The 144,179-nt window shown below is 47.8% G+C and overlaps 1 protein-coding gene across 1 annotated transcript; it reads right to left on the reverse strand.

Moving 5' to 3' along the window:
- Positions 1–269: 269 nt before the first annotated feature.
- CRACR2A (calcium release activated channel regulator 2A) lies at positions 270–76,582 on the reverse strand (the record flags this gene model as incomplete). The annotated part of the gene is made up of 17 exons (XM_080704961.1): positions 270–357; positions 2,018–2,094; positions 5,430–5,531; positions 14,622–14,736; positions 14,810–14,891; positions 22,079–22,211; positions 25,977–26,313; positions 31,113–31,219; positions 34,295–34,340; positions 38,709–38,780; positions 42,985–43,172; positions 45,015–45,110; positions 49,156–49,246; positions 66,094–66,240; positions 68,921–69,104; positions 70,225–70,336; positions 76,367–76,582. The coding sequence occupies 17 exons, from the start codon at positions 76,580–76,582 to the stop codon at positions 270–272; spliced, it is 2,193 nt and encodes a 730-aa protein (XP_080561087.1).
- Positions 76,583–144,179: the final 67,597 nt, after the last annotated feature.

The following is a 144,179-nucleotide window of genomic DNA, read 5'->3' on the forward strand; positions in this document are numbered from 1 at the left end:
GCCCATCTGTTTCTTTCCCCCATGAAAGCAAGCTAAGGGGCCAATAAAAATCAATGGGTGCTCGGGGTCTAGGAGAGAAGAGACTCCAAGATGTCATAAGAGCTGTTCCTGACCAGATGTGGATGTGCTGCTCTTCTGCTGGGGGAGGAAAGTCAGGACCAAGACAGAGCTCTGTGGGCCTTGTCAGGTGATGCTGCACAGGAGCCCACGTGCAGGATCCGGCAGCCCTGAGACCTTGGGCTTGGGTGGGACCAGCTCCTGAAGAATTCCTATCGACGGCAGCAAGATTTCTTCTTGGTAGGGTGGCCCACCTGAATGATGTCCTGCCTCGCCGTGTCTTCTTGCTCTTTGAGGAACCTGGGAGAGGGGAAAGGAGAGACTGTCAGTGGGAGAGATGCTGCTGGGCTTGGGGAACCGGTCACCCCCAGGTCATGGGCCATGAGGGTAATGCAGAAGGTACCCTGCCTCTCCAGATCATCAGAAAGAAAGTTTCCCCTGGCAACACAGGCATGGGGTTATAATGAAGAGGTTCATGGATCCTTCAAGACACCTCCTCTGGGAAGTCTCCCTATGTCCTGAGAGTACTCTGACCCTCTCTCTTGCAGTCCCGTCACCCAAAGTCACAGTGCACTGCTTCCTTGACTGTCCCTCACTCGAGCGTGAGCGGCTCCAGGGCAGAGCATGAGCTTTTTCTCTCTGTGTCTCTACAGTCTACCACAGATCAGCACATGGTTGAGGCTCAGAAAATAGTTATTGGTTGTTAGCTCTACAGAAGGGCTGTGCCATGTGGCCACAGCTCCAGATGAAATGTAGGCGGCGAGAGATTAAAAATAATGGTAAGCACCTAATCCCTGCCACATACTCTCCAAGCACTTCCAGTTTCTATGTCTCCTTTGATTCTAACAACAACCTTTAGGGGGGCAGGGAATGTATGACTGATGTTCCTACATTACCAACAAAGCCCAGAGAGCTATGCCCAGGCAGTCAGCAGCAGAGAAAACACACTAGATCTTTTCCTCACGGTACATAGCATAACCTCTCCAATGCATAGAATAGTTGTTTTAGGGTTTTTTTTTTGTGTGTGGTACTGGAGTTGAAACCCAGGGGCATTCTACCTCCGAGCTACATCCCCAGCCCTATTTTTTAATTTGGAAACAGGGTCTCACTGAGTTGCAAAGGGCCTAAGTATCCAAGGCTGTCTGCGAACCATGATCCTCCTGTCTCAGCCTCCCAAATGCTGGGATTACAAGTGTGTGCCACCAGGCCCAGCTGTTTGAGGTTCTTAATTGTTTCAATTAAAATATTTACACATGTCTCAGGATGAGCACTGAGGGACATATGATCACCATTTAGATGAAGAAAATGGAATTGACGCCTATGTGGATAGATGGGTGGATGGATGGATGGATGGATGGACAACTGAATGAGTGAATAAATGCCTAAGTACTGAAAATGTCCCCCAGTGTGGCTTTGTCTTCTTAATTTTCAGTGTAGCAGGGTCTTAAGGAACCAATCTTTCTATGGGGCCAATCTTTGTAACACCATGGGTCCACTGGGTTCCACTGGTTCCCATGGGTACCACTGATGGAATTCACATCGCAGCCCCTCCTCTCTCTGGCTCCTCTCCCTCCACACCAGGAACCTGCATTGTAGCTGTGCTTGTTCCCTGCTGGCTACCAACTAGTCCCCCTGCTGTGCTGTTAGCCAGGACTAAGATCACCACCATACAGTTGATAGGTCCTTTTCCCAGGGACATTTGTATTTAAAAAGAGGAACCCCACAAAAGGCAGCCTTTAAGACTCAGAAGACTGCAATGGGGGTGGCAGGCAGGAAGGGTTTCTTTTACATCATTACTGTATTTCAGAAGGGCTGCTGCCCACCAGTAAATGCCACGTAAAGGCCTTGGCCGCCATGGCCCTGGGCAGGCAGGGAGGCATGTCCTGGGCAATGGTGAGGTGAATCTGTGTATTCCATAAGGTCTGGTGCAGCTGGGCTTAGCTGCTGGCTGTCTCCGTACCTGGCTAGATGCAGCAGGGACTCTTTGGTGTTGTGACCGGAATAGGCACTGCATTCATAGAAGATTAGGTTGTTTTCCTAAAATCATAAAACAGAGAAAACACAAGGGTGGTGTTGGCGGTGCTAGAGGGAACTGCAGGAGGTGAGACGTGGGCATCCACCCTGCCTGCCTCTACCTACAGCCCTCGCCAGGCCAGCTCCCATGGACCCTGCCGCTCCCCCAGGAGCCTCCTCACTCCAGACACAGTTGATTTCTATCTCCCCGGGCTCCCTGGTTGATGCAGGAACTGTGATCATCTCCCCAGTGAGTTGGAACAACTGTAAAACAGCAAAGCTCCCTGCTGCATTGGGCTTCCACGCTTTCAGAATCTCTCTCAAGGGTGGCTGTGCTCGCCGGGCACATTGATGCGTGTAGCACATGGGAGACTGAGACAGGAGGGTCGCAGGTTCAAGGCCAGCCTCAACAACTTTTAAGACCCTCAGCAACTTAGCGAGACCCTGTTTCAAAATGAAAAATAAAAAGGGCTGGGAGTATAGTTCAGAGGTAGGGCACCCCTAGGTTCAATTCCCAGTAACAACAACAACAACAACAACAACAACAAACAACAACAAACGGATATACTCATTTCTTGTACACAGCAGCCCTGTGATGCAAACAGAAACTTGAAGACCAGCTCAAGCAGTATGCCTCCCATTCCCCAGGCAGGGAAACTGAGGCTAGAGAAGCCACATGGCTGGACTGCAGGCCACACATTTAGTAAATGGCAGGGACATCACAAGAATGCCTTTCCCAGGATGCTAGCATCCTGTGGATCTTGGCAGATACCAGAAGACGCTCACTCCACATTGGACATCTCCCTCACACCCGTTAATTAATACCGCAGCTGCCCAGGCTGTTCTCTCTGGCACACAGGACAACTGTCCGCCACCTCGTTAGGCGGAGGCTATGCTGTGAGCGTGGGGGGCCTTGGCCCAGCTCACCAAATTTCACTTATCACCTCTGTTAATAGATTGTGTGCTAATGGCATTGAGCTCTGGCTGTGAGATGCTTTCCTTGCAGGCTGATGTCTTTGGGGATACAGGCTGGCGGAGCGAGGGCACTTCTGCCTGGCTTGAAATTCAGCTTTCTCCGTCCATACTTGATAGGCCCAGTTCCTTCCTCTGCCCACTTTGCCCGGCGCCGTATGGGCTCCATCATGCTCTGACTCTGGGTTGCTCTGAGAAAGAGTAGAGCCTAGCCGGGCATGATGGGGCATACACTAAGTAATAACAGTATTTAAACTTACTTGGGACAGGAGGATTGCAGGTTCAAGGCCAGCCTCAGCAACTTAGCGAGGCTCTGAGCAACTTAGTTAGAGCCTGTTTCAAAATAAAATACAAATGCCAGCGTGGTGGCGCACACTTATAATCCCCATGATTGGGAGACGGAGACAGGAGGATCACACAGGTCCGAAGCCCCTCGCTGGCTTAAGAGACCCTATTTCCAAATAAAAATATAAAATAGGTCTGGGAGTGTAGCCCAGAGGTAGAAGAGTTCCATCCCCAGTACCACCAAAAAACAAAACAAAAAAATAAAATAAAATAAAATAAAATAAAATAAAATACAAAATAGGGATGGGGTGTGGGTCAGATATAGAATGCCCCTGGGTTCCATTTTTAGTACCAAAACAAAACAAGAGTAGAAATGTCATGGCAGAGCGCGGGTGCAGGGCACAGGGCCTAGAATGAGAAGATGGGATTTGCCTTTTGCCTTCAAGTGCTCGGCCCACTGCTGATGACCATATGGGTGACCATATGAGTGAATCATTTGACTCCTGTCTTGGTGTTTGTTTTTTTCTTAAACAGATCAAAACCAGAAGCCGGGCATGGTGACGCATGCTTGTTATCCCAGCATTCGAGAGGCTGAGATGGGAGGATCACAGTTCGAAGACAGCCTCAGCTACTTAGTGAGGTCCTTTGCAACTCAGTGAGACTCTGTTTCAAAATAAAGAATAAAAAATAGGGCTGGGGGTGTCGCTCGGAGGTAGAATGTCCCTGGGTTCTATCCCTAGTGGAGAAAAAAAAAAGGAGAAGAAGAAGGAAAGAAAATGGGATAATAGTGAAATAGGAGTAAAATAGGTCTGCAATTCCTTAACCAAAATCTTTGGATCTAGAGATATTTTGGAATTTAGGATATTGTAGAATTTAAAAAATGCACAGATATACTACCTGTTGCATATTATGTAATACCCTCAGAAGGTCTGAGATGGTGCCTTATAATCCAACATACTGACATTGCTTCAGGGTGACATTTGACTGTTTGCTCAAAGTAAAGTAAAGACTTTAAACTGCATCATGTCAGCTCCAGTCCGATTTCCCTGCCAGATGAAACACTGCAAAGTTCTGTCTTCAGAGTGACTTCACGATTGGGGACATGTAACCATCTCGCGACCCTCCACATGGGCAGCTGCCAGACCCTTCTTTGTCCTTCTTCCTGGCCTTGAATTTTACCATCTGTGCTCCTTGTCCCAGGTCTAAGCTGACAAGTCCCTGTTTGCAAGGAGTCTATGAGAGAGAGAGAGAGAGAGAGAGAGAGAGAGAGAGAGAGAGAGAGAGAGAGAGAGAGAGATGCCAGGGGATTGAACCAGGGGCATTCTATCTCTGAGCTACACTCCCAGCCCTTTGTATTTTTTTTTTTTTAATTTGCAACAGGGTCTACCTAAGTTGCTAAGGACCTCACTAAATTGCTGAGGCTGGCTTTCAGAGATCCTCTCACCTCAGCCTCCCAAGTACTGGGATTATAGGTAAGTGCCATCACGTCAGGCAGGTACAGTAAGAGTTGTAGAATCCCAGGGCTGGCGAGCTTCCCCATCCTCCCAGATACACAGCAGAAGCCAGGAACAAGCGTTATTTTGTTGCCTGGTTCTCATGAAGCCCTGCGGTCCCATTCCTGGTCAGAGGGCCGATGCTTACTGGGATGGTGGGCTTCCCGGTGGCTCCCTGAGTCTATCTCAAGTTCACAGCCTTGTGACTCTATCTTGACAGATAGGGTGACTCTTTAGCAGAGCCATCCAGGGAAGAACACACCGCCCTTGAGAGCGATCAAGGGGAAACATGAAAGATGGGACTTGAGTAATGGAGATCCTTTTGCTCTCTTACAAATCCTGATTCTGCCTTCTAAGGAATGAAATTTAGGATAATCGCCCACGCTCAGTGTTCTCTACCCAACCTCCTCTTGGACTTTGTGTCTTTCTGTGAAGTGTTGTGCAGGCCCAGAGGTACTGTGCAGGGCTACTCCCATGATGCTGAGACACCCACCCTGCTTCCTTCTCATGGGACTTCCAGACCATCCCACCCACTAGGGCTTTCAGCCACACACCTGGCTTCCCGGGGGCTCCCACCCCGTCCGGAGAGAAGGAAAGGCTGGCTCTTACCTTGGCAAGCTGCTCTCCCAGGCCCCGGGGGACTTCCCGCTCCTTCTCATTGTCAAGTTTATTGCCCAGCAGGAGAACAGGAACATGGTCTCCCACAGCTTCCTGCAGAACAGACAATCCTCCAACTGAGAGAAGCATCCATTAGGCGAGCCCAGGCGGGCAGGCTTGAAAGGCCGGTTGGAAAGATGCAGTCTGGCTTGAGGGTCCCCTGCTGCACAATACGCCCGGCACCTTGGCTAAGCCTCAGTTTACGGCGCTTCTGCCAGGAGCTGGAGGCCTGCCTCTGTGCCTCCCGGGCCCCACCTGTGCAATGACGGCTCCCCTTCCACCCTGCTTGGATCTTGAAAAGCATGTGCCGCCTCCCAGGCGTGCTGAGGATCAGAGGGGACCTTCGGCGAGGATGGACTTTGTGCGCCTGTCTAGGGCCTCTGACGCCCCGGAGGGCATCCCTAAGTGACCAGACTTAATGGACCAGAATGAACCAAGGCAATTAATCAACATGAGTTATTCTGCGTGGTTTGAATCTGCTCTGTGGGCTGCTTTGATTAGAAGTGGCATCTCCTGAGACCTGGTATTATTGCATAAGCTCCCTGAGGGTTGGATACGAGTCTGACTCACCGCACTGGGCTCGTGAGAGCTCCTGAAATGACCGCGCTGCGCCTAACTGGAGGTGGGTGCTACACACGAATGTCACTGGCTGTTTCGGCTGTAAAGAGGCCTTGAGCGTGAGAGAAGAGATCACAGCAGTGGGTGCTGAGGCGAGCACAGGGCCTTTGCACGTGTACTGCTGAGCCACAGCCCCACATCCTCAGCCCTGCAGCTGGGCTTCTTGGACCAGAAGTAACAGGTTCATTGAAGCCACGAATTCCATGTTCCGCGCTGGCTGTGGCATCACAGCTGGGGGCCTGCATCCTGGGGTCTCTGCCCTTCCTTGAGAGGAGGTGTTACGTGTGCCTCTCCTGAGGGGGACAAAGGCCCCAGAATGCACCGCTATTCAGCGAGTAAATATGGTAATGTTCACATTTAAGAGGGTTGTTATTTTTACTTTGTGAAATATTTAATTAGGGCCTTTTAATCATACTTTAGCAACAAATAGTTATTCATCGTAGCTAAATGTTTTGCTAAATCGAGGGGACTGTGGGATAACAGAAGCCGTAAGCAGTCATGGTGTGCTGATACCTTGGCTACTTTATCCCAGCATTTTTTTTTTTTTTTTTTTGGTGGTATTGGGGTTCCTGGAAACCCTTCTACCTCCGGGCTACACTCCCAGACCTAATTTTACATTTTTTAAAATTTGGAAACAGGGTCTCCTAAGCCAGCGCGCGCGGCTGGCTTCGAACCTGCGCGATCCTCCTGTCTCTGCCTCCCAAGCGCGGGGATCACAAGCGTGCGCCACCACGCCCGGCTTGTCCCAGCATTTTAAGTAACTGTTTAAAGTCCATCTGACAAGCCGGGTGTGGTGGCGCAGGCCTGTAATCCTAGCACTTGGGAGGCTGAGACCAAAGGATCACGGTTCGTGGACAGCCTTAGCTACTAAGTGAGGCCCTCTGCAACTCAGTGAGACCCTGCTTCAAAATAAAGAATAAAAAATAGGGCAGGGGCTGTAGCTCGGAGGTAGAATTCCCCAGGGTTCCATCCCCAGACCCACAAAAACATAAATAAAAATAATAAAAATAAATAAAGTCCATCTGATAGGAACACCTATTTTAAGTTTAAATGCAATAATCTTTCACATTAAAGCCTCAATTTTCCTTAATCTGCACAGTTGTTGTTTTTGCAGTTCAGCAGTAGAAAAAAGAAAACCGTTCTCATTTACTAAAGGAAAACATTAGGCTCAGAGAGCCCAAAAGCACGTCTGACAACAAACTCTCCAACCTTTTTATCTAGATTCTGATTTCCAATGAACTCTCTGCTACTTGGCCTCTCGCTAAACAGAACTCTCTGACAATGGTACCCATCGGCAGAATGGCAACTAACGTTCACAGTTATGACTCGAAGGCACTCGAGATCTTACAGTGTCTTCTGATCCACCAAAAATAAATTATGTGCACCATACCTGATGTGTTGAGTAGATCGCCCCATCTCCCGATCATTCGAAAGTTAAGAAACCCACTTATAGCATATAGCCTGCTGCGGCTCCCTATTAGCCAGAGTGTTAGTTAATGAGAACACGCTCCATCCTCTGTGCTGTGGGACTAAATACTTGTGTGAAGACTTTTTCATCGAAGAAGAAGAAGAAGAAGAAGAAGAAGAAGAAGAAGGAGGAGGAGGAGGAGGAGGAGGAGGAGGAGGAGGAGGAGGAGGAGGAGGAGGAGGAGGAGGAGGAGGAGGAGAAGGAAGGGGAGGGGGAGAAGGAAGGGGATGGGGATGAGAAGGAGAAGGAGAAGGAGAAGGAGAAGGAGAAGAAGAAGAAGAAGAAGAAGAAGAAGAAGAAGAAGAAGAAGAATGGAACTGAGCCAAGAGACTTGCTGTTTAGAGCACATGAGAAAGATATATTTGTAGATTTATGTGTGAGGAATGACTCAGCTTGTGGGATTTCTTGACATGAAAACTCTGAAAATATGAGCATCAGACTTGAAGTCGCAGGGTAAAATTCTAACCTGTGTTCCTGTTGCTTACTGGGCATGGGCTAGGCTGCAGATCCCTCCCCTGCAAAAGGAATGATAGGCACCGCATGGCCGAATGATAGAAACAGGAGTCGGGAGCCCGACATCTGGCCCCCACGTACCACAAACAGCTGGGCTGCCTCTTGGGAGCAGAAGGGGCAATCTTCTTTCTTTTTTAAAAGTGATTCCTCCTAGATATAAAAAGTTTCGAAGGAGCAGGAAAGAAAGCAAAGCGCCCGGAGGGGCTGTGGTTTCTGGTCTCCAATTGTCCCTCTCACACAACCACCAGGACGCCTCACCGCCTCCCTGTCCTGGCTGGACACTGGGATGAGCAAAGGAGGCCATCTCCCAGGAAATGGCGAAAAGCAACGAGAACTCACACATGCCTGCGAAGCCCGCTAAGCATCCTGGGAAGCCTTCCAGCATCACCCCAGCCCAAGGCCAGACTCCGATACAGGGGTGTGGGAGGGGCCCAGAGTGTGGTCCCTCAACGGGAGCCCCCGGGCCTTGACAATCTTCCCATATTTTGTATTTTTCCTTTTTATATGTGTGTGTGTGTTTGTGAGTGTGTGTTGCTGGGACTGGAACCCATGCATGCTAGGCAAATGCTACACCCTTAGCCCCACACTTTCCTTAAAAAGCCTGAAATACGGCTGGGCATGGTGGTACTTGGGAGGCTGAGCCAGGAGGATCACTAGGAGGCCAGCCTCAGCAACTTAGCTATACCTCGTTTCAAAATGAAAAATTGAAAGGGCTGAGGGGTACAGCTTCAAAGTAGAATGCCGCTGGGTTCAACCTCCAGTACCAAAAGAAAAGAAAAGAAAAGAAAAGAAAAGAAAAGAAAAGTTCAAAGCAAACCTCCTTCAACAGCTTCTAGGGACTTGGGTTTCAGTCCCATCTGACTTCTAGTGTTCATATTGCTCGGATGTTGGTTAAAGTCCTGAAGGGGAGGCAGGCCAGAGTGAAGGACCCTTGCTCCTTATCCAGGCACACAGCCTCTCCTTAGGAGACCTGGGCTCTGTGGCTGTGAGGGTCTGAGGGCCGTCACTCCACTGATCACCAGGGTTGATTTGCCTGCTCTGGCTGGCTGGGTCTCCCCTAACTCCCCTAGCAATCCATGCATGTCCCTCTCCAAGCCAAAGGGGACCACCATCCCTGCTACAGGAGGACCCCTTTCTTCATTCTGGGGTATACAGTAGCTGTGCCCCCCTGCTAAAACCTTTTAACAAGCCGGGTATGATGGCGCACGCTTGTAATCCCAGCATTTGGGAGGCTGAGATAGGAGGATCATGGTTTGTGAACAGCCTCAGCTACTTAGTGGGGCCCTTTGTAACTCAGTGGGACCCTGTTTCAGTATAAGGAATAGTAGTAGCACAATTCGTAATAGCCAAAATATGGAACCAACCCAGGTCTCCATCAACAGATGAATGGATTGCAAAATTATGGGAAATAAACACAATGGAACTCTACTCAGCTATAAAGATCATGCCATTCGCAAGAAGATGGAAAGATCTGGAGAGCATTATGTTACGTGAGATCAGCTAAGCACAGAAAGAGAAGGGACATACGTTTTCTCTAATATGCCCAAGCTAGGGAGCACTGGGGATACCAGAGGGACTCCAGATAATGGAGGGGAAACCTCAGCAAAGCCAGAAAGGGAGGGTAGGAGAGGAAGAAGGCTGAGGTTGATTAATGGAGGAACTACATCTGAATATGTGTAAAAGTCTGAATACAGCACGGTTAACCTGGACATTCAGTGTTGGGAGGGGGAAGGGGAACGGGAGTGGGGGAGAGGGCACCAAGCACAGTCTAAATGTACACCATTTTCAATACGTTCCACTTATAAATAAAAGTTTAAAAAAATGGGGCTGGGGGTGTAGCTCGGAGGTAGAATGTCCCTGGGTTCCATCCCCAGTACCGCAAAATAAAAAACAAACACAAACAAAAACAAACAAACAAAAGCACCTAACAAGCGCTCAAGAATACTTGCGCTCTGCCCCGGGGGGACCGACTGGATTCCTCCTCTTGTCCAAGTCTCTATTCTCTGATCTGTGAAATGGGCTTCTACCGCTGGCTTCTACCCCAGGAACTTTTCTACACCTTCGATCATTTTAGCTGCCTATCTCTGAAATTGAGCTTGTGAGAAGACAGATTTGGTGAAATTCCAAAGATCACCCATCTCTTGACTTTAAATAACAAGAGCTGTCAGTCTGAAGAAGAGGACTGGCATCCAGCTCAGGACGTGCAGCTGTTGCGTTTGGTTGGTGGTAGGGTGTGCGTGCGTGCACGTGCCTGTGTGTGTGTGAGCACGTGCCTGTGCGTGTTAATATCTATTTGCTGGAAGGCATGAAAAAGCACTTAGCTGGGATAGTGCTGTTATTTCTCCAGAGTCAGAACCAAAAAAAAAAACAAAACAACAACAGCAACAAAAAAAATCAGCACATTAAAGCACGCCGTTATGCTAAGAAAAAAATGACTGTAAAATTATATCTTGGGGGTTTCCATATTTATCCACCCCCCTGGACTATGAGTCAAAACAAGATTTATTTGTGTCGTTCGTTTTAAACTGCCAGCACTTCAAGCTCAACTTGGAACGTAGAGAAAGAAGAAAAAAAACCAAACTGCTATTTTCTGCTCGTGCTGTGTAATCCACTGTCACCAAGGACAAAGGTCACGGATGCGGTTCAGCTAAGCAGCCTTGGAAGGGAGAGGGGAGCGGGCCAGAGCCCCTCCAGTGAGTGGAAGAACCTCTCAGCCTGGAGACTGAAGCAAGAAGGACCAAAAAAGAAGCTAATACTTATTTCTCGGCAGCAGATTCCAGCTTTGTTTGTGGCCATATGTAAATTTTCTTCCTGCTCAGACATACCGATCTACAGAGACACCCATCTACCTGGCTGAACCAGCCCAGGGATTTTCTACCTTCTTGACTTGTAGGCCTAACACCATTGTGCTTTCAGAATGACAACAATTATTCAAATGAGAACTTCAACACCCTAGGACTGCAGGCACTGGGGAGCAATAATCTGGATTTGGGGAGAACCACCAGCCCCCCAGGTTTGTAGCCAATTCTACCTTCTCTATCCTATTCCCACCCCAAGTGGTCAGATGTTCAGCTGGCTCCGTGCCTGGTTGGTCCCATGGTCTTAACATGGGATGCTTAGAGCCCAATCAGTTTCTTCTGCCAATTGGAATGATTAAGCCAGTTCTGCCCAAAGGGAAGGGTTGAGATTGTAACATTTGCAGGAATGATGAACTACTACTTTGCCTGGCCCTTCCCTCTCTTTGGGGTTTCCTGTTTGGTGATGCAATCCTCCCTCCTCCCCTCCCCCACACTTCTACCATGATGCGACCCAGCCAAAAGGCCCCTCATCATCGGAGCTGAGCCAGCGCAGGTGCCATGCCCTTGATCCTCCCAAACTGTGAGCTAAACAAACCTCTTTTCTTCCCATGAAACTTACTCTAGATGTGCTGTTACAGTAACGAAAAGCAGGCGGACGCTGCGGCTATTCTCTCACACAAGGATTTTGGTTCCCTTTGAGCTGAAAGGTCCTCTCATTCGCACACACTCCCGCTCGGTCCTGGCCCTGATGGAGCCCAATCCCATACACCGTAGAGCTGAGGAAAGGAGCCTTTCCGAGCATCTGGTCCACTCCCTCGCTGAACAGTTTCATGGCTGATCTGGGACAGTAAGAACTTCTTGCCCAGGAAACCTCGCTTCCTCCCCCGGGCATCAGTTCCTGCCCCATACAGGCTCTTAGAGGAGCAAGGGCTGCCGTGTGTGGTGTGTGTGGTAATGGAAGCCTTCTTTTCTTGTGCAGCTTTTCAGGCGGAGGGAAGAAGGGCCACTGGGAACAGCTGGCCACCATTCACTTAATAATAAGGCGTCAGAACTGTGAAGGCTGTTATTAGAGCCCCCTCCGCCCTCCTTCTCCGGGAGAGGGAGTTGGTAAAGTGCTTGGAGCTCTTTGAAAAAATAAGGTGCTCCACAAATATAAAGTACTTATTATTTTCAGTTTCCCTCAGATCAAATTAGGTGTCAAGTCTTAATCTATCACCTGACATCTCTGATTGCTGGTTGCCACGGCAGAATGACTTAGCTTTTCAAGAATTGGGAGAACAATTGCATTATGGTGCCTCTGCTCCACACACACATGCTGCCACTTGACACAGCCTCCCGTCCTTGCTCCCAGGGAACTCAAGGCATCGTCCCGAGACTTCTGCAGCGCCTGTGAGCACTGGGCCTGCGGTCCATCGCAGCAAATTCTTGGTGAGGGGGTCACAGATGTCTCCAAAAATGATTCAGAACCTTGTTACTCAAAGCTTGGGCCCTAGACTAGCAGAACTGGCCTCCCCTGAGAATTTTTTTTTAGAAATGCAAAATCTCAGTCCCTCCCCCCACCCATGAGTCCCGATCTGCTGAATTAGTTTGCAATTTAGCCAGAGCCCCAGGAAGATTTCCAGGTATCTGGGATTTGAGAAGCACTTGTTGGGGCTGGGAACTGTCGGGTGGCTAAGAGTCAAAATGATTTGGGGAGCTGTTAATTTTTAAAAATTATTTCCAAGGCCCTGCATTATTCTATTTGGGAGAGAAGGTCTAAGCATCAGTGTGCTTTTTTTGTTATTATTATTATTTGTTTGTTCAATTTTGAGGTACTGGGCATTGAACCCAGGGGCATTCTACCTCTGATCTACACCCCTACCCCTATTTTTTATTCTTTATTTTGAAACAGAGTCTCACTAAGTAGCGGAGGCTGGATGTGAACCTGTGATCCTCCAATCTCAGCCTCCCAAGTACCGAGATCACAAGCGTGTGCCACCACGCCTGGCTCAGCATGGTGTTGTTTTCTATAGGTGATCTTCATGCTTATCTAGGGCTGGAATCATCCTTTGGAGTTTAATCATATCTTCTGCTATATTTTTTAAAAGGAAAAAACTGCATTAGCCATTATGTATGGGCCACCTCAGCCTGGTGTCCAAGCCCAGGGGGGCTTTAAAATTTAAAATTTAAAGAGGAGGAGGAGGAGGAAGAGGAGGAGAAAGAGGAGGAGGAGAAGGAAGAGGAGGAGAAAGAGGAGGAGGAGAAGGAAGAGGAGGAGAAAGAGGAGGAGGAGAAGGAAGAGGAGGAGGAGGAGAGGAGGAAGAGGAGGAGGAGGAGGAGGAGAGGAGGAGGAGGGGAGGAGGGGAGGAGGAGGAAGAGAGGAGGAAGAGGAGGAGGAGAAGGAAGAGGAGGAGGAGGAGGAGAGGAGGAAGAGGAGGAGGAGGAGAGGAGGAGGAGGGGAGGAGGAGGAGAGGAGGAGGGGAGGAGGGGAGGAGGGGAGAAGGAGGGTCTTCCAGGTAATCCAGAACTCAAGGAATGCCGTTGCTCCGGGGCCCTGCCCAGGCCTCTGGTTTGGGAGAAGCCGGGAACCCTCATGCTACAGACCAACCTCCCCGTGTGTCAAGGGTTGTCACAGAGGCTCCAAACGCTGCCCAGAGTGGCTCCAGGACAGTGCGCAGCTGGGCCAGCTGGAGCCACAAATACTCTGGAGTGGGAGAAAAGGGCAAGACCAAGGGAAGCGTTTGCCGTGACTCTATTTACACCCGGGCTTCTCAGAGAGGATCCTTCGCTGACACTCCACTCCGGGCCCCTCCCCACCCGCCTCACTCAGTTCACAGTGACCATAATGGCAAAATTACCGGGTGTCTGAGTCCCTGTCTTTTGCCAGAACACCAAATACCACAGACTGAGTAATTTGTAAGGAATAAAAGCTGATCCTCTCATGGCAGCTGGATCTGATGAGGAACTTCTCATTGGTGGGGACTCCCCAGGTCCAAGGAACCATGAAACTTTACACGGAGACAGAGCATCCTCCTCCCTCCCTCTCTCTCTCTCCCTCCCCCTCCCTCCCTCCCCCCCTCTCTCCGTGTGTGTGTGTGTGTGTGTGTGTGTGTGTGTGTGTGTGTGGTGCTGGGGATTAAACCCAGGATCTTTTTGTTTGTTTGTTTAAAACCTCTGAGCTATCCCCAGCCCTATTTTATTTTGAAACAGGGTCTACAGGGACTCACTAAGTTGCCGAGGCTGGCCTTGAAACCGAGATCCTCTTGTGTCAGCCTTCCAAGCCTTGAAATGACAGTCATGTACCACCACACCCAGCTTTCAAGAGTCTCTCCTCTTGCTATAAAGCCACAGTCCCATTGGGTAAAGGCAGACAGCACCTTTTATGACCTCATTTAACCTTAAACACCTCCCAAAGGCCCCATTTCCAAATATCATACTTGGGTTCAATTTCTACCCTTCAAATACCTATACTGGGGGTTGGATTTCGCCAAGAGTTTTGGTGGGGACTGAAAGCACAGCGCTGGTGTCACCAGCAGTTCTTGTGTTCCTGGTCTCCACAAGGGCAGGGGTTGTATCTGTTTTGTTAATCTCTGATCCCCAGTACCCAGCTGGGTACCAGGAACTTGGACAGATGAATGAAAGCCTGCAGCAGTGAGTTCCCAATCAGGTTGTGAAAGTGCAGAAGGCCGGGCCAGGAGGCAGAGGGCCGGGAAAAGAAAGAGAAGTGGGAACAAGCGGGAGGGTGTCCGGGAGGGTGGCCCGCTGTACCTCCACGCTGCTCAGCCACCGCCGGACGGACAGGAACGACTGCTTGGCTGTGAGATCGTACATGATGATGACGCCATCTGCCTTCCGGAAGAACTGCTGGGTGATACAGCGGTACCTGCCCCGGGAGGCCGCATGTCAGGGGACTCGGCCTTCCTCTGCAGCCCCGGCCCTCAGAGACAGCGCCTCACCTCTCTTGCCCGGCTGTGTCCCACAGCTGCAGCGCCACCTGCGAGCGGTCCACATTCACGGTCTTCACGCGGTAGTCGATGCCTGCGAGGTGGACGGGGCTGTCAGGGCTGCCTCGGGCCAGAGGCATCCTCAAGTCAGGAGGAGACAATGGACTCCTTTGGGTCTGCTCTCTTGTCAGGCCCAGGGCGACAGCCCACCCTGTGCATTCCTGGGGGAAATGCACAAAGCAGGTACAGGAAGGGAAGGGACTCGAGGTCTGGTCCTGTCCCTGCACCTTGATCTAATCGCTTAACCTCTCTCGAGCACGAGCTCCCACACCCTCTTGTCGGAGACTATATAAAGCTCCAGTCGGATCACACAGTAAAAGCAAGAGGCCCAGGAAGGGATGCTTGCTATTCAGAAATCTTCCTCGTTGGGAAAATGGAAGAGGAACTATGTCCTCTTTCCCTCATCTCCTTCCCCTTCCCTCCTTCCTACCATCCTTTCTTCCTCTCCTCCCTCCGTTGTCTCTTCCTTTCTCTCTCTCTTTTTTAGGTTGAAATCCTTTCAAAGGTTCCCTAATAAAATTCAAATATTCTGAGGGGCTGGATCATACTTTAAGGCTTCCTTCAGCCAACCCAGAAGTAGATGGAGGAGGAGGAGAGAAAAGGAGGGAAGGAGGAGGAAGAGGGGAGGAGGAGAAGGAGAAGGAAGAGAGAAAAGGAGGGGAGGAAGCCCAGGGCCAAGTGCTCCCGTTGAAAGAGATGATTGACGAGGAGGAAGCGGAGAAGGAGGAGGGTGGCGCTGGCAGGTAGAGGAAAAGACAGAAGAGGAAAAGCGGAAGTAAGAGCCAAAGGCAGCACTGGCCCTTGAGATGGACTTAAAACTGCCAACCCATGCTGGCTTGATGGCGTGCACCTGGAATTCCAGTAGTTGGGAGGCTGAGACAGGAGGATTACAGGTTCAAGACCAGCCTCACCAACTTAGTGAGAGTCTCAGCAATAAAGAGAGACCATGTTTCAAAATAAAAAATACAAGGACTGAGGGCGTAGATTGAAGTAGAGTGCCCCTGGGTTCAAACCCTAGTACACACACACACACACACACACAAAAAAAAAAAAAAAAAAAAAGATAAGAAAAGAAAAGAAAGAAACTCTCAATTCATCATTGGACCATTCATATAATCCCTCCCCTAAGGGTACGACACTCCCTGGGGTCTTCAACCCCAGAGAAAAGGATCAGATGATGTGCATTCTGTGCTCACAGCAGCCTTCTGAGGTAAGGACCCCAGCACAGCCTCTTTGATATAGACAGCCCTCGCTCCTGCTACCTGTGAGAATGTTCACAGATGCATAAAGATGTTCAAAGAGTCTTCCCTGCTTAAGATGCCTCATCGCAGACCTCGAGGGCATCTCCTTCCACCTTCAAAAAGGCCTGTGAGCGCACACTCAACTCACTACTGAACCATGGAACCAGCCTAGGCGTCCAAAACGTGGTTCCACCTTCAAAAAGGCCTGTGAGCGCACACTCAACTCACTACCGAACCATGGAACCAGCCTAGGCGTCCCTCAACAGATGCATAGATAACCAAAACGTGGTGTAAACACACAATAGAATTTTACTCAGCCACGCAGGAAAATGCGTGGAACTCGAGCATATAATGCTAAGTGAGATCAATCCGTCTCAAAAAGTCAAGGGTCTTGTATTTTCTTTCATACGTGGAAACCAGAAAGAGGAAACAAAAGAGACTTCAGATAAAGGAGAGAGGCCAGGAAATTAGGAAGGGGATTTGGGGAGGAGGAAGGAGAGGGGAAAAGGGAGACTTGATAAAGGAAACAGCTCAAACAATTTCACATACGTTTGTGGAGCTATTGATTCCAATTTCAATATATGAACAGGGAGAGGGAGGGAGCGGGGTGGGGTCCGGAGGAACCGTGCTGGATACTGTGTGCACGGATGTTTCTATTACACTGAATCTCAATATGATGTATGACTATGGTGCAGTGATAAAAGCTTATTAAAGAAAGAAAAAAACAAGCCTGTGAGCTTCTGGCTCTGGAGGACTTGGGAACAAACAGCAATAGCAGCTGAGATAGAGAGCCAGAGAGCTACCAGAGACCAGACAGACAGACAGCCTAGAGGCGGGAAGAGGTCATGGCAGCCCCTGGCACCCTGGGGGAGGGCAGAGGGCATCACTTCTGGAATGGCAAGACCCGCAGGTACTCTAGAGGCCCTTTGCTTCACAGCTGAAGGCCAGAGACAGGAGTAGATTTTTCTCAGTCTCTGGACTGAAAAAAAAAAAGTAGAAAAAGTAGCATGCTTTTTATTTCCAGGGCTCCCATCTTCGTCTTCAGCATCCCTGCGACATTCAGGTGGGGATTATGATCTGCCCACCATGAAGAATGCAGCAGAAGCAGCCATGCTTTGACCCAGTGGCCAGCAGCTGCAGCGAGGTGTAAGTAAGCCCAGGTCTGGGCTCACTGCTCCATTTATAGAAACACACAGAGGCCAGGCTGCCCAGAGCTCCATCACACCCAGAAAGCCCAGGGCCACGTGCTCCCGTTGAAAGAGATGACTGATGACCAACTGGCAGCTGAAACCAAGGGCCGGTTTTCTTCTAAAAGCAAAGGCGCTTCCCCGGTCTGTGCTCACAGAGACCGAAGGGGGCTGCCTTCTTTCTGATAACTGCTCGAGAGAGAGTCAGCCATGGTCAGTGCACCTGCAAGGCCAGATTTGAAACCAGTTGGCAGGTGCCAAGCCGCTAAGGGAAGAGCCTCTGCTTGTTGGAAAGGCTCACAGGAGGCTGGGGAGCTGGGTCCTGCCTCTGGTGTACCTGTTCTACCCCCGCTTAGCTGCTTTGCTAGAGGATGGGGAGCCTGGTGGTGCAGGAAGTGAGGTCAATGAGGGGGGCTGGGGAAATGTACTCTGTGCTGTAAGGAGCCAGCTGAGACTCCTTGTTGGCGCAAAGCACATCTCTCTCTTTCTGCAGCTTTGGACAGCCAGGCCAAGGAAGCAGCTGAATGTTTGCGCAGGGGCTGGGTGTGGGGGAAGGGCATGGAGAATACGAGGACGTGAGGCTGGAGACCAGCAGGTGGACCCCATGACAGGAGCGTACCAGGGGCCAACAGAACAGGCGGCACAGAATAATGCGGACCCAGAGGTCATGGATTAAACTGGGTTTAAGACCACAGCCAGCTCTAAAGGTCCAGGTGTCGGGAGACCTGTGTTCTGTTTTCCTGTCTCAGTTCTGCACTGCCCAGCACTATTGAGGTAGGATAGAAAAAATAAAATAGGTAGAGAGAAGATATAAAGGAAAAACTTTAGTATGGAAACTTGTGGCAAAGTTCCCCAATACCCTTATTCCCCAGCCAGGTCTGTTAGTCCCAAATTTCTGAAGAATTTTCAAGTCTTCTCATGACCCTAAGCACTGTTGACTGTCCTCAAAGAGGTATCCATCTGACAAGGGAGACCACACCAAAAGAGGGCCAGACACCAGACCAGAGGTTCCCTGGCTTGTAGAACACCTTGAACTGTTAATTATCCAACCGAACAAAATAGTTAAGTGAGAAAAACTATCCGGGGGGGGGGCAAAAGACAGAGGTCGCCCAAAAGAGCCTGGGTGACTCTTAGCCATCCCTGAATAGTCCAAGCAAAAAAAGCTCCCTACTGATAAGTCCGCAAACGACCCCAAAGCATCTTGTGACTACAGGACTGATGTCGTCCTCACACACCTCCTCCTGTCCACCTCTCATGAGAGTATCCTATCAAAGAAGAGTCACACAGCCCAGTGCGTCTCCCATGCTGGGCACGGCCCACATTCTCCCTCCGCTGTGCATCCCTTACTTTCCTAAATAAATCTCAGCCCATGTCTCTGATTGGCTGGTGCTGAAGTTCTTCTCCATCACCTAAGCCAACGGCCTTGTCTGTCCTGAGTTGGGCTTCCCCTCTCTCCCTCACTGGGAATTCATTGGGACCTTTCACGAAACCATTCCTTCTCTTGTGACACGATGACCTTGGAGACATCATTTCCCATCTTTTTTTGTTTTGTTTTGTTTTTTAGTGGGGGCTTATTTTTCCTCTCCTGTAAACTCAGGTAAAGCTGGGCCTGGTGGTACTCACCTGTAATCCTAGTACGAGGGAGACTGAGACAGAAGTATCAAAAGTTAGAAGCCAGCCTCAGCAACTTAGTGAGATCCTGTTTAAACAAAACAAACAAAAATAGGGCTGGGGGTGGAGCTCGGAGGTGGAATGCCCCTGGGTTCAATCCCCAGCACCAAAAATAAAAACAGAAACAAAAAAAGAGGTGAGACAGAGGGCGAGAAGGGGGAAGTTGGGTGCTCATGACCCTTGGGTTCTATCTGCAGCATCCAATGGTGATCGCACAAGGTGACCTTCAATTTTCACCTTACTGGTTCCTATGTGACAGCTGGCGTCAGGAGCCACCTGTCACCGGAGTATGTTGTGGTTGATGGGGTGAGTTGGAGCTAGGCTGAGGGGCCCCAGGAAGGCGACATTAGCTTTTCTAGAGCAGACAGGCTCACACTGTCACTGCGCAGGGAAGATACGGAGTGGGAGCACCAGCAAGTCGTCATGGAGAAAGGCCTGGGGGGCTGGTGGGGGGGGGGAACTCTGGGCAGCTCTCTGTAGCTGTGGAGTGAGATAGAAATAGACAGATGCCAAGAAAGGACAGAGGACATTCTGTCAAGGACTCCTTTTGCAAGAAATGCTTTGGGTTCTGGTCTGGGATTTAAAGTAGGGAGGTTGGAAAACAATGTGGAGTGGAGAAAGGGCACTGGACTTCGAGTCCTGGGTGCTAAAAAGCTTTAGTTTCTTTTTCTTTTAATTAAAAAAAATTTTTTTTTGCAGTACTGGGGATGGAACCCAGGGACATTCTACCTCTGAGCTATACCCCCAGCCCTATTTTTTATTCTTAATTTTGAAACAGGGTTTCACTAGTTGCGGAGGCCTCACTAAGTAGCTGGGGCTGTGATCCTCCTGTCTCAGCCTCCCAAGTACTGGGAATACAAGTGTGCGCCCCCACTTCCGGCTCTTTAGTTTCTAATAAGTAGTCTGATTGTGGATCTCAATTTTCTTACTTAGGACAGGGTGTGAATAGACTGTTTCCAAATTTCTTTCAGACTCCAGTGCTCTACCTAGAACACCCCACCATTTGACATTCCCAGGATGCCCACAGAGCCCAGGAAGCGACTTCTGAAGGATCAGGCAGAGTCCTAAGGCCGAGGAGTAGGGTACAGCAAGTCACACAGTGGTATTACAGCAACTTGCATTACACACAAGCCGGAGTCCAGCGCACCGCAGTCTCAGGAGGGGCCGGGAGGGCAGGGAGTCAGAATCCCCTGCTGATGGAGATGACAGTCCGTCCTTCCTGAGGGGGTGGTGATTACTGCCCAGAATGTCCAAGCCCCGTTCTGGAGCTGGACTGCTCTGGCCTTAGGGGGCTGTGATCTTTCTGGTGGCCAGCGTGGCATCGAGCGTCAGGGAGACGCCTCGCAGCTCTGCTGAGGCTTGTTTGGAACAGTGCGGCGCAGGGCCTTCCTGATTCGCCAACTCTGATTTCTCCCCCTTCCTAAATTGTAGGCGTTTCCATAATTGGCCTCCTGGGAAGTGAAAATTAGTCTGACTTTTCTCTTCTCTCGGGGTGTTCCATCTCAGGGCCCCAAGTTGGAGCTATCAATGGACCCCGTTCTCGTTGACAGGAGAGGCTGCTGGGGGCCACGCCTTTGGAACTCTGAGGCCTGTGTGGTCCCCTGATGTGAGGCCCAGCTCCTGGCAGCGCCACCAGAGAAGGCGTCAGCCTCCCCACGCACGGCCGCCTGCGTGGCTGCCCTGCTGCCTTCGGGGCACTCGGCTGGCTCCCGCTGTCCCCACTGACCCTCTCAGAGGTCCAAGATGGCGAGAGATCCCAGCTCGGAAGCACCCCGGTCAAATCCCTCATTTTTCAAATGAGGAAAACCTGAAGTCCAAAGAGGGATCGCGTCCTCTCCAGGTCACGGAGCCAGCCGGTGTCAGAGGTGGGATGAGGAGGCAGGATTTCTTTTTTTTCCTTTTGGCTTTTGAGACCGAGAGTTGAACCCATGGGTGTTCTACATCTGAGCTACACCCTCAGCCTTATTTATTTTTTATTCTGAAACAGGGTCATGCTAAGTTGCTGAGTGGTCCTTCCGCCTCAGCCTCGTGAATACCAGGATCACGGGCACGGGCGACCGCACCCAGTTAGGATGCAGGGCTTCTGATGTCTCCTTGAACTCGCACAGTACCTCCCACGTGCACCAACGTCTCCCCACTCCAGAGGCGGAGCGGGGTCCCTACCCCTCATTGGGCACGACTCAGTATTGTCTGGGGCACTGTGGAATGGGATAGAAGGAAAGCTCTGGGGAGGACAGGATCAGCACTGGCCAACCACAGGAAATGTGGACAGGCCTCTTAACTTCTCTGGCCTCAGTTTCCCCATCTGTCTACCGTGCTGATAATGATGCCTGTTCTTCAGGGTTCTTATGAATGAAGATTGAAATGATGGCCATAAAAACCCTGGGTCAATCCTCATATCATAAAAATATATTACGTACAGTTGAGTTATCTGCTTGGTTAAATAGTACACCGTTGGCATTCGACGTATTTATTTTTCGCTGAGTGATTCAGCTCTGTGGAAGCTAAGAGGTCAATATGCCCTTGGGCCTCGCCTCATATTCCGATGCAGAGTCCAGCTTCGAGCGAAGCAATTAATAGCTTCTATTTAAATAAAATATTATCCAAGAGTGGGAACACATCCAGCCATGATCACCCATGAAAGCTAAGCCTAATGAGCTTTCCATAATTAATTCCAGCTGTCACCCAGCGGGCCGGGGATGCAGGACAGGTAAAAGTGGATGGGTGAAGAAGCCGTCCAGAGCACTGTGCCCCATCCCTGTTCACACACACACACACACACACACACACACACAGAAGCAGCAGGCCCGTGGGTGTAGGGGCAGGGTGTGGGTCTCTGCTCTGCTGGAATCCCGCTCAGTCCTGGGGAGCATAAAGCTTTCAGAGTCCTGCTGAAAGTGGGAAAGGACAAAAGGCCCCAACGCCATCTTTGCCAGCTTTAATTCCATAAGCCCAGGGCTGGTTTACTGAAGCATTCGGGGTCCCATGATGCACAGCGGCCAGCAGCGTGAGGGGCGATGTCCTCCCCTTGCCCTCCCAGCCCACCATGGAACAAAGCAGATACTAGCGTCCCCCCAGACAGTCCCCGGCCCTCCCACAGCCCCTCTCCAGGAAAGGCTCACCCACAGTCGCCGCCATGCCCGGGGAGAACCGGTCCTCACAGAAGGTCCTCAGGAAAGAGGTCTTCCCCACAGCGGAGTCGCCCACAAACACAATCTTGAAGAGCCGGTCTGGGGTAGAGGGAGAGCTGTCCTCCTGTGGACCGCACACGGTCTGGTTACCGGTCAGGCATGGCTGCTGGACCCGGCTACTGCCATGATGCAGTCTTCACCCATCCCTGCTGTGGTCCACGGGGGGCCAGCAGGAAGGAGGCCACTCTGGCCCCAGAGCACAGTTAGCGCAGTACTCAGGGCATAGAAGCTCCTTCCGGCAACCCCAGGAGGGAGGAGAAACAGTCGCCAACCAACACGTCAGCCGCCCGCTGGGAGCTGGGGTGGGAGGCAGGCCCCAGTTGATGGTGGAGTGGAGATGCAGGCACATAAACAAATAATTAGAGCACAGTACTGCAAGAGCTGTAGGAGCGCAGAGGAGGAGTCAGGGGTCCAGAGAGCAGAGCTGAGAGAGGAGGCAGGGGTTCCCTGTGGGCAAGAGCAAAGGAAAGAAGGCCTCTTCGAGTCTCCTTCCTGTCTTGTCATTAAAAACCTGGATAGAATGGAAGACACTCTTCCCTCCTGCATGGCGCTCTTCCACCCCGTCTCGATGGCTTCCATGCAGGTGTGGCCATCTTCTTCCTATACCCAGAAGGCCTCCAGTTGGGAAGTCCCGTGATACCAGGCCACTGCTGCCCCAGAGGGCCATCAGTCACCGCCACTGTGTCACCCGGACACACAGAGGGACAGAGTCAGCCTGCCCATCAGTCTGGGACACTAGCGCGCAGGGATGCGGCCTTGGGTCCAGCAGGGGGGAGTGTGAGCAGCGGGCTTTGCACACGGGGCTTTGCACATCCTTCTCTCGAGGGATGAGGGATGGCCCTTCCCTAGCCTCCTCATGGTCTTGCCTTCCGGCTCAGCTCAGCACTGCCTGGTCAGAGGAGGAGGCTCTTTGGAATGTATTTAAAAGTGGATTCGGGGGAATTAGCGCCCATCCTTGAGTAAATACTATAATGGCAAAGCAGCTGATGTTAGCGGTACTTGAGTTGCAGAGAAAAGCCATTAACAGTCTTTGGGGGAGAAATCAATTCCATGGAGTACTTAGGGAGGAATTCAAGGTCAACTACCGGAATTTATACTAAAATTAAAAAAAAAGAGAGAAGCTCACACTAAAAAAAATATGCCCCTATCTCATTTTCTCTATTCACATAATGCACAAGGGTGCTGGCCCTCTCCCAGTCTCTTGTCTTTGTGCCTCTGTTATTTGTTTTTGACTAAAAAGTAGGGCACCAATCTGTGTATCCCCAGGTACAGGTACCAAGTGGAGAGCCTGGAACCCAGGAAGGAGGAGGCATCCTGGTGGCAGAGGTGTTGGGACCCTAGCCGTGGAGGCCATCCCCTCCCTGGGAAGAGCGCTTTTTTGCAAACACAAGAACATAAGCACAGCGATGGTTCTGTCTCAGGCATGAGAGCAGCGAGCCCCTTCCTGCTCCACCACCCTAAAATGTCATTATTTATATTTTCATGCATTTCTTACAGCTTTTTTCTATATATATGTGTGTGTGTGTGTGTGTGTGTGTGTGTGTGTGTGTGTGTGTATGCTTTATTTGAAAAGATTTGTGAATTGTATATAATTATATATGAGTTTATATATAATTATATATAAAGTTTCATACATTTTATATTATATAAGCACATAATATACTTAGGTATATAATGTATTATATGCTATATATATGTAAGATATAATAGTGCATACTTCTATAATAGTATATGTAAGATATTATATATGCCTAAGATATATATATCATATATAGAGATGATATCATATATATATCATATATAAGTAACATATCATATATAGTAAGATATCATATATAGTAACATGATATTTTTATATTATAGCATATAATAATGATACATATTATCTAATACTATATATTTATACATTGTGTCATATTAGAATGATTTTATACAAAACTTTATGTATTATATATGTACATATATAATATATGATATTTATGGTTGTATATATTATATATAGTTATATCCTATCTTATAATTACATATATAATTGTACTTATTTTATTTTGTTCTTATATTTTATATATAGCTCTTTGAGTGACTAAAGCTTTTTGAAAATCTGATTTTTAATAGTTGCATACTATTTTATTAAATTAACATAGTATAACTATGTTCCTATGATTGGGTGTTTTATTTTTCAGTGGTGTGCCATTTTAAAGAACATTTAGAGCCGGGCGTGGTGGCGCACACTTGTAATCCCTGCGCTTGGGAGGCAGAGGCAGGAGGATCGAGGCCAGCCGTGCTGGCTTAAGAGACCCTGTTTCAAAAATACAGAAAATAGGTCTGGGAGTGTAGCCCAGAGGTAGAAGGGCTTCCAGGAACCCCAGTACCACCAAAAAAAAAAAAAAAAGAACATTTATATTCTTGACTCAAGTCTTAATCTGACTCTGGTTATTTTCTTAGGAGAATTTGCTGGGAGTGCTGGTGTGGCGGATATGGCATCTTTAAGCTCCTGAGTTCTGTTTTCAAGTGCTTTCCAGAGGGCTGGCTCTGATGCCTGCCTCTGGCCTGGTGCAGGGGGCCTCATTCCCAGCAGCCTCTTTTGACACTGGTGCGTGGCTTCTAGTGAGTCCTGTCTCCTCTCTGCCGCATCTTCCATCCCCAGTCCAGAGGCAGTGCAGCCTCAGGAGAGAGCACACCCGCGAGCTGGCTCAGCTGGGAGGTTACGAAGTGTGCGCTATTACAAGGGCTGTGAGCCAGGGGCTGGGCCTCTGCCCTCAGGGTCCTACTTTTCCAGCTGTCAAGGAGAGAAAACATCACATAAGGGTGAAGATGCGTCTTCTCTGTGTAGCTCTTTTCTTTACCCCTGAGTCCTTGACCGCTTGAAACATTCACACTGGGGGTACATCTGCAGATATTAAGACTTCATTTGTGATGGGGCAAGAAAGTTGTGTAGGTCTGAGCACCAAAGGGGTTGTGGAAGGAAATGGAGGAAGGAAGGGCCCTACCACATCGGTGCCGCCCAGTCCCTGATCCCCTTCTAAGTGGGGAGATGTAGGTAGAAATCTTAATCCCAGCCCAAGAATGATAACCTGTGTCCCTTCCTGGCACAGCTGCTGATGCGGCCCTTGGGAAGAATTCCAGGTGGCAGCAGCTTGGTTGTAAAGGTCTCCACGGCGTGCAGGGAGGAGCTCCTTGTGAGCCGTCATGACATTTATGAAGCTGTTTTTGAGGGTCAAGCAAAGAAAGAGGGCCTGCGCAGACTATTCTGTGGCCTGGGTCACAGAAGTGGACGGGGATGTCATTACCAGGAGCCAGAGGAAGGCTTTTTATGTGGTCTCCTTCCTCCCTACAGAATTTAGCAGGAAGACCTGAGGGGGAGGTTACAGGATCACATGAGAGGGAGGGGCAAGACAGGTAGCTGGGAACTAAGTGTGATTAGCTGGGAAAAATGATGTATGAACACTTTCCAAGACAGGGATTGGATGTGCAGAAAGCTGTTATAATATCTATAATTTTGAAAGTATCTGATGTCTTAGGCTAAGAGCCTAGCAGAAGGCTGGTCTTCAGTGGGTGCTCAATAAACACTTTGGATCAGAATCAGAAGAGAGAGCTCAGGGTGGAGGGAGTGGGGCAAGCCACAGAAGTTATAAGGAGAATTTTCCAGGACCCCCGATTCTCTTCCCACAATACTCAGCCAAGCAGGAGAAGGTGATATTTGGAAGACACAAAAGTGGTGAATCATGGGACCACCCCAGGTGAGCCCCTGGGTGCCCACTCCCAGGTACAAAGACAAGGGGGAGGTCATGGAAGTGCTGTGTACAAACCAAGGTGGGCGTGCCCTTACCTTACCGAGGGCTTCTTTGCCAACAGGCTGCCCTCGGGGAGATGCGGGGGTGAGTTCCAAGGCTGGCGCCTGCTGGACTCGTCCTTCTGCCACCTGGCCAGAGGAGACCACCTCCTCTTCTGGGCATTTGCTTAGTGGCTGCTCAGAGCCACTACCCAGGAGCTGCGGCAGGGGGTCCTCTTCAATGGAGATGATTCTGCGGAGCGCCCGGCGGGGTGGACCCCCAGCTCCTGGTTCTCCAGTTGCCGGCTCCTCTTCTGTAAGGGGATATCCATTTGGGCCCAGGGAGCTCCTCCTCCTCAGGAGGCCAAACACATCTTCCTCCTCCTCCGACTGGCTATGAGGGTGGGGGCGGAGAGATGCACAGAGTAAAACACATCAACATGGAAGCTGGATGGCTGCCAGGCAGCTGTTGAGAGCCATAGCTGAAGGACCCCGCATCTTTATAGAAGAGAGCGCCAGGAGAGGAGAGAAAAATAACCTACCCGCACTCTGGCTCATTCCCTCAGCACACTTATACTGAGTGCTTGTTTGGGATGAGGAAGATGAAGATGATGAAGACAGTTAGGGTTTGGATCTGAGTGTCTCATGCGTTGAAAGCGTGGTCCCCAGTGCAGCAAGGCTCAGAAGTGGGGCTTTAAATAAATTATTGGACCCCAGAGTCGTTTGGGAGGCTGAGACGGGAGGATCGCGGTTCTGGACAGCCTCAGCTACTACCTAGTGAGGCCCTTTGCAACTCAGTGAGACCCTGTTTCAAAATAAAGAATAAAAAATAGGGCTGTTGGTGTAGCTCGGAGGTAGAGTGCCCCTAGCTTCTATCCTCAGTACCACAAAAACAAGAAGAAGTTATTGGGTCATGGGGCCTCTGGCCTACTCAGTGGGTCGATTAGTCCACTGGATGGATTGATAATTTGAATAGACCCATGGGTAGTAACTGTAGGCAGGTAGGACATGGCTATAGAAAGTGGGTCCCTGCGGGTGTGCCCTTGGGAACGCTGTCCCTGGTCCCTCCTCATCCTCACTCTCTGCTTCCTGGCTGCCACAAGCTGAACATCTTTCTTCTGCCACACCTTCCTGCCAGGATGTTTCTGCCTTGGAGGCGACCAACCCTGGACCGAACCCTGAAGCTGCGAGCCGACTAAACCTTTCTTTAGGCAAGTTGTTCCTGTTGGGTGTTTTGCTCACAGGGATGAAGCCTCGACTGATGCAGAGAGGAGGATTCTAATAGATTTTGAAGATGCGGGTATGAGCAGATGGACCCAGGCCCTGTCCCCATGCAATGCTAGGATCAGTTGAAGAACCAAAGCAAACGTGACATGGAGACATCGTTATAAATCGGAAGAGGGCTAGGAAGGAGAAGGCAGTGAAGAGAGGTGGGCACAGGCTCAGAAACAAAACACCACGGAGTAACAAGCAGGTGCCGGGCTCTGCTCCCAGCACCGGCCCTTACGAAGTGTGTGTCCTTAGGTAAGACACGTCACCTCTTCGCACCACAGCAGATGTCTCCTGGCTCAGAGGCAGCTTTCCCTGGAGAAGGGGCTTGGGTCAGAAGGCATAGCCACCCACCTTCCCTTCTTCTTTCTCTTTCTGTGCCCCTGGAAACCAAAGTCAAGCATAAGTGGACCCAAGGACATGCTTGCTTCTAGAAGCATCTGAACGCTAAAGGCGAGGAGGAGCAATTGGAGGCAGAGCCAGTCCGGCAGCTGGAGGGTAGGGTCAAGGCACAGGCTGTATTTAAGTTGCTAAGGGTCTTGCTAAATTGCTGAGGCTTGCCTAGAACTGCGATCCTTTTGCTTCAACCTCCCAAATAGTACTGGATTAAAGATGTCTGCCACAGTGCCAGGCTTATTCTATTATTTTTTTATTGGTGTGTAATAATTATTCAAAATAGCAAGTTTCGTTATTCAATACTTGATCAATTTCATTCCCAGGACCTCTTTTCCCTTCTCTCCTCCCTACCCTGACCTCCTCTTCTATTATACCGGCCTCCCTTCTATTTTTACAAGATCTCCCCTCTTTTCTCCCTAGTTTCCACATATGAGGGAAATCACATGACCCTGGACTTTCTGAGTCTGGCTTATTTTGCTTAGCATCATACTTTCCAATTCCATCCACTTCCCCCCCCCCACAAAATACATCATTCCATTCTTCCTTAGGCCTGACCAAACTCCATTGTGTTAGCCGAGCATGGTGGCGCACGCTTGTAATCCCCGCGCTTGGTAGGCTGAGACATGAGGATCGCGTAGGTTCGAAGCCAGCCTCAGCTGCTTAGTGAGGCCCTCAGCAACTTAGTGAGACCCTGTTTCCAAGTAAAATATAAAATAGGTCTGGGAGTATAGCCTGGAGGTAGAAAGCCTCTGGGTTCCACCCACAGTATCACCAAACAAACCAAAAAAACAAAAAACCTCCATTGTGGTATATACCACATTTTCTTTATTTGTTCATCTGTCGATTGACACCGAGACACACCAGCTGTATTTTCAGAAAGTTTGTTTTGTTTTGCAGTACTTGGGATTGAACCCAGGCCTTGCACATGCCAGGCAAGGGCTCTACCTCTGAGCTACGTCCCTGGTCTTCTTGGAAGGGTTTGAGACAAAGGCCTCAGAGATTCTCTTGACCATGGGAGTTCTGGAGTTCTTTAGTGTCTTTGTGAACATTTAAAGCTGAGGAAAATCCAAATTCAACCTCTCTCTTCTCTCTCTCTCTCTCTCTCTCTCTCTCTCTCTCTCTCTCTCTCTCTCTCTCTTTCTCTCTGTCTGTCTCACGCACACAGAGTCACACATGGATTAGAAAAAAAATGGAATGGAGATGAAATAATGACTTGACAGAGTCATGGGAGACAGCAATAAAGGGCACAGAAACATACTTTATTTTGCCCCCAGGTGTAGAATATTCATTAGTCCTAAGGACCAACAGTAGGAAAGAAAACGAAAACCAAAACGCACATATCACCTTTCTGAAGTTAACTGCATTCTGAGGCTAGATTAAGACATAGTGCTCGCTCCCAGGAGTGAGGAAATTGGTTCGGATCCCTTGATAGAAAATAAGAGGTCTGTAGCCATTTGAGCGCCTTTTCCTTGACTTATGAAATCAGTTTTAAATGAAAGCCAATTGGTTTCTTTCCGGCTTTCTATATATGCTACCAAGCCTGTTAACTGGTCATCTGGTGCAGAGCACAATTAGTATCCCTGTCCATTTTTATTTGCTTATATACCCAGGGTGAATATTGTGCCCACATATAAGCAAATGTGTTTACACACACACACACACACACACACACACACACACACACACACGGCATATTTTTCAAAGGTTTCACAACCAAAAACAGAAATAGCCACTTAGGCCCTAAAATGAAGCATTTCTTGGAAAAAGCTTTTTATTGGGGAAATTCTTAAGCACTCTTGACATCCTATAATACCTTCAGCTTAGTGGTTTTGCCACTAAATGCTACCTGCCAGCAGTAACGAGAGCAGCTACGTTGGCCAGAGTCTGTCCTGGAGTTGGGAGTTTATGATTTGTTCCTTGTTGGGTTATCGTCTGCCTTCTCCACTCAGTTAAAAGCTCGCCGGACACAAACGGGTCTCTGTCGCTCATCATTGCATCTCCAGCACATAGTACGGTGCCTTGCGCATAGTAGGCACTCAATAAATCTTTACTAGATGAACAATGAATCATGGATAGTAATGATGGGACCCATGTGCAACGCATCTCTGGAGCCTTCACAGAATTCCAAGGAATGTCTGGTACCAAGCAAGTAATCAGAAGGCGCCTGTTGAGTCAGTCAATCAATGGCTACATTGAATTCCAGGGAACCAACGGGGCGACAATTACTGCAGAAATTTGGCTCCCAAATTGTATCTCATTATTCAGCTATTTAGGGAAGATATTCATGATGATCAAACCTGAGATTTTACTGATGAGCTAATTTACATCCCCAAAGTCAATTTCCTCTGCATATCATTTTATTTCATGCTTTGGGTTTTTTGGGGATATCCACAAGAGCATCTTACATGTCGCAGCCACGCTGCCTTTACATCTCTGTGGGCATCTCTGTACACCCCAAAGAGGAGAGGCAGGGGACTGGTTCATCTCTGTGAATGAGCCATGTGCCTGCCCCTTGGGTACTCAAACACATCATGTACTGTCGATAGCAACAAAACATATTCTCTTTGAATTAGTTAAACATGAATCATTGGAAGGATCTGTCTAGCAGGGGTCCCAGTCCTCTCTATAAATTAGTTCAATTAGTAGAGACTCCATGTGACACTTTAATTGACCTTTGTAGCCAAGACAGTCATGTTGCTGAAACCCAAGGAATCCATTCTGCTTCGCTGACAACAGAGCACTGTCCAGCCACAGCCTCCATCTCTCTCCCCTGAACCTCTCTCATTCTCCTCTGCTTATCTACAGCACCTGTTAGTCACTTTTAGCAGGCACACACAGGGAGGGGGTGCCTCACAAGGTAATGGTCAATCCTAGGGGCTTGCTCTGCAGGACCCTTCTCTGGCTTGCATGTCAAAACAAAGAAAGTCACGTCCTCTAAGATACAAGGGGGAGTGAATGCAGCTGATCTCAAGCTCTTTCTCTCTCTTTCTCTCTCCCCGCCCCAGTATTGAGGGTTGAACCCAGGGCCATTCTACCTCTGAGCTATACCCTTAGCCTTTGGGTGTTTTTTTGTTTTCTTTTTTTTTTTTTTTTTTTGGTGGTACTGGGGTTCCTGGAAACCCTTCTACCTTCAGGCTACACTCCCAGACCTATTTTTATACTTTTTTATTTGGCAACTGGGTCTCCTAAGCCAGAATGGCTGGCTTCGAACCTGCGTGATCCTCCTGTCTCCGCCTCCCAAGCGCAGGGATTACAAGCGTGAGCCACCACGCCCGGCACCCGTAGCCTTCTTTTTTTTTTTTTTTTTTTTAAATTTTGAAACAGGGTCTTGCTGAGTTGCTGACGCTGACCTCAAACCTATGATCCTCCTGTCTCAGCCTCCCAAGTACTTGGAATACAGGTGTGCCCGTGCCACCACACCTGGTTCAGGACCACATCTCAAGGGCTCAGTCTGCACTGAGTGTGGGTCCAGAGCCGGTTCCCGAGTGCCGGGTGAGGGAAGGGATGCCCAAGGGGATGGCAACTGACCTTCTGAGGATCCCTCTGCCGTCCACATATTTGCCAATCACCGAGCCAGATCTCTGCTTCCAGCTTGCCTTGGAAGGAGCTGCGTTTGCCTTGGCTGCCTTATCTTTCTGTAGAAACACAAAATGCCCTCAGACCCTGGCCTGTGTATTTGCCCTACTGTCTGAGCAGGAAAGGGGTCACTGTTCCCGCCTCCGAGGTCAGGATCTAGACAAGACTCTGACTCAAACCAGCTTGCTCTTAAGTCTCCTGCAGCCATGCCCCCCCCTGCCACCCCACCCCCCTGTTTTCCATCAGTCTAATCAAATGAAAAATGCTGTTTGACAGATGCTGGCGAGGATGTGGAGAAGTGGGAACTCTAAGACATTGTTGGTAGGATTGCAAATTAGTGCAACCACTTTGGAAAACAGTATGGAGAATCCTCAGAAGAAAGGGAACAAATCTACCATTTGATCCAGCAATTCCACTTCTGGGTATCTACCCAAATGATAGGAAGCCAAACTACCAAACTAATGCATGTATATCTATGTTCATAGCTGCCCAATTCACCATAGCCAAACTATGGAACCAGCCAAGATGTCCATCAACAGATGAATGGATTACAAAACTGTGGGATATGTATACAAGGGAATTTTATTCAGCCATCAAAAAAAACTCAATTACATCATTTTCAGGGAAATGGATGGAACTGGAGGACATTATGCTAAGTGAGATTAGTCAGTCACAAAAAATAAGAAATCAGATTCTTTCCCTAATATGTGAGAGTTAGGGAGAAATGGGTCATAGGAGGAACTCTAGATGAAAAAGGAAATCCTACAGGGGAGCAAACAAGGCAACCTAAAGGAGGAGAAAGGAGGGGGGAAGAGGAAAATCTCTAAAACACACAATGTACTTAAACATATCGAAAAGTCAACCACTAAGCCAAGCAAGGGAAGGAGGGACAGGGAGGGAATGGGGTGGGAATTGGTTAGGGGTTAAATCAGTGATGTGTACATGTCTGTACACACAAGTTTTTACCCCAATATGATGTTTGAATATAATGCACCAATAAAAAAATTTAAAAGAAAAAAAAAGAAAAATGCTGTTTGGAGCTGAGGGTCTAAGCCATGATGTTTTATACAGGAACGTGGGTAATTTGCAAAAGGGCAAAGAGGAAGAAGAATGTCGAATGCATAGGAAAAATATTTGGAGACATAAAAAAATCTTCTGTGCAGTTTTTTTTTTACTTCTTTCTTTATTTTTGCAGTAGTGGGGATGGAGCCTGGGGTCTCATGCATGCTAGGTAAGCGCTCTGCTACTCGGCTAAACCCCTGGTCCCATCCTGTGCATTTTATTTTATTTTTTATATACTAAGAATTGAACTCAGGGGCATTCTACCTCCAAGCTACACCTAGACTTATTTTATTTTTCATTTTGAAAAACAGGGTGTAAGTTACTGAGGGCCTTGCTAAGTTGCTGAGTTTGGCCTTGTACCTGCGATCCTCCTGTCTCCGCCTCCTAAGTGCTGTAATTACAGGAGTGGGCTGCCGCACCTGGCCCTATACTGTGTATTTTAAATCAGACCCTCCTTCTTTATTTCCCAAGCCCCTAATGTGAGGAGCAAGAGGCCAGCCCACAGGGACTATTAATCCAGTGCCTGTCCACCATTTCTATCCTAGCATAAAGCTTTCTAGATCTTTCACAGAAACAGGCTGGTGTAGATAAGTTGCCCAAAGGTCCGTAACACCTGGGTGGATCTGGGATTATGATGCCCTCTGCAGAGGCTCCCCAGCAGATGGGGAGGAGTCAGATCACAGGACAGATCTCTCCTTAATCAGTCATCCTGTGATTCCCTAATGAGGGAAGGAGGAGCCGCAGTGCTCCCAGGCCCCCCCGAAGGTATGGCTTTGATGATTCCAAATGAATCTTTAATTATCACTCCATATCAACAGGATCTCATCCCTCTTTCTTCAATCCCGCGCCTGAGCTAGTCATTCCACCCTGCTTCCTAAGCAGAATGAGTTTGGTAGATGAGGACGAGCAAGGTAAAAGGATTCAGATGGCATTTGTTTGGAAGTTTAAAAAAAAATAGGTGTTACTTCTAAAACAATTATAACCATTATCCTCATCAAGCAAACATGTGTAGGCTTATGTCTTGCTCTAAGAGCACACACATGTGGGCGGCAGAGACACTTGCTGCCGGTCGGGATATCAAAGAAATGATGGTGTTAACGAGGCCCCTCCCGGACTGGCAGCTATAAACCAGGCTGGGCCCAATTTAGGGCAATCGAACTGCCTTAGGCTGCTAGATATTTAGGTCACTGTTCAACTAAGGGTCCAGGACCCATCACCCACTTTTTAAGAATTATTCTTGAAATTCCTATGATATGGGAAAAGAAAGAGGACAGAGATTCCCTTTCCTCCTGTGATAGCTGGTCACGGTCCAAGGTGGCGAGTGACTCTTCCAGAGACACACACACACACACACACACACACACACACAATTTATAACATGCTGATCCTACAATTAGGAAAACATGTTAATCCATCTTGATCCCTTTTTCTGATAACACCTTTCTGAAGGGGAAGATGAATGGTAGAGTATGGGATCCTAGATTTCGTCTGATGTAGTGAACACCTCTAAATAAATATAGGATTTCATGCTGTTTGGGAAAGTATGCAGGCCCTCGGCGTTCGGGTATGGAAGAGGACGTGTCCCCTATAGAGTAGAAAAATTTTGTACATAAAATCAGCTCTGTAAGTAGCAACACACACACATTTTAAATGTGCTCTCTGACAGCAAAAAGATGCAAAATTTTCATCAAGAGATAAAAATTGAAGTAAAAGGGGGAAAAAAATGAGCATTTTGATTTCAAAGTGACAATGACATTTCAACTGCGCCATCTCATGGATGGAACTATCATTTCTGCATCCAAGAGATGTGTGGCCCTCCCAAATATTTTAGTCTTGTTGTGCCAAGCGGGAAGGATGTAACTTCATGGGAAACTCACATGCTTCACCTAGTAGGCCACCTTGCAAATTTTATGCTTTGCAAAACTCCTCACGTCATTATCCTGCCCACACAGAAAGGATCAGACACACCCCGAGTGTCTGGACAATCTTGGGCCAGTCCTGGCATTGGTCTGGCTGCCCCTGGACCACCGCCCTTGTCTCCCACTGGTCCCACCCCCGGGGGGACCAATTACCTGATAACTTATGTCCCGTTCATCCCGAAGGTGTTTGTTCCTTTCCCTGTGAATAGTAAAGGGGGAAGCTAATCAAATATGGAGTCTGAGGTTCCAAGAGCAGCCAATTTATTGGTGTAGGTGTGCAAGGGAAGGCCTGGCATGGAGGGCCAGAGAAGGTGTGGAATCTCTTTCCCTAGGGATGTGATTAATGAAAGAAGATAGTTTGCGTGTCAGTCAGCTTGCAGGCAGGGGATAGGACAAAATGGCCTTGAGATGCCCACTGCCTTTCAGGATCATGCATGTCCTCCATCACTAGGAGGCGCCTCCCCTGTGGGCTTGAGTTCCCTGTCTCCCAACCATTCCATTCATCCCTGCACGCAGGCATACACTCAAGCATCTCCTGGGTACCCAGCAATCACCAGGCGCTGTTCTAGGTATCAAGGACACATCGGGGAACACAATACCAAGTTGCTGCCTCCGGGAACTTGTATGTTAGTAGGGAATAATTTCTACTGAGAGAATAAAGCAGGAGAGCAGGAAAAGTCAGAGGGTGGTATGCTGCCTCGATTGGAGTGGCCAAGGACGGCCTCGCGGACAGGGCAGAGGCTTGAAGAGAGGAAAGGACCGAGCGAGGCAGGTGTCTAGAGGAGAGTGTTCCAGGTAGAGGAGAGGGCAAGCCAGAGCCTGGAGGTGCCTGAAAATAGAAGGGAGACCAGTGGGGTACAGAAAGGAGACCAGGGGGTGGGAGAAGCAGAAGGGAAGGGGAGGTTAGGGAACAAAATTGATCAAATTATGTGCATGTATGAATACGTCACAATGGATCTCATTATTATGCATATCATAATGCATCAACTAAAATTTAAATATATATATACATACATACATACATACAGCTGGGTGCTTTAAAGGGAGAAGAGTTAAGAGATGAGATCAGAGAAAAATGGAGGGTCCCTTCCATTCACAATCTTGTGGGACACTGTAAGAACTCTGATTTTCACTCCAAATGAGATATGAAATCATGGGGTAGGGGTAGGTGAATGGTGTCAGGATTTGATTCCGGTTTTGAGAGGATTCCTCTAGAGGAAGTATGAAGCAAAAGCCTCTGAAGATAAGGGTGCTGGCCTTAAACCTTCAGTCTCAGGTCTCAGCCTCCCAAGTACTGGGGTTACAGGCATGGGCCAGGGTGCCAGCTAGATGAACCCGTATCTTCAATGAGGCAGAGGCCACTGGTGACCTGAGAACAGTGCCACAGTGTGGGTAAAGCTCAGCCAGAGGGCTGAGAATGTAAAGAATGGAGAGAGCGAAAGTAAATGACTCTTCTGTATGTTTTGTTGTAAAGGGATAAGAGAAATAGAAAGTAGTTGGATAAGAGGTGAAGATACAAGATGTCAGGTAGAAAAAATTACAGTACATTTGTAGGTCTCTCTCCAAAAGGAGAAAGAAAAGAAAAAAAGGACTGACAATGGAGGATACGGAGAATAAATAGTCCTTGAAGAAGCAAGAAGGGGTAGGATTCACTCGGGAGCACAGGCTGGGAACAGGGAGAGTGGACTTTGCTAGGAGCATAGGAAGCTGACCGATCACAACAGAGGAGAAGGCAGAGACGTGGGCAGACTGACACAGCGGAAACTGCTCTCTCTTGTAATGGTTTTGGCCATTTCTGAAGCAGGCATCTGAGGGTAAGGGCAGAAATGGGAGCTGGAGGTCTAAGAAAGAAAGAATGGACTGAGGATGTGGGTCATTGAGGTCAATTATGGGAACTTCATTAATTATGGGAACTTCATCTAGGAGGCTGGGCTAGGTCACCTCAAAATTCTTGCAGTTCTAGGATTCTCTGACTCACAGGGCCAGTGGCTTCTGAACCAATTCACACTTTTGAAGGGGAAGGGCAAACTCAGAGGTGTTCAGGTCCTAATCTTCACAGTGCAGCCCTTTACTGGTGTTACTGTGAATAAGACATTCTTCTAAGTGTGCTGTACATCTGGAGCATAGACTTCAACCAGGCCCGAGGAGTCACAACCAGGTACCTGACCCCTAATTCCCTAGGCTTGTACAAAACACTAGAATGTTCCAGGAATATGAAGGCAGGCAGATCCAGGTCTCCAGACTCTTAGAATAGCAAAGTTCATGCCACAAGGACCCTCACTCTGGGTGGACAGCAACTTGGCAGCCTCACGCCTGGGTGAAAACTTGGGGCATCTGGCATATACCACCTTTATGGGAAAGTATCCTCTGTGTAGCATACTTTCTTGGGAAGCTTCAGTGTTTAAAGAAATGCTAAACTCTATTCTGCCACATTATTGCCCTGTTGTGATTCCCATTTATAGGCATCTTCTAATTCTCCAAAAGCCTGTGTGATGGGCAGGATAAAGTGAAGACTCTAGGTGCTAAATAGTCTTCCCAAGGTGGCACAAGGCCATACGGGCAGCGCTGCTCCTAACCAAGAGCCCCAGGCTTGCTTCCATCTACCCCGGTCCTGTTAGGAAGGCAGCCCTCCTCACCTGCCCCATCTCAGCCATTGGAAGGGTCCCCACCACCCCTACCTCCCATCCCAGCCTGCCCCCAGTGTCCTCTCTCTATTTGATTCCTGGTGATTTCACTGTCTTGGGAAAATCCTCCCTGGGTGTCTCCCCAGTCAGTCAGTCCATGGAGATTAAGCTCAGTAACCATGGAATTGCACAGAAAAATTGGTCTTCATGAAAAAGACCCACAAGTATCTGTAGCGGGCTGCCTGGCCATTCTCTCCTGCTTGCTCTCTTTGAAGCTGCCCTTTTATTTATTTTTTCTAAGCATGATAGAAAAGAAAAAAATTATAAACAAGTCAATCACTAGGCCAAACATGAGGAGGGAGGGGGGAAGGAATGGGGTGGGAATCGGCAAGGGGCAAATGAGTGATGTGTGCATGTATGCCTCCACCATCTTGTGCCCATTAAGATGTACGACTACATCATTGTCAACGTGACTTACATTATGATCTGAGACTACAATGCACCAATAAAAGCACCAAAAATTTGAATACAGCCCACCAATAAAAAACAAAATAAAATAAACCAATAAAAATAAAGTATTAAGTCATGTTTTATATATACTATTTGTTCAATAAAATTATTATCCTCAAAAAATAAAAATATCAACAGGTCCTCGTCCATCTTTGTTCTGCCTTTTGGGAAAGCCTGCCTAACAATCAAGACTGTCTCTCAAATGGATTACGTGGCCACCTAAGAGCCCTTCTATCTCCCCTGCCATGTACACCGGGCTGCATCCCACAGAGCGGAGCGGAAGGGCATCCTGGCGGAGGAGCCTTTTAATTTGGTGCCATCTGAGATACTAGTCATAGTGTCTTGGCCTGGCCATCACATAACACAAAACTGAAAAACATCAAAACATGTCTGAGAAGCTATTTGAAACCTCTTTGCACTTGAAAAACCAGAACACAAAGCCTTTTTGCCTCATCACTGTTGACAGGCAGGTGGCCGGCACAGAGACCTGGAAACCTCACGGGCAACACCGAAAATTCCACTTTTCCCTAAATGGGCTTGCTTTTTATTTATTTATTTTTGAGGGGGGCACATTTCATAACAGTGAACTTTATGTTAACGAGTTTCAGAAGTCTGAGGAAACGCCTTTCTTAGCGCTGGTAATGGTTCATTTACTCCTTCCAAAACAGCTTAGTGAAGCCGGGTATGGTGGCACACGCTTGTAATCTCAGTACTTGGGAGGCTGAGACAGGAGGATCCCAGGTTCATAGCTAGCTGCAGCTACTTAGTGAGGCCCTCTGCAACTTAGTGAGGCCCTGTTTCAAAATAAAGAATAAAATAGGGCTGGGGATTTAGTTCAGAGGTAGAATGCCCCCGGGTTCCATTCCCAGTACTGCAAACAAAAACAAACAACCAAAACAAAACAAAACAAAACACACAGCTTAGTGGGTTCATGCACTCCTTCCAAAACAGGAACAGAAATGGGGCTGAGGAAGAATCTTATCCAGAGGTGGATTTCAGTTCTGGCAGGTGCACGAGGAGCTGCGTGGTGGGTAGTAAGTTTCTTCACTTCTCCAACATCAGCTTCATTACTCAGGTGTTAGCAGCCGCCCTACTTACCTAACGTTTTTGTTGAAGATGAAAGAGAATATACCTGATATAGAGGAGTTGCTCAGTAAATCCAGTTTCAGTCCCACCTGAGCAAGTACTGTGCACAGTACGGGAGAGACACTAAAAGCATACTCACAAACAACGATAAATGGCAGAGGGAGGTGGCCATTTGTAAAATGGACCAAAGAGCAGAGTGGGCAGTACTCCGTGGGCAGAACCACACACGAGAGACAGGGGTGTGAGGACACTCTCTGCAGCTGTGACTGCCCAGCATGGAAGCTCAGGGAAGAGCTTTTGGGCCCGCCCTTCCAAGCTTGGGTGTTTGGGATGTGCCACACACACACCTTAGGAAATCCAGCTGCTTCAGGAGCCCCGATTTCTCCCGCTGGAGATTCTCAGTCACGCGATACACTTCCCTGAGGAGGAGAGAGAGACACGGCAGGTGAGCGGGTTCCCCAGGGAAGGGGAGTGGGCTGTGGGTACAGCGCTGCATTGACATCTGAGGCCGGGGACCCCTTGCACTGGACACCAGCACAGGGCACCCATACTGGGGATGAGCAGTTCAGTGGACCATGACCTTCCCTTGGAAAGCACCTACTGTGTGCTGGTGTTCACAGCCATTAGCTCACTTAGTCATCCAGACACCCTGTTTGGAAGGGGACATCATCTCCATTTTAGGGACAGGGCCAGTCAGAGAAGCCCGATGACTCTCCCTGGTCCACCCCTGACCAGGGTCCTCATGTAGACCTCTGCCTCGCAGTCACTCCCCAGGCCGCCTGCCTTAGTGGCTGGACTGTGACCCAGGCTCCAAATAGACTACCCTGCCCAGTCTCCTGGGAACTTGGATTAATAGTCTTCTCCAACTGTATGTAAGAGGGTAAGAGCAGAACTCACCTCCCTCCTCCTCCCTTGCTGGTTTAGTTTCTTTTTAGGGGCTCTGGAAGAATCATTTCCCCTTTCCCACCTTCCTCAGAAGTCTCCAGTCTGTTTCTAGATATCTGGATTTTGTTTTTCCTCACTGTTGGGGACACATTTCTTTGACAGGCTTCTTATCTCTGGATGTGATGGAGAGATCGAATGTATCCATTGAAATCACTCATTTATAGCATGGCATAAAGCTGTCAGTTCTATCAGGAGTTTTGAGGAAGAGGAAAGAGAAGCCAAGGGGCTGGAACACAGGGTTACTACAGGGCAACCTGGACTGGGAGCAGGCTCTGTGCTGGACACGAGCCATGGAGTACCAGGCCTGGGGGCCTAGTGTACAAAGTGTATCAGGAAGATAAAATGGGAGAGGATGAGGAGCAGGGGAGGGAAGAAGGAAGGATGAGAGAGGGATAAAGGGAGGCAGGAAGGAGAGAGACATCACCTAACACATGAGGCTTAGGGGTCATTCCCAATCCAAACCGTAACATGTAGTTTACAAAATTTTAAGTCCAATCCAACTTTAAAGTCCCTGTAACCTGGAAGTTCTTAAAGTCTATGCCAGGGTAATAGACAAAGGGAAGAGAAAGAGCCTGCGGTTTGTTTCTGTAGTCATTGGCAGGAGGCTTATGACTTTCTTCAGGGAAGCGCTATTGTCTTTGTTTTTAGGAAAAAGGTAAGCTATGGAACGCTCCACAATATATATTGTCAAGTGAAAAACACCAGGCAAAAGCAGCACAGAATGCTTGGTACTCTGTGGTGTTGTAAAGGAAAATGTGTGTGTGTGTGTGTGTGTGTGTGTGTGTGTGTGTGTGTGTGTGCTCCCTTTGTAGACCCCATGGTTGGTGGCCTCTGGGTGACGGGACGGGGGGCCATTGTGGGAGCAGACCTCTGCCTTTTTGTGTCTTCTGTACACTACCCACTCAAGATAAAAGTTAATTAAAAAATAAACAGAGAGGTGCTGCTTATCAGCTGACCTTCATCTGTGTGTTATTTCCCTGACTTGAGAGTTCCTTCTTTATCTCATTTCAAAATCTACTTCTCCTGCCTTGAGCATCTTCAGAGAACAGGAAAATTAACTTTGACCTTTCTGAATTCTTTTTTTTTTTTTTTTTTTTTTTTGATGGTACTGGGGATGGAACCCAGGGCATTCTACCTCCTAGCTACACCCTAGCTCTATTTTTTTATTCTTTATTTTGAAACAGTGTCTCACTGAGTTGTAAAGGGCCTCACTAACTAGCTGAGGCTGTCCCCGAACCGCGAACCTTCTGTCTCAGCTCCCCAAATGCTGGGATTACAAGCGTGCACCACCACGCCCGGCTCTTTTCTGAATTCTTGCTGATAAACAACTAAGTCTGTCTACCTCCGAACTCCACCCGCTCCCCTCCAGCCTGCCCTGGAGTGGCACTGGAAGTCAGACGTTGTCACCAGGAGCACAGAATGTCAGGGGAGCTAGGCTCTATCCTTGCTTCCTGACACCAGCGAGCTGTGTGGCTTTGGGTTGGTCACTACACCTCTCTAAGCCTCAGTGTTTTCCTGCATAAAAGGAAAGTGGAGAATTGGAGCATTCAGGTCCTGTCGTTAGGGTTGGTCTGCAATTCCATTCTACAGAGAAAAAATGAGGCCTCTCACTGTACTCTCCTGGCCTGCCTGGATAGGACTTTACCTCCTGGGCCCCAGCATGGCATTGATTAATTAATTAACTAATTAATTAATTTACTTTCTCACTTATTCATTCATTAATTATTTGTACTAGGGATTGAACCCATAGCTACACCCCCAGCTCTTTTCATTTTTTATCTTGAAACAGGGTCTCGCTAATTTACTTAGGCTGGCCTCGAACCTGTGATCCTTCTGTCTCAGCCTCCCAAGTACTGAGTTAGAGGCAGGCACCCAGCTTGGCTTTTAGCCGTGCAAGATACTCTAAGCTTCTTGAAAAGAGTTGCAAGTTGCTGCTAAGGTTGTGGAATCACATTTCTCTCTTCCTCCTCACCCTCCCCATCTCCCTGTATTCAATTCTCAACCTCCAGAGATCACGCCTGGGTTAGTTAATTAAGATAAGACTTCAGAAGGCCTGAAATCCATGCTGTGCTGCGAGGCTCCAACATCGGGTGTTTTCATTTGCCTTCTAATGCTTATACCCTCAGATGTCACTTGGTTTGAGAACTTGATTGAATTTTAAGAGTCTGAATCCTTAATTCTGCTTGTGAAGTTAAATTTCCGATGCCTTGTTGACCTGCTCTCAGTGAGGAGAAACTAATTTTGCTTGTTTACAATGAAATACACAGCCCTTGCACAACTGGCCAGCTCAAAACTGGAATGGAGGGACTTGGGTTTAAATCATCTACTTGAGATTTTTTTTACCTTTTAAGCTGGAGGTGTCTTACTAGGGATATATTCTCGGTGCAAGCCAAGTATGGCAGCCCGTGCCTGTAATCCCAGTACCTGGGAGGCTGAGACGGGAGGATCGCACTTTTGCAGCCAGCTTTGGCAATTTACTGAGACCCTGTTTTCACATAAAAATTAAAATAGAGTTTAGGGTGTAGCTTGGAGGTAGAACACCCCTGGGTTCCATCCCTGGTGCCTCCTCCAAAATATCCTAGTCCAAACACTTATTTCTTCCCTCTTATTCTCATCCTAAATGGTACAGGACTCCAAAGATGAATAAAACGAAGAACTGGCTTTTAGTTTTGGAAGGGGGAGTTAAGGTATGCGAAGCATCAGGCGTTGGTAAGTACCACTGTCCTTTCCTCTGAAGTCAGACTTTCACTGTTTCCTGGTACCTTTGGGACTAGGCACACAATGACCTTTTGCAGAAGGTATTCGTGCATGAATGAATGAATGGATGAACGAATGGGTGGAGAGAGGAAGCACACTGTGGTCTGGGGTGTCAGCAAGGTATGTCTAGCACTTAGCATCCTGGTACTGTTACTTAAAACTTCAGTTACCCTCACCTGTAAACCATAGTTGTAATAATAGTACCAGCTGCATCAGGATGCTCTAAAGTCAAATGTGATGACATCCAATGATCGGCCTACACAGGTGGGATTACTCTGCCTTGGGACTCAGCACCCTTGTTCTCAAAACCCATCTCTACGATCAGTGACCGATTTCAGTGACCCTCAGCTCAAGGCGCAGACCCATCACCCCTCATTCCTCCTCATGTGTGCCTCTGAACAACCAGCTGAGCCAATGCAGAGGCCCTGGCAAACCAGCCCTACGAGATGTGCTTCCTTACCCTAGGGTCCCACCGTCTAACCCAAAACGCTGCTGGGAAAAACATGGGTAGAACTGGAGGGGTGATGAGAGAGCTCTCTCATGCTTGTCAGTCAGATCTCCTGCCCAGCTTCAAACCTTCCTACTCCACCCTCTTCTACCTGAGTCCCCAGGTCTCTGACCCATGACAGGCCCTAAGTCTGTCTGCCCACTCTGTGTTCGCACACAGACCATCCCACATTTCTTGGTGGGAATAGCATATCTCCCTAGTCATATAGCAGATTTCCTAGGAAGATCCTAAGGATGCTTGGCACAGAACTAGTCTAAAGTGGGCTCAGCCGTCTAGAAGTCTAGAAGAGGGTTAGAAGTCTCAAGGAGCAAGGTGCCCAATGCCCGTTTCGCAGACAAAGAGACAGGGCCTTTAGGACTGGAGGTCTTGCCCGGCGGGGAGGACATCAGGGTGTCCGCGGAGGCTGGACTCACATCTCCTTCTCCCGCTGCAGCTCGCAGGCTTCTAGCTGGAGGCTCTCCAGCTGCTGTTGCGCCTCCTGGAGCTCGTGGGCGGTGCGCTCCAGCTCCCGTGCCAGCTCCTGGTTACTGAGTTTCAGCTTGGCGTTCTCCTCCTTGGTTTCGTGTTTGTCATTGTGCAGCGCTGCGCACTGGCCCTCCAGCTGGAAAGGAATGGGGAGCAGAGGAAATGGGTGAGTGCCCACCGTCAGCGGGCTGGCCAACCCGGGGCTTCTCCATCCTTCCCCTACTGGGAAGATGGCGATCACTGTCCCCCTCCTCCCGCTCCTACCGCTACTGCCCACAGCCGACATCTGCAATGTTCTGTCCCTCCGTTCACACAGGGATGCTTCTGCGGGCGGGAAGGAACTTTCAGTGCGCACCTCATCTCTCCCCTGTCTCCTTATAGCACTTCTAACCAGGTCAGGGGGCTGCCCCATCCCAAAGTACCACCAGCAAAGCAAATGCCACAGCCCCTTTTATCCTCCAAGCCAATTTCTTTTTCTTGGCTCTTGAGAGGGATGGAGGATAGTTAAGGGGCATTTTTCATAAAATTATCTTTCCCAATGATGAATGCTGAGAGTCAATCAATTTTAGTCCCTTGTCTTCTTTCAGCTAAATATGTGCAATGCCTTTAATCTAAAAGAAACAAAACAAAACTTTGTATGGTGGCCAGAAACCCTGAAAATTCTCGGGGCCATAACTAAAACTAGTTAAACAGACCCAATCCCTTTTCTCTTGCCCCTAAAGCAACTTAGAAACCCGCGTGTTGCTGACTTCCGCTTTGCTAGGCTGGTGATTACGCTCTGCAGGACTTGGAACCCTCTTGCCAGAGGAAGAATCCAACCAAGGCAAATACATCATAATAAATTTTGTTTAATGAATGTGGCCGGTGAGGGGAGGAAGGAGGAACAACAAGGAATTTCATGCGACTCTCTGGAGGCTCCTGGGTAATCAGGCAAGCATGCAGTAATTAAATCGAGTGGCAATCATTCATTTGAGGGATAAATCTAATTGCCAAGAACTTAATGCGTAATGGTGAAGAGGCGAAAGAGAGTCTAGGCCTGGCTGCGGGCGGATGGGAAGGTGACTGGCGGTTCCTAGAGTTGACAGCATCTTGCTGCAGAGAGAAAGCAACCCAAATGCAGAGCCCGCAGAGCAGCAGCGTCCCTGGCCTTAGCACGGGTGCCTTCAAGCTTATTTAATGTGTAGCTAAAAATAGCCCTCTCTTTCCCAGGGAAGTAATGTGTCTGTGTCTGCCCAGAGCTAGATTCCTCCTTGGACTGGCAAAACAAGGAGGTCGGTGGCACCCAAGCCTCCCTCCCCCAGAAGCCCTTGCATTACTGAGCAGGCTGCTGAGAGGAGCATGCTCCCTGGTTGGGCTTCCAGGGACCACCCGGGAGGGAGGAAACTTGTCTGCAACCGTACCCCCATACCAGTGACTACACAATGTCCCTCTACCTCCCTATACTGAGATAGAACTAGCGGTGCTCTACCACTGAGCTACATGTGCAGTCTTTTAATTTATTTATTAATTTTAGCTAGAAATAGGGCCTCACTAAAATGACCTCGCCTGGGCCTCCACCCTGTGTTCCTCCTGCCTCCAGCTTATGTACTGGGACAATAGGCAGGTACTACCGCACTTGGCTTCTCTCTTTTCTTACACAGAATACCAGAATCAAATTCAATTTTTTGGCTTTCCAGTGGCCTGTGGGTGTAATCATATATTTATATTTGATAAATATAGATATAAGATAAATATAAATATTTGACTGATATAAATATAAATTTTGGCATAATCATATATTTATATCTACAGACCATATAATATACATGGTCTATAGATCCCTCTTGAAGGAATTCTGGAGACTTTTCCAAGTTAAACATCTGGCACTGGGGTACTAAAGGCTTTACTTGGGATCACCCGTGGTTTTAAACGCTCCCCTACACAGCCACATGATTTCAGCTGAAATATAAACGTTCAAGCCAGCGAGAGCTAAACGTACCCTTTTCTGCTTCTGGTTGAGTCGCTCCAGCTCCTGCTCCTTAGCCAACAACTTCCTTTCCAGCTCTTGACTGCAGGCCTGGAAAGTCTTGGTGTCCTGCCATGCCGGGAAGAGGGGACACGTGGGGCTCAAGGACGATGAGACTGGGTCATAGACTTGTTCCCATTTGAACACACCGGTCAGCAGGGCTGCCCTTCCCTTGCTTTTTGAGGATCTCCTACCACACTCCAGGGCTTCAGTGACCTCTTGCCCCATCTGCGAGGACCCACAACACAGAGATAGCACCACAGTTCAGCAAGGCACTGCCCGAAGTCCCTCCAAGTGTGACCACGCTGGGGGACGGTGCACTGCCATGGCCCCCCATGCCACCACCACCCAAAGGTGACCCACTGTCAGTGCTGGAGTACTGAATGGGGAGGACTGGGGCCTGAGTTTGAATTTCAGGCCTCTGGATCCTCTTCTGTAAATTGGGAGAGACAGATAACCTGTAGAATCCCTCCTAACTTGGAGATTCTTTTATTCTGGGCATCATTATTGGATCCCTTTAACCATCCTAGCTCTCAAAGACAGGGACCTTGCTTCTCCCTCCTGAGGGCCTGCGTGCTCACCATGTTCCCACTGGGATTGGGGTTCCCCGGGCCCTGCTGCTCTTGATGGCTCTGGCCCTGTACTCTTTGCTCAAGTCCTGGACTAGATTTCCCTACGTGGAGACTCTGAGGTCCTGATGATGTGGTTATGGAGGGGCCTGGCTTTGGGGTGTCTGGATCTTGGTGTTCTCAACAGAGCCAGGTCTGGTGGAAGGGCCCTGAGCTGGACATCAGGAGCCTTGGCTCTAGTTCCTGCATGGCCCAGCTAACTTGCTTCATTTTTCTGGATCGTCATTAGGACAGCAGGGGGTGCTGCTGACAATGGGTGTCCTGGATTGCAGGTTTGCCATGATGGCCGGTGGCAGGCAAGTGTGGGGCGTGGCTGTTCTCAGCTCACAGGCCTTTGGCCACCTGTGTTCAAAGCCTCAGGATGTTTCTGCAGCTTATCATCTGTGGATACGCCCTGGTTCCTCGGCCCATTTTAGAGCAGGTCAATAGGCAGAGGAGCCACAGGTAAGCCTGTGATTGTCCTCATTCCAACCGGGAGCAATGGAACAGGTGGAATTTAACCAGACAGCTCTGGTTCCCGGCCTTGGTTTCTGGAGAATCAGTACCAAGGAGCCTGCCTCATTTAATTTAGCTGCTGCTCACAAAACAGGCATCTTATGAAAAATGCTTGGGACAGCAGGTGGCTCTGCTGATGCCTCTACTCCGCAATGGGCCTTGCAGTGACTTATCATCTGTGCCAGGACAGGGCATGGGGCAGTAGGATGGGGATGGCTGGTGAAAGTGAGCCAGACCTGATGGGGATGGCTGGTGAAAGTGAGCCAGACCTTTCTGCATTGCCAAACACATTGGCCAGTGTAGACCCAGGATTGAAACCAGGTCAGAGAGTTCAGGCTTCTCCACAATGTCATAAATCATAATATCCCTAGCCTCACTCTATGGCCAGGAAAAAAGTCTGTGCATCTAGCACTGCCAAAGATATCCTGAGAGTTTCCATATTTGTACAAAAGGTAGAAATCTAAGAATTGAGGCTTCTGAGCATTGGGTATGGAGAAGAGGAAGAAGCAGAAGGGGAGAGTAGAGGGATACTGCATGTAGCCAGATCATCCTATGTGATGCTAATTTGCCTTTGAGTTTTTTCCTCTGACCTCTGCCCATTCCAGCCCCCACCTTAGACCCACCTTTTGCTCTTGGGTCTTGACCTGCAATTGTTGCCCAGGTGGAAGGGGCAAATGCCCCACAGAACTCGTGCCCTCTGGATATTATGTCATTTGGGATGAAGAGGGCGGATCCCTTGTTGCGGGGCCAGAGGAAGGCTGCTTTATCAGAAACTACTTGAGGTCTGCTGATAGAAGGGTGTTTGTTCTGTCTCCCGTGGGCACAGTCAACCTCCCCAAAGACTGGAGACAGCCAGGAGGTTTCAAAGCTCTAAAAGAAAATAGGTAGGTCTGGGTATGCGGACAAGCCTCCAGGGACTCTGGCTGGATACTACGGCTGTGTTTTTCTAAAAAGCATTCCGATTACTCTGTTTGAATGACATCTGTGATAATAAGTGGAGCAGTGGTGTGGATAATCTGAAACAGCATAAATTAAAAATTGGTCCAAAGGAAAAAAGGTTGGGACAACAGCCCAGGCTCAGTGCTGAGAGGCAGTGGAGGCTGGCATTCTGTAGCTTTCCTTTCTTTCTTTTTTTCTTTTTTCCCCATTGCTGGGAATTGAACTCATAACCTCCTGCATACTAGGCAAGTGCTCTACCACTAAGCTGCATCCCCAACCCTCAGCTCTTCTTTTCTTTTCCTTTCTTTTTTAATGAACATGTTCCAAAAAGGACTCTGCTTAGCCTGGTAAAGGAGAAATTCACCCGTCCTGGCCTTGCAAGACATCAGCAGGGCTTGGTAAGGGCTGAGCACATACCGGACTAGGAACAAGGGATGTGAACTTTACATTTTCTCCCACAGTATCTGAGCATGGACAGTGAGGGTTTTGTTTCTTGGCTATTACATTTTCTAATGTCTAAGGGAAAGGATGGACAGCCTTGTTTCTCTCTTTTTTGTGTGTGCAGTACTAGGGATGGAACCCAGGGGCATTCTACCTCCGAGCCACACACCCTCAGCACTATTTTTTTTGTGTGTGGTACTGATGTTCCTAGAAACCCTTCTACCTCCAGGATACACTCCCAGACAACTATTTTTTATATTTTTATTTGGAAACAGGGTCTCTTAAGCTAGCAAGGCTGGCTTCAAACCTGTGCAATCCTCCTGTCTCCGCCTCCCAAGCACGGGGATTACAAGCATGCGACACCACGCCCGGCTCCCAGCCCTATATTTTATTCTTTATTTTGAAACAGGGTCTCACTAAGTTGCAGAGAGCCTCACTAAGTAAGTAGTTGAGGCTGGCCGTGAACCCAGGTCCTCCTGTCTCAAATGCTGAGATTACAAGTGTGCACCATCACGCCTGGCCATCCTAGTTTCTAATGGCTGTTCCCTTGTGGGAGCTGTTGAGCAGAGAGTGAAATACATGGTCTAGTACATTTGGGTCTGGAACCATATTTGTTTAAGGGTCAGCCAATGTCTGACACACTCTCCAAGATGTTTGCTTTCTTTCTTTTCTTTTCTTTCTTTCTTTTTCGTGGGTCTGGGGATGGAACCCCAGATCCATTTGACCTTCAAGCTATACTCCCTGCCCTATTTTTTATTCTTTATTTTGAAACAGGGTCTCACTAAGTTGCAGAGGGCTTCGCTATGTAGCTGAGGCTGTTCTTGAACCGCAATCCTCCTGTCTCAGCCTCCGGAATGCTGGGATTACAAGTGTGCACCACCAAGCCCAGCTTCCAAGCTGTTTAATATGGCAAATAAACCATCTGCCCATCCATCCATCCATCCATCCATCCATCCATCCTTCCATCCATCCTACCATCCATAAATTCATCTATCTATTCACCCATTGATCCATCCATTGATCTATTCATCATCCATCCATCCTTCCTTCTTTTCATCCATCTGTTCATCTACCTGTTGCTACATCCATGCAGCCATTCATCTATCCATCACTCCATCAAACAATTCATCATCCATTCATCCACCATCCATGAATCCATTCATGAATCCATCTAAATCCAATCCATCCATGAATCCATCTAAACATTGATCCCTCCATTCACCTATCTATCCATCCACCTATTCATCCCTCCACCCAGCCATGCATTCATTTGTTCATTCATTCATTGAATCAACAAATATTTGCTGGACACTTACTATGCTCCAAGCATGGTCTAGGAGATGAGAATACATTAGAAAGTTGAAAAAAAATCCTACTTTCCTGCTTTTGTGGAATTTACATATTAGTGGGAAGAGACGAAAACAATCAGTAAAAATAAACAAGTACATTATATATCATGTTCAAAGGTGAAAAATGCCTTGAAAAAGTAAAGCAGAGAAAGAAGGAATCAGTAGTAGGGACATTGCGATCTTACAGTCAGGGGAGAAAGATATAATGGGAGGTCAGAGTAGATATGTCAACCTGGGCAAGCCCAGGGAGTGGACACTCACTTTGAGGAGAAACTGTTCCCTCTCGCTTTTGATCTGTTGTTCCATTTCCTCATAGAGATGCTGGATTTCTTCATCATAAGCGGCAATTTTCCTACAGAGGTGGCAAAAGGAGAGTCTACTTGGGTCTGCACCAAGAAATCCCTATCCCACCATGGCTTCTCCCTTGGTTCAGACCCCAGGACCCTCTCTGGAGCTGTGGATGGTGGCGGTGACGAGGTGGCTTAGGTCAGCCAGGGCTGCAGGATCAGTCCTGGCAGAGATGCAGACCGGAGTAAGACATCTTTCTTTATAAGTGATAGATGTTTGAGCTTGCTACTTCTGCTTACAGCTAACCCATGAGAATTACAAAAAAACAAAACAAAAACGTTGGGGGAAAAGTAAGAAAAGGCCCATGCTCTTGAAGGCTTCTGACCTAAGTGTCAGGAACAGATGCAGTTTGAAGGAATGTTCAGAACTCCCTGGAACTGTCTTCCTGTATTTTGAAGAAATTCAGATGCGAGGTGGCAAATGGTAAGATGCAAAACTTGAGGTAGTGATTCCAACTATATAAATGTTGGAGAACTCACAAAGTGTGATATGAGCAACTTTAAAATGGATTTGGCTTTGCAAACACGATTCTAATTACAGTCATTCATATAAACTGTTTACCATTTATGCCTAATAACCGTACAGGGCACTAACTCTATGATATCATTAAATGTGCTATATTAATTTTGCTCCAAGTTTTACTTGATGAAATTAATACTCTGTGGTCTTCATGCTCAGAGACTAGTTTGCTTGTCAGGAATTAGTGACTTTGCAAATCTTTATAAGACAAGGGAAGCCTCCGAATGGTGCCTGCTGTTAATCATCACAAAGGCTAGGTGTGCTGCAAAGCAGCCCTGGGATGCCAGGTGGGCATCACCCACCTGGGCCCAGCTAGACTCCTACGTGGAACCAAGCCTTTGGGGAGACTGGAGGACTCCTCGGAAGACCCTTCAGGCTTGAATGATGTCACAACAAGCCTGGGTCAGGAGATACCAATCTCAGAAGCAGGGAGCATTAAAGTGCTATTCCCACCAATTCCATCACTAAGCCTGCTCAAGGGAGGGGCAGAAGACCCGCCTCCTGATCCCCGATTGATCCCAGACCCTGCTTATTTCCCCCTGTGACCTTGGCCAAGCATCTGACCTTCTGCCACACCAGGGTGGCATCTGCCCTGCATCCCTCCCAGCACATTCAGGATGCACAAACAGGAAAGTGGCCGTGCGCAGTGTTCAGAACCACAGAGCGCTGCATGCATGTCGGGGATTATTTATTCTTGTCATTATTAGCACAAGCCGTGGAGGGCAATGGGGCAGTGTTCTCTGAGAAGAGGAAGGTCTTAGTTTCAAGGATGAAAGAGCTGCTGGGTTTGGAAAGGCTCAGAGGCAACCAGATGAAGACAAAGCTCGGTCAATAAAAGCTCCCATCAGAGGCATCTATTAGAGGCGCAGGCTGCGTGCGTGTGAGCAGAGTGGCAGAGCCACAGCCCGGATCTGCGGGGAGCCCCACAGCAGCTGAGAGCAGCAGTGGCCACAGAATCTCTAAGCTGATCTGCACAGAGCTGTGCACAGTGGTACACGCCTGTAATCCCAGTACTTGGGAGACTGAGACAGGAGGATCGCAGGTTCAAGGCTAGCCTCAGCAACCTAGCAAGACTGTATTAAAACAAAAAGTAAGAAGGGCTGAGGGCTGAGGGTGTAGCTCAGAGGTAGAATGCCCCTAGGTGCAATCCCCAGTCAAAATAAAAAAAAGATCCAGGCATATGGCTTTTATCATTCCAGCCAGGCACACCACGTTCAGCCATCAAAGGAAAGTGACAAATAATCATGTTTCTTTATTCTATACATCTCTGCTGCCACAATGTCTAAAATCACTGGTATTACCTAATGTGCATGAACACAGGCTTTGAAGTCTTCTCTAACAGGATTCCCAGCCCTTACTTCCTGCACTCACCCCTCACCCAAACTCTGATGGCACCCTGTGTCTTCATTAGGCCCTTTGGCACTTAATTTCAAGCAGTTTAGAACATTCTGGGTTTCATATGGGTTCAAGCTGTCTCTACTGGCTTCACACACTCTGACTATTATGGCCCCCACAGGGCCTCTGCTCGAGATGTCAACTCTGAAAACCTGCAACCGCTCATTTGAGGACTTTAGGTACCAAACCCAGAAGCTCATGGCCCATACTGAGGGAACACTAGATTCCAGGGGAATCGGAGAAGTTCAGGGTTGGGGGGGTCTGTCTGATCCAATGACCTCCCCACCCCTCAGTGGTAAAATCCTTGCTGCAGCTGGCATTGTGACATATGCTTGTAATCCTAGCACTTGGGAGGCTGAGACAAAAGGATTGCAGGTTTAAGACCAGCCTTACCAATTTAGTGAAGCAATCTAGAAAGATCCTATTTTTTTTTTTTTTTTTGGTGGTATTGGGGTTCCTGGAAAACCTTCTATCTCTGGGCTACACTCCCAGACCTATTTTATATATTTTTCTAAATTTGGAAACAGGGTCTCTTAAGCCACTGAGTTGCTGAGGTTGGCTTTGAACCTGCGCGATCCTCCTATCTCTGCCTATTACAAGCGTGGATTACAAGCGTGCGCCACCACACCCAGTGCAAGATCCTATTTTGAAATAAAAAATAAAATAGGGCCGGGCGTGGTGGCGCACGCTTGTAATCTCCGCGCTTGGGAGGTGGAGACAGGAGGATCGCGCAGGTTCGAAGCCAGCCGCGCTGGCTTAAGAGACCCTGTTTCCAAATATTAAAAAAAAAAAATAGGTCTGGGAGTGTAGCCTGGAGGTAGAAGGGCTTCCAGGAACCCCAGTACCACCAATAAATAAATAAATAAATAAATAAATAAATAAATAAATAAATAAATGAAAAATAGGGTTGGGGGTATTGCCTGGAGGTAGTCTGCTTCTAGGTTCAATCCCTAGTAAAGCATACTCACACACACACACACACACACACACACACACACACACACTTCTTCCTATAATAGTTGCATCAGGTATTAACCCACGCTAGGTTAGAACACCTCCAGTAATAGAGAACTTGCGAACTTGCTGTCTCTCCTTGAACTTCTTTCTATTTTGGACTATTCTGGCTTATAGAAACCTATCACTTCAGCCGGGTGTGGTGGGGTGCTCTTGTAATCCCGGTACTTGAGAGGCTGAGACAGGAAGGTCACAGGTTCAAAGCCAACCTCAGCAACTCAGTGAGCCGCCTATCAAATTTGTGAGAACCTGTTTCCAACTAAAAAATAAAATAGGGGCAGGGGTGTAGCTCAGACGCAGTATGTCTCTGGGTTCAATATCCAGCGCCTCAAAAAAATTGCCAACTTCTGGCTTTACTCCTCTTTTGCATAAAAGCCCTTGGTATATTGAGGAAGAACTTTTAAGACTTGGCGGAGCTGCCTTGGGTTCAGGCCAAGCTCCACTACTTCCTCTAAACATATCTCACACCGATGTTTAATTTTGTAAGTTTCTGCCCTGTTCCCTTCGCTCTCCTCTGAGTGGGCGCCAATCATCTTCCTAGAGCCATGAAACCCCAGCCTGAGTGCCCAGCCATGAGTCTGATGAGTGCACATCCGAGCTGGCGATTGCCTGTCTTGTTCTAGACCTTATCTATTTGCGCAGCCCGAGATCACATTGTATTCTCTTGGCAGCCAAATCAGAGTTGATGAATGCTAAACTTATTTTCAACTAAAACCTCGAAGTCTTACATCCATGTAATTGTTTTTGTTGCAAAGATGGCGCTACTAAATCATATCTCCTCCGCTTGGAGCTTCTGCTATTGGCTTTCTGGACACAGAAGATAAATGTAATTCTGTGAGATTTCATATTTATCAGTGTACGCCTATCTTTCCCACTTGCCTCTGTATACCTGGATCCCAATTGGCCATCTAGTGCATTCAATGACCTTCCACATCTTATTGATATTTTACATTTAGCTTATACTCAGAATGTAAGCTAAATTATCTACGATACTGATTTACAGGATTATTTTACCTGAGAATTATGTAGAAGAATATTTCAAAAATATACAAATTATCTAGGTGTTTGTTTCGTTACTGGGGATTGAACCCAGGGACATTCTACCTCTGAGCTAGACAACCAGCTCTTTTTACTTATTTATTATTATTATTATTATTATTATTATTATTATTATTATTTTGCGGTACTGGGGATGGAACCCAAAGGCTTTCTACCTCCAAGTTACACCCCATCCCTATTTTTTCTTTTTTCTTTTGAAAGAGGGTCTCACTAAGTTGCAAAGGGCTGAGGCTGTCCACGAACTGCGATCCTCTTGTCTCAGCCTCCCAAATGCTGGGATTACAAGCTTGCACCACCGCACTTGTAATAAATTATTTCTTATTTTTTTTAACAAGGTTTTGCTAAGTTGCTGAGGCTGGCTTCAAACGTGTGATCTTCCAGTTTCAGCCTCCCAAATAATAAGATTACAGGTGTGCACCACCATGAATGGCCGGTTTCTACCTCCATTGTATTATAGAAAGAGAATATACTAATTCTTACTTTTCCTGTAGCTAGAAACATTAATTTTTACTTTTCCTCTGTAGCTAGAAACATCAATTTTTGTACAACTTCAGTGAGAAGAATGTGTGTTCTACTTGTAAGGCACACGATTCTACCTTCATTTTGTAAGCTTTGCCATTTGGTGATTTCAAATAATTTATATCCTTAATGTACTTTTGCCTGGATAATGCATCAAATCAGAGGTAAATTTGTTAAAGTCTTGCTTTTATCAAATTTTTCCATTTTTCTAAAAGTTTCACCTATACTCATTGCTGCTATGTTGTTTGGTACATAAAGGTTTTTATATGTTATATCTTCTTTATGGATAGGATAGTTTTATCACTATAACATATTCCCCCTTATTTTCCTTTATTCATGCCTTTGGTAAAAAAAATATTGAACAAAACAAAGACAACAATCTGCAGTACAGACTTGTGTGCTGCTAGTAATGTGTGGGCATACCTATTCCACCTACCTTCTATTAGCCGTTCTCAAAACACTCCCGCCGACTCTCAACCTCTGGCATTGTCTACCTAATTATCCTATTCTCTGATATTCAATCCTAGTCATTTTGAACTACTTGAGAATGGGGAGACAGAGAAGAGGTAGATGAAAGGGAAAGGGGAGGGAAAGAGACCGTGTAATCAGCAAGACAGAAGGACAAACGCGCAGAGACGTGGCCAGCCAGAGTCAGCAGTAGTCATGAGTGCCAGGTTCTACTTGATGGCTGGCTACTCCCCTGGCACATTTCATGGTAGTTTATATTACAACTTTGCTGACATAGCTATTGTTGCTTCAGAGTCCATTAGACCCAGAATTAGAAATCCTGCATTCAAATCCCAGTTCTGACACGCAAAAGCTTTCTGGGGTCACACTTTGCCAGTACGTCTGGCATAGTTTTATACATCTAATAAACCAGATGGTAATCGCTGCTCTAATGTACGTGGAGGTGCCTACCACAATGGGTAGTAGAGAGAAGGCATTTAATACTTTATTTTGTGGTACTGAGGATGGAACCCATGGGCATTCTACCTCCGAGCTACATCCCCAGCCCTATTTTTTTTTATATTGTTTGTTTTGAAACAGGGTCTCAGTAAGTTGCAGAGGACCTCACTAAGTAGCTGAGGCTGGCTGCGAACTCCCTTCTCAGACTCCCGAATGCTGGGATTACAAGTGTGCACCACCATGCCCGGATCATTTAATAAATTTTAATTAAATAATTTATCTGATTCTCCAGAGGCCCCTGGGCCCCATTTTGAGAGTCACTGCTCTATAATCCCTGTGTTTATTTTTGTTTTTTTGTTTATTTATTTATTTATTTTGGTGCTGGGGATTGAGCCCAGGAACATTCTACCTCCCAGTGCCACCGCCAGCCCTTTTTATTTTGAAACAGGGTCTTGCTAAGTTGCTGACCCTGAGCTTGAACCTGTGGCCCTCCTGTCTCCGCCTCCAAGTACTAGGATTTCAGGCATACTTCACCATGCCCGGCTTCTGTAACTCCTTCTGCCTGCCCCTCCCCCTTGCTCCTTTAGATGGTAGCCAAGGGGCAAGCAGAAACAGAAGGGACACATGTCTCAGGTTGGCACACACCATGTCAAGAAAACATATGCAGGAGTGGCGAAGCGTCAGCAGGCAGAAGATGCAAGGTGCATAAAGCCAGAGGTGCACCGTCGAGAAGACTAAATGTGGAGACTGATACATTACCACCTTCATTAAAGCTTAATTAAGCACTCTGTGTGGGGGGGTGCTGGAGATTGAACCCAGAGGCATTCTACTTCCGAGCTACATCCCCAGCCTAATTTTTTTTCCTTTATTTTGAAACAGGGTCTCACTAAGATGTGGAGAGCCTCACTAAGTAGCTGAGGCTGGCCATGAACCCGGATTCTCCTGTCTCAGCCTCCCAAGTACTGGGATTACAAGTGTGTGCCACCATGCTTGGCTGATTAAGCCCTTCTTTCAGTATTGCTGTGGGTAAAAAAATTTAGATTTAAGCTAGGTTCTCTGCATGCCAGGCATCCAGCACCTAAGAACACCAAGTCCAGTGATACTGCGGTAGGGAGGAAAGGAACCACACACCATCAAGTAGACCTCTGGCACCTTTCTGGACCCTGCTGATAGCAATCCTGTGACCTCAGAGGCCTTGCTGGAAGAAAGTGCAGGAGCTGCCTGCTCAGCTGGCAGAGAGGATGGTGGAGCTCTCAGAGGGAAGTTCAGAAACACTGAGTCCAATACAAACAAAGCGCAATGAAACCACCCTTCCATACAGGCAATGTGCACCAATAGAAAGAGAGGAAGAGCCGGGCGTGGTGGTGGCGCACGCTTGTAATCCCCGCACTTGGGAGGCGGAGACAGGAGGATCATGCAGGTTCGAAGCCAGCCTCGCTGGTTTAAGAGACCCTATTTCCAAATAAAATATAAAATAGGTCTGGGAGTTTAGCCCGGAGGTAAAAGGGCTTCCAGGAACCCCAGTACCACTAAAAAAAAAAGAAAGAAAGAAAGAGAGGAAGAAATAAAGAAAAGAAGGAAGGAAGGGAGGGAGAGAGGGAGGGAGGGAAGGAGGGAAGAAAAGGAATGCTGAGTCCAGACAAGGGAGATTTCAGCAGGTCAGAGGAAGGACTAACAGTTATTGCTGACAATATCACAAAGACAGGCACAGAACAGAAAGAATGACTTCTGGTGAAATCGGCAAAAATCCCAGGTCTCGCTCAGAAGATAAAGATGTCTGGGTCTGGCAAAAGCTTCCTTTCTATAGGCTGACCATAAGTGTATGTGTGAGTGTGTATGTGTGTGTACTTACACGCCTGTGTATGTATATACTCATGCATGTTGGGGGGGCTGGGGCTCTAGGGAGCTAAGAATGGGATATGTGGGAAGGAAGTCAGGGTGGAGGAATCCTGATTCCTTAGTCTAACTCTAAGGCTTAGGTTGTGAGAAGCCTTTAAGGATCATTTGCAAGGAATTAGAAGGTGAGATGTAGTTCGCAATAACGTACCCCGCCAGCCTCCCACGGGGACTGTGAAAATTAATTAACCTTCACAAAATGTTTTGCACACTGAGGAGTAACGGTGTTACACTGGGGTGAATTATTAACAGTCCGTACCACGGGGCTCCGCTAACGTCCCACAGGCCGAGGCCTTCCCGCTGTACGATCCCCCTGGGCCGCACTGTTCTGTTCGGGTTCCATGTCTCCTTTGCTTCACTTATCATTAAAGTCTGCTAGGATTTCAGTAGGTCTCAGGAAGTCCATCAGTTCACCTGCTCGGTGCCAGGTGGTAGTGGGCTGAGTGAGATCATTCCAAGAAGAGTTAACTCTTCCCTTTCCCTTGACCTTAGAAGAGGTAGCATTTCTCTACCTTTTACACACGTCTCAGGAGCTCAAGGTAGTGTTTCAGAAGTGGCCAGTGGCCTTGGCTGCCCATCATTTCCACGTCCTGTGTGTTTCCTTGTGGGTGGGTGAGTAGTGGCTGGATTAATATGTCTCCTGGTTTGCAAAACTGGCAAAAGAAAGATGCAAAAGAGTAGCCCCTCCCCATCACAGCCAGAGCTTAAAGAGTGCCTGCATTCACAGCCCCTTTGTTTTGCATGTGAAGAAAATGAAAGTCAAAACAACAAACTGGCCAAACCTCCAAGAGCCAGGGCGGGAGGGGAAGCCAGGCCTTGACCCCAGGCCTCTTGATTCTGTCTCTGACATCACAACATCCTGCTAAGCATCCTAAGGCGTAAGACCCAAACTCCATCCCACTGCATTTAGGATTGTCAGTGCTCTGAATTCCATCTGCAATCTGTCAGTCTAGAGTGCATGAACTGAAGACCAGGAGGAGGCCTGCTGGAAGCACTGCCAGGGCTGGGAGGGGCGAGACCTCAGAAGGGGCCTGATGCTCTATCCTATGTTTTCTGCTATATGTGAGCCCTGGAATGAAGAGCCTCAGCTGGAGAATTCTCAGGGAGAAAACGGTCACAGGATCAACCTCAGTGCTTGGGGTGGAGCATGGTATGGATTTCGCCTCACCACTGCCCCCTGCTGCGTTCTCCAAGATGCTGCAATCTCCAGACAGCAAACAAACAAAAAAACCCATGTAGGGTTTCCAAGCTCTCCTGAAATCAGTGTCTCACTGTTTCCGTAATTGCTTATCTCTGTCTGTCTGTCTGTCTGTCTGTCTGTCTGTCTGTCTGTCTGTCTCTTGCACACACGCTCATGTACACACGCACACATACACACATACACATATACAGTACAGATGAATGGAAAGAAAGCGTGAGTTTGGAGAAAATTCTGCAAAGGTTGTGAAGTCGCCAGTTGAATTTTCAGGATGGATGGTTTCTTCCTAATTAGATTCTGCTGCCTTGTATAAACCAACTTTGCAGCTTTCTCCCGTCCTATAAGCAGACCACTTTTCATTAGTCAGGTTTACCAGTCGTGCCTGTGGTGTACGCAGGGCACAAACAGCCCTCACCTTTCAGTCTGCTCACTGGACAGTGTTAGCAGTATGCTTCTGCCTCAGATAATAAAATTTCCACAAAACACATGCATTTGATGAAGTCAATACCTCATCAAGAGACCTCACCAAGAACTTCTTATCCTAACCCTATGAACAGGCTTAGAATTAGAGATTGCAAGAGCACCCTGGGCTGTACCTTTTGCAGCCTGATACTTCTTGTAGAATGGGCAAGAACAGCATGTCTCAAAGTGTGGTACATGGCCTGCCTGTTCAGAACCACCTGGGATGTGTGCTATGATGCCCGATCCTGGGACTTATCTGAGACATACCTATTCAGACTCTCTGGGGAAAAGTCCTAGGAATCCACTCCTCCTCCTCCTCCTCCTCCTCCTCCTCCTCCTCCTCCTCCTCCTCCTCCTCCTCTTCCTCCTCCTCCTCCTCTTCCTCCTCCTCCTCCTTCTTCTTTTTTTTGTGTGTGGTACTGAGGATGGAACCCAAAGGCATTCGACCTCCAAGCCACACCCCCTGCCCTAGTTTTCATTCTTTATTTTATTTTATTTTTGGTAGTACTGGGGTTCCTGGAAACCCTTATACCTCTCGGCTACACTCCCAGACACCTACTTTTTACATTTTTGTTTGGAAACAGGGTCTCTTAAGCCAGCGTGGCTGGCTTGGAACCTGCGCGATCCTCCTGTCTCCGCCTCCCAAGCACAGGGATTACAAGAGTGCGCCACCTTGACTGGCTTATTCTTTATTTTGAAACAGAGTCTCACTGAGTTGCAAAGGGTCTCACTAAGTAGCTGAGGCTGTCCGCAAACCTCGGTCCTACTGTCTCAGCCTCCCAACTGCTGGGATCATAAGCATGTGCCACCATGCCCGGTTTAGGAATCCACTTCTTAATTTAAAATCATTTTTTTAAATTCCAATGCAGGCTGACATTCATAAGCCCCACGGCTAAGGTTTTGCACAGATCTATGAGAGCCCTTTGGAATGTAAGGGCCACCCAACATAGATACGATGCTTTATTTGCTGTTCTATCTGGAAGCAAGGCCAGGACATGGCACCCTTTCCTGCAAACATCCTCATAGCTTCACCCATGAAAGAGCAAATCTTAGAGGTTGGGTTGCCAGTGGTTACAGCTGGGTCAGGCTGCAGGACCTATTTCTTTGACCACCTTCCCAGAGCCCAGGGAAATCATCCAGAAAGAAACTGGACGGTGGCTGAGTAAGCCTGCAGTTTAAGAGACCCCGCTCCCCACTCCCAAGCTCCTGAGAGATGTCCAGGTCCTGATTCAGCGGGTCAGGGTAAGACTGTGCAGATGCGGCACCAATTCCAAGGAGGGCAGGGCGGTGTCACCAAGCTTGTCAAGGCCACACTTGGGATGCTGGAGTTGATGATGAGACTCGTAGCCAGGGTGGCATCCCCAGGCTGCTGAGCTGTGGAGGATTGAGTCAGAGCCAGGGCGAACAGCTCAGCCTGCGTCTGGCCTTTGGTCTAGAAAGTGCTTCCCTTCAGAGAGCTCAAAGCACTCTCAGACACAGCGCTGTTTCTCCTTACCCCCATTGTTCCAAAATGCAGACTTGGATTTTCACCCAAGATCAGGTGAATTGGGTCCCTGTGGGGTAGGACCCTGGTCTCCTCGGTGATTCTGGTGGAAGATCTGAATCGATCGCTGCTCCAGACAGCACCGCTCAATGCTCCTTGGACATGTCAAGCTTTCTCCATCCCCACCCGGGAAGACTGGGAATGGAGTTCCTAATTCTGATGGCCTCTTCCTGCGGTCTGCATTCCTGCATTCCTCATGCTCAAGTATACGATTCTCTGAACTTCTGCAGTGGGGATGTTTTGCGTGGTTGCAGTGGAACCCCCACCTCCTCAGAGAGGAGCGGGGCCTGAGGCACCTGAGAGGGGAGTCGAAAAGAAGCACCCGGCTGTAGCTCAGGTTTTTGCATAGGAGCTTTCCCCGCTTTGCTCCTGGGCTGTGGCTACTTCTGAGTGGACGTGCTTTGGAGTCAAACATTGTACCCAGGATTCTGACCCAAACCTGAGATTTCCTCAACCTCTGCCCCCAAAGACAAGGGGGTGGAAGATTGGATGCTCCCAGACTAGTCTCATATTTCCAATCGGCAGTTTTAAAACTCTATGACAATGAGGAGGAGGGCCCTGGTTACTTCTGACAAAGTGCCCGTGTTAGGTTGTTAGATTAGAGATAGGCAGGGGACAGGATGGGGCAGAGGAGGGAACGAGACCAAGGATCTGACCAGCCCTAGTGGAAAGAGATACAGAAACTCCCTGCCGGGTTGAAATTGCCATTTTACGATCCCCACCCTGCTCTGGGTTTCAATTAAGCAAGGAAAGTTTCCAACATGGTGCAGTGTAGACACACTGAGCCGGGGCACAAAAAGAGACAGTGGCCTCCCCTGATGCATACACACAAGGGTAAGTTTTCCAGACCGAATAGAGCTCTGCTGGTTTCCACTTCCAGAAACGGAGTCGAGCATAGCACCTTTATCACGACTTCTCTTTAACTGTACCTCCACTTGCCTAAATAAACCTCTTCTACATCCAGTTCATGCTTTCCATTTAAAATCTTCCTCATGGGAAGGAAGGACCGAGGACGAGAGATCACCAACCCAGGAAATTTATTTCTAGGAGAGATCATAGCCCCACAGCACCAGCACCCTCTGAGGCTGGTCTCTGACACCTGCTGTGAAGAGCGTTCCCAGGCCCCCGTCCACCCCAGCACAGCATCCTCCTCCCTCCCAGGTTACTGTGAGGAGGAAGCTGGGTGGCCCTTTTCACTGGCTGCAGGAACACTGTACCCATGAGGGTTGGGCCCAGCTGGGGAGCTGAGAACAGGGAGAGGTGTGTGTGTGTGTGTGTGTGTGTGTGTGTGTGTGTGTGTGTGTGTATGCTCTGCCTAGTTTGGGTAAGGCCAGACTCCCCTGGAGGCCATTTTCTCCCAGCCCTGCGAGAAGAGGAAACAGGTGCATGGTTTGCAAAAGAAGAAACAGAGGCCATCACTGACCACAACCCTGCCTGGAGTTTTGGAGTTTCCACTTGGTGAGAACTCATTGTTCACCTCCGTGCAGAATTTCTCTGGCTATAAACTCTGGTCAGCCTGATCATCAACTCCTCCAAGATAGGGACTCGAAACACTTTTTGCCTAATTCAGAGCCCAGCACAGAATAAATGCTGGTTAAATGCTAGTGACTGATAACAGGAAGAGCCTTGGTACCCTCGGTCCCCAGCCCAGGGAGGGACGCAGCAACCATGACTTGCAACCCTGTCCCACACGGGGTTGAGATTTCACACCTGTACTGAAAGGTGAGCCTGGGCACAGACTGGGAGGCATTCTAAAGCTCACCAGGACATGCTATTCCCAGGATTTCTCCACACTCCATCTTGAATCCTTCCCCAACCCTTCTCCTAGACACGCCCTTCCCTCAAACAAACAAGTCAAAACCTCCAAACTCACTTTTTTTTTTTTTTTTGGTGGTACTGGGGTTCCTGGAAGCCCTTCTACCTCCGGGCTACACTCCCAGACCTATTTTATATTTTTGAAACAGGGTCTCTTACGCCAGCACGGCTGGCTTCGAACCTGCGCGATCCTCCTGTCTCCGCCTCCCAAGCGCGGGGATTACAAGTGTGCGCCACCACGCCCGGCCAAACTCACTTTCTAAAAGATGTCTCATAATCAATCACTTGGCCTCACCCTGAATTATTTGCAAAAACATCCCATCTAAATGTGGTATGCCCCACTGGGATGTCCAGTTTCTTGTTTGACTTCTTGGAACAATGGCGGCTCCTTTGGGAGCTGTCCTGAGCAGGACTGCTCGCCCTCCCTTGGTCTGGCATTTCAAATTCTAGAGAAAAGCCACACCTAAATGATTAAGACGTTAACTGCTAAATAATCTTCCTTCAGATTTACAGAACCCAGAACATCTGGTGCCTACAGATAACACCAGAATGTGGAGCGCCCCTCTTTATTCTTTAATTCTCTGCTGCAACTAACACAGAGCTTGTAAATCGCTGTGATGTTTAATTTGCAGGAATGTAATATGCTTGTAAGTAGCCCCAGGAGGTCAAGGTTGGGATGTTCTGGCCAGATGGAGGGGGAGGGGGAGGGGAGAGGGGCAGACACTGGCTGGTGAAAATCCTGCTCAGCACTGTCTTCCTGCCCCTTGTCCCCTGCTCCTCCTCCTTCCCCTCCCTATAAAAGTTCTCCATGTCCCTTAGTTCCATAAGATGGGGCTCTGAGGCAATAGCATCCCCAACTTCTCAGGATGCTGGCCCTTAAATAAAAGCAATTTCCAGTTTCCTCCCCCACCAACTGCTGTCTCCTGAGTATTGGTTTTCAAGCAGTGGGAAGCCAATCCAGTAACATTCTGAGCTTAGATCTGAAGTTATAGATCATCGGGTACCTTATAGTTCATCTGGTCCATCAGTAAGGCGTAACCAACTTTTTAATTTTTATTTATTTTATTTTTGCAGTACTGGGAATGAAACCCAGGGGCATTATATCTCCGATCTACACCCCCTGCCTTATTTTTTATTCTTAATTTTGAAACAGGGTCTCACTGAGTTGCAAAGATTCTCACGAAATAGCTGAGGCTGTCCTCGAACCGCGACCCTACTGTCTCAGCCTCCCGAATGCTGGGATTACAAATGAGTGCCACCACGCCCGGCTTTTTTTTTTTTTTTTAAATAGAATAAAAGAAGCTGGACGTGGTGATGCATACCTGCAATCTAAGTACTTGGAAGGCTGAGAAAAGAGAATCACAAGTCTGAGGCTAGCCTCAGTAATTTATCGAGACCCTCAGAAACTTAGCAAGAACCTGCCTCAAAAAAAAAACAAAAACAAACTAAGAAGGCTATGGTTGTATCTGAGAGATAGAATGCTGCTGGGTTCTATCTAACCCTGGTGCCACAAAAAATAAGATAAATAGAATAAGATAAAAAGACACTAGCAAAAGACTAATGAAAAATCTCAGTGTCACGTGTAACAGGATGAGTACCGTTTTGTGAGACTGTGTTCAGTTACACATACATAATTCAAGGGGATTGCAAAGCAAAATGCATTTCTCCTGGTGAACCACAATCACTCAGAGTCTAGAAACTACCAATTGCATTCACTCGTGTTGCACCAAAAAAAACTGGTACACAGAGAGGTCAAGCCTGTTCACAGCTCTAAGTGGCCGTTCCTGGGCAAGAACTCTGGGTCTTACTTCCTTTTATGTTAGTACTTTTCTCAGTACTACCTGGAGTTGCTGGCACCAGAGGACACCCCTAAGATGAGGCCGTCAGGGGCCTCAGCGAGTTCCCGGGTCCCGCCAGAACTCCACAGCCAGGAGCTGCCCTTGATCAACCGACCTCAGGGCAGGGTAGCTGGAAAGGATACTGACTGATGGAGGATGGGCAGGAGGGGGGCGGGAGCTTCCACGGAGGTTTTCTTATCCACACAGCCAAGAGTGGTCTTGACTTTCCTCTCAAGAACTTTTAAAGCAATTACTAAATTAGGGCACTTATAGAAGCCACTCCAGGGGGGATGTCAGAGCTAAGAGCCTCTCCAGTGTGTCCGTGGCATTTGCGTCTCCCTGCAGGAGAGAAAAACCAGCAGAGGCGGAGGCTGGGTAATTGTCCGCCCATTCAGACTGCAATCACCCTCCCTAGGGGACCAGAGTGCCACCTTTCTGGAAGGGGCCGCCTGGCTTGGCTGAGGCTCCTGGAGACCAGGGTGGGGGGTGAGGTGGGGTCAGAAAGGAAGCAGATTCCCTCACTTTGCAGACAGGAAACCGGAGGCCCAGAGAGGCCAGGAGAAGGGAGCAAGGTCACAGAGCTAGGTAAGCACCAAGTCATCCACGAGTCACACCCACGTCTCCTGACTCCCCGGCCGCCACGTCTCCAATCTACACACAAAGCCCCTGTGCATCGTGTTATAATGCAGATTCAGTGCCATTAGGGTGAGGCCTGGGATTCTGGGTATTCTAAGACATTTCCGGGAGATGCTAATATTTCTAGTCGATGTACTACCGGTTTGGGTAGCTGACACCACGTTGTCTAGAAGGATAAAAGGATCTTTAAAGCCTGGCGTGGTGGTGCATGCTTAGTAATCCCAGCGCTTGGGAGGCTGAGACAGGAGGATAGCACAGGTTCAAAGCCAGCCTCAGCTACTTAGTGAGGCTCTCAGGATCTTAGTTAGACCCTGTTTCCAAATAAAATATAAAATAAGTTTGGGAGTATAGCCTGGAGGTAGAAAGCCTCTGGGTTCCATTCCCAGTACTACCAAAAAAAAAAAAAAAGGATCTTTAAACTTCACCTCTGATCCTATCTAGGCCCCAAATCTCCTTTTCAGCCAGACAAATCCTGTAAGACTGGAAGAGATACTTATTTAATAGGACAATTAATTATTATTCTTTTGATATCGGCTGATGACTTGCATGCAAGTGCCATCCCAAAGCCTCACGCATGATCACATTTAATGCTCACAGCTCTTTGAGATGGATACTGTTCTCACCTCGATCTTACAGATAAGGAAACTGAGACTCGGGGAGGGTAACTTGGCCTAAGATGCATAACTAGTAAGCGGCAGAACCAAGATTCAGACTCAGCTCTGTCTGCTTCCATGACACAGTCAGCTAAAGGTTGCATACAAGGATCCCTCAACGATCCCCTCTTCCCTTTGACGAATGTTGGGTGCCTCTCCCAGAGTGCTCTACCCAGTCCTGTAGCCACTGAGTTCCACAGCGCGACTTGGTCTCCACTTCCTTGGAACACAGAGCTCTACGGATCTCTGACTTGTGTCTATCCTCAGTGAATTAATGTTTTAGAGTCAACCTGGGAGAAGCACAAGATGAATAGAAGCTGGGGCTCAGGGTAAGGTGTTGATGGCGGTCTATAAAGCAAGGCCCACGGTGGCCTCTTCTTTTCCAATTAGATGCTGGCACGCATCCTTCAGACCACTTCAACACAGACTCTGGAACACTGCCAGCCAGGGGCAAGCCTTGCTGGGCAGCATCTGTAGAGAGGGGCAGGTGGTCTGTGGCATCGCATCTCGGAATTGAGGATCCCTATAGAATACTGGCAAGCCCCCATGTGGGAACAAGAGTGCACAGCAGAGGCGGAGGAGGCAGGGCGCTTCTCACTGTGCTTCCAAGCTCTGCCCAGACCCAGCCCTGGGTTCCAGCCTCCCCTTCAGGGTTCCTGGTCTTCCTTCACAACCCATGTTCATTCCTTTTCTTGTTTCACAGTGAGCTCACTGCGTGAGTGACTGTGGGCTTGGTTCCGGGCTGGTGTGAACCTACTCGGGCTGGCACTGGTCCACTCCTGTAGCCGATTCGTCAGGTGCCTGGAGAGGTCCATGGAGGCAAAGGCAGCAGCAGGAGAGAGGTGAGATGTGAGAGGAGAGGGGAGCCCTAAAGGGCAAACGCAAGAGCATCAGGGCACCTTCCAGACACGTCACCTCTGCAGAATGAGGCTTGACTTGGTGTTGAGGGAGGCCCAGAACACTGGGACTCACTGCCCAGAGGCAGGCAGGGCGCTTTTCCTCTTGATTTCAGCCACCAGGCCATCTGACACTGCCACTTAGAAGCTGTGTGTGTGGGGGTGTAACTTAGCCTCTCTGTGTTCCAGTTTCCTCATCTGTAAAATGTGGGTTAATGTAGACAGTACCTGCCTCAAAAGGTTGTGGTGAGACTCAAACTCATGTAAAGTATTTAGAATAGCACCTAGCATACAGCAAGTGCTTAATAAATGCAAGTGGGGGCTCGGCAATTGGCAGATAAGAGCAGGGAGTACTAGATCACCCCAGCAGAGAGTGATAAGTCTTATCTCTCCAGCAGACAGTGATAAGAAGACAGGGCGCAAAGCTTCTGTGAGCAATGGAAAGTGCTCTTCAAGCTTATCGTTTCTGTGCCGAGACACAGAGGTTGAGACTGGTACCCACTTTTTTAGGACCCACTCCAGTTCGTTCTTCTCCTCCTGGGCTTCTTGGAGTTGGGAGAAGATTCTGGTCAGTAAATCTTCGAAGTTGGACAGTAAGTGAGGTTCCTCCTTCTTCAGCTGCAGCCAGAGTTGCTTGACATCGCTTTCGCTGTGAAAGAAGAAGGGACATTCAGAAACGGGGCTCTTCAGGAGTGGGAAACATCACCGTCACCCTCATCGGGAACATGACAGTGGCTAGCGGGGCGAAGCGGCACATGCCTATGATCCCAGAACTTGGGAGGCTGAGACAGGAGGATCACACATTCTAAGACAGCCCCTGCAACTTAGCAAGCCCCTGTTTTGGAATAAAAGAATAGGAAGGATTGGGATGTAGTTCAGTGACAGAGCACCTTTGGATTCAATTCCCAGCACTGCACACACACACGATGATGGCAGGTAACATTTATTGAGTGCTTGCTGTATGCAAGATGCTTGACGTACATCTGCTCGTCTTATCCTCACCGTAACCCTGGGAGGCTGGTGCTGCCATTATCCCCGTTTACAGATGAGGGAACAGAGAGAGGTGCAGCGCCCTAAGATCATAGTACCTGATGGGATCAGCAAGGTGATTCTGAGCAGCTTGAAATGCCAGAGAGAAGAGGCAGCCAGGACCCAGAGCCGAAGAAGATAAACGCTGCGGAGCCCAGGAGGGAGCCAGTCACCCCCAGGAAGGATGGTCCTCACTACTGAGAGGTAAAGACGCGACAGCTGACAGATGGGAGAGTGCAGTTGTCACTGCAGGGAAGGAAAGAGGATGCACGGCACCCCACGGGAGCCTGGTGGCACTGGAGCAACAGGCGGGTGAGAGGAAGGAGGGACAAATGGAGAGTCAGAGACTGGGAGGCAGTCAGAGACAAGATGCAGAGGGACAGGCCCCGGGGCATCCCCAGAAGCACGTAGCACAGCAGCAGAGACACGCTGGGCTATGATGGCCACCAGGAGAGGGCAAGAAGAGGAGCCACACCTGGACCTGCCCTCCCCTCGGAACTCCCAAATCTACAGCCAATGATCGAAATAAGTCAGATGTAAATCTGATTTGCACTCCCCATCTCCCATTAAATTCTAAAAGCAGTCTCATCTGAGGGTAGGTATGAGCAGGAACCCTCAGAGCAAAGAATAAAATTCTTTGCGTCTACGTAAACAGGCACTATATTGCAGAAACTTCCTCAGAAATGATATTCGATAGGGCCATGTTAGCAGTGTTCTTGAGATCGAACTCTTCTCTGCATGCTGCAGAGAAGAGGCCCATGGAGAAATGAACCCACCTCTGGTTAGTATCTGTCTCCTTCCCTTCCCTCCCTCCTTTCCTTGCTCTCTCACTTCCATCCTCTCATGCTTCTATGCCATCCAAACATCTCCTTCCTCACTAAGACCATCCATCCACCAGTCATCCATCTATCCATCCACCCATCTGTCCATCATCCATTTATCTATCTACCCACTCACCCATCTTTTACCCATCCATCCATCCATCCATCCATCCGTCATCCACCCATCTATCCATTTACCTACCCATCTATCTTTCATCCATCTATCCATCCATCCATCCATTCACCCATCCATCCATCATCCATCCATCCATTTACCTACCTATCTTTCATCCATCATCTATCCGTCATCTATCCATCTCTCCATCCACCCATCCATCCACCCATCTATCTGTCATCCACCCATCAACTCATTCTTCCATCCACCCATTCACTCATTAGCCTATCCATCCATCCATCCATCCATCATCCATCCATCCATCCATCCATCCATCCATCCATCCATCCATCCATGTATCCAAGGACTTATCATTTTACTTTACTTTAAATGTCAAAGCTTGCTGGGCATGGTGGCGCATACTTGTAATCCCTGCGCTCAGGAGGCTGAGACAGGAGGATTGCGCAGGTTCAAAGCCAGCCTCAGCTACTTAGTGAGGCTCTCAGCAACTTAGTGAGACCCTGTTTCCAAATAAAGTACAAAATAGGTCTGGGAGTATAGCCCAGAGGTAGAAAGCCCCTGGGTTCTACCCCCCAGTACCACCAAAAAAATAAAAATAGATAAATAAAAAATTAAAAAAACATGTCAAGGCTTAAGCCCACAAACATCTTTATTCCAAATCACTTCTTGGAAAATAAAAATCAGGGTATTGTTTTATTCCAAGTTCCAACTATCTGAAACTTTCAGCCGAGCCACTGATGATCGGGGTAGTGGGCTGGTGAGAACTGGTTAATTTTCTCTGTGTTCTTCCTGAACCAGTTTGGTTTGCTCAGGAATACCGTGTGCAAAGGCTTCCAGGTGAGAGACCTTTGTCAGGCACACAGCCTGGACTGGGTCACCCAGATGCACGGTGGCCGGAGACACTCCAGACACTCGCAGTGAGCTCTGCTGGAGGTGGGAACGCTGAGGAGCTGGCGGCAACAGAGAGTCTTAGGGAAGACTTGCTATAAACCCCTGAGGCTGGGCACTGGCCTCTGATGTGGGAGCAGCCCTTGGAGAGCCAGGCGGACCCCAGCTGTGTGATGTTAACAAACCACAGGAAGTGAGAAACGGAGAAGGAGGCGAGAAGGAGAACAGGATACCAAATTAAAAAATAAAAAAATTAAAGAAGAAGAAATGTAACAAAGAAACAGAACCTGACACCTAGGGCCGCCAAAGGGCAGGCTGGGGGAAGCTGAGGTTCTCATTGGCATCTGTAAACATGGGGACTGGCACTGCGGGCGAGCAGACGCGAACTATTCATGGGGTGGGTGAACGGGTTTCTCCTGCGCTGGGCTCCATCCCTTGAGACCGTCACCACTTACTCTTCCAAAACCTTTTGGGCTCCCAGCCTGTCCATCAGCATCTGGAACTGGGCTTCCTCATCTTGGTCCATGTCTCCCGGGTCCTCGTCCCCTCTGGACTGGTACACCATCTCCTCTTGGAGTCGGGCCACCGGTTCACCTGCATCCTCCTGACTTGGGTTACTGTGGCTGAAGACGAAGTGACCTGCGGATGTGGGACGGAGGATGGGAATTAGACAACCTGCACCCAGGAAAGGCCGAGCTTCCTCGGTTGCTCGGAATCATATGATGTTGATCTGAGAGAAGCAAAAGGGCAAGTCCCAGGAGCAAAGACCCGCAGATGCTATGTCTCTGAGTTCGTGCCTTTTACACCTCCATGAACACTCTGCCAGATGCTGGAACCCGGGGAAGGCAGAGGCCTGACAGGTGCTATGGCTCCTTGTGGTTCTCAATCCCCTCCAATCTGACTTAGCACACATCTTTTTATTGATTTTGTTTTCAATCAATAGGACCTTTCCCTCCACTGTCCCCCACCCAGCTGCCGGACACCCATAGTTTCATCCTCCTCATCCCCTCCCTAGTTCTCTCTCTGCTTCACATGCAAGTTAGTTTTCTCCCTGCCTGGCATTGCAGCAATCTGTCTCACCCTCTCAAGCCCATTATAGGCTCCCAAAGCTTAGGAGAGGCATCAGACACTGCTAAGGAAGTTACAGGAGCCCTTGCAGGAGGCAGATGTGTGGGAAGTTTTGCCGTCGGTTTATCTGATCTGCTGGTGTACCTGCATTCCTTATCTTGTTTGTGACCTCAGTTCTCCTTCCTACTGGTTATCTTGAGAAGAGCTGGTCTCTTGGTATCCTCTAGAAATTCCTCTGACAGCTGGTATAGCTCAACCAGGTAGACTCAGCCACACTCAGGTAGGAATGAACCAGCCAGTTGTTCCACTTTTTTTGTGTGTGTGCCCTTTTTTTTTTTTTTTCCATCAAGGCAGAACGTATAGGGCTAGAAATCGTGGCACAGCTCCTTTTTACCGCCAGGTCTTCTGCCAGGGCCTCTCTCCATCCCCCTTGCCATTCTCAGAGGGAGGGGCTTGGGCAATGCCAGTGGGTGGCCCCTGGGGGAGCAATGACATAAGCAGTCGAGATGCATGTAAAAAGAGGCCCCCAATAACCCAGAGCCTGGCGGCCTTGAGCCCTGTGTCCCTGGGATGATGCAGGAGATCTGGTACGACATGATGTCCACATCTGTAGGGGACAGGGATGCATCTTTCTTATACAGCTTTAGGGGGACTCATAGCCCTGGGGTCCCTGGTACCCATCTGAACTTACTGAATCCAGTAGTGAACTCCTCTGGGGTCAGAAAGCCATTGCCATCAGCATCCAGGGCATCGAACACATCCTCCAGTTCCTCCAGGCTGAGGGGCAGCTCCTTATGGAGCCTCTGAAAGGGAGCGGAGTGCACAGGTTAACGCTGACAGCCTCAAGGGCAGAGCCAGCTGCAGGGCCTGCTGCAAAAGTGTCTAGGGTCTGGCTCAGTCCCACAAAAGCCAGCAGACGCTGCGGCACCAAGACTGCTTTACCCTCCCCCTCCTCCCAGCCCAGGAGGAAATGTACCACTGATTGGGTGTCTACCAATGTGACGGACCATTTGCCTGGCAAGTTAATAGATAAATATATCAATATGCATGTATATATGTTTATTCATCTGCATTTAATACTCATGACAACCCTGTGAGTTAGATATTATTATCTTTATTTTATAAATTACCCAAGATCACATGAGTAGTAATGACATAATCAGGAGTCAAATTTACATACAGGTCTAATTCCAAAGCTGTCATTCTTTTTTCTTTTTTTCTTTTCTTTCTTTCTTTTTTTTTTTTTTTTTTTTTTTTGCTTTGTTTTGTTTTGCTTTTCCTTGGTATTGGGAATTGAATCCAGGAGTGTTCTCTTTTGAATGATACACCCTAGCCCTATTTTAATTTTATTTTGAAACATGGTCTTACTAAGTTGCTGAGGCCCTCGCTAAATTACTGAGGCTGGTCTCAAACCTGTGGTCCTCCTGTCTCAGCCTCCCAAGTACTGGGATTACAGGCATGAGCCACAGCAGCCGGTAAAAAGCTGGTATTTTATGAGCATCTCTACAAAGGACCGAAGTGGTACAGGATCAAATACCTGTAGAAAAACATCTACTTAATGTTCAATGAGACAGAGAATGTCAAGCACAGGACACAGTGCCTGGAGTGGAGAAAGCACTCAAAAAAACAGTGGGGAGGCAGGGAGAGAGGAGAGGAGAGGGAGGAGGGAGAGAGAGAAAGACAGAGAGAGAAAGAGAGAGAGAGAGAGAGAGAGAGAGAGAGAGAGAGAGAGAGAGAGAGAGAGAGAGAGAAAGGCTGGTAGAATGGCAAGCCTCACTCTTTCCTCCTCTACCCCAGTCCCTTTGCTTATCCCTGTTGGAAGCAAGGCCGGGTCACTAGCTCTCAGGCCCCTCATGTCCCAGTACCCCAACATTACCTTTGCAAATTTCTATGAAGACACTTTGGTCCTCAGCTCCTAAGGGATGTTAGGTAAACTCCTCCTCCCTCATGTGACCCACACTCATCACCCCAGTCTGTGTTGCACCCCCACCTCTTCCTGATGGAACACTAGTTCCTAATATTAAATACTAGGTGTGATGGTATATGCCTGTAATCCCAGTGCTTGGGAGGCTGAGACAGGAGGATTGCAGGTTTGAGACCAACCTTAGCAACTTAGGGAGGCCTGCGGCAACTTACTGAGATCCTGTTTCAAATAAAAAATAATAATAAAAAATAAGAAGAAAGATGTTAACTGCCATTGGCTTAAGGTACCAATCCCACAAGAGTGTTTGTGTTTTAAAGGGGAATTGGACGTGAGGCTAGGAGGGAGTCATAATTAGACATTGCACATGATTCCTGGGCTCCTTGGGCCCTCACACACAGGGAAGGGCAGAAGCCTGCTAATGGCTTGAGTAGCTAAGCCACTGGGCTCTTGATACTCCCCCCTGGCCCTCTGCCTGATGGGCAGTGGCCCCAGGCCAAGGCTAATGGGCATTACTGAAGCCCTTTTATACCCTAAGAGTCTGTCTCTAAACGATGGAGTTCATTATAGCTCAGGTGACCATCGCTCCTCCCTCCACTTACCTAAAGGGCAACTATACTAAACTGCTCCCCTGGAAGTGACTGACGGCAGACGACAGTGAGCCCAGGGCTTTGGAGGAAGGGAGGTGCACACCCGTATGAATAGAAAGAAGTGGCAGGCGTGAGAGCCCCAAACGCACCCATCGAGAGCGCTGGGCTTGATCCCGTGGCCATCTCCCGGCTGCTAAGACCTAATGTTTCATCTGGTAGGTGTGTGCATGAAGGAACGCCAACAGTGCCTTGCAGAGAGGGAAGAGAGGATGGTGCGAGAGAAGTAAATTAGATATGAATGTGTTTTTTTCAGAGCTGGGAGGAGAGCGAGAGGCTGTGCAGAGATCTCAGAGGCGCCTCTGCTTAGCATGCAGCAGCATTGCTGGCTCATCCTCAGTTCATAAACCAGCTGTCTCGAAAGCCACAGTAAGGGGACATGGGGAGCAAAGAGAGTCACTTTTGCAAACAGGAAGTTGGTTAGCGCCATTTGAAACAAAAGGCACCCCAGAGTCCCTGTCAAAGCGATTCCAGGCCCTTTCTTGGGATAAGCCTTCCTCCCTCTCCAGGCTCTGCCTAGGAGCGCTGGATCTATTGGGAAATGCCCTAACACACATTGGGATTCCAAGAAGGGAATCCAGGAGGTCAAGGGGACTTTTAACCTGCCTTTCAGCCATGGGCATCTGCTCTTTCTAACATGAATCAGAGAAGACTGTTCTGTACCTCACTGTGGGCACATTCCCGAATCTAACAGCACTCCAGCCCCAAATCCCCACGGTGTCACCCCTAAAGGAAAGAGGTGTTAGGTAAAATACTATGTCCCTGAATACCCCTTGTGATCCCCCAAACCTAGCCAAGTTAAGAGAACAAGGCCAGGCTAGAAAGTCCAGAGCCATTTTACCATGAAAGGACGCTGGTTTTCTTGCACACACCGGGAACCAGTGTAGGGTGAGCTAGTGTTACCTGTAGAAACACTACCTAGTGTGCACACAGTAGGGTGAGCTAGTGTTACCTGTAGAAACACTACCTAGTGTGCACACAGTAGGGTGAGCTAGTGTTACCCGTAGAAACACTACCTAGTGTGCATACAGTAGGGTGAGCTAGTGTTACCCATAGAAACACTACCTAGTGTGCATACAGTAGGGTGAGCTAGTGTTACCTGTAGAAAGCTACCTTCTTGAATGGATGCAAGAACATGAGCCTCTTGGGATGAGGGTCATAGGAGCAAACCAAGCAAGCTAATGCAAATGAACCTCTAAAACCCCTGTGTGAGTGGGGACAGCTGTAGACCTGAGGGCACTGGTAAGAGAATACATGACATTCGTTCAGCTGGTCACCACTGCACAAAACATCGTGACGAAGAGGGGCACTGCCTGGCAGAGCGCCCTGTCACTGTAAACTCTTCTTGGAGAGGTCACCGATCTCTTCCAAGTTTTCCCCAATAAACCACGTCTCTCCCATGCTGTCTCTGGGCACTTTATTTGGCGTGTCAGCAACCTACCCCACTGCCCTGGTGCAACCGGACTGCAAGACAAGGCCCCCCTGTTGTCTAATCTCAATCTCTTTTCTCTGCATTGTGAGCCAGTTTCTTCATTCTGCTCTTGGTGGAGCTGGAGCAAGCTGTGTTAAACCTTCCGAGTAATTCTTACTCTTCCTGTCCTGGCAAATTGGTCCTGACTACTTCCTCAGCCTCTTTTGCAAGCAACACTGCACCAGCTTCTGTACCTTCTTTCGTTGGCCATACTTGAAAAGTCTCTTCGTCTTAATAACCATAATTACCTCTTATTTATCTTTCTTCTCAGAGCTTCCAGAGCCATGTAAAATCAATTTATTCTGGGATGGTCCCCTGGGCACCTGGTACTGTCTGCATTTTTAACTGAGATAAGTAGGGTGGAGGGGAATAAGGTTATTTATTCCTCCATGCACAGAGGCTCTGAGATCTGTCTGAAGTAGCAGTGGAGACCAGAGCTGGGGCAAAGAACTAATTTCTAATTCAGAGCCTGAGGAATAGTCTAATTCTCGAACACCCATCAACTTTCCATACCTACTGACCTAGCAACACCATCAGAACAAAGTTCACGGTCTCCGTTGTCAGCCCCACCAGAACTAGCCTTGTGTTTCACGCACAGCAACTTCCACATCTCTGGGAGGGGGTGGGGGCAGAAGAGAAATGGGAAGGAGGCCAGCTTGCCCCATGCACACTGCCCACAGGCCGGAGAGCACCAAAGAGCTCCATGGCTCCTCAAGACACCAGCCTTCCCCACCACCTCCATCCCTTAGTTCCTCTGTAAGGCCTTTGCAACCTGCCCGGGTCAGATCAGGTGACCCCCAAACTACATTTCTCCATTCCCCAAACTTAGTTTGTATTTACACACAGATAGATGCTCCTTTGGTGGTCTAAGAACAAGGGACCTTGTTTGTCATTACTCTCTAGCGTCTCTCTAGGATCTAGTCTAATGGTGAGGAACGTGATGGGGTTTTTAGGTATTTGTTGAATGAATGAATGAATGAATGAATGAATGACAAAGAGTGATGGTAAGATCCTGAACTCTATGGAGTGCTGGTCTAGTCTCCCTGCTGCAGATCTTCTGCAGGACCTGGAATGGGAAGTGATATGACAGCAGCAGTAGCAGGGGGTGAGGCTCCCGGCCATGGGGAAACGGTGTCTTGTGCCGCACTCCAGGCAGACTCCTGCACTTTCCTGGTCACCAGCCCAGGAACATGCCTCACATCACTTAGAGCTCATGGCTGCACAGTTTCAAACACGCTCAGGAGAAGCTTCCATTACAGAGAATGCCAGAGCAGGTGCATGAAGCCAGAACTGAACTCCTCTTCCTCTGGGGGCATCCACGGTGCTCTGTTCAGACCTCTGCTGAGCACCAGCCGCAACCTTCCCTGCAGTGTAGCCCAATTACGCCAGATATCCTCGGGTGACAGTGGGTTAGGGGGCATCTACTCTGTCCTGCACTGTACCTCTGTGTGCTCGGTTGGGCTGACCTTGGTATGCAAGGGCTTCCCAACCTCAGCACTCCTGACATCTGGGAATGGACAGCTCTTTGTTGGAGACTGGTGAGGGGAAGAAGGAGTGTGGGGGTCCTGTGCATCCTAGGACATCCAGCCTGTGCCTCTAGAGGCCAGAGGCACCTGCTTCTCCAGTTGTTTCAATCAAACAGGTCTCCAGAAGTCTCTGCCACTCATGCAGACTGGACACAAAGAAAAGTTGTAGCTTCTGGGTAGGATTGGAAGGCACCCTCTTGCACAGAAATGCTATTTCTTTATCTCGGAGGCAGGAAAAATGACTCACACTAAGAGACACACTGTGGTGTGCAGCCGCTATGGAGAACAAAATGGTGTTTCCTCAAAAGGTTGAAAATAGAATTGCCACATGATCTAGCAATTTCACTTTTGGGTGTATACCCAAAAGAGTCGAAAGTAGGAGCCAGGTACGGTGCCCCACACCTGTCACCCCAGTATTTGAGAGGCTGAGACAGGAAGGTCACAGGTTTGAGGCCAGTCTCAGCAACTTAGCAAGACCTCTAGCAACTTAGTGAGATCCTGTTTCAAAATAAAATATAAAAAAGGTTGGGGATGTAGTTTGGAGGTAGAATGTCCCTGGGTCCAATCCGCAGCACAACTCACACACACACACACACACACACACACACACACACACACACACACACACAATTGAAAGCAGGGACTTCAACAGCTACTTGGAAACCTACTTCCACAGCAGCATTTTTTCACAAAGAGCCATGGGGTGGTAGTGACCCAAGTGTCCACTGAGAGATGTTTAAACATACATCAGGGAAATGGCCTTAAAAAGGAAGGATATTCTGGTGCATGCTACAACATGGACACATTTTGAAAACATTTTTGCTGAGTGAAATAAGACAGATGCAAAAGGACAAGCATTGTCTGATTCCATCATAAGAGGCACTTGACTTCACCACAGTCCTAGAGGCGGAGAGTGGATGGTGGTTGTTGCCAGGGCCGGGGGAGGAGTGAGTGGAGTCCAGAGTTTCTGCTTTGCAAGATGAAGAGTCCTGGAGATGGAGACGTGTGGCGATGAGATCACACAGCACTGAATGTGCTCACTGCCACCAAGATGGTTAAAATTGGTGACGACGGTAGATTTTATGCGATGTATATTTTAACACAGGGCTCCCAGGAGAGTTTGGGCTGACGGGTCCTTCCAGGGCAGAACTGACTAGTAGGGTATTTTCTGTTAAGGACGTCACCTCTGACGGAGCAGCCCTGGCCCAAGACAGGTAGTCCTGAGGCCCATGGTGCTCTAGGGAACAGGCCGGCCAGACTCTTCTTACCTGCATGTCCCCCCTGGCGATGAAGCCCTTGCCTTCAGCATCGCAGGTCTGGAAGAATTCCTGTGCCCTCTGTAGCATGGCCAGCTGGCCGGACACCTGCTCCTGGCTCTCCTTCCCATCCTGGCTCTCCAGTGGACTCGGGCAGGTGCTGCTCCCCTTTGACCCCCGGCCAGGCCCCTGGGGTCTGGAAGCCACATGCCCATCAGGGGTCTCCATGTGGACTTGCCAGTGCCTTTGTCACTGCAGAACCTAGATATGAAAGATGGCAGGCAGGAGCAGGTGGGTGAGGTCAGGTTGAGGCCGGGGAAGAGCGAGAGGGGAGGGGAGTGAGGTGTGCACGCTCACCAGTGGTGTGTCAGTGTGTCCTGACATCTCTCGGCAACCTCCTCTTAATACAGAAGCTCAGGACAAGGGAGAGGTCAGCCAGCCTGTTGGAGGAGAAGAGGAGAAGACATACATTTCCAAACTGGAAGGAGATAGGGCAGAGGAAGCCCAGAAAAAACTTCTAATTTAAGCAGCCACATCACCACAAAAATGAACCCTGATAAACAGTTGCCATCTATCGAGTGGTTACTTAAAGGCAGACATTGTGCCATGGCTGAGATTTAAACCCAAGCCCTTATAATTCATACATACAGTATATATTTATAAATATCTATAAGTATATATTTATAAATATCTATAACATTTAGATATCTATATATACACACATACATATATGTATCTGTATATATATTTATTTATTTATTACTGGTACTTGGGATTGAACCCAAGGGTATGCACTGACCAGCCCGCCTCCCACAGTGCTGTGCTCCACAAGGTCTTATGTAGTGATGGTGGCAACACGTGAGCATCTATGAACACACAGCATGAGCTGAACAGCTGGTGTCTTCCTGGAATGTTTCCGGGTCTCTCTCTGCAAGGTTCCCAGCACATACTAGATTTCTGCATCCAGTAAGCCACACCCCACTCCCATTAGCTGCTCCCAGGACACTGGACTAAGCATATCTGTCATCCTTACCAGACCCCTAGCATAGTTTATATACTATTGGAACCCAACAAGCCCCCATAGGGTAACTATGGCCAGGATCCCCCTTGCTACAGGTGAGAAAACTAAGTCTGGGGGGAGTTAAGTACCCTGGATCAAGGCTTAGCACTGTTAGAGACACGGTTGCCTTCCATCATGAGTCCAGTTGTGGTCTTGCTCTTAACAGTCTACTCGTCCCCAACGGATAGGAACTTAAGTCACCTCCCACCTCCCACTTGCCATCTGAGCAGGCTCCTCATTCATTCATCATTCATTCATTCATGCTCATCCACTGGTCACCATGTAGTGGGCTCTGCGCTACCTCTGAGAAATGCAAAGAGGAACAGGACCTGCTCCCTGCCCTTGATAAACAAGTCCCCAAGGATGAGCTGTCATTCCTGGTGATTGGCAGCAGGAGGAGGCCTCTGGGGGTGGATCCTAAATGGTCTACCTGTCAACCAACTTCTACTGACTAGCTGCACCAGCTGCATGAGCTCAGTGAGCCTGAGAGGCACCAAGGGCCTGTGAATCAGTATAGATGATGACTCATGTCCAGATCCAACTTGTCTTCTACCCTGCCCCTCTGGTCACAGCGATGCATGGAATAAAGGAATAACCTAATAGGTCTAAAGAAGTCAGCTGCTGGGCGTGGTGGCACATGCTTGTAATCCCCGCACTTGGGAGGCGGAGACGGGGATCACGCAGGTTCAAAGCCAGCCATGCGCGCTGGCTTAGGAGACCCTGTTTCCAAATAAAGATGTAAAAATAGGTCTGGGAGTATAGCCCGGAGGTAGAAGGGCTTCCAGGAACCCCAGTACAACAACAACAACAACAAAAAAAAAACACAACAAATAAAGAGGTCAGCTAAGGAACTGGTAAACAGCACTATGTCTTAAATGATTTCAACTCCAGGCCCTAGCCTAGAACACGATATAGACGAGGTGCTCACTAATAAAGCAAATCAAACATCAGCATCATAAATGCTACATATGGTATTTAAATTTTTTGCTTGTTTATGGTACTGGGAACTGAACCCAGGGGTTCAGCCTGAGGTACTATTCTACCTCAGAGCTACACACCTAGTCTTCTTTGCCTTTATTTTGTTTTGAAACAAAGTCTAGCTATGTTGCCGAGGATCTCACTAATTGCTGAGGCTGGCCTTAAACTTGTCTCAACCTCCCAAGTACTGGGATTGCAGGTATACACCATCATCCTGGCTTATGTTATGGGATTTATATCTCATATTGAGTAAATCCAGAAAAATTGGAAAAACAGGGACTAGATTTACCCTGTCATTGAAATAATCAAAACTCCAGAGAGAATATATTTTTTACATGGTTTGCCAAACACTAGACATTAGACTATAAAAAATAGTGATTCAAGCAGTAAAAGGGCTACAGTGGCCTGAGTGAAGCCCTCGGGTACAAAATTAAAGGGGACATTTGCTCTAAAGTGCTCAGCCTCAAAAGTGTTGTGCATCTGATAGTAATTACTGTCTTAAATTTTTCACCCAAGGGGCCTTGTTCATCTCACTCTCATCCAAGCTGTGTTCCTGAGAGATGGAAATAAACATAGTGAGTCCTGTTTTTGTTCATATTATTGCCTAAGGAGATTTCAGGTTAGAGCACAGGCACAGTATGGCGGACTACCTACAATGAAGAAACCCAACCAAATGCTGCCTACCCAAACTGCACCTTTAACATAGTAAGGACACAAGCAGGTTAAAAATAAACATTTGTAAAAGATATACCATATTAACATTAGTGAAGAGAATACTGTATATTACTATCAGATAAGTAAGATGATAGAATAAATAATTTTAATGGGAATAAATAAAGTAACTGCATAATGATAAAAAGGTCAAGTTATCATTAGAATATAACAATTCTAAACCTGTATGCACCTGATAACAGAGCTCCAAAATGCATAAAACAAATGCTGAAGGAATTGAAAATAGAAACAGACAAATCCATAGTCATTTTCAAAGCCTTCAATAACTTTCTTTCAAGAGTTAGCAAAACGGTAGATAGAAATCAGTAAAGGTACAGAAGATTTGAACAGCACTATCAACCAGCTTGACTTAGTTGACATTTATAGAATACTCCACTCAATGACAGTTGAATATAATTTCTTTTACATATGGAATATTTACCATAATAGCCCATATCCTGTGTCATAGAATGTCTTCATAAATTCAAAAGGATTCAATTTGTACAAACTCTATACTCTGAATGCTGGAAAATCCCCAAATATTTTGAAACAAAATAAAACATTTTCAAATAATCACTGAGCCAAAGAAGAAATTAAGAAGAAAATGAAAACATATTTTTAACAATTTAGTTAAAAAATCAAATTGTGAATATATCCAGTTTTATGAGATAAAGCTTAAAGTAGTACATAAAAATTAATAGCACTAATTATATATAATAGGAAAGAAAAAGGCCTCAAATTAATGACCTCAGCTTTCACATTAAGAAACTAGAAAAAACTGACCATGGTAGTACACACTTGTAATTCCAGTACTTAGGAGGCTGAAACAGAAGGATTATAGGTTCAAGACCAGACTCAGTAACTTGGAGAGACCCTGTTTCAATATAAAAAATAAAATTGGGCTGGAGGTGTATCTCGGAGGTAGAATGCCCCTGAGTTCAATCCTCAGTACCACAAAAATAAAAATAAAATAAATAAGTAAATAAGTAAAAGAAACTAGAAAAAGATGTGCAAATAAAGCCCTAAGCAAGGAGAAGAAAAGAAATAAAAATCAGAGCAGAGAGCAATAAAATAGAACACAGAGCAACAGAGGAAATCAATAAAACTAAAAGCTGGTTCTTTTAGAAGATCAATTAAAAGAGAAGAATCAAATTACAGTATTAGGAGCGTGAGAGATTCTACAATCTACCATTGAGGATTCTACAGGCAGTAGAAGGCTAAATGGAGACTATTATAAATAACTTTATGCCAATAAAGTTGAAAATTTATCTGAGATAGAAAAATTCCTTAAAAACATTAAATATCAAAGCTCACTCAAGAAAAAATAGACAACACAAATGACCCCATTAAAGAAATTGAACTGATAGTTAAATCTTCCTGCATGAAAATGTTAGGACCAATAGCTTAATTAATGAATTATACTAAATATTTAAAGGAAGAATGCCAATCCTACACAAACCCCTCCAAAAACTTTAAGAGTAAAAACTACTATCTAATATATAATATGAGGCCAATAATATCCTAACATCAGAAACTGAGCAAAGATATTACTAGAAAAACAACAGGCCAATTTCCCTTGTAAATGTAAATGTAAAATTTATTAAGGTTTTAGCAGATTGAATCCAACATCACATATAAAAACAGGAGAATATATCCTGACCAAACAGAGTTTATTCCAGAAATCCAAGGCTGGCTTAACATTTGAAAATCAATAATGCAATTCACCATATTAACAGATTTTAAAAGATAAGCCTTACAAACATCTCAATTGATATAGAAAAAGTATTTAACGAAATCCACTCCTAATAAAAATTTTCAGAAAACTAGGAATAGGAAGAAATTTTCCAATTATTCAAAAAGCAACTACAAAATAACCAGCAACTAACATTGTCCTTAATGGTGAAAGGCCCAATGCTTTTACCCTAAAGTCAAAGAAAAGACAGGAATATCAGCTTCTACCACTGCTATTCATCACTGTGTTCAGGAGGTAAAGAAAAAAAATGAAAGGCATTCAGATTAGAAAGAAAAAAAAATTACCTTTATTCCCAAACAGTATAAATGTCCATGTAAAATATCATTTTACAAAAAGTTGCTAGAACTAAAACAAATTGAACAAGTGCCTCAGTCAACATTCTCACTACTATAATCCAAAGTGACTGACCACACAATTTAGAGGAAAGAAGATTCATTTGTCACAGATAGAGATTCTGGGTTCAGATCATGTGAGGCCACCATGGGAAACAGAGAGGGCATGGGGGAAGCTCTGCTCTCACATCATGGAGGCCTGAAGCAGAGAGAGAGCAGGGTAGAGAGGAAGAATATATAATCCCCAAGGCCACACTCTCAGACTGCTCCTTAGCAACCAAGCCTGGCTTTCAACATTGTTGACTTGTTTCTGTGGGAACTAGCTAGTGGAACTTTCTAAATCTAAATCATTACAACAATGTTACAGGACACCAGCTCTAAACAGAAATCGATTGTGTTTCTATGTGCCAGCAAGAAAAATTAAAATTAAAAATATCACCTACCATAGCATTAAAATGTGGAATGTTTAGGGATATATCTGGCAAAGGATGAGCAATATTTACATATTGAAAGCTACACAGCACTGATGAGAGAAGTTAAAGAACAACTAAAAAGGGGGAGTGATATACCATGTTCATGGATTGGAAGACTTAGTATAATTACAATGTCATTTCTTCTTATATTCAATAGATTCATTTTTATCTAGTCAAAATCTCAGCAGGCATTGTTGTTGTTGTTAGTGTTGTAAAGATTGACAAGTTGATTCACACAAAATATCAAAGAACCTACAATAATTAAAACCACTTTGTAATTAGGAGACTAACACTATTTGATTTCAAGACTTATTGCAAAGCTATAATATTCAAGACAGTATGGTACTGGCAGTAAGACACAGAACTAGATCTGTGCAGGTTAGGAAGGAATGTAGCCTAGTGGTAGGTAACTTGCCTACTAAGTACAAGGCCCTGGATTCCATCTTTAGTACTGGAGAAAAGGCTCAATGGAGCAGAATCAAAAATAGATGATAATAACTTATGACAAAGACACAAAGTAAATTCAAAGAATAAAGGATATCTTTTTCAACAAATGATAGTAGAACAATTGGATATGCATTTGCATAAAGACTTTCAATGTATGCCTCATACTATGCAAAAAATTAACACAAAATGAATCATAGATCTAAATGTAAAGCTCAACATGTAAAACATCAAGAAGAAAGTATTTTTATGACCTTAGCTTAGGCAGTGATGTTAGGCACAAAAGCAGTAGCACAACGTATTACCAAAAAAGTGATATATTGAACTTCACCAAAATTGGAAACATGTAGTCTTTGAAAGACATTCATTTACGAGTATGAAAAGCAAGCCACAGATTGGGACAAAGTATTTAAAAAACGCATATCTGACAGAGGACTGTGATACAAAATATATCTCATTAATAAGAAAATAACTGAATTTTTTGGTCATTTTTAATATTTTATTTGGAAACAGGGTCTCTCTAAGTTGCTGAGAGCCTCACTAAGTAGCTGAGGCTGGCTTCAAACCTGTGTGATCCTCCTGTCTCAGCCTCCCAAGTGTGGGGATTACAAGCGTGCGCCACCACGCCCAACAGAACTGTATTTTTTTAAATGGGCAAAATATTTCAACAGGCCCTTTATTAAATAAGACATTCTGATGTTATAGTTAGATATTAAATGGTCCCTGAAGAGCTCTTAAATAGCTATTTGGTTGTTGAAATTGATGTAACTGAGTCATGAGTGTTGTAATCACAATGATTTATCTGGGTGGTGGCCTAGGCCAGTGGTATTTGGCTGAGAAGTGAGTTCCGGGGGTTGCAGCTGTGGGGATTGTGTATGATTCCTCTCCACACTCTTTTTCACTTGTTTCCAGTCTCTATGATGTGGGAATGAAGCCTTGCACTTCCATTCTCTCCCTCCCCACTTCCATGCCCTAAGATTCACAATCCCTGGCATTACAGAACTGAAACCCAAATCATGAGCAAATAAATTTTCCTTCCTCTAAGCTGTATGGTCAGGCCTTTGGATTACAGTCATGAGAATAATCATTAATACAACTGATAGCAAATAACTCAATGAGAAGATGTTCAACATCTTTTCCGAAGAAAACCGCAACTGAAATCCACAATGAATTATCACTCACTTATTAAAGTAGCTAACTTTAAAAAATGAAAATACCACTCACACCTATTAAAATAGCCAACTTAAAAAAAAATGACCACACAAAGTCTTGGCAAGCATGTGGAACAATTGGAACTATCGCTCATTGCTGATGGAAATCTAAACAGAAGCCACACCTTTGGAAAACATTTGGCAGCTTTTTCAAAAGTCAAACTTTAACCTTATGATCCAGTCACCCCACTTGTACATTTTTACAAGAGAATAAAAAAGTACATGTGCATACAAAGACTTGTACATGAATTCGCTTTTGTTTTTAATATATTTTATTGGCACATTTTAGTCTCACATCATGATGTGGTTCAGAATGATAGAGACATACATGCACCAGCACTTGGTGAGCTTCCTTCTGCCTCCCTCCCTACTCCCTCCCCTTCCTCATACATGACATTGTGATTGGAATTGATAATTTCACATACGTATGTAATGTCACTGGAAGTGTTTCTTCCATTAATTCTCTTTCCACCCACCACCACCCTCCCCTATACCTTCTTTATAGATTTCTCCTCCATTGCCTAAATTCCGCTTTGTATCCTGATTACTCCCTTGCTTCCACATATGTGATACCCAGACCAGTAACCCAAACATTTACCAATCGGTGAATGGATAAACAAATTGTGGTAAATACATACAGCAAAATACTACCTTGCACTAAGCAACAAAATTGATAAATTTCAAAATAATCATGTAAATAAAAGAAGCCACACAAAAAAAGAGTACATATTATGATTCCATTTACATAAAATGCTAAAAAATTGAAAATAATCTATAATAACATAAAAAAGATAGAGGGAAGAGGGGATCGTGAGAAGGGGGGATTACAAAGGGGCAAAAGAAAATTTGGGGAAAGGCATGGATATGTTCACTTTGTTAATTTCATAAACATGACAGTCTCATGTATTTGTTTGCTTGCTTGTTAGATTATTTATTTATTGGTACCAGAGATTGAACTCAGAGGCATTTTACCTATGAGCTAAATCTCAAGCCTTATTTTAATTTTTTTTTTTTGAAACAGTGTCTCACTAACTTGCTGAAGCCAGCCTCCAACCTGTGGAGTTCTTGTCTTAGTCTCCCCAATACTGAGATTATTGACATGCACCACCATGTCTGGTGTCATGGTTAGATACAGAGATCCCTAACCATGAAGATCTCATATATTAATCCCTGAAGATCTCATATATTAACGTTTAGCATTGATGTAATTTAAGTCACGAGGGTTGTAATCTCATCAGTGAATAGATCCATTGTAATGGATTTATTGGGTAGAAACCTAGGCAGATGGGATGTGGCTGGAGGAGGTGAGCCCCTGAGGGTGTGGCCTTAGGGATTGTGTTTTTGCCATTGAATCCCCTTGCTTGTTTGCTCTTTCTTGCTTCCAGCCTCTGTGACGTGAGAGCAGGCCCTGGTATCTCCCGCTCTCTCCTGCTTTGCCCTAAGCTCCACAAACCCATCCTAACATGGACTGAAGCCCTGGAATCTTCAAAAACTGAGTGAATAAATCATTCCTCCTCTAAGTTGTGTGGTCAGTTGTTTTGGATTACAGAAGTGAGAATGTTGACCCAGACAGAAATTGGTACCAGAAGTGGGGTCACTGCTATGCCAAAGTCTGACTAGTGTTTTGTGAGTTTGAGGGACTGGGTTGTGAGAGGAAACTGGAAGGACCAAATGCTGATAGAGAGGGAGATGGTAGAGACTGTGACCATGAGATTTCTAGGACCAAGCGTACTCCATAGGAAAATAGAGAGGCCACATTGTTATAGTCTAAAAAAATTAATGGCATTTTGCCAGTGTCCTGAAACTTTGTGCAAGGCCAAATTTAAAGATGATTGATTGATTTAAATAGTGGAGAAAATCTCAAAACAAACTGTATCATGGCTATTGATGTCTGCGTTCAGCCAATTATACAACAAATTTTGGAAACAGAGGCAAAAGCAGGGAGATGTATAGATCTGCAGCTTGGCCAGAAAGGCATGTGTAGAAAGGGGCCCAGAGAGATGATGTTTCAAAATAAAGTAAGATAACTGAAGGGAGGTTGCACAGAAACAAAACAAGGAATGTGGTCAGTTTAAGCTCCAGTGCAGAACTATGGAAGTAAGGGTCTAGCAGTGAAGGCTATGATTGAAAGGGACCTGGCAGCTGTCAGGACTCAAATAGGTCCAGCAGCTGCCATGATTGAGGCAGGCCCAGTGGCAGTTGTGATTTAAAAAAACAATAGCCTAGTGAGAGTGACTACAAAGGGCATAACTACTTTATCTGCTGTTGGTCTATTTGAGTGCTCACGTAATTCTGGATTTGCTGGGGGGGAAAAGGGGGCTTTGGCATCTTCCCCCTCAAATTTCAAAGAAAGGCCTGGAAAGCCAAGGAATGTGTGGCAGGGGTATAATTCCTACAAGCAGGCTCAAGTGGAGCAGTTTTTGAAACTGTGAGGTTAAAGCCAAGGTTGCTACAAAGACCCCCATAATTTAGAAATGCGAGAAATATTGAGAGGAAAGGCCGCAAGCTGTGAGCCATGGAGCCAGGCTAGAAATGCCAGTATGCTGCCAATGCAATCAACCACACTCTACAGATGGGGCTGTCAAGGCCCCTTGGAGATCTCCTCTCACCACCGTGAACTCCAGATGCCATAAATGGACCCGCAACATTCAGTCCTTGCTCTCTTGAATTTTGATACTCTTTGGGTTCCATTTCTTCTACGGCCCAATTCCTCCCTTCTAGAATGCAAATGTTTACTCTGTGCCTTTGTACACTGGATGTATGTAACTTGGTTTTCATTTTTACAGGGGTTCATAGCCAGGAGTTTACCTTGAGTCTCAGAGGAGGAGACTTTGAACTTAGGGCTTTAGAGAATGCTGGGACTGTTTAGATGTTGGAACTCTTGGAGATTTACAAAATGCATTTTGCGTTCTGAAATGGGCATGAGCTCTTCAGGAGCTAGGGTTGGAATGCTATGATCAGATACAGAATGTCCCCTGAAGAGCTCATATATTAATGTTCAGAGTTGGTGTAATTTAGTCACAAAGAACTTAGGTATTTGCAGTGGTCTCTCCATTTCCATGAGAAGTTGGTTTCAGAACCCCCCACATCCATGAGTGCTTAAGTCCTTTATATAAATTACACAATATTTGCATATAGCCTATACACATTTTCCTGTATACTTTAAATCATCTCTAGGTTACTTACGATACTTTGTACAGTGTGGGTATTTGTCTTAGTCAACAGTCTTACTGCTGTAATACAAAACAACTGACCACACAACATAGATGGAGGAAGATATATTTGCTCAGGGTTAGTCCATGTGAGGCTGGGGTCTGTGGAGCTGGGGTCTGATGGTGGGAAGCCGAAAAAGGGAGAGACCAGGGCTCTGCTCTCACATCATGGAGGCTGGAAGCAAGAAAGAGCAAACAAGCAAGGAGATTCAAAGACAAAAGCACAATCTCAAAGGCCATCCGAAGGACCCACTTTTTATAGCCACGCCCCACCCACGCCCCACCTAGTAAATCCATTAGAATGGATTCAACTCTGAATATCAATACATGAGCTCTTCGGGGAACATTCTATATCTGTCCATAACAGTGGTATAATTATTATACTATATCATCCAGGGATAATGACAAGAAAAACATTGCTCATTTGGTAGAGATACAGTTTTTTTTCAAATATTTTCAGTCCACATTTAGGTGCACGTACACAGAGACGACTGTATTCGTATACATAAATACATACACACACATAAATAAATGTATATCAAAACTTATCAAAAGCCTTTTCACAGTGTATGTATGTCAAGAGCACAATAAATGTATTTTTAAAAGGAACAAGAAGAATGAGTCTGGGTCAGGAAATTCCTGTGTCTCCCCAGGCCTTGAACATGTTACCGAATCTATTGCATTTATCCCAGGAGCCAAATTCTTCCTTTTGCATTCAACTCTGGCAAGTGGGAAATGACTGAAAATGAAGCAATTTCCATTTGGAAACTTGTAGTCTGCTTGTGCAGGGACCTATGTGAACCCTAAAAATTGAGAAGCAGGGCAGAGCCCCTCCTAAAGACCATTTATCATGGTTAGCTCAACCTCTTTTCTCTGCCCCCAAATTTCCTGGCTTGGCTTGAAAGCGTCGCCTGGTGTCTGTGGGGTTTGGGAGGGCAATAGGAGACTGAACAACACTTCTGTTTTCATTTCAAAATCAAGTGGAAGCTCTGTCATGAGCTTAGCTATCTTACATTTGGATGGAGTTCAAGGAAGCCTTAATCCTGGGGCTAGACAGCTTTTTGTCTCATGGAATCTTTAGACCGATAGGAAGTACATCCATAAAGGAAGGGGGCATATTCCAAAAGAAAGAGAAAAGGTATCACAAGGGAAAGAGATAGTTTTTTAAATGGTTCTGGAGATGGAGCCTAGGATCCCATCCATGCTAAGCATTAGTTCTATCACTGAGATATGCCCCCTCCTAAGACTCTTTTTTTACTTACCTGCTTCAGATCACTCTTTCTCCTCTAGAATGGTTCCATAAAAGCCTTTATAAGCAGATGGAAATTATCCAGCCCTTGAACATTTTAAGGAAGATTTCCCAGACATCCAGGGTAATTCTGGCAGCTTAGTAACTGCGCAATCAGAAAGTTCAGAGATCAAACCCAAATCCTTCCAAAGGGTTCTACGTGAATTTCCACCTTAATCTGGGCTTGGTAGAGCTGGAGAACAGCTGGTACCTCCCCACTATACCTGTTGCAAACTTGAAAGCAGTCACTAAGTCGTCCTGATTCTCCTTGAATCCCTCCTGCAGCCGATAGTTAGGAAATCAAACGCATCTCCAAGAGCTGCTTAAATCTTTTTAATTACCCAGGCTTCAGGGGGAAAAACACGCCATGTGCCGCGTTACCCTGAAGTCTCAGTGATTAACTCTGATCTGGCAGTATCAAAGAAAGGAAGACAGAGGGGTCTTGGGAAACTGCAGGGTGGGCAGGAGGCCTGCTGAGCAAAGGGTTTCTGTAGTATAAAGGAATGCGGACGCTTGTCTGAGAATGGTACCTCATGAGTCCCCTGAGAAGGAGCCAGTCATGAAAGAATCGAGGCCTTGGATGGGAAATATCTACTTTTCCTCAGGCTGCTAGAATAAAGGACCACAAAGTAGGTTGCTTATAACAATAGAAACTTGTGTTCTCATAATTCTGGAGACTAGATGCTCAGATCAAGGTATTGGCAGGACTATGTTCCTTCTGAGACTCTGGGCAGCATCCTTCCTTCCTCCTCCAAGCTTTGGTGGTGGTGGTCGGTCCCTGGCATTGCCTAGCTGTGGCTGCATCATTCCAGCATCTGCCTTGATGGTCACCTGGTGCTCCCTTGCCTGTTTCTCTTTGCCCATCATCATCCACTTCTTATAAAGATGCCTTCCATCTTGGATTAAAGGCACACCCTACTGACCTCATCTTAACCTGCCTGACTATATCTGCAATGAGCCTAGTTTGAAAGAAGGTTGTATTCTAAGGCAATGGAGGCAGGAATGCAACCTCTCTGGGGGAGTCACAATTCAACCCATACAACATGGTGTTACAGAAGACCCTGTCACAAAGGTCTGAGTGGAAGTGGTTCATTTGGAAGGGCTCAGAGTCCCTGTTCAGGGAGTGGGAAAGGAAACAGAGAAGAGAAGACAGCCAGTAAAGGATGCCATAGCTAGCCAGCTACTAAGCAAGCAGAGCTTCATACCTCTGGAGAGCTCTGCCAGGGGTGCAAGAAACATAACTTAGTTACCTAACCCAAAAGGCAAAGTGTTGGGTACTTAGAGACCGACCTACATCAGTCATGGGGTGAGGGGTTAATTCCACAGCATCCCACCTTGCCCTGTGTGTGGTGGCTCTGGAGAAATCCCCGGGCAGAGACACAGATCCTGGCAAGCGGAAGTTGCTAGAGGACACTAAAATGGTGAGGCCTCGGGCCACTCTCATGGCAGACTGGGCAGGCCCTGACCCTGCTGGTTTGCTAGGGAGAGACTATAGAAGATGGCGTGGGGAAAGGCCATGCCTTTCTCTTTTTCTTCCTCCCCATGGAAAACAGGAATATCACCCAGTGAGATGACCGTGCAGCAGAGTGTGAGAGCCAAACTGCCCCGGGTTCAAATCCCGACTCCACCATTTCCGAGCTTTGTGACGCTGAGTCAGGCAACCTGACTTCTCAGGCCTTAGTTTCCCCATCTTGAGCCAGTATTACCCACTCTATGAGAGAACTAAGCAACCCACAACACGAAAAGCACTTAGAAATTATGCAAGACACACAGTGAACAGCTGGGAAGTGTTAGCTCTTATGATTATGTCTAAGACGTTTCCAGAATTATCCTTTTCAGTTCAAAATTCTGATAGTGAGATGACTCCTTGGGAGGTAATGAAATAATGAATGGTACAAACTGGTATCACTTTGCAGTTTAAAAAAGAAATTCACTTAGACTATTTCATCTCATTTCAATTCTGGAAATACCTTGGAAATAATCCTAAGAGCTGACATTTCTCAACCACTCGCTACGTGCCGGGCATGGTTTCGAGGTGCTTGGTAAGTTTGAAGTTGTTTAGTCCTCTTGGGGAGTGAGTACTGTCTTCTGCATTTTTCAAATATGGGAACCATGGCCTGAGAAGTCACACTTAACTTATTCAGTGTCTGTCGGGACTGGCCAACTTTTTCCTATTTCATGAATGAGGATCTCAGGGTCCAAAAGGTTAAGAGATCTGTCTGGGGTCATGATCAAGCAGGGCTGGGACTCACACTTGCCATGAAAGAGAAGAGAAAAGGTCGGGTGCATAATAAGGCCACATTTGTTTTTGGGGACTCAAAAAAGGTATGATTTTGGATTATTTCTCTCTCTCTCTTTTTTTTTTTTTTTGGTGGTACTGGGGTTCCTGGAAACCCTTCTATCTTCGGGTTACACTCCCAGACCTATTTTCTTTTATATATTTATTTGGAAACAGTGTCCCTTAAGCCAACAAGGCTGGCTTAGAACCAGCGTGATCCTCCTGTCTCTGCCTCCCAAGCGCGGGGATTACAAGTGTGTGCCACCACACCTGGCTTGATTTTGAATTATTTCTGCTTCCTGTAAGAACACACCATAGGCTGGCTCTCACCAAGAAAAACAAACCTTATTTCTGCCTTATCATGGGGGTTGGGGAGAGGGTGGGCTGTCTCTATCACCAGTGCTCTCTGCAAAGAGCCATAGTACCTGATTCTTCTTTAGATTATGCTCCACCCACCCTACACTTACAGGGCAGGGCATGTTATTAGATCCATTGTAGAACTCAAGGGAAATGTGCTTCAAACAAACCCTAGGGTTTCATAGGCAGCCTACCATTATTCATCCCTGTGTTTCTCCTTTACTCCATACTCGGTCCAGGGAAGACCCTGTGGTGGGGCCCAGGAGATGAGGGAGAGGTCAGGATCTTTTCAGGGAGGAACAGAGATACTGAGCTTCTTCTTCATAGGTCCTCCTTTCCCACCCCGCTGCTCAAGACTAAAGTACGTAGCACAAGAGACAACTGCTCCAGAAATGAGGCTTTCCCTGTTCCGCGTGGGATCATTAATGACTTCTTCAATACATGAGAAGAGGGAACTTCAGACAAACACCACTTCTCTGACAGACCCCCTGCTATGGTGAACAAGAATGCAAATTCCAAGGCCCAACTGCCCGAGTCTCTAGTCTGGGACGACAGACAGGTGTCTTCACCTCTCTGAATCTCACTTTCCTCACGAAATGAAAGGCCAGGGTGACGTCTTACGAGTGTTAGCTACTATTGTTGTTATTTTTATTACTCTTATTGTAATACAGTTGGTTTCCTCTACCCCAGATTATATTTGAACACAACAAACTGGCAAATGGAAGATCACACATATAGGAGATAAAACCTAAGAGGCCCCAAAATCTACCACTCATTCCCCAGCTGGATGGGACTTCGTGGTGTGATCTCACCCATCCCAAGGTACCAGGAAGGTGACTATGCTCAGATGACGGGGCAGGTGTGTGGCGGGGCCTCTAACACGGTGCAGCCTGCTGGAGCTTATGCAGTTTCCTATCCAGCATCCTTTCTCCTCCAATTAGGTCCAATTTCTTTGCTCTGGCCTCCAGGGAGACAGGGAACAGCTGTCCTACCTCCATAAAATAACTCCTCCAGGTCTGGATAGCTATTATTAAACATCTCCTTCCACACTTCTCTTGCTCTATTATAAGATACATTAAAGGCCCTTGCTAATGGTTTCAGGTCTCCCAGAGATGCTTGCTGTCCACCCTAATTCCTCTAATAATTAGTGGTTGTAAACCACTTTGAAGATAAAAGGCATTTTATAAGAGCTAAGTCCTATTATGATTAGCTTTCCAATACTTTCTTGCTGGTGCTGATGAGCACATCAAAGCCTATCCCGGCCACCGCATGATATCTGGTAGTTAATTAGATATATTTCGAGGAGGCTGGTAGATATTAAAGACACTGCTGCAAAATTTATCAAACATTAAAAAAGTGTCTTCTTTCCTCCCAATATGAACAAGCTCTTTTTCAAAGGCTGTCAGGGCTGATGTCTACAAGACCGGAGCCCCGAGTCCTAATATAGACTTTGGGCCCGGGAGAGCGAGGCAGAATAATAGCACCTGGCTTAACACATCTTATCCTCGTCAACATGATTCTCTGCACCGCGCGTTGCTTGATTTTGTTTTTGCAATCGTGCTGCGATAGAAGCACGCAAAGTGACTCTGTCCCTGCTTTACAGATGAGGAAGTCACATGACCTCTTGGGGCTCCGAGGCCTGGACATCAGCGTGGCGTAGCTGAATAGCTACGGCTGCAGAACGCCTGCCAAGGTGGCGATATTGATTACTGATGGTCCTCTCAAACCTCTGCGTAGCCTCCCTCAGCTTCTGGATGCTTCTGATTCTCATTCCCTGTACCCGCGGCTCTCAGGAAATGGACCCTTGGGCTTCTGGAGCTGCTCTGTCCATGGGGACAGAGTCAGAAGTGACTGGAACTTTTCACGGCCTTTCTACATAGTCCTTAGTCAAGGCTGGCTGGTATAGAAACACGACAGCCCTGTACCGCCGTCCCGGGGGGACAGTCTGAGGTGTGATGTATACTCGAGAGCACTCTGAAGACCAGCCTGAGGTGAGCTTGGACCTTTGTCTGGGCTCTCACTCTCTCTGGCTTCTCTCCTTCTCCCAGTCTGCTCCCCTCTCCCTGACCTGGTTTTCTTCTTCCTTAATCACGCACATACCAATCTTCCTCTCCAGGTCAGCTTCCAACACAACCCTTTGGAACTCACTCAGTACTAGTGAGAACGTTTTGCATTTTTTCTATGGCTATATCCAGGTTCCCTGACTTGCAAATCTTCCTTTCCAAGTCTTCAACCCCAAATATACATCTTTTCGCTACCTGCCCCTGTCCCCTCAACTCTCAGTGAAGTGGAGAGCGCTGGACCAGGCAGATGCTCCGGGAGGCGCAGAGAAGTATTTCAGACTCTCCTCAGTCAACTTACAATCTAACAGAGGGACAAGATATTAACAGTGAAGGTTGAGGATATGATAAACGTCAGGTGTGTACACAACAGAGTGGTGCCCCAAAATGAAGCCACTCCCCAATAACTCCATACTAACTCACTTCATATTTTACTCAGAGGTTACACTTAAGTGTATAAGGAAATGAAGATCGGCTATGGTGGAGATTGATCTAAGTATGCATGGAATCCAATAAAGAAGGACTTTTATTTCAATCTGGTTTGCATCATCACTACCATTGTTGTTGTTGTTGTTATTATTATTATTACTATTATTATTATTATTATTATTGTAGCACTACATATTGAATGAAGGGGTGTTCTATCTCTGAGCTACACCCCCAGCCCTATTTTATTTTGAAACAGGGCCTCACTAAGTTGCTGAGGGCCTCGCTAAATTGCTGAGGCTGGCTGAGAATCTGTGGTCCTCCTGGCTCAGCCTCTCAAGTACTGGGATTCTAGGCATGTGTCACCACACCCAAACATTATTATTTTTTATAGAAGCACTTCAGGAAGTTGTTTCAGAAAAGTTGTCCTAGGAGAATAGCTAACTAGTGACAGAGTGTGAATTCAAATGGAGTGTGCCCAACTTTTCAAAACCTCAGTTTCTTTATCTGTAACAGAGGGCCAATAAGTCTTTCTTCACAGAATTGATATGAAGACTAACCAAAAATAATGTGCACAGCCCACCATAGAGACCTGCTAAAATAACCATTGCTTAGTAGAAAACTGCTATCATTATTCCCTAAAATACTACTGAGCCAAAGGGGAATCTCTATGGTTTGGAGGTCATTTGTTCCCCAGAAGTTCATGTGCTAGAAATTTCATCTCCAAAGTAACCTTACTGAAAGGTGGTGGGACCTTTAAGAGGTGGGGCCTAGTGGGAGAGAGGGATGAATGCTGGTCCCTTTCCGTGGGTTGGGTCTCACAGGACTAGATCAGTAGATTGGCTCCTACTCCTGTGTAGCCAGCCCCACCCCGCCACAGTCTCAGGCTCCTCTCCCACCATGTGATAATCTCTCTCTGTCTCTGTCTCTGTCTCTGTCTCTGTCTCTCTCTCTCTCTCTCTCTCTCTCTCTCTCTCTCTCTCCCTACAGATCTCTTTCATGTGATATCATCCTCCATGAAGCCCTTACTAGACGTAGTTACAGTGCCATGCCCTTGAAGTGCCAAACAGTGACCTAAACAAACCTCTTTCCTTTATAAGGAATTCAGCCTTGAGGTTTTGTTAGGTTTTGTGGTGCTAGCAATTGAACGCAGAGGCATTCTACCTCTGAGCTACACTGTCTGTTTTTTGTTTTGTTTTGAAACAGTCTCCCTAGGTTGATCCTCCTGTCCCAGCCTCCCTAGTACTGAGACCACAGGGGTGCTCCACCCTGTCCAGCTGCGCATTTTATTATAGCAACACAAAATAGACTAAGACAGGTGTTTTACATGCACATCTTTCTCTATTTCTCTCTTTCTTTCTTTCTTTCTTTCTTTCTTTCTTTCTTTCTTTCTCTTTCTTTCTTTTTGGTGGTACTGGGGATGGAACCCTTCTACCTCCAGGCTACACTCCCAGACCTATTTTATATTTTTATTTTTGGAAACAGGGTCTCTTAAGCCAGCGCGGCTGGCTTCGAACCTGCGCGATCCTCCTGTCTCCGCCTCCCAAGCGCGGGGATTACGAGCGTGTGCCACCACACTGGCACATGCACATTTTTAAAGACCTTAATACATAATATCAAACCGATGTCCAGGAGATAACTAAGTTATGAAAACTCTCTCAAGGAGACCTATTTAACATGCAGAGCTGAGCATTGCTTCCAGGATAAGTCTCAAACACACAGGACCATGACCACCTCCCCAGTGCCATCAGCATCTCCCCTCCCACATTCTGTCCCTTCCAGATCGCTTCCTAGACTCGCCATTCTTTCGTGCCTTGGCATCTTCAAACATATCATTTACTCATCGGGCATTCCCTTCTGCTCTATGCCGAGTCTACAAAGACTTTGTGTCTTGGTCCTTTAAGCTGATATAACAGAAATGTCATGGCCTGAGTGTCCTGTAAGCAATAAAAAGTTGTTTTTCAGCTGGGCGTGGTGGCGCACACTTGTAATCTCAGTACTTGGGAGTCTGAGACAAGAGGATCACAGTTTGAGGCCAGCCTCAGTATTTAGTGAAGCCTTCTGCAACTTAATGAGACTCTTGTTTCAAAATAAAGAATAAAGCATAGGGCTTGGGATGTAGCTTGGAGGTAGAATGCCCCTGGGTTCCATTCCCAGTAATGGAAAAATAAAAAAAAAGTTGATTCTCAGAGTCTGGAGGCTGGAAGTCTGAGATCAGGCACCGGCATGTTTTGGTTGTGGTAAGAGCCCTCTGCCAAATGGGATTTGACATTATCACATGCAATATCCTCATGTTTCAGAGTGGGGCTTGGATGTTTACTCTGTTTTTTGCCTTTTCAAAGACTCCATTTCTTGACACTATCCAACCTGGGAGTTAGGGTTATGGTGTTTTTGTTTTGTTTTGTTTTTGTGTGTATCTGTGTGTGTTTTTTGTTTTGTTTTGTTTTATAGTACTGGGGATTGAACATTATACCTCTGGACTACACCCCCAGTCCCTTTTTTATTTTGAAACAAGGCCTCACTAAGTGGCTAAGGCTGGCCTTGAACCTGCGATCCTCCCATCTCAGCCTCCCAAGTGCTGGGATTATAGGTGTGCACCACCACACCTGGCTATGTTAGGTTTTCACGTATGAATTTTGGGGGATACAATTATCATTCACTCCATGGCACACTCCCTCCAACTCCCCCCCATTCCGGCCAATTTAAGTCCTTCTTAATGAAAAATACATTCATCCCACCCCAGCAGCCTAGAAAGTCTTAATTTGTTCCGGCATCAGCGCAGACTGCCGCATTCAGTTTCTCAGATCTAAGCACTCGCTGCTGATCCTCACAAACCGAGTCACTGTATCTGCAGGTTCTGTAGGCTCCACAGAGGATGGAAAATATTATAAAAATAATGAAAATTGTGTCTGTACTGAAAACGGCTAGACTTTTATATTATTCCCTAAACAATACAGTGTAACGACTACTTATGTAGCATTTGCGTTATATTAGGCATCATAAGTCACCTAGGCATGATTTAAATTATACAAGAGGATGTGAGTGGGTTACATGCAAATTCTGTGACATTTTAACAAAGGGGCCTGAACATCTGTAGATTTTGCTATCTTCAGGGGGTTCCTGGGACCACTCCCTTTCTGAGACTAAGGGATAGTTGTATTTTTTTTTAATTGTATTTTTTGCAATTACTTAAAGTATTACATTTATTTCTTTATTTACATATACTGATACTACATTTTGCTTAGTAATTCTATAGTAAGCACTTGTTTTTTTTTAATTTGGCACATTGTCATTTTTTTTTTGTTTTGTTTTGTTTTTGTTTTTTGGTGGTACTGGGGTTCCTGGAAGCCCTTCTACCTCCGGGCTACACTCCCAGACCTATTTTTACATTTTTATTTGGAAACAGGGTCTCCTAAGCCAGCGTGCTCGGCTGGCTTTGAACCTGCGCGATCCTCCTGTCTCTGCCTCCCAAGCGCGGGGATTACAAGCGTGCGCCACCACGCCCGGCTTGGCACGTTGTCATTTTACATCAGACTGGGGTATAAAGTGACAGCAAAATGCGTGCACACAACTCTTAGTCCCTCTCCTACTCTTCCCTCACTTTCCAGGTTCATGTCTTTGAGACTGAACTACTAATTTTGTATACATTCATAGCATTATTTCACCTGTCACATTCTTTATGACTTCATCCCCCTCCTCCCTTCTGTTTTTTTTTTTTTTTAATTATTAAACCCAGGGGCATGCTACCTCTGAGCTACAACCCCAGCCCTGTTTTTTATTTGTTTTTTGTTTTGTTTTGTTTTGTTTTTGGTGGTACTGGGGTTCCTGGAAGCCCTTCTACCTCCAGGCTACACTCCCAGACCTATTTTTACATTTGTATTTGGAAACAGGGTCTCCTAAGCCAGCGTGCGGGGCTGGCTTTGAACCTGCACGATCCTCCTGTCTCTGCCTCCCAAGCGCGGGGATTACAAGTGTGCGCCACCATGCCCGGCTATTTGTTATTTTTAAACAAGGTCTCACTAAGTTGTGGAGGGCCTCATCAAGTACCGGAGACTGGCCTCGAACCTGCAATCCTCCTATCTCAGCGTCCCAACTACTGAGATTACAAGTGTGCGCCACCACACCTGGCCCCCGCGCAGCCCTTCCCTGATTTCCCTCAATCATTTCTTTGGAGTTTCTTCTCTTTTACCTGATCTCCTTATTTACAAATACCTCTTTAGCTTCCACATATAAGAAAAAATATATATCATCTGATTTTTTTGAGACTGGCTAATCTTGCTTACTATAATACTTTCAAGTCTCAACCATTTGCCTGCAAATGGTGTGATTTTGTTCTTCTTTATGGCTGAGTAAAATTCCCTTGTGTGTATATACCAAAGTTCTGTGATCCATTCATCTGTTGATGGACACCTAGGCTGATTCCATAATTTGGTCATTGTTAAATTGAGCTGCTATGAACATGGTTATGCAAGCATCATTATAATATTCTGATTTCATTTCCTTTGAGAAGGTGCCCAGGAGCACTGTCACTGAGTCATAGGGTGGGTCCACTCCCAATCCTCTGAGAAACCTTCACACTCATCTCCAAGGTGGCTATTAGTTTGCAATCCCACTAATAGTGTAATAGAGTTCCTATTTCCCCACATTCTCACCAGCACTTATTATTGTTTGTGTTTTTTGATGATTGCCATTCTAATTGGAGTTAGATGGAATCTAAGCACAGTTTTGATTTGCATTTCCCTGATTGTTATAAATGTTGAACATTTTTTATATATTTGTTAGCCATTTGTGTTTCTCCAGAATAGCCAAAACTATTCTCAGCAATAAGAACTATGCCAGAGGCATCACAATACCTGACTCTGAATTAAACTACGAACTGATAGCAATCAAACCAGCATGGTTTGACACAAAAAGCACACAGACAGGCCTATGGAACCGAATAGAAAACACAGAAACAAAGCTTCAGATTTATAACCAGTCTATTTTTCATAAAGGTGCCAAAAACATACACTAGAGAAAGGACTTTTCAACAAATAGTATTGGGCAAACTGGCTATCCATATGTAAAAAAAAATAGATTTCAACCTTAACCTCTCACTCCATATAAGAGTTAACTCAAGAGGTTCAGAGACCTAGAAATTAGACCAGAAACTTTGAAGATTCTAAACGACAGCATAGGAACAACATTCCAAAATATAGATCCAGGTGGAAACTTCCTCAGAAGGACCCCCAAAGCTCGAAAAATAAAAAAAATTAATGAATGGAATAGCATTAAATTTAAAAAGCTTCTGTGCCACAAAGTAAACCATCAAGAATCTACAGAGAGAGCCTCCAGCATGGGAGAAAATCCTCACCTCCTACCCATCTGAGAAAGGTATAAGATCTAGAATATACCAAGACTCATGTGCACACATTTGTCTAATACCCTGTACCCCAATAGGATGTACATTTGCAATGCACCAAATTAAAATATGCTAAAAATGCTTAACTCTATAAAACAAATAACCCAATTTAAAAAAAAATTGGCAACCAAACTGAAAAGACGTTTTCCAAAAGACAGCTTACTTATTCTAACACAGCAACAGTGGCCTTAATACGCGCAGGGCCAGAGGCTGAACAAGTGCCCTGCAGCCAGGCCGGCTGTCGGTCCTCATTCACCTGCAGCTTTCATCTCCCTGGAGGACTGTAACTTCACATCTGGAAGGTGCGCTTGCTACTGGTGACTTGAATCCCACCTAGGAAACACCGAAGAGATGCATCAAGCCTTGTTTTCCACTGGGGGCCACGGTGGAAGGGGCTCTATGACGACTGGGGAACGTTGAGTGAGAAGCATCCCTCCTGGCAGGGCTGCAATGTCTCAGGAGAAAACAGGCCTGCTCCTCTCCTCTACCCGGCTTGAGAGAGGAAGGAGGAGGATGTGGGCCTAGCACTGGTGTGTCTGCTTAGCAATTAAGTCTGGAGGGTCAGGCCCTTGTGCATGACTAAGAGGAGCCCCAGTGATAGCTGGACACCCCCAAGCCCCATCCAGGTGGTCCACCTCTCAGTATATGCTCTTGAAACCCAAAGATCCTGTCTGCAGGAAGCTCACCCTATTTTTTTTCTTTTATGTATAGTACTGGGAATTGAACCCAGGGGCATTCTACCTCTGAGCTACACCCTCAGTTCTGTTTTATTTCTTTTCTTTTTTTTTTCTTTTTTTTTTATTTATTATATTTTTTAAATTAATTTATTTTTTAAATTGGTGCATTGTAGTCATATATCAATCACATTGGAGTACAAGACTTGAGAGGATATACAAGCACACATCATCCAATTAGCCCTCCTCCAGCCCCCCGTCCCATTCCCTCCCCCTCCCTCCATCCCACACTTCTTTGGTGATTTACTTTGATACATTTGTTTATGTACCTCCTGCATTTTAAAGAGGCTCCGTCCTCCAGTATTACATACCCTCTGATTGATCACATTAGTTGCTTCACTATAGGGCCCTTTCTATAGCTCAACCTCTTCCTGTTGCCCTTTTCCTCCTAGTTATTGCTGATTAAGAGAAGCGTCTGATTTATATTTTCTGCGATATTTCTCTGTGCATGCTGCGTTGCAAGTACCAATCCCACTCTTGATGGTCCCAGTAGTGGCCTGGCTACTCAGTGGACTGATCCAGACCTCGCTGGCTCACACAGCGGCCTTGCCTCATGGGAGGACCCAGTTCTGGTCTCGCTGGCCCCTGAACCGGTCAAACCCCTAAGCTGGCTTTGGTCCCGACCTTGGAGGCCGCAGGAGTGAACTTGCCTCACGCCAGGCTCCGATGCTGGCCATTGGCCCCTGCACCGGTCTAACCCCTTGGCAGGATTCCAATCCCGGCCTCGGAGGCCCCAACACTGGTAATGCCTCACGGCAGGCTCCGATGCCGGCCTCACTGGCCCCAGCACCGGCCTAACCCCTTGACAGGCTCTTATCCTGGCCTCAGAGGCCCCAGTACCGGCCTTGCCTCACGGCAGGCTCCGATGCCGGCCTCGCTGGCCCCAGCACCGGCCTATCCCCTCGGCAGGCTCTTATCCTGGCCTCGGAGGCCCCAGTACCGGCCTTGCCTCACGGCAGGCTCCGATGCCGGCCTCGCTGGCCCCAGCAGCGGCCTAACCCCTCGGCAGGCTCCGATCCCAGCCTCGGAGGCCCCAGCACTGGTCATGCCTCAAGGCAGGCTCCGATGCCGGCCTCGCTGGCCCCAGCATCGGCCTAGCCCCTTGGCAGGCTCTTATCCTGGCCTCGGAGGCCCCAGTACCGGCCTTGCCTCACGGCAGGCTCCGATGCCGGCCTCGCTGGCCCCAGCACTGGCCTAACCCCTCGGCATGCTCCGATCCCGGCCTCGGAGGCCCCAGGACTGGTCATGCCTCACGGCAGGCTCCGCTGCCGGCCTCGTTGGCCCCAGCACCGGCCTAACCTCTCGGCAAGCTCTTATCCTGGCCTCGGAGGCCCCAGTACCGGCCTTGCCTCACGACAGGCTCCGATGCCGGCCTCGCTGGCCCCAGCACCGGCCTAACCCCTCGGCAGGCTCTTATCCTGGCCTCGAGGCCCCAGTACCGGCCTTGCCTCAAGGCAGGCTCCGATGCCGGCCTCGCTGGCCCCAGCACCGGCCTAACCCCTCAGCAGGCTCTTATCCTGGCCTCGGAGGCCCCAGTACCGGCCTTGCCTCACGGCAGGCTCCGATGCCGGCCTCACTGGCCCCAGCAGTGGCCTAACCCCTCGGCAGGCTCTGATCCCGGCCTCAGAGGCCCCAGTACCGGCCTTGCCTCAAGGCAGGCTCCGATGCCGGCCTCGCTGGCCCCAGCACCGGCCTAACCCCTCGGCAGGCTCTTATCCTGGCCTCGGAGGCCCCAGTACCGGCCTTGCCTCATGGCAGGCTCCGATGCCGGCCTCGCTGGCCCCAGCAGCGGCCTAACCCCTCGGCAGGCTCCGATCCCGGCCTCGGAGGCCCCAGCACTGGTCATGCCTCAAGGCAGGCTCCGATGCCGGCCTCGCTGGCCCCAGCACCGGCCTAACCCCTTGTCAGGCTCTTATCCTGGCCTCGGAGGCCCCAGTACTGGCCTTGCCTCACGGCAGGCTCCGATGCCGGCCTCGCTGGCCCCAGCACCGGCCTAACCCCTCGGCAGGCTCTTATCCTGGCCTAGAGGCCCCAGTACCGGCCTTGCCTCAAGGCAGGCTCCGATGCCGGCCTCACTGGCCCCAGCACTGGCCTAACCCCTCGGCAGGCTCTTATCCTGGCCTCGGAGGCCCCAGTACCGGCCTTGCCTCACGGCAGGCTCCGATGCCGGCCTCGCTGGCCCCAGCAGCGGCCTAACCCCTCGGCAGGCTCCGATCCCAGCCTCGGAGGCCCCAGCACTGGTCATGCCTCACGGCAGGCTCCGCTGCCGGCCTCGTTGGCCCCAGCACCGGCCTAACCCCTCGGCAAGCTCTTATCCTGGCCTCGGAGGCCCCAGTACCGGCCTTGCCTCACGGCAGGCTCCGATGCCGGCCTCGCTGGCCCCAGCACCGGCCTAACCCCTCGGCAGGCTCTTATCCTGGCCTAGAGGCCCCAGTACCGGCCTTGCCTCAAGGCAGGCTCCGATGCCGGCCTCACTGGCCCCAGCACTGGCCTAACCCCTCGGCAGGCTCTTATCCTGGCCTCGGAGGCCCCAGTACCGGCCTTGCCTCACGGCAGGCTCCGATGCCGGCCTCGCTGGCCCCAGCAGCGGCCTAACCCCTCGGCAGGCTCCGATCCCAGCCTCGGAGGCCCCAGCACTGGTCATGCCTCAAGGCTGGCTCCGATGCCGGCCTCGCTGGCCCCAGCACCGGCCTAGCCCCTTGGCAGGCTCTTATCCTGGCCTCGGAGGCCCCAGTACCGGCCTTGCCTCACGGCAGGCTCCGATGCCGGCCTCGCTGGCCCCAGCACCGGCCTAACCCCTCGGCAGGCTCTTATCCTGGCCTCGGAGGCCCCAGTACCGGCCTTGCCTCACGGCAGGCTCCGATGCCGGCCTCGCTGGCCCCAGCACCGGCCTAACCCCTCGGCAGGCTCTTATCCTGGCCTCGAGGCCCCAGTACCGGCCTTGCCTCAAGGCAGGCTCCGATGCCGGCCTCGCTGGCCCCAGCACCGGCCTAACCCCTCAGCAGGCTCTTATCCTGGCCTCGGAGGCCCCAGTACCGGCCTTGCCTCACGGCAGGCTCCGATGCCGGCCTCACTGGCCCCAGCAGCGGCCTAACCCCTCGGCAGGCTCCGATCCCGGCCTCAGAGGCCCCAGTACCGGCCTTGCCTCAAGGCAGGCTCCGATGCCGGCCTCGCTGGCCCCAGCAGCGGCCTAACCCCTCGGCAGGCTCCGATCCCGGCCTCGGAGGCCCCAGCACTGGTCATGCCTCAAGGCAGGCTCCGATGCCGGCCTCGCTGGCCCCAGCACCGGCCTAACCCCTCGGCAGGCTCTTATCCTGGCCTAGAGGCCCCAGTACCGGCCTTGCCTCAAGGCAGGCTCCGATGCCGGCCTCACTGGCCCCAGCACTGGCCTAACCCCTCGGCAGGCTCTTATCCTGGCCTCGGAGGCCCCAGTACCGGCCTTGCCTCACGGCAGGCTCCGATGCCGGCCTCGCTGGCCCCAGCAGCGGCCTAACCCCTCGGCAGGCTCCGATCCCAGCCTCGGAGGCCCCAGCACTGGTCATGCCTCACGGCAGGCTCCGCTGCCGGCCTCGTTGGCCCCAGCACCGGCCTAACCCCTCGGCAAGCTCTTATCCTGGCCTCGGAGGCCCCAGTACCGGCCTTGCCTCACGGCAGGCTCCGATGCCGGCCTCGCTGGCCCCAGCACCGGCCTAACCCCTCGGCAGGCTCTTATCCTGGCCTAGAGGCCCCAGTACCGGCCTTGCCTCAAGGCAGGCTCCGATGCCGGCCTCACTGGCCCCAGCACTGGCCTAACCCCTCGGCAGGCTCTTATCCTGGCCTCGGAGGCCCCAGTACCGGCCTTGCCTCACGGCAGGCTCCGATGCCGGCCTCGCTGGCCCCAGCAGCGGCCTAACCCCTCGGCAGGCTCCGATCCCAGCCTCGGAGGCCCCAGCACTGGTCATGCCTCAAGGCTGGCTCCGATGCCGGCCTCGCTGGCCCCAGCACCGGCCTAGCCCCTTGGCAGGCTCTTATCCTGGCCTCGGAGGCCCCAGTACCGGCCTTGCCTCACGGCAGGCTCCGATGCCGGCCTCGCTGGCCCCAGCACCGGCCTAACCCCTCGGCAGGCTCTTATCCTGGCCTCGGAGGCCCCAGTACCGGCCTTGCCTCACGGCAGGCTCCGATGCCGGCCTCGCTGGCCCCAGCACCGGCCTAACCCCTCGGCAGGCTCTTATCCTGGCCTCGAGGCCCCAGTACCGGCCTTGCCTCAAGGCAGGCTCCGATGCCGGCCTCGCTGGCCCCAGCACCGGCCTAACCCCTCAGCAGGCTCTTATCCTGGCCTCGGAGGCCCCAGTACCGGCCTTGCCTCACGGCAGGCTCCGATGCCGGCCTCACTGGCCCCAGCAGCGGCCTAACCCCTCGGCAGGCTCCGATCCCGGCCTCAGAGGCCCCAGTACCGGCCTTGCCTCAAGGCAGGCTCCGATGCCGGCCTCGCTGGCCCCAGCAGCGGCCTAACCCCTCGGCAGGCTCCGATCCCGGCCTCGGAGGCCCCAGCACTGGTCATGCCTCAAGGCAGGCTCCGATGCCGGCCTCGCTGGCCCCAGCACCGGCCTAACCCCTCGGCAGGCTCTTGTCCTGGCCTCGGAGGCCCCAGTACCGGCCTTGCCTCAAGGCAGGCTCCGATGCCGGCCTCGCTGGCCCCAGCACCGGCCTAACCCCTCAGCAGGCTCTTATCCTGGCCTCAGAGGCCCCAGCACCGGCCTAACCCCTCGGCAGGCTCTTATCCTGGCCTCGGAGGCCCAAGTACCGGCCTTGCCTCATGGCAGGCTCTGATGCCAGCCTCACTGGCCCCAGCACCGGCCTAACCCCTCAGCAGGCTCCGGTCCCGTCCTCGGGGGTCCCAACACTGGCCTTGCCTCACGGCAGGCTCCGATGCCGGCCTCGCTGACCCCAGCACCGGCCTAACCCCTCAGCAAGTTCCGGACCCGACCTCGGAGGCCCTAGCACAAGCCTTGCATCATGGCAGGCTCCAATGCCGGCCTCGCTGGCCCCAGCATCGGTCTAACCCCTCTGCAGGTTCCAATCCCGGCCACGGAGGCCTCAGTAGTGGCCCTGCCTCACAGCAAGCTCCGATGTCGGCCACTGGCCCCGGCGCCTGCCTAACCCCTCAGCAGGTTCCGATCACTGTCTCTGTGGTTAGTATTTCAAAGGTTCCAGTTGTAATGTATCATATCTCTGCCTCCCCCGAATATTGGCCACTGGCATTGCCACTGCCTCCACCGTTTCAAATCCTTCCCAGGCTCTTTTTCCACTCTGAATGTTGTCCGGTGTTCCTAAGCATGCGTGATGGTAGCATTCGACATTTGGTGTAATTTCTCCAAAAAAATAAAGTTGGTAAGATCCGGTTTCTGCTTCTCCTGAATACAAGTCTCTACCACCATCACGAAGAACTCTTTCAACACCGCATTTCTCCTTGGTCTCCGCTAAACTCTCTCCTTATATGTGATGTCTGAGATTCTTAACAATATAGAGAAATAGCAGTCCTCTTTCACGGCGAATTTTTCCATAAGTTCCAGTGCATTTAGATAAGTTTTGTCTGCATCTCCAGTGTCCTGGCATCCATAACGGCTTTCTTACCACCTCTCCGATATTTTTCTTTATCTTTTTCTGTTCTGGGCCCGGTTTCTCCAGGGGTCTGGCGTGCTACTCGCAGTTTGGCCGGGACCCAGAGTCCAGCGATCCGGGCCCCAGCTGGCGTGCCCTGTGCTCGACCCCCGCCCAGAACCCAGCGTCTTACTGGGCCTTGTTTCTCCAGGGGTCTGGCGTGCTACGCGCAGTTCGGCAGGGGCCCAGAGTCCCGCGACCCGGGCCCCATCTGGCATGCCCAGCCCGCGACCCCCGCCCAGAACCCAGCGTCTTACTGGGTCCGGTTTCTCCAGGGGTCTGGCGTGCTACGCGCAGTTCGGCAGGGGCCCAGAGTCCCGCGACCCGGGCCCCATTAGGCGTGCCCCGCCCGCGACCCCCGCCCAGAACCCAGCGTCTTACTGGGCCTGGTTTCTCCAGGGGTCTGGCGTGCTACGCGCAGTTCGGCCAGGGGCCCAGGGTCCCGTGACCCAGGCCCCGGCTTTTGTGGGCCGCGCGCGCTTATTTCTTTTATTTTGAAACAGGGTCTCACTAAGTTGCTGAGAGCCACACTAAGTTGCTGAGGCTGGCTTTGAACCTGTAACTCTCCCGTCTTAACCTCCCATGTCCTGCGATTACAGGTGTCTGCCACCACACCCAGCTCAAAGCTCACCTTGAAGACGGAAATGCAGAACTGTGGTGGGATTCACCTCCCTGCCTAAGAGAGAAATGTAGGATTCACAAGAAAGCCTGAGGGCCCTGCAGAAAGAGCAAGCTCAGAGATGCTTGCTATGGTTCTGCGGTGGCTCTTCCTCTAAGGGTTCCTGTGTTGGGAGCTTGGCCCCCAACATGGTCATGTAAGAGGTGGAGGGACCTTTAAGAAGTGAGCCCTACCACTGGCCGGCATCAGAGCCTTCCGTGAGGCAAGGCCGCTACTGAGGCCTCCGAGGCCTGGATCAGAGCCTGCTGAGGGGTTAGGCCGATGCTGGGGCCACCGGTTAACATTGGAGCCTGCTGTGAGGAAGGCCGGAGCTGGGGCCTCTGAGGCCGGGATCGGAGCCAGCTGAGGGATTAGGCTGGTGTCGGGGCCAGTGAGGCCAGAACCGGGGCCTCCCATGTGGCAAAGCCGCTGCTTGAGCCAGCGAGGTCTGGATCAGTCCACCGGGTAGCCAGGCCACAACTGGGGCCATCAAGAGTGGGATCGGTATTTGCAACGCGGCATGCACAGAGAAATATCGCAGAAAATAAAAATCAGATGCTTCCCCTAATCAGCAATAACTAGGAGGAAAGGGGCAACAGGAAGAGGTCGAGCTATAGAAAGGGCCCTTAAGGTGACCAATCAGAGGGTATGGAATAGGGGAGGATGGAGCCTCTTTAAAAAGCAGGAGGTACATAAACATATTTATCAAAGTTAATCACCAAACAAGCATGGGATTGAGGGAGGGGGAGGGAATGGGATGGGGGCTGGATGAGGGCTAATTGGATGATGTGTGCTTGTATATCCTCTCAAGTCTTGTATTCCAATGTGATGTATGATTACAATGCGCCAATAAAAATTAATTTTAAAAAAAAAGTGTGCCCTAGGGGAAGGACACTGGGGTGTTGCCTTTGGAAAGAAGTAAGGTCCTTCTGTGGGGCCTTGAGTTAGTTCTTATGAGAGCGCGTTATAAAATTCTTTGCCTGGCCTGCATTATTCTCTGATTTCCTGTTTTGCTATTTGATCTGCTCTCATACACGCTTCTTCCTTTAGCCCCCAAGATGATGAGCTAAATAAATATTTTCTTTTTAAGGTGTCCAGCCTCCAGTATTTTGCTATAATAACAGAAAGTAGACTAATACAGCACCCGAGGAGGAACCAGCTTGGGACAGGGAGGGTCAGGCCCTCTAGTGTCGTACAGCAGTTTAAGGATGGTAAGGCTGGGCCTGGAGAGGAACTCTGCAGAATGCTTTGGCCAGCATGGGCTGAGAGCATGCTTGAAATGACTGGACGTAACAATAGTGATTGCAAAGGCAACAGGAACCACCTATCCTGAGGTAAGGCCAGCGCTCAGCCCACAGCTAGATCTAGCAGGCCAGAGGTAGATCACCAAGGATCCCTGCCTTTGTGAAGCTGATCTGCACAATTCATCCTGGGAAAGTATTCTGCTTCCCTTTCTATGGGAAGTAACATTCGTTTGTTCACTCAATGAATATTCCTGAGGTGCAGACAATCTTTTAGAAGCCAAAAAGAGTCAGCGATAGGCAAATTTAGAAAGCTTTTGTTGTCATGGATCGTACACCAGTGGGGGGAGACAAGCAATAAATACAGAGGCTGGGCATGGTGGTGCACACCTATAACCCCAGTACTTGGGAGGCTGAAACAGAAGGGTCGCAGGTTGAGGCCAGCCTTAGCAATTTGGCTGTTTCAAAATTAAATTAAATTAATAAAATAAAATTGGGTTGGGGGTATAGCTCAGAGATAGAAAGTCCCTGGGTTCAATCCCCAGTACCAAACACAAATAAATATGTACATAAATAAATAAATAAATCCTGTAAGCATTTTCAGAAAGGGAAAAATACTAGAGGGAGAAAACTTCTTCTCTAAGTCACCTATTGTTACCCACTCTGGTTCCCCAACACACAAACATTGCTGCCAGGTTGCTGCAAACAACTGGAGTGAAAAAGCTTACCCTCTAGTGGATTCCTGAGCCTTTACAGAGGCAGGTAACATGAAGAGCAGGAAAAGACTGCTACCCTGTTCCTGACCCCAGCTGCCAACACTTGGGAAACACTTAGAAAAACACTTTTTTGGGGGGCCATATGTAAGATGTTAATAATATTATTTCTACATGGTAATCATAAGAGATTATTTTATTTTCTTCTCCATTGTCTAATTTTGTTTTGTTATCACAATGTATAACATTTATCATAAGAGGAAAAAAACATTTTTAAAAAATTTTCAGTGAGACGGTTGACTTCCCTAAATTAAACGAACAAGAAATACATTTGGACCAACTGGGCAGGGAGCGGATTTCAGAGCGATGAGTAACATCTTCACCGTGCCATTTTTAAGGTGTATGAAGCAATTTCACAAAAATATCTTTCTCAAGGTTATAAAACACTCTCAAGGTTATACGGAAAATAAACCTAAGTGCGGGAAAATGATGATCCTTGGGTCCTTGATTTCTGGGCCAATATATTTTTCATTACTGCACAGCCCGTCAATAGCTGACCCCAGTTTTCTTTAGTGCTGAAGCCCTCAGAAAGCTGCAGAGCACCCGCGGGTCCTAACCTTCCTCCTCCTGCTGCCCCTCTCTCCTCCAGGAGCCGCACTGATTTATTCAGACTCACATGCACTGAACTAGTCTTCACCAGTGCTGGGTACGGCGATAAAAGACAAGTTACAAGGTATTATGTAAGTGGGCAGCCTGGGGGTGGGGGCTGATTTGTATCAGGGCAAGAGCCCTCCCCTCAGTATCCAGACATGCAATGTCACTGAGTCCAAAAAGACAAGTCAGATATTCTAAGATGGAGACAGATTACCCAAACCAGCCTGATTCTCAGAGGACGTGTGTTCTAGATGTGTGCAGAGCCAAAGGACGTGTGTTGTAGATGGTGCGCAAAGCCCAAGGAAATTAATTAAGAACATCATGCATGCTTGGAATAATGAAACAGCCCTCTCAAACCCTCTCTGGAACCAGGTGGGGCTTACCAACCAGATCATTAGGCATGTCCCAAGAGCATGCAGGATGGTCTCTAGAAGAGGTCACAGAGAGCTGGGAATGGAGAGGAAATGCACAACCAGAGAACAGGCAGATAACAAGACAGGGCAGGAATCATCCATCGCTGGCACGGACAAGTGTTCACCACAGAGTAGAGAGGGCAGGAGCTGGAGGCGGAAATGTCAGGATCGGCTTCCATAGAGGAGGCCCGGCTCAGAGTGGACCGATGTCAGCACACAGCAAGCTGGCCATTGTGAAGACACCTGGCTGATTGGCTCATCTGCATGTTGGATTTTTGCTGCGGTATCTCCGTGAGCAAAGCTCAAGAACGTCCCGCTGCTGGGGCCCAGTGGGCACAGAAAATTCAGTTCAGGTCATTTGATGTTTACAGGGACCGTCTCTGCAACCTGGGCTCCAGTTAGCTCCCTGGACACACCATCAAGTGAGAGACAATAACGGTAATAGCAATCAATGATGCATTAGCATCAGTGATTACAATAGTAATCAGTGATGACAGCCAACTTCCATATGGCACTGGAGAGTCTAGAGAGACATTGGTAATCTATGCCTATCATTTATGAGTTAGTGTCTCATTTGTGTGGCTTTCGAAGACTGTACTATTTTATTTGTAATAAAAGCACACCAACAGTTACAGATCCTGGCCGACAGCTGGTAGAGTCCCGGCTTGGGATACCAGATGTCTCGAATGGACCCTTTCATGTGACTTGTTCGTCCTCATTAGTACCTTGAGAATTCCGACTGGGTACAATTGCCCTTGAATGGGCAAAAGAGCCTTGGATGAAGGCTGAGGGGTCTGCTCAGTTCTCGTGCACCTCAGTCTGTTTTCTCTTTTAGAAGAACACAAGGCTTTAGACAGCTCTGGGTTTAAGTCCCAGGTCTTCCACTTACTACTGTGTGAACTTCAGCAAGTTATCTAACTTCTCTGAGCCTGTTTATTCCTCTGTTGACAATGGATAATAATTGTACCTCTCTGCCAAGTCATTGTAAAGATAGTAAGATACACAGGGCATGAGCCAGGCACGGCAGCACATGCCTAGGATCCCCATCCATGCTTGAGAGGCTGAGACAGGAGGATTGCAGGTTTAAGGACAGCTGCAGCAACATAGTGAGATCCTTAGCACTTAGTGAGACCCCGTTTCAAAATAAAACAGCCAGGGACAACTCCTAGGTGGTTTGGGTTAAGTACAAAGAAGAAAAACAAGGTTGAAACATACTAAAAACGTGTCCCCAAACAACCAGGATTCAAAACAAGCACATCCCAAACCGGTGCTCTTTTAACTAAATCCCTTTACCTGCCCCCACAGGCAGTGGAGGCTTGTACAAAGCAAGCTAGATTTGGGATTTTAAAAATTTAAAGCATACTGCCTCCTATTGCCATTTATGTTCCAATCTGGGGCAAGTCGCTTGGCCTCCTTGGGCCTCAGACTCTTGTCCTCATTGGTGCTATGTAGAGCCACCAGAATCCACCAACTTCATTTCTTTTTAATGGTGTACAGAGTCAGAAAATCCCATCCCAGAAGCTTTTCTCCAAGGACGAGCCTGGCATCCTTCCTTGCTTGTCTCTCTTCTCTTACTCAAAAAAAAAAAAAAAAACCACCCTTGGATGGAGGCTTCTTGGGGTCACCCAAATCAATGATTTGCTCGGTCAAGGGTTCCCTTTGATTTAACTGGGTTTTCGATGCTTTTCATCAGAAGTCAAATCCTTGCAGACTTTTCCCTTGATCTCAAAATGAAATTTCCTGAGAGATATATAATCCTAGGAGCAGGCTCTCTGATACCACATTCTCTTTCAAGAAAAAGGAAAGACTTCATAATAACAAACATCCTTCGACATTCAAATAAAAATCTCACATAGCAAGTGGGCTCGTTTCCCTTACATCTGCTTTTAATGCTCTGCTTCAATCCATAATAATTCATTTCCTATATTTTATTCCAACAGTAAAAGCTCCCTGATAGACCACCTGCCTGTCCTGTTTCCACATACCTTAAAGGAACACTGATGCCGGGTTAACATGTCCTAATGTTTACTTACCCAAAGTTCTCTCTCTTGTGTTCTGTTTTGCTTTAACCTGTGGCCTGCTGGGTAAATTCCCTCCTAACTGGTTCCCAGCCTCCCCACTCTGAGCTTTTTGGAAAAGAGCCCATGTTATTTCCACTTCCAACCCTAGCTTAAGAGCCTCTTGCCTTTTAATCTAAGCAAAGAGGACATCAGAGCCAAAATGGGCTTCTAAGAGAAGAAAATCTCACCCACTCCCCCTTGGGTGAAATGTCAACACTACTTTTGATCAGCAGGAATAAGGCAAGACTTGCCAGAATCAACTGTGTCACTGTAAAAGGAGACAGTCGAGTCTTAGGGGTACAGCCACTTTCCAGCACAGCCTGCCGCAGGCTCTAGAATCCACTTAGGCACCAGCCTGTGGCTCAGCCACTTGTTGGATCATTATGGATTTCTGGTCCCAGCAGAGTGGTTGACTGGCAGAACTTGCTGGTGTTTACGGAATCCGCATGAGTTTCCAATAGCACCAGGATAGCGAATCTGCTTCTTCTAAATAATTACCTGCTGAGTCCAAAGCTAAATCACCCCGGGGTTTGGTTCAGCTAACATTTACAGAGTGACTCCTGGCACAAGATGTTGTACTAGGGTAATGGGGATAAAACGTGAGTGACACATAGTCCTTGCTCTCAAATAGTGTGTAGTCTAATTGAGATAGATGCTCGAGATAAACTAAAATATTGGGGAGACTGAGGAAAGGACATTAAGAGTGTGTGCATGTGTGTGCACACGCATGTACACATACATGAGCTGAATAAAAACTGGAAGGAAATATGCCACAACGTTAACGGTGGTTATCTTTGTTTTCTGCATTTATGGGTGATATTCTTTCTCATCTTTACTGTTTTCTATATTCTCTGATTTTTTTTTTTTTTTTTGTGTGTGTGTGTGTGGTACTGGGGATTGAACCCAGGAACATTCTACCTCTGAGCTACATCCCCAGCCTTATTTTTTATTCTTTATTTTGAAACAGGATCTCGCTAAGTTGCAGTGGGCCTCACTAAGTAGCCGAGGCTGGCAGCAAACCCAGATCGTCCTGTTCCAGTCTCCCAAGTACTGGGATAACAAATGCATGCCATCATGCCCAGCTCTGGTTTTTTTTTTTTTTACAGTAAGCATTTATTGCTTTTATAATATTTTTTAACAAAACATTTGAAAAAGATGATAAAGAACAATGATTTGGGCATTATTTGTGGACTGGCCAGGTCTGGTGGAACTATGCCTGAAATCCCAGTAGGTGGGAGACTGATACAGGAAGATCTCAGGTTCGAAGCTAGCCTCAGCAACTTAGTGAGACCCTCACCAACTTAGTGAGACTCTGTTTCAAAATAAAAACTAAAATAGGGCCAGGGGTATAGCTAAGAGATAGAATATCCTTGGGTTCTTTCCTCAATGCCCCCACAAAAATAAGTGTTGGGTAAGGGTATGCATGTGGGCCTACAGATAGGATAGAATTGAGCTTGGGAGAGATGTGAAAGAGGATTCCAAGTGAAAGGAGTAGTGAGAAATGGTTCCCAGGCTATGAGGGTAGGTGGAAAAGAAGATATGCAGGACATGAATGAGTGACAGGCAGTAAGCTTTGGTCTACGGGATAGAGAGAGGGATGGGACAGGGAGGCCAGGCGGCCTCAAATGCTCACCGAGTGTCTCAGCTATTCATCCTCCCGGTCCCCATGGCTCTCTGTGTTCTTTCTTAGCTTATCACTCGTCACACTGCTTCGGATTTGGGTGTATGCAGCATGTCTACTCCCACTAAAGTTTTAGCTCCCTGAGGATATGGATCTTGACTTCTTCATTCTGGAACCACGGTACCCAGCACAATGATGGGCACAGAAAAAAAAATCAGCAAAGTCCTGGATGAATTGAATTCTAACAGGGCTCTGCCTTTATTTGTACACAATAAGGATTCATCATAGATTCAGGACTTAACGCGCCGTAGGGAGTTAATAGGTGAACGTGTGTCTGGTGCCTTAATTGTCTTCATGGATTTGCCCTAGAGTCGTTATCCATTATCTTTTTCCTTCCGAGATGTTCAGAAAGGTTTGGAACCTGCCTACAGTCATACAGACAGTACTCAGAGAGGCCAAGACCTCAAAAGACAGTGTAGAGGTGGGGGTCGAACAGAGAGAAGTACGGAGACCAGACTACAGGGTGCTGTGGACCTAGACAGGTACAGCCCCTCAGAGCAGGGATGGCAGAGAGACAAGGGGCTGTGATGGAGGGCGGGACCGTCCCTCAGCTCCTGCATCAAGCACCAGGTTGAACAGCACAGTCAGGGATGCACCCTTTACTTACTAGGCTCCTGCCTATCAAGAAATCTCATGAAAAAATTCTCCACCCATGCTATGAATCAATACCCCCATTCTCTCATCTACTGGATTTCATTAAAAGCCCTTCCTGGACCTGAACACTTCTTTAAAAATGTTGATGCCACTGGCCCTGGACACAAATGTAAATCAACTCCCAGCCCCAGTGAAACAGAATGTGAGGCGTCAGAAGTAACCTTATGGCCCAAACTAAGCACTTGTCTGGGCAATCTCTCTAGACTTCCTTCCCCTCTCGGAGCCTCAGTTTCTACCTGTAAATGGATCGGACTGGACGAGGCCATTTTTAAGAGCTCCGGAGTAGGCCTACGATTGTGTGTGCTTGTGGACTTTGTGTTCATCCCTAGCATCTCTCTGCCCTTCATAATTAAACAATCCTTGGCCTCACCAGCTAGCATCTGTTCTTCTTGCTGGACTATGAGTCCTCTGAGGCCAGGGCCTGTCACCAGGGTGCTGAGTTGGGAGTGGCTCTCGATGCCCATCCAGTGGGCAGATGGCTGGTGTCTGGCAGCCCCTTTCCCAGAGGCCACTTTTTCTCTCCATGGTTCAAGATGTTCCTTAGTGTCACATTTATCCACTCTCCAACCACCTAAAAAAACCTCTGTGAAACAGGACGAGCTCAGTAGAGGAAGATTTGATGCTATGTGTATGTTTGCATTCAGAATTCTCTACTGCTCGGCTGGAGCATTCTCATTGGTCCTCTGCCCCAGGACATAGGGAAATTAAGCCCTCTGCTGGGGATGGTAGAATGCCTGGGGGGCCTCGGAACACCAGCAATGGTCCTCTATTCTGCTCCATCATTTCAGCATCTCATCTCAGTTTAAGATGCCAGGCCCTTCTTCCTCGACACCATAGGGACAAGGATGGGTGATGGGGCTTTTAGAGGCAGGATGATACCCAGAATGACCTCTATCAGGGCCTCCTATCCAGGAGATCCCAGGAGCCCCCTGGATCTTCTTCAAGCTAAAAGCTCCATTCTGACCTATGCCCAGGATTCTGCAGCATTTCCCTTAACACTGAAACAGTAGCCACCTGCCTAACAGTGTCATATGGTGATGATGTTCATGGAAGGAAAAGATTTCCTTTCTTTAAAGATATTTATTCCCAGGAAATGAAGTGAAGATGTTCCTATGCTCTCCACTCATTTCTAGGACAATGGGTAACATAAAATCTCCAACAAAGCTGACAACTGAAGACTAAGAATAACTGCATCCATTGCCCCCCTCTGTTTCCTCTTCTCTCTTCACTCAACTCCTTCCCCCTCCAGTTCAGTGCATTGCAATCCCTGGGTGTCTCTTGCCAGGCAGAATTTAATTGCTTCTTCTTCATCCTTAGGCCCTTACGGCAATATCACACTGGGGTGACCTCTCTGTTAACTCTATTGGCCCCTTCTGAGCATGCTGTTCAAAACTATCTACTGGGAAACACACAAGATCCGGTAACACGATTAGTGGGTTCTTGTACAAGCATTCTCATGCTCTCTCAGCTCCTGCTGAGCCAGCCAGAAGAGTCAGGGAGGACTCTGTCTTCATGGACATCGTTAAGGAAAGTTTCAGTTGCATAAGTTCAGAAAGTAGGGCATGAATCTGTGCTTCATCATCAGTGCCCCACGAGAGGCCTCCACAAGATAACGGCTGGTTATTAACTAAGCACAGTTGGCATTGTATGGGCCTTGAGGTTGGCTGCTCTTATTCCACCTTGGTGATCTGAAAATGGGATCAAATGGTCTCTCTGGAGAAGTTTGATAAAAGTGATATAACTTGGTTTAGGGATTTGGAGAAGGGACTAACTTCTAAGAAATTGGCAGATCCACCTAACCATGTCAGCAATATTATTAGACCTTCTGAGACTGGTAAATAGTTTGCTGTGCTAGTTATCTTTTCTATCACTGTGACCAAAATACTGGACATGAACAACGTAGAGGAGGAAATGTTTCATGGTTTTGGAGGTTCAGTCCATGGTGGGCTGGCTCCAGGCACAGGCATCATGGAAGCATGGTGGAAGAAAGCCACTCTCCACCCGTGGTAGCCAAAAACAGAGATTGAGACAGGCAGGGACAGATATTGCCCCCCCAGTGACCCACCTCTTCCAGCCATGCCCCACCTCCAGTCCTAGCTGTGCCACCAACACATGAGGTTTAGGGGGACATTACAAATGCAAACCATAACATTTGCTCATAGTCATAAAGCCACCTTATAAGGCAGGACTGCTGGTGTCAGGGGAGATCAGGGGACAGATGGGTATGGTGGCCAGTGGTCTGATGTGGCAACAGAAAGCCGAGCGCTCAGACTTACAAACTCAAACTGTCATCTTCTGTTTTACAAATGTTACACGGAATGTCAGAAACCATAAGAGATCATTTAATACAGTGCTGCCTTCCCCCAGCCAATCAATAAATATTGACAAATATTTACAAAATTTACAAATACTTTTTTTCAGAAGGGGGATGGAACCAGGGGCATTATGCCTCTAAGATACACCCCTAGTCCTATTTTTTATTCTTAATTTTGAGACAGAGTCTCAAAATCCTAACTGAGGCACAGATAAAAAAAAAAGCAAATCAAATTACATGTATAAAAATAGAGAAAATGAAGCATATTAATCTTGAAAATGAACTAAGCCTTATATATAAGTAGAGTGTCATAATAGTTTATTATGATGGGATATGGGACAGGTTAGGAACAAAGTATCATGGTAAACATCCTCCATCTGAAAACCCCACCCACAGTGTTGGGCATAATTAAGTCCTTAGCATTGCAAAGCTCTTAGAAATTATATCTTTTTAAAAATGTAGCCATGCAGGCAGGAGGATGAATTGGGAAAAGTTGTCTGGTAGATCTCTAAAGAGGATATTAAAGAGTAAAAAAAAAAAAAATACTGGGCATGCTGGTACATACCTGTAATCCTAGTACTTGGGAGGCTGAGACAGGAAGATCAAAGGTTCAAGGGCGGCCTCAGCAACGTAACAAGACTCTCAGCTACCCTGTGAGAGCCCGTTCCAAAACAAAAAGTAAAATGGGGCTGGTGGTAACTCAGAGGAAGAATGTCCCTGAATTCAACCTCTAGTACCACACAGACACATACAGAAAATGTAAAAAACATGAAAGGCAATCCTATATTAAATCATTGTATAATATCTAAGTTTTGCAAGATTTCTTATAGTTGTACTGCAAAAAAAAACATATAATAAGGATACAAACCATTGTAAAGGAGCTTTTGTAAAGAAACTCATTGAATGGTGACATTTCATGTGCCTCCACTACATTCATAACACTGAGACAGTCTCCTGTCTGCGAGTGGGCTTCTTGCACAGCACTGGAGGCCCTTTCAGTTCAAGGCCTGTTTGGAAAGGCTCTAATCTGGACACAACGTGTGAAGTGGGGAGTTGTCCTGTCATTCTGGATTTGTCTCTATTCCATTCAGACTTCTCTAACCAGAACCACCCATCACCACATTATTGGAGCTTTGGCACAACTCTGAAAATCCCCTAATCAAGCCAGACATCGCGATGCAGGTCTGCAATCCCAGTTCTTGGGAGGCTGAGACAGGAGGATTACAGGTACAAGGCTAGCCTCAGCAACAAAGTGAGACCCTCAGCAACTCAGAGAAACCCTGCTTCCAAATAAAAAAGGCTGGCGTAGCCAAGAGGTAGAATGCCCCTCCCTGGGTTCAAAACACACACACCACGCACACACACACACACACACCCCACATCAAATCCAGCCTCCCTCCTTTTTCTGAGGAAACATGCCCAAGAGAGCAGATCAATTGCATTTTTCAGTACTGGGAATTGAATACATGGGCATTCTATCTCTGAGCTCTATCTCCAGCCCTTTGTATATATATATATATATTTTTGAAACAGGGTCTCATGAAGTTGCTGAGGCAGACCTCGAACCTGCAATCTTCCCTTCTCAACCTCCCAAGTCCTGGGACTACAGGCATGCCCTACCACGCCCAGCTAACAGTATATTTGTTCCTTTCCCTGTCACCAGTTCCTCGAGGACAAGGATATCAGATTCACAGCTTAATCCCTCCAGGGCTGCCAGCATAGAAAAGGAGGTAAACCTGTGAGCCTAAAATGCTTAGCAATGCCTGAATTCCACCGGGTCTCTCCATTCTCCTTTTTAAGCTGTCGATAGCTGGTTTCTAATTACCCCTCCATCAGAAGCACAAGCAGTAGGTCCCCAGCACTCACTTGGGACTGAGCTTCAACCCCTTTTGCAGCCAAAGAGGGTAGCGTTGGAATGAGAAGCACCGGCTCCTCCCTTCACCTCTGTCTGCAGGCTGCTGTGGTTAGTGCCATCCCAGAGACAGAATAAATGCAAAGCAAAACCCCATTTGTTCTAAGATAACCACAGAGACAGCAGGTGCTTTTGCAAGCACACATGGGAGGGAGAAGGAGGAAAAACAGAAGCAATAAAAAGCCAAAAACAAAAACAAAAAAAGCCTGAAATCAGGAAGCTCGGGGCTGCAAATCTACTTGCTGAACTGCTGTTTCGGAAGTGGGGAGAATATGGTGACCCACGGCTGGTGCCCTCCTGGCCCCACCAGCCGTCCTCCTCTGCTGGCTGGATTCCCTTTCCCTATACAAGAGGAGAGTGCAGGGCCCGTGGTGAGGCCACCCGCTGAAAGCTAACAAAAGAGCAGGCAAGAGAAAGGCTGAGACAGACCCAGCACACGTGAAGCTCCATTCGGCCCCCGCCTTTCAATGTGACTCACGCTGTCGAGCAGTGGCGGTTGTCACCTCATGGGGTCACCCCGGGCTGTGGGCAGAAGGATGGCTCAATGCCTGCGCTCTCAGCCTCCACTTCCGGGTCTCCACTTCCAGTCTTGGTCAGGCAAGTTCAAGTGATGAAGACCCAGGATGGCTGGAAACCCCCACTGTTATTCCACAGTGAATGTTTCTTTGTCACAACCAGGACCCAGACTGACACATCCACGTCACTCCTTAAGACCCTTACATGGTGGCACTGTAAGCTGTCATCCTGTCCTAAACAGGCTCTGGTAGCCAGGGCGTGGTTCATTCATCTTATCTTTCAAACCCAGCATAGTGTCCAGCCATCCAGAAACTGCTCAATAAGCTAGGTATGGTGGTGCACGCCTGTAATCCCGGTACTTGGGAGGCTGAGACAGGTGGATCGCAGGTTCGAGGACGGCCTCAGCAAGTCATGAGACGCTCAACAACCTAATGAAACCCCCTTTCAAAACAAAAACTAAATAGAGCTGGGGGTATAGAGGTAGAAAGCTCCTGGGTTCATCCCCCAGTACCATAAAAATTTGCCCAATAGATGTTTGGGGATTGAAAAACTAAAAGGAGCAATGGAGTTAATCCCATTCTATAAAATGTGCAAAACCATTTAATGTGAGCTGTCACCTGTGCTAGAACACAGGTTCACGCTCAGTGGCTTTCTCTGGGGTCTGTGACTATGTCACCTATTTTTGGATGCTTTGGTCTTCATCGTGACCATGGTACCATGATAACACCCTTAGGAGGTGCCAGGGCTAACATAGCTTCTGCAATTGGAAGATGTAAAATAAACGTTCTTTTCTCATCTTTTTGAAAATTAATGAATAAATAAGATGTGGTTAGCAACCAAGAATGACTTCCTCTGCTTCACTTCCAAGATAAAACGCTGGCACTTTTCCATCCCGTATGAAGCTGCAGGTGCTCCATGGTCACTTTCTTTACTTCTTTCCGGTATCGACCCTAAGATCTTTTAAACACAATATTTATGATTCCTTTATTTAAGAAACACCACATGTGTACACACAACCCCCTCGGGAGAGAGCCTGGATTTTAGTTGCGCTCACCATTTTAAGATAATTTGTGGTCTCGGTTTTATGGGACTATAAAATACGTGCTGGCCCATCCTTAGAGCAGAGTGGCTTCTCCTGCTCACCCTCCCTCCCCGCAACTCTCCCCAGAGCTGTCCTTCCAACCTGAGACCGTGACACTAATGATCCCCCTGCAATATCTGCCAAGCCAGCCCCCTCGCTGAGACACCCCCCAACCTCATCCATGACTTTATTTTCTATCTTATTAGTGAAAAAAGCAAAAGGCCCGGAAAATAAATTCAGATACAAAAAGTTAGTACAGAGTCTTTCTAGAGACTCTAAAATTTTAATTTGGCAACAATTTGGGGGGGCATCTTTCCTTGATGTTCTTGAGGGGACAGAAAGCACTGGTCTTGAAGTCCTAAGACCTGACTCTGCTGCTCCTGTGTCCCCGGACAGCGTACTTAACCACTCAGATTTTAAGTGCCTCCCTTGTAAATGAGAGACAACAATTATATTTGAGTCGCGGAGCATTTTTACAATATACTAAGCGCTTCCGCAGGCACAATTTCATTTACTGTGCATCGCCAGGTGTATCAGACCTAGGGTTAATACCGCACTGCTTTGCTGTAAAGATTTAACAGCAGTGCCTGAGAGCTGCTGTGTAAACTACAAACAGCTCCATCTACTTGAAGGGTCGTCCCTTGGGCACTACCATTTGCCCCCGTGAGCAGGCTCTAGGGCAGTCCAAATACCTCAACTTGGCTCGGAACTCTCCATATACTAGCTGTGTGACCTTCAAAAAGTTGCTGAGCTACTATAAGCCTCGGTTTCCTCACCTCAAGTCAGGGGAAAATACAAATAGTACATCTCGTAGTGCTGTGCACCTGGTGGGCACTAAGTGGAAGAGCGTCGGCTAGAATGTTCAGTGGACAGATGCCTGGCTGTAGATACGCGCTCTCTGGCACGCATTTTCCCCTTTATCTCTGTGGCGGCCTCCACCCTCCACGCCCATTCGCAAATGTTTGCAAAAGGTGGGTAGAAGCCCTGAATTTCGGAACACACAAGCATTCTTGTTTCCTGAAAATGACAAAGCCTGCTTTTTCACTCTGTGAGTTTAAATGTCCTCTCATTTTCAGAAGAGTCTCCACGCTATTTTGGGTGAAAGCATAGCCCCGGGTCTTACTCAGCCTGGATCCCTTCCCACTTCTTCCTGAGAGTCTTGATTTGTGTGTGTGTGTGTGTGTGTGTGTGTGTGTGTGTGTGTGGTACTGGGGGTGAAATTCAGGGGCTTTCTACCTCTGGGCTACACTTCCAGACCTATTTTATATTTTATTTAGAAACAGGGTCTCACTAAGTTGCTGAGAGCCTCACTAAGTAGCTGAGGCTGGCTTCAAACCTGTGCGATCCTCCTGTCTCAGCCTCCTAAGTGCTGGGATTACAAGCGTGCGCCACCACGCCCAGCAGAGAGTCTTGATTTGACAGGGCCGGAGGTGGGCAGTGACCGGGCCTCAGTGTCCTAAAAGCACTGTGCAGTTCACTCTGTGGGTTAAAGTCACTGGGCACTGAGCTGATGCTAAAAGGATCTATTATAACAACGTAAGGGGCAAGTGGTAAGTACAGCCAACATAACCAATGGATGGACACGACGCAGCTGCAAAATAACATAAGCGACTCCTGTTTAAGAGGTTTTGTCTTTGTGAAGGGCTTTCACGTTGTCACTAAATCCATCTCTGTAACATCCTGCCAAGTCACAAAGGGCCGCCGTGTTATAGTTGTGGCAGCTGAGGCCCACGGAGAGCGAGTAGTGATGGTGAGCTGGGCACAGGCTCTTCTTGTCACACACCCGATGCTGTTGGCGAGTGTGGCCCCTTTACCTGAGCTCTTGACTACCCCGCAGACATGCTCCCGGCTTCCACAGACCCAGAGCCAAAGACGACACCATCAGGACTCACACTGCATCCCACTGCATTGAGACTGGGACAGGGTAGGGGAACGGGAGACCTGGCTTAGTCCTCAACTTGAGTTTTAGTCCAGAAGATGAGCACAAATTAGGCCAATCAACCTAGAGTTCAGAGCAGCTGTCCAATACAAGGCTGGTTAACATCTCCTTCTAAAGCACCTCTGGGACATCCTAGCCTCTGAGATTTCACGGGCTGCAGACAGAGCCTGTGTGGCTGCTTGGGTTCAAATGAGCAAGGGAGGCTGCATCAGAGAGGGCTAGAATGACCGCCATTACCAGGCCCAGGCGTTGGCCAACCATTACCAGCTACTTTTGGTCCCAAATCAAGGCTACAAAGAAATCTCGTCGCCTCAAAGAATGTAGTCAGCCTGCTGCCCACAGGATTACCATCTGGGCTTCTTCCCTGTTTGGGTTGGCCTTTCCCGGAGGATCACTGTCTGATGACCCTGCCTGCTTCCACAATGCAGTTCCACAGTGCCATCCTAATGAATATAATTCATGGAATCTATGCACACCCAAATCCCTGCTGATTCGAGAACCTTCCTCCGTGTGTGTAAAAGCAGGGCCAGCTGGGCTGGCCTCTACCTAACAGCCCATCCAGATGAAGAAGAAGAAGGAGTGGGATCCTGGCTCCTTGCGGGACTGTATAGCCTTCTGGACTGCAAACTAAGTCATTAAAAGGTAGCAGGAGGAAGAGTAAGCTGCAGAAATAGCAACATGGTTAAGGTATCCCTGAACACTTCTTTGTTTTAATTTCTAAGCAGAATGGTCTACTAAAGTGGTCTGAAAGACCATCACGGAACATTCCTCCTAGGGTCACCACCCACCTGCTGAGCCGCACTATTCTAGGAGACCCAGCGAGTTCCCGTCTACTCAGTGAGCTCCTCTCCAAAGCCCAGTTTCTTTCTAGAGCACAGAGTCTGTGCAATTGCCACATATGCCGTCTGGGGTGGTCGGCTCTCTGTGTACTGGTGACTGGTCAGAAGAAGCCCTATATTCTTTGTTCTCTCTCCCAGCACAATGTACTGCACAAAACTGGTGCTCAAAAAGTGTCTATTGCTCCCATTTGGTTTTGGTTTTATGACATTAACATTTAACAAAATCACACTGACTTAGCCCCTAAAGAGTCAGAAAATTTAGATATGTTGTATGTTATAATCTTCTGGCTATTCAGTACAAACTACAACTTTCCATTCTGTTTCCAACTCCAGTAAACATAGCTCTTGTGTTTAAAAAAATATTCTCTTAAATTGTCATGTGTGATTACATAATGGAAGCCTCATGATTTTTCATTTGTTCCCTAACGATCATTTGACTTACCAGTTCCTTTATGTGTCTTTGTTTCTGATTCAAGCTGTGGTTCAATGGGTTATAATTGCATTGCTTTTACAGCAGTTTTTTATCAGGCTTTTCACTGGCCTTTCTCACTCTTGTACTTCAGAATGGCCTGTGCCTGGGGCGGCTCCTCCAGGATGGGGTTGGAGGATTATCACTCCCATTTTGCAAGGTATTAACAGAGCTCTGCTATGGAGCAGGCCCCACAGCCCAAGGGGTCCATCCTTTGTAGGAGCCTGGCTAGTGCATGGAGGATCAACAAGTTGTTTAACCTCTCTGATCCTTGGTCTCCTCATCTGTAAAATGAGAATGCTAAAATCTCCATTAGAAACAGTGCCTGGCATGTGGCAGGGACTCCTTATTATTAAACATAGGGCCCAGGTGAAAGTCTACCAGGTATCCTGCTGCCTTCCCAGCTGACTTCATTCCCACGTCAACCAAAGTCAGAACCCTACGCCCCAAGCAAAGCTGAACCCCAAAAATCTATGTACCAAGAGACACCGCAGGGGCTGGTGCTGTCCATGGAGAGAGCAGTAGGGGATGTGTCACAGGACACATCACAGCAGATGCGGATGCTAAGAAGATGTATTTCCTTGCACTTGGCAGTATCCGTAGCCAGGACAACCATACCCTGGGAATAAATCACTGGTGCCTGGGTAAATGCAGAATCAAGCTGCAGCAAGATACCAAGAGGGGACAAAAAAACACAACCAATCATGATTAAGAATAGGAACGGAGATGGAGACCCAGTCCTTCCTACAGAAGAAGATTCGCCAGTGCTCTGCCTGGGGAGGGACTCATGGTCAAAGCTAAATCACACTTTTATAGAAGGTGTGTAATTAGTGGAAAAACTTAATTTAGCAGTTTGGTAAAAAACCATTAGTATCTTATGTATTATATGTAATTAAGCTATTCTCAAGCAAATCCTTCTTGTCTAAAGGCTCCCATTAAGAATTCTTACAGAACATGGTTTACATGATACACATGCAATCTATGTGGATTCTAGAATATTCTGGAGTAGACACGCATGTGCCTGGACAGGGAAGCTGTGTGTGGTCTCCTACAATAACACTCTTGTCTAGATGAAGGTGGAGGGATTGGAAAAGAAAGTCCAGAATCGAGTCCTGGCTCCATGTGAAATTATAGGGTTCCAGGTGTGAAACATATACCTGCAACGCTGTTTCCTTGTCTGCCAGAGTGAGGGACAAAATCTACCTTAGAAAACTGCCAGGAATAGCCGGGCATGGTGGCGCACGCTTGTAATCCCCGCGCTTGGGAGGCTGAGACAGGAGGATCCCACAGGTTCAAAGCCAGCCTCAGCTACCTAGTGAGGCTCTCAGCAACTTAGTGAGACCCTGTCTCCAAATAAAAGAGAAAATAGGTCTGGGAATATAGCCCGGAGGTAGAAAGCCTCTGGGTTCCACCCCCAGTACCACACACACACACACACACACACACACACACACACCTAAAAAAAAAAAAAAACCCTAAAAAAAAAAAAAAAAAGAAAACTGCCAGGAAATAAGCAAGAAGCCTTACAAAGTGCTCAGCCCCCAGCATAGCAACCTTGGCAGGAGCTCAGATTGAAGTAGAATGATTAAATTTAAAAAAAAAAAAAAAAACAACACAGAGACAGAAAGTAACAAGAAATGGCAGCAGAAAGATTATCCACGTGGAGAAGATATTTGACGGCAAGACTGTTGTGCAGAGAGGGAGACTGAGGCAGAACATCACAGTGGGATTTCCTGAGCCCAGTGTAAAATCCATCCCTACCAGTTTGGGATGATGGAAAAATTCGCAATATGCACAAACTTAATGTCGCGGAACTGTCCGCTTGATTTGGTTAAAGTGGTCAATAGCTTGTTGTGTGTATTTTATCGCAATAAGAAGTTCAAGATACACAAATGAAAAGAACCTCCAAATATCAACTCTCAGCCCACTGAGGACATTAAAACAAAACAAACAAAAATGGCATGGAGGAGAGGTAGACTGGGATTCCGTGGTGAAGTAGCATCCCCGCACCCAGACACCACCGTGGAGCGCATGGGTCACCACCATCTATAATCTTTACTGAGGATGCCTCTTCAACCCAAGCTCCCAGAAGCCTCAAAATACAAAAATCCATCACAGGCCACAGCACCCCAGAAAGATCTAATGCTCCGCATGCTAAACAGTCCGTCTTTCCTAATGGGATCACCCTGGAATAATTTCTGGCCACGATTCGGATGACTCCACCCATGGCAAAGAAACTCCCAGACCCTGGCCCACCGGGCCCATACCACCCTACCCCAGGGGAAAGTGCTGCTGCTGCTCTGCTCAGAAAACATCACCCAGGGAAGAAAGCTTCTGAAATTCCAGTCCTACCCAGGTAATAGGAACTGTAGCTTCAACAGACCACCTACCTCCTCCTTCCCCACAGGAAACAAAACCTGGCTGAAGGCTGGGGTAGTGACTCTGGCCACCACCGCCTCCCTTGACCCATTCGCATCCTTGGAATGGCATGCCAACCTGGGGCAGCCTGCTGAGCGGGCACAGAGCCGACCCTGCTGCAAATGCCTGCTCCGGAAGTGCCCTCCACAATGCCTGGCATTTCCCAGCTGTTCCCTCTCCAACTTCCGGTCACACAGTCCTGGAGGCAGCTCTTTGGTGGGAAGCTCTGCTGGAAGCCCGCCAGGCCAGGTTGGAGACACTGTGGGACTCAGGCCCGTTCAGCGCCCCCTAGGAAGCGCAGCAGTCTGTGCAGGCCTTATCGGGAAAGTCCTTGCTTTCTCCTCCCAGGAGCCCCAGGAAATAGGAACCACTGGCTTATAAAGAAACACTTTCATTGTTGGTTTTATCTTTTTAGATCATACTCTGCTATGAGCTGAATTGCTCCCCAATTCCCCCCCAAAAGAAATCCTATATGGAAGCTCCAATTCCCAGTGTGATGGTATTTAGAGATGGACCCTTTAGGAACTGATTGGATTTGATAGGGCCACGGGGGGAGGACCCATGGTTTGATTAGTGTCCTTAGATGAGTGAGCTCTCCCCAGCCCTCTCTGCTCCTCTCTCCCTAGCACAAAGCAAGAAGGTGGCTCTCTCTGCAGCAAAGGAGAGAGGTCTCGCCAGAACCCAGCCAAGCTGGCGCTGTGATCTCAGCCTTGCGGCCTCAAGAAATGGTAAGAAATTTAATTTTTGTCATTTAAGCCCCCATGCTATGCTACTTTGTTATCACAGCTCAAGTTGACAGCAATATCCCCTCCGAGGACAGGGTGCATGTCTGGAATGGGCTGCACCTATTTTTTTTTTTTTTTTTGGTACTGAGCTAGAATACAGAGACGTTCTATCTCTGAGCTACACACCCAGCCTGTTTTATTTATTTATTTATTTATTTATTTAGTCCTGGGGGTGGAAGCCAGGGGCTTTTCTACCTCCGGGCTGCACTCCCAGACCTATTTTATGCTTTATTTGGAAACAGGGTCTCACTAAGTAGCTAAGACTGACTTCGAACATGTGCGATCCTCCTGTCTCAGCCTCCTAAGCGCTGGGATAACAAACATGCAACACCATGCCAGGCTTAGTTTTTTTTATTTTGAAACACAATCTCTCTAATCTTTCTAAGTTGCTAAGGGCCTAAGTTGCTGAGGCTGGTCTTCAACCTGCCATCCTCCAGTCTCAGCCTCTCAAACACCTGCTCTTCTTAACCTATATCGCCTACAGGACCATTTATTTGCATAGTAAGAACTCAGTAAGCATAGGTGCTAATTAGGGGAGAGATTCTATCCCTGCCTCTCAGGAGTTTCGATCCAAGAGTAGCACCGGGAAAGTCCCACAGGGGAAGGAGGACACCCAGAGAGTGGAATTCAACAGCAAACTGCAGAGACAGGCAAAAGCTGCCGCAGCCATAGGTCTTGGGCCATGGTGCCATCTCGCATCCTGGAGATATCCATCTGAGATGGACTAGCAGGCAAAAGGGCTAATCCTGACCACACAAAACTGGTTAGAGCCAGAACCCAGCCAAGCATTCAGAAGAAGCAAGCAGGTCAATGACGGGTGAAGGGCATGGTCCTGGAGCCAGACTACCGGGGTTTCAACCCTCAGCTTGGCTTCTTAATAGCCCTGTGACCTTGGGCAAGTCCTTCAACTCTCAGAGCCTGGACTTCCTCCTATATAAAACAAGGACGATAATAACATTGGTGCTGAGCTCACAGGCTGCTGCAAGGGATAGGTATGTTCACTCATGCCAAGCTCTGGGCCCTGCCTGGTGCGTTTCTGTGCTTCTGACCTCAAGGAGCAGCTGGAAGGAGGTTCTTGGAGTCCTGGGATTGGTCAGGGTGGGGTTGCAGGAATCTTCTTCGGCCCCTTTCTGCACCAGTCCTAACCTCTATCCCAGCATGTGAGGGTATGCGGCTAAGTGGGTGGGCTCTGTGGCAAAGCACCATCCACAGACCAGGAGACTGACCGCTTAACTGGCTGGCTGGGAATCCGGGAGCTCAACACTGAGCAATCTCTAAAGTAAATAAAGTGAAAATAAACCAATCGTCCAGGTAATAGGAGATTTTCCTCTTGTCTGCACCGGGTAATTGAGCCATTGTAACCAACTTCCTACTCTTCCAGGTGCTGCTGTGAGTTTTCAAAACAGAGAAGAAAGTGGGCTGGCCAGAATCCCAAGTGCAGGTTCCCAGAGGAGGGCAGCCTCACTCGCTGGGCGAGTGGCTGGGGGTGCACCTGCGGCCGCCCTGCAGAAGGGCAGGTAAGTCTTGCCCTCCTCACCTTTCCTCTAACTAAACTGCTAGTGCAGAGACTTCTGCAGACCCAGGGGAGTGCAGGAGCATGGGGCTGGGTGCTAAGCCCGTGGGCCTCACTGTAGAGTTCCCTCCGTTAGGCACCAGGGCATGGGGCGGGTGCTGAGTGCATAGAGCCTCCCTTGGTGAAGCACCACTTCCGCTGATACTATCTGGATATGGTGTGAGTGCATCTCCCAGAGTAGCATGCGTTGAAATTTCATCCCCCTTGGGAGTCATTAAGAGCATGGAATCTTAAATCAACAATGGTGTTTAGAGGTGGAGCTTTGGGAAAGGTGATTAGGTCATGAGAGTGGAGCCCCCATAATGCAATCCTGGTGGCTTTTTAAGGAGAGTGACCAGAAGGGACACACACACACACACACACACACACACAGCACACTCCCATGCCCTGATGCCCTGTGCCACACAGGACTCTGCTGGCCAGAAAGTCATCCCCAGGTCCAGAGCTGCTGGGGCCTCCTCATTCTTGGACTCTGAATTTTTAAGATCGTGAACCAGGATAAAACTCGCTTCCTTCAAACATACCCAGTCTAGGATTGTGCTACCGCCAACAGAGAAAAACTAATGCACCTTCCCTCGCACAAGTTCTCAGTCTCAGCCCCCTATTTTTTCTAGCCCTGGGCAAGGTGGACCTTTGTGTGAGGAAGGCATCTTCAGGACAGATTTTGAGGGGCAGAGGCCCTTGGAAACCATCCTCCATAGGAGGCCTGGCTGTTGCCCCATGCTGCACAGCCTGGGACACCTGGAGCATCCCTGGAGTCAGGCTCCGCCCACACTGAGCCTGCACCATGGAAACGCCCATCCAGGATGTGTCAATAATCAGGCAAGGAGGAAAGTGCCCTGCTGGCATGCTCAGAAGCCAGGGCCGGGAGCCAAGACAAACTCATGAAGGCAACACACTTTCTCTGGAAGAATCTGCCACAAAGACAATTCTCCACCCCTCAGGCTGGAAGAGCTTTGTGGGACTTTGACCCCTCTGGGGATCCCAGGCAGAGGAGGTCCCTCAGGTACCTATTTCCAACATTGTTCTTCAAGGTCCTTCCCGTCAGTAACCTAGTCTGAAAGAGCACAGCGGAGCCAAGCAAGAATGAACTAGAACTTAGGGGCAGAGGCCAAAATCAACCATCCAGCACAATGTGCAGTGCTGGCGGGGGCCATAGCCAAGTGTGAGCCCCCCCATCCCATTCTCCGCCTTCATCCAGATGAAGTCATGACAGGCGGACCATTTGGATCAACTGCAAAGCGGAGACAAAGACCTAAAGGTCACTGCTGAGTCCTGGAGGAGGAAGGGGGTCTTCTTTGTGCTGGTGCTGGTGGTGCAGAGACAACCAACTTAGTGTGATGTCTTCAGGTGTGGCTCTGAAATGCTCCGTATGCCTGGGTTCAAAGCCTGCCTCTGCCATTGATCGGCTGTGCAACTCTGGACAGAATGCTTTGTTAACCGTGTATAAAATAGGAACAAAAGACATTCCTACCAATGCTGTTGCAGTGCGGCTTTGACAAGCAAATGCACACCAAGTCCTTGGACCACGTCTGGCACTTAATGTGTTTGGTTGTCATGGGGACCCATCTGCCCAGGACCTCCTGGCTGATGCCTATTGTCCCAGATTGTTCTTGCCAGTCTCCCTTTCACTCCAAAGTGTCCCTGGTTGGATGATGTATTATTAGAAGCCGGCTAGCTCTTGCCTCTGTTATGTCTACCTGGTCATCTATCCACTTCCTGCTGCCTCTCGGAGTCTTGGGCCACCCAGAGTTTTTTTTTTTTTAACCTATAATTCCCTAAAGGTAGCTCTGCCTGACCACCAGTTACACCCATTCTTGACATTCTTGATCATATTCATTTCTTTTCTTTTCTTTCTTTCTTTCTTTCCTTCTTTCTTCTTTTCTCTTCCTCCTCCTCCTCCTTTTCTTCCTCCTCCTCCTCCTCCTCCCTCCCACCTGTGCCTCTTGGGCCACCCAGAGGTTTTTTTTGTTGTTGTTTTTTTAACCTATAATTCCCTAAAGGTAGCTCTGCCTGACCACCAGTTACACCCATTCTTGATCATATTAATTTCTTTTCTTTCTTTCTTTCTTTCTTTCTTTCTTTCTTTCTTTCCTTCTTTCTTTCTTTCTTCTTTTCTCTTCCTCCTCCTCCTTTTCCTCCTCCTCCTCCTCCTCCTCCTCCTCCTCCTCCTCCTCCTCCTCCTCCTTCTCCTCCTCCTCCCTCCCACCTGTGCCTTAGGGCTCTAGGAGTAAGCACAGGCACCCTTTGGCTTTCCTGGGTGGCTCCCCCAGCCCCGCATACTCCCATCACACATTTTCCGACTCCTCGCTAAACTGTGCCTTGTCAAGTTCCTTGCAGAGGAAAGAAACAATCAGAGATGTCAAAGAAATGACCTCCAGATGGATCAATAGAAACAGCACGCTGTTTTGTGCACACATGCAGTGTACAAGGGGTGGGGGAGAGCAGACCACGCCGGAGTGGCCTCTCTGGTCCCAGAATCTGCCTCTAAAACTGCCCCCGGGGCTGCGTGACCAGAGAGACCCAGGCTGGGCTCCAAGGCGGCCGCCTCCGCGATGCTGGTGGACAAGCACGTCCTGAGCGTCTGGAACTGCGGCGTCTGCTTCCTTGTCTGTCACCCATGAGCAACAGCTGCTGATTTTTCAAAGCTTTGGGGTCCTTTGTAAAAGAAAGCAGATTTGTCCCTAAAACACCCTGATTCTCTGACCCAGGGAGAGGCTCTGGCCCTGCTTCGTCCCCTAAAACAGCAATTCCGTAATATTCCATAGCGATGTCATTTAGGCCTTTTATGGGGGAAACAGGAGAGGTCAGGGCTTGGAGAAACATGGTAAAGGAAACAAATCCTCGCCCTGGGAGTTGGGATGAGCACCGGAGTCCCTGTGAGTTGCAATAAAACACGCATTTGTTCTACATGGGAAAGAAACAACGGGGTAACCAGAAATCAGCAACGGAATCTCCCACGGGGGCCGCCCTCAGCCCAGCTTCTCCCACCGCCCTGCCGGCACCCAGGAAGCCCTCAGGCTCCATCCTCCTGATGGCTGCTCCTGTCCCCGTGCCCACGCTGACCTTATATCTGACCCTATACCTGGGGCTCCATCTGCACTGGCGACACCACCAGCCACTCCGACAGGAATCCGAATCTCCATCCTCCACTCCAGTACCTGATTTCAGACTGGGTCTCCTCCATCTTTCCCTAGGTTTACATACATATTCTCCCACTTATTTGCTGTGTGACCTCGGACAAATTGCTAAATCTTTCTGATTCTCAGCTTTCCTCCTCTATATCATATGAGGACAATATGAGAAGGTTGTTGTGGGGTTAAATGGGATCATTAAATCCCTGACCACGGGCCCTGACACGGAGCAGATGCCTGCCCCCCTCCCGCCTCCTGCAGCAATGCTTCTGTGGTACCTCTTCCTCTCTGTTCCCCCATCCCTGCTCAGACCCACACTTTCATGGTCACCCCCAGCATCTTCCCCGGCACAGCACCCTGCACTCAGACTGCCACAGGTGGCAAATGCTTCTGAGCCCAGGCCCAGGGACATCTTTTCCCTTCTCAGAAACCATGGAGAGACACCCCCCCACCCCGCCCAGGCCTAATCGTAAGTTCAAGTCCCCCAGCTTAACACGCAAGGCGATGCCAGCCAACTCTCCTCTCCCTCCTGTCCACTCTCAGGCACACCCGCCTCCCTGACTTTGTTTCTGAGTCCTCCCCCCACCACGGAGTGCCAGGCCCAACCACCTCTTCAAGGGTCAGCCTGAGTGCCATGTCCAGGGTGCCATTCCTGGCCCAGCCCTTCTCCAGCCCCCCTCAACTCCTAATACTGAGAAGTAAAGAGACCTCAGAGGCCACTAAAGCACTCACTCGTCATTCAATAACTACTCATAGGGTGCCACTCATGGGGCAAATACCACCCTGCGAAGACCTGCCCCTTGCTTTCACCCTAGAAAGGGGCATGAACCCTGGACTCTCAAACTAAACTCCAGTTCCGCTGAAGTAGACCATGCCACGCCCTGGTTTCATAGACCTCTGTCTATATCTGTGATAAAAAAGAATTTTTGGATACACTCATTTCTTCAGGAACAAGGGACTGCCCACCTTATGAATTCCTCCTGGTGTCTTGACCACCTCTGGGGACTCCTCCCACCAAGGGACCCCTTCTGCCCCCTGGAGTCACAATTAAAGCTGGTATTTGGGGATTCCTAGTGTCATTCATAAAGCCAAGTAGGGCAGGCTCCCACCAGGTAGAGCGTGTGTAAGTGGACAGGTGGATGCAGAGGCCCATCTACACACACACACACACACACACACACACACACACACACACACACACACACCTGGGCTCTAGTCAGCACAAGGCACACTGAGTCACACAGCCAAACCACAGCAGGAGCAGGGCTGGGGAGGAAGCCAAGCCCCAGAGCGCCCACTTCCTGACCTCTTCCTTGGTTCTCTTTCTGACTTGTCTTGGCCATCCTCAGTCTCTCTGGGTCCTTCGCTTCTGCATGGCAACAGCTGGCCCACCTCGCTTGGCCTCCTGGCAGCTCTGACCTGCAAGCCGGGGGCCTGGGTTTCTAGATGGGACCTTGGCGAGTAAGTTCCCCTTTTTGAACCTCGGTTTCCTGCTGATGTGGCTAGAGGGTCCCTGAGGTCCCTTCCTGATCAAGTCCCCAGTGTTTCCGGGCTGCCCCTGGGGCCCCCTTTGGGGTCCTGAGTCAAAGGAGCACAGGCCAGGCCAGGCCTGGGGGCAGATCAGTAGGCAGCTGTCCGGCCCAGGGACACACAGCCTGGGGCAGGCCGGTGCACCCCATGTGCTGAGCCAGGCTCACAGGGGCCCTGGCCGCGGGGCGCAGGGGCCGCCATCGCCCACCCGCAGCGGTGCTCCGCGTTACCTCGGCGCCTATGCCTGCACCTGTCCAGCTGCCGGCCGGCCAGCGCGTCCACAGCTGTCGGGAAGCCGCCTGCCCCGCCGCCGCTCCGCCACTCTCTCTGCCCGGACGGCGCGGGCTGCGGCGCCTAAGTGGAAGAGGCGCCCCCTGGGCGTCCTCGGGGTGCTGCAGGGCGCGCGGTGGGGGCCCAAGGCGGCAGCGGGAGACCTGAGCCTGGGCTGCCCGGAACCTGGGCGGCAGGGCGGGGCGCTGCTGACTAGGCCTGCTGGGCAGGTCGGACTTCCCTGCCCCTCGGTGCTCCAGTCCCCCACCCGCTCCAGAGCCTGTCGCCTGGGCTTTGGGCCGCCACTGGAGACAGTGGGCGGGCCAGGAGGCGCCCCCTGCAGCCCCTGCTCCACTGTTATCTCTGGAGAGGGAAACTACAGAGGATTTCTCTCACTGATATTCTTCTGATATATGCATTCTATTGTGGGCACGAATGTTTGGGTAATTGAAAACCATCCCATTTGATTTGTTAATAAAGCACTAAACTCTTTGAAGGTCTCCAGGCTCAACGATATAACCCCTCTCCAGGGCCCATAAGGCCCTCTCCGCACACTCTGGCCACAGGTTAATTTTCAGCCTCTCCCTTCTCCCCCACAGGAGCTGGCCACGCTGGCTGTGGTCAAGGCCAGCTGTCCTTATGGCTGGTCTGAATTTTTTTCCCTTGCCTGGAAAGCCCTTCCTCTTCTCTACCTGTTGAAATCCTATGGATCAGGACCCCCCAAAATGTCACCTTCCGGGGATCTCTTCCCAGTCACCACACAGGTGAGCCCCTCCTTCTCAGGCTGGTGTAAACATTAGACCTGCACTGGTTCCCTCTCTCTCTCTCTCTCTCTCTCTCTCTCTCTCTCTCTCTCTCTCTCTCCATACACACACATACACACCTATTCCAAAATGTAGAGAGGCAAACACTCTGAGCAGCTGTTGGGCATTGCTGTAGGACGCCTTTCTTTCCTTCTTGCAGCCCAGCTAGCAGCTCAGCCCCTTCTCTGCACCCCAGCGGCAGCCCTCTGCATGCCCCTGCCCTGTGCCTTGGCCTCTGCTGGGGTGGGATGTATTCCACCTCTGATCCCAGGGCTGCTCAGACACACAAGCTTCAGGGCCAGCCTTCACATGGCCATACAGGGTGCCGGGTGGATGGCTCCCTAGAGGCTTAGGTTGCCTTCTGGGGATGGAACCAAGCGGCAGTCTACCTCCAAGCTATATTCCCAGCCCTATTTTTTGACATTTATTTATTTATTTATTTATTTATTTATTTATTTATTTATTTATTTATTTATGGTACTGGGGTTCCTGGAAGCCCTTCTACCTCCGGGCTACACTCCCAGACCTATTTTTTTTTTTATTTTTTGGAAACAGGGTCTCCTAAGCCAGCGTGGCTGGCTTCGAACTTGCGCAATTCTCCTGTCTCCGCCTCCCAAGCGCGGGGATTACAAGCATGCACCACTATGCCCAGCTTGTCCTTTATTTTAAAACAGGGCCTCACTACGTAGCAGAGGCTGGCCTTGGACCTATGAACCTCCTATCTTAGCCTCCCAAGTAACTGGGATCACCAGCATGTACCACCTTCCGTTTCTAAAGCAATTCCACAAGCTGCCTGACGTTGACCTTTCAGTCTCAGGAGATCTCAGGTCAACTGCACAGACTCTGAAGCCCATAGACCTTGAGTTTGAACCTCATGCCCCAAATTGTCAGCCACAGCCCTGGAAGGTCACCAAATTTTTCTTCATAGTAAAACGAAGAAGGTTAGCAGTTCTTGTGTCTTAGAGTTGTTCTGAGGATCTAAATGAGTGTGCATTGTAAGAGGGTTTAGAGCACTAGCTGGGACTTAAAAACATCTATTGTGCTTGTTCTTACTGACACTTTGGCTACTGTTATCTGGTGCACCATTTCACAGAGGGGATAACTGAGGCTTGGGCAGGCTGAGACTCATCCAAAGAATTGCTGCTACAAGGGCTGGTTTTCTCGCCAAACTTCATGCCATCTGTGTCCCTGGCACCACCAAAACAATTCTATTTCCTGTCCCCGAGTCTCTGGATCTAACTATCAACTGTTTCAAAGGGCAGAAAAACAACTGCCTTTAGCCCGTCTTCTCTAACATCTCATGGTACGAACACCGACCATATCTTTTGGCTTTGACGATGTTGTCCCTGATTTGCTAGCCCTGAGCTTCCTGGAAGATCACACCTCGTGACCACCTTCAGAACCATAAAAACGCCACAGGGAAGAGCTGAAAGGTCAGCTTGTGCCGTGGGCAAAGATGATCCTTCCCATGGGTGGATGTGGGAAACTGAGGCACGGTAGATTTTCTGACTGGCCCTAGCCTACGCAGCTAACCTCTCGAGCAAGAAGGATAAGGGTCTTTACTTCTTTCTCCATGGTTCTATGGCCTTCCTGATCCCGTGTTATAGAAGAAACCCAAACTCACTCATTTAATGAGTATTTAATTGAGTACCTCCTTGGTGATGAGTAAGACCTAGGCAAGGTTAAGCTCATGGGCATGTGCCTAGGGAAACCACAGGGGACCCCACATTTAGGGCTTGATGAATGCTTTGCTGTCGTCACCTTGAAATTCACAATCATCTTTGAACGGGGGCTCTATTATTTTATAGTGGAGCATGCAAATTGTACAGCTGGTTCAGTGTTTCAGAAAGGCAGTCGCAGAACTGGTGACTGCATTGCATGATGGAGACTGTGGCCGAGGCATGGTAACTGGGGTAAAAGATGGGGGCGAGGCCCGTGTGAGGCTCACACAGGCCGCGTCGCATCTCCAGCAGCCGGCTGCTTGCTCCTGGGCTCTTTGCTGAGAGAGAAGCCTTGGTTAAGCAAATAAGCCTACAGCTCCAAACAGCTGCTGCAAACCCTGCCACCCTGATAGGCCGCTGCTAGGTGTTGGCAATACTAGAAAATGTGTACCTTTGGAGACCTGCACTTTCTCTCCCTGACCCATAAATTAGCTTCCATGATCCTCTGCCTGCCCAGACCCAGCCAACTTCAGAAAGAGGAGAAAGTCAGCCACGCTGTGAAGCGAGTGGCAGGGAAAATCAGCGAGCTCTTCATACAAAGCACTCTTGGGTTTTATTGAGGGTACTTCTGCCTCCTCCTGGCCCACGTGGCTGGTGTGTAGCAGGCATCTAACTCCTGGTCGTTGGGGGTAAATGCATACGGCAAAGTCTGGAATTGGTCGTCTAGAAGGCCGTTGGCCTGAGAATGAAGAATTTGAGGGGCGTGTTTCTTGTTGTTGTACTCGCTTTGGCGGACTGCTTGAAGCCCCCAACATCATGGTTTGGGAGCAAAGAAAAGTGAGAAAATGACGGAGTCAGGAAGAAGCACTCAGCTCAGAGAGATATGGCCTGTGCTCACAGCCGCTAAGACCCATCCTTCCTCCAGGCCCGAATGTAGGATTTCACTTCATCCCCCATGGAAGGCCTCTGAGAGACAGGACCTGAGGCTACCTTGTGTGGGATATTGTTTTTGCTGTCACCAATTTCCAAATACCCCACTATAAAGCAGGGAAATAAAAGATACCCTCTAATCCCGGGTGTCCACTACAGAAGCATTATCATCACTTCTTAAAAAAATAAAAAATTTAGAGCCCCTGGGTTCTGGTCAGCATCAACACAGTCATAATCTAAAGATCAACCATGTAAAGAAGGTTTCATTTTCTTATGGCTTGGGGCTCAGTCCACGTGAGGCTGGGGACCGTGGACCTCAGGGTAAGGCAGTGGGAGGTAGAGAGACGGGAGTCGGAGAGCACATGGGCTGTGCCCCTCACATCACAGAGGCCAGAAGCCAGCAAGAGAGAGCAGATATATAATCTCCAAGGCCACATCCCTGGGGACCACCTCCTCCAGCCACCGCCTCCCAGCCTACCGGGTACCGCCGGGTAAATCCATTGCGATGGGCTTATCCCGCTGCTGGGATTACAACCCTCATCACTTACTTACATCAGCTCCAAACACTAATAAGAGCTCATTAGGGGACATTTTGTAACTAAGTCCAACACCTCCTGTGGCTAATGCATGGCCCAAAGAAAAACAGGAATAGGGTCAGCTCTCCTGGGAATGATGAAATGAATTTTCATATCTATTAGCTTACTGTTTACAAAGTATTTGAGGGGGGAAAAAAGTGAGCACTTTCCCCCTGATTTTGCTTTCTCATGCATGCACATATGCACACATAAGCCCCAAGGGCCAACCACAATACTTTGGCTATTAATTTGGTAAATAAGGAAATAAGAAACCCAGGAAGGTGAAGTCGAGCGAGCTACAAGTCAAAGGATGTTTTCAGACCTAGGTTTGGTGGCGCTAACTAGCTCCTAAAAGCCACGTGGACAAAGACAAGGTGCTGGCAGTTGCATGATGGGATGGCCCCAAATTATCTAATTTTTCCACCTTCAACTTTGTCCGGGAATATCATCAGTTTTAGGAACATGCTTTGTTTTTAGTAAAAAGAAAAAATAGAATTGGTGTATTAAAGCTGGTATTTTCAACCCAATAGGTTCTTAGATATCAAAAATCATACTATCAGGCAACTTGGAATTTAAGAAGGTAACATACAAGTTAAATGACTGACTCAGCTGGGCGTGGTGGCGCACGCTTGGAATCCCAGCATTTGGGAGGCTGAGACAGGAGGACTGCGGTTCGCAGACAGCCTCAGTTACTTAGTGAGGCCCTCTGCAGCTCAGTGAGACCTTGCTTCAAAATAAAGAATAAAAAAATAGGGCTGGGGGTGTCACTCCGAGGTAGAACCCCTCTGGGTTCCATCCCTAGTACTGAAGAAGAAAAAAAAGACTGACTTAGAAATCTGCAACTATCTCTTAACTCATTAGAATACAAAAATAAACCGGGCGTGGTGGCGCACGCTTGTAATCCCAGCATTTGGGAGGCTGAGACAGGAGGGTCACCGTTTTTGGACAGCCTCAGCTACTTAGTGAGGCCCTTTGCAACCCAGTGAGACCCTGTTTCAAAATAAAGAATAAAAAATAGGGTTGGGGGTGGTAGCTTGGAGGTAGAATGTCCCTGGGTTCCATCCCCAGACCTGCCAAAAAAATAATAATAAAGTAATAATAATCCAAACAACATCTGCCTCATATTATGTCTAGGACAAACGACACAGAGGCTATAAAAGACTTAACTAGACAGAAATGAAATCTCAGACTTGCTGAGTCAAGGGGCTGTGCGTGCTAAGTCCTCCCAGGCCTCATGGCGTTTCCTCTGTGATGCCGCTGTCTTCCGTCTCCTCGCCTAACTCAGCACTGAAGCTCGGCTTTCCTGTGCTCTCTTTGAACTACTATGACCTTGACCTCCTACTTTTGGTCTCTCCTCACTCAATCCACCCTGCATGCGGCTCCTGCATGATGGATGATACAGGAAGTAGCCCTGGCCACGTCCCTTCCCACTGAGGTGGTATAGAAGAAATCAAAGGAATCTGTGGAAAGGAGACATCAAGGGAGAGCAAGGAAAGTGCAACCTTAATATGAAAGCCTGTGGCAGAATTCTCCAGGACCCTTAACTGTCAGCCAGGTCTGTCAGTCCCCAGTTTCTGAGGAATTTGCAAGTTTTACTCATTACCCTGAGCACTGCTGACCGTCCTCAGAGAGATCCCTATTGATCAGACAACAGACGTCACACAAGGAGGAATCTCCCTGGGCACTGTTGGCCATCCCATCTGTAAATAGTCTAAGGGGAAAAGCCATCTCCTCCGGCACTGCTGGCTGCCCTCGAACACTTTAAACAAAATGAACGCCTACTGATAAGATAGCCCAGACCACATCAGGACCTAGGGGATGAACAAAACTCCCTAAATCACCTTGTGACTCCAGACTGATGTCATCTTCACATACCTCCTCCTGCACCCCCCCACAAAACATCCCATAATAAAAGTGCTGTGAACCCCCAAAATGCGCTCGCCCTTGAACGTGTATTCCTTACTTTCCTAAATGAATCTCTCTCTATGTGTCTCTCGCTGAAGTTCTTTGCTCTCATATAAGGCAAGAACCCCACTGCCCTCCCTCCCCCACTAGGAACTGCTCTGAACCCTTCATGGACTCATCCTTTCTACTGTGGCACCAACACACACACACACACACACACACACACACACACGCACGCACGCACACACACACACGCACGCACGCACGCACGCGCATGCACGCATACTCGCACATATGCACACACCTTCTGTGAACACTCCTGTGTTTGCTGAACAAAATTCAAAATCTTTAGGCTGACCTTCTAAGCACTCAACAACCTTCCAAGCTGGCTTCTCACTACTCACCCATAAATAGGCTCTGAAGAGCCCGGTGTTCATCTCCCAGCAACAATGCTTCCTAACTTTGTTTGCTCTGCCTTAAGGGCCCTCCCTGCCATCTCCACTTAAAATCTAAATCCCAATCCAGCTCTCGCACTGCCTACTGCAGGAAACATCCAATACCTCACAGCCACTAGGAGCGTCCCCGCTTTCTAGTTCCTGACTCCTCCTCTCAGAAACCTGATTACTTGCTACTGCTATATATCCAATTTTTTCTTTCTTTTTCTTTTCTTTTCTTTTTTATTTTTTTGCAGTACTGCCCTATTTTTTTTTGTCTCTTTATTTTTTGAAACAGGGTCTCACTGAGTTGCAAAGGGCTTCACTAAAGTAGCTGAGGCTGTCCATAAACCGCGATCCTCCGGTCTCCACTTCCCGAATACTGGGATTACAAGCGTGCGCCACCACACCTGGCTATATCCAATTTATTTATGGAGTTTGTGGAAGGGGGTTGAGAGGTAGAGATTTAATAAGTATTTAGCTTCAAACAAGCCAGGATGCTTCTCTGTTCTTTAACTCTCTTATCTGTAAAGTGTATTTAGCAACACTGCCTATCTGGTAAGGTTAATGTAAGAAGTAAATGAGACAGTTCATGTAGAAAGCACATAACCAGCTGTGTGATACACAGAGTTCTCAATGTCAAGAGGGAAAAACGAAGGGGTGTGGGATAGGGAAAAAGAAAAGTCAGAAGAGCCGGGCATGGTGGCGCACAACTGTAATCCCCATACAGGAGGATTGCAGACAGACTCAGCAATTTAGCAAGGCTCTCCGCAACTTAGTGAGACCCTGTTTCAAAATAAAAACTAAAATAGGGCTGGTGTGTAGCTCAAAGGTAGAATGCCCCTGGATGTTCAATTTCAGTAACCAACACACACACACACACACAAAAAAAAAAAAAAAAGCAAAAAAAGTTAAAAGGAAAGAAAGAAAGAAAGAAAGAAAGAAAGAAAGAAAGAAAGAAAGAAAGAAAGAAGGAAAGAAGGAAAGAAGGAAAGAAGGAAAGAAAGAGAAAAACTAAACAAGCCAGGCATGGTGGTACATACATGTAATCCCAGTATTTGGAGGTTGAGGCAGGAGGACCATAGATTTGAGGCCAGCTTTGTCAACTGAGCAATAACCTGTTTTAAAATTTTTAAAAAGGGCTGGAAATGTAGCTCAGAGAAAGAATGCTCCTAGCTTTAATACCTAGCATTATAAATAAATATATATATATATTAAAGAAGAAAAGTAAACAATGCCCTTCTCTTCCTACTGGAGTCAAAGGCATGATTGCTGAGTCTCAGAAAATTTGCGCATAACTTTCCTCGGACACAAAATTTTAGGTAGAAATGATACCAAGATCGTTGAAAAGCTGAGATCGATTAATTTCCAGTGTGAGGGGGAAAAACCACTGTGTAAAGTTATTAGCTGAATTCTATCAGAAATTTAACATTTTCAAAATGTAAAAAAAGTACAAAAATCACCTTGTCCAACTCCCATTGCTTTTGAGCTAAGGAAACTGCAGTGTGCTTTGAACAAGAGCTATGTTGGAGACCACTGGGGAAGCTGTCAGCCCAGAGCGCTGGGCCTCCCCTCCCAGACATCCTCTCTCCAGGCTTCAGAAAGACACAAGACCCCTGCTCACAGTCACTTTCATTGTGAGAGCGTGAAGCAGTCAATAAACTGTTTTCTAAAAAGCAACTATGATGCTCAGTCAAAGCTGTCAAAGACAACCATTTCATCTCTCTAAAAATTGACTCCAGGCATGTAACAAACTGAGAAGTGTTTGTTCATGAACACTATTGGATTCAGAGTAAAAATCAGCACAAAATCTATGGAGTCTTGCCCCTAGCTGTTCCCACCTCCTACTTTCAGTTCTGAATTTGATAGTTCAATCAAGGCAGAAAGATTAGAAAAACCAGCATATTTTTTTGTCACCAGAGTGGGTTCACTTGATTTGGAATAATAATTAATTTAAGGGCTCATCTCAGAAGCAAGTGGATATGCAGGGCCAATAGCTCCTGTACCCTGAACAAGCAATGGACTGATGACAAGCTGGGTCCTTAACAAGTATTTTCAGGCTTTGAAACATTCAGAGGGAGGTTGATATACTCCATACATCATGGGTTAAACAAAGATTCTATACACTGTCACGTTGAAAATAGAGTTAGAGAGTTTAGGAGGGAGGTAAAAACACCAACCCGGTTATCAGAGACTGCTGCTTTATTCGACCCGACCTGGCACCCTCCGGGAAGTCAGCCGGCTGTGGGGGAAGGGACAGACGGGCCACAGGTCTGGAGAGTTGTGCATAATCCATTCGGCCAGCTGAGTCACATGGCACATCGGAGGCACCGATGTTTCATAGGCATGCTGATTCTCTCGTTCATCTATAGTCTCAGGACCTCTGGAGTCTGTCTCATGATGCTTGGAGTCTCAAGGCACCTGAAGTCTCACGATATCTCCGCTTCCAGGGCTCCACCCCCTGTCCCCGCTGCGAGATCACTTGGGGGAGGAGAGGGACCCAACTTATCATACACATGCTACAGAGACAGGAGCAGCCTAAGCTACCCACACATTCCTGGCCAGCGGAGCCTGCCCCCATGCACAGAGCTGTAAGGGCTCAGTGAAAAATAGAAACCTGAGAGATCCTATTGTCTGGATGGGATTCTAGCTTACTCAAGGATCTACCAGTGGGGCGTTGAGGTCTTACAGGAGCAGCCTTACTCAAGGATCTACCAGTGGGGTGTTGAGGTCTTACAGGAACAGCCTTACTCAAGGATCTGAAAGGCTCCATTTAGAAGAAAAATCATAAGCCCCTAGCAGCTAGCTAATAGTTAAAACAGCCAGCTAATAGTTAAAAAGAAAAAGTATATTTTACTGCAGCTTACAGCTTAGGAATGTAAGATATGCGATAAGCCCACCCCATCTTATCTATACTGTCTGGGCCAGAGCGCCTTGATCCGGGAGCTTACTGACTGCACCTGGTATTTTATCTAACACTTGACTACAGAATGTACTTTTCAAATGATTCTGTGATTTTCTGTAAACGCATGCAATTTAGCCCAAAACCCCCTAACTAATGGTCTTTTCCCTATAAATACCCTCAGTTTCAGTGGCTCGGGGCCGAACTCCTATACGAGTCGGCCCCAGTGCACTGGCTCCTTAATAAACCTTTTACCTTTTGCTTTTGCATCAAGGAAATGAAAGTTTCTCGTGTGTTCTTGCTGTCGTCGCTTATCCCGAGGCTGATTGAGGGTCTCCCCTCGGCGGGGGTCTTACAGATCCACCAGTGGGGCATTGAGGTCTTACAGGAACAGCCTTACTCAAGGATCTACCAGTGGGGTGTTGAAGTCTTACAGGAACAGCCTTACTCAAGGATCTACCAGCGGGGTGTTGAGGTCTTATAGAACAGCCTTTGGCTGAACAATAATCTAGGCGGACAAGGGGTGATCCCAGGAAGTCAGATTTAAGTATGATAAACAGAAAAAATAAGGCAGGAGAGAAACTCAAGGAAGGGTCCACACTGGAGAAAAGGCAGACCTAATCCAGACAAGTTATAAAACAAACACACAAGGCAGCCACACTCAGAAGAAAGTCAAAATCCATAGTTCCACATACTATGCAAAATATCCAGTATTAAGCAAATTAGCTACAAGCCAGGAAAAGCACCAAGAAGATATGATCATATTTAAGAGAAAACAGAGCAATTAAGAGACTGTTTCTGAGTGTCCCTAGATGTTTGATTTGGTAGGCAAGGTCTTCAAAGCAGCCATTAGAAACATGTTCAAAGACCTAAAGGAAACCATATTTAAAATTTTAAGAAGAGTATGACAATTATGAATTTAAGAAATTATGATGTGATTGTAATGTTTTGCAACTTACTCTACACATGTTCAAAACGACCATTTTCAAAGCATCTCAAATACTGATCTGGGGGTTATTTTAACAGGCAGGTAAATTTACAAATAAATAATCTACTAAGAATGAGCTGGGCGTGGTGGCGCACGCTTGTAATCCCCGCCCTTGGGAGGCAGAGACAGGAGGATCGCCCAGGTTCGAAGCCAGCTGCACTGGCTTAAGAGACCCTGTTTCCAAATAAAAAGTATAAAATAGGTCTGGGAGTGTAGCCCAGGGGTAGAAGGGCTGCCAGGAACCCCAGTGCCACAAAAAGAATTAAGAATGAATAACAAGATATAGATTACCAAATGAATCAGTTCTGAAACAATGGGTGCCACGAGGCAGTGGAATGGCATATTCAAAGTGGTGAAAAATATCTGTCAATCAAGAATTTATATCCTACAAAACTATCCTTCAGAAATGAAGGCAGTATAAAGACATCCCCAGATGACCAAATACCAGGAAAATGTTTTACTAGAAGGTAAACCTCACAAGAAATACTAAAGGAAATTTTAAAATTCCAATCCATAGTAAGAAATGGAGTTCCAGAAATTATAGATATCTATGCAAATATGACTCTATAAATATATTTTTCTTATTTATTCTCTTGAGTTTCTTAAAAGACAAAAAATTATATAAAGAAAAATTATAATTCTGTATTGTTTGGTATGTAATGTATGCAGAAGTTGATATGATACTAATGGAATAGAAGGGAGAGATATTGAAGATATAGCAGAGTTTCTATAATGGTTTAGATTCAAAATGTCCCCCTACATCTCACAGAAACAAAGTGCCAAGGGGAGCTTGGTTGCTAAGGAGAGGTCCCTGGGGGAGTGGCCTTGGAGAGTATATATGGTTCTCTTCTCTTCTCTTCTTTTCTCTTCTGTTTCTCTTCCCCCACTTCCTGCCACTATGACCTGAGCTTCAGTCCCTAGCCTCATATTGACTGAACCCAGAAACTCTAAAAGACTGAACTGTGAATAGATACATTTTTCTTTCTCTGAGTTGTGTGGTTAGTCATTTTGGATTACAGTAGTTATAATGTTGACTGAGACCTTTTCTAAAATTAATTCAATATTATTCTGAAGGAAATTGCAAAAAAGTTGAGATGCATATTATAATATGTATAACAATGGAAGAATTGAGATAATACATGAAAAACATTCTAACATAAAAGAAGGAAATAAAGAAGTAGAAGAACAAAAACAACAGGAGACGACATCACAAAAGTAGATAAAAACCAACATTTAACCAAATATGTCTGTAACCCAAGTACCCAATGAAGTTGGCACATAAAATTGACCATCACAGGCTTCTCATCAGAAACCAAGAAGAAAAAAAAACCTACCTAAAATTCTATACCTAGCAAAACTATCTCTTTTCTTTTCTTTTTTTTTTTTATACTGGGAACAAAATTATCTTTTTTTTTTAAATGAAGAGACAATGTAAGATTCTCAGACAAATATTAACTAAGATAATTTATCACCACTAGACCTGCCATGCCAAAAAGCTTATGTATATTTTATATGTGTACACATACACACATGCAAAGTGGGAAAGGTGCTTCAGCTGGACACAGTGGCACACACCTGTAATCACAGCTTCTGGAGGCTGTGAGGAACATAAATTTGGGGGCAATCTGAGCAACTTTGTGAAATCCTGTCTCAAAATTAAACTTAACAAAAGTCTGATGGAGGAGCTCAGTAGTAGAGCACTTGCCTAACATGTGCAAGGCCCTGGGTCCAATCCCCAATATTGGAAGAGAGAGACAGACAGACACACAAACAGACAGACACACATCACAGTGATATAGATCCAAAACACGTTATTTATAAAATGAAAGGAAAAGTCCTGGAGAAGGAATAATTGAAGTAAAAGAAAATCTTTAACTTTCTTATTTTTAATTAATGTAGTCTATAACATTTTTAATAATGGTAACAATGGACCTTACAGCATATAGATAAGCCAGTGACAGCAGAGCATTAGGAAGAGTGAGGACTTGAGAAGCATAGAGACAGGCTTAAAAGTGGATTTAGATTAGTTGTAGACATATAAGCACTAGAACAAATTATACATTTTTAAAAATATTTACTATGGTAAGAAAGGAGAGGACTTCCGGGAAGATGGCAACCGAGAAAAGCGGGGCTTAAGAGCCCCGCTAACAACCAATCTCCATTACCACAAAATCAGAGCCTTTCATAGCCAGAAAACACCATCACCAGAGAAACAAAAAAATCACCAGGCTCCAGAGAGAAAGCAGACTGAGAACAGAGCTCAGAGCCACAGAGGAGATACACCGGCCTCACGCCCGAGGAAGTGGCAGCAGCACCATACTGCCGGCGGCAGCGGCGAATTCACCGGATGGCTACAGCAAGCCGAGGTGAGCCGCTTTGGAACAGCCAGGCGGGATCTTTCGGCACAGGGAGCAT

Source organism: Muscardinus avellanarius, assembly GCF_963383645.1.
Source record: "Muscardinus avellanarius genome assembly, chromosome: 11".
Lineage (NCBI taxonomy): Eukaryota > Metazoa > Chordata > Mammalia > Rodentia > Gliridae > Muscardinus > Muscardinus avellanarius.